We start from the raw sequence: 110,352 nt of genomic DNA, 5'->3' as shown, positions 1-110,352 counted from the left end.
GAGTCAGAATTGACGACAATGGATTTGGTTTTTGGTTTTTCAAGGTAAAAGTAGAGGATGAGGTAATGGGCATGAGTGTGAGAGAGGAGTGGAAGTCAATACTAAAATACATTACTAGACCATTTACTTCACAGGGTTCTATTAGAATCTCCATCAAGATAGAATAGGCCAATGGGGAACCCTCTTACCTAAGGGAGATCTACCTAGGTGTCCTAGAATAGATCAGTGGTATTCCAAATGTGGTCTTCCAACTTTCTCACCAGTCCATGAAGAGGTAAGGAGCATGCACCAGAATGTAAATCAATGGTATTGCTAAGCACACAGTTGATCTGACTTTTTTTCTGTAGTATTGCTTTCTCAATGAAGGAAGCACTGTGTCGATTTACATTCTGGCACAAGCTAGTTGTCTCCTTGTACACTGTATATGCCAGTATGTGTAGAATGTACGCCATATATGCCAGGGGGATAGGATTGAAGAGAAAGCCAAATGATTATTTTTCTTCATACATTTTTGTGTTGCTTTATTTCTTACATCAGAAATATTTGTCAGAATACACTAGATTATACTCTTGTAACAAATAATCTTCAAGTCTCAGGGGCTTAAAACAGCAAAGACTTATTTCTCGCTGATACATATCCAATGCAGGTTGACATGGAAGTGCTGCTCAGTGGAGGCCCTCAGGAATCCAGGCTAGCAGAGGTTCCATTTTAACGTGTGCTTCCATCAGGGCTGTGGCGGGGGAAGGGAAGAGCTAGAAAGTCTTCTTCTAGCAAGTAATAGCTCCTGAGCACAACAGGGTGCCAAGCACGGTCACGTGGCCAGGCTTAACTTCACACATATTATTTTTTTAGTTTGAAAAACAAATACAGAATTTAAACCCATGAAGTGATGAGTACCAGAAAAGGCCTTTCCATATTCATTAAGTTCATCGGCTTCTCTCTTGATGGTGAATTTTCTAGATGTTGCATAAGGGTTGGATAGGTAGATAGCTGCCATTTGGTCGGCTCTGACTCATGGAGACCCTATGAAAAACAGAAGAAAGTGTAGTCCAGTCCTGTGTCATCCTCATGACTGCCAGCATATTCAAGCCTGTTGTTGTGGTTGTTGTGCCAGTCCGTCTACTGAGGGTCCTCCTCGTCCTCACTGGCCCTCCAATTCACCAAGCATGATGTTCTTCTCCAGCGATTGATTTCTCCCAATGGATGACACGTCCAAAGCAGGCAAGTCAGACGATGTTCTACTGTGATCCGTTAGGTTATCGCTGGCGAAATTCTGGACGTAGATCACCAGCTCCTTCTTCCTAGCCTGTTTTAGTCTGGGATCTCCGCTGAAACCTGTCCGCCATGGGTGACCCTGCTGGTGTTTGAAAATCAGTGTCATAGCTTCAAGCGTCACAGCAACACACAGCTATGACAGTATGACAAACAGACAGATGGGTAATTGATTAAGGGTTGGCCATGTGCAAAAGCTTCCAGTAAGTAATTATCAATATCTATTGCATGCTCTGAGTGAATTCTCATAAATAACCTGTACCCTGAAAATTACCCAGGCTCTAATACATAGGCAATTGTATATGGGTTTTCACTGCCTGTATGAGAAGCCTGTGCAGAGCAGAAGTGGAGTTCCACAGCCAGTCTGATTCTTGAGCACCTTGATGCTGTGGAGAACAGACGAATTAACACATTTCTCCTTTAGTGTTTACAGTAATTCTTTCAGAAGGGGATTAACATTCCTACTGTACAGATGACCGTGTACTCCTTCCATCTTCTTTTGATGCTTCCTACGTCTTTTAATACTTTCCTTGTAGAATCCTTCAATATTGCAACTGGACACTTGAATTTTTTCTTCAATTCCTTCAGCTTGAGAAATTCCGAGTGTGTTCTTCCCTCTGGGTTTTCTATCTCCAGGTCTTTGCACATGTCGTTATAATACTTTACTTAGTCTTGTCAAGTGGACCTTTGAAATCTTCTGTTCCGCTCTTTTACTTCATCAATTCTTCCTTTTGCTTTAGCCACTCGACGTTCAAGAGCAAGTTTCAGGGTCTCTTCTGACATCCATTTTGGACTTTTCTTTCTTTCCTGTCTTTTTAATAACCTCTTGCTTTCTTCATGTATGATGCCTTTGATGTCATTCCACAACTCGTCTGGTCTTCGGTCATCAGTGTTCAACGTGTCAAATCTATTCTTGAGATGGTCTCTAAATTCAGGTGGAATATACTCAAGATCATACTTCAGCTCTCATGAAATTGTTGTAATTTTCTTCAGTTTCAACTTGAACTTGCTTATGAGCAATTGATGGTCTGTTCTGCAGTCGGCTCCTGGCCTTGTTCTGACCGATGATATTGAGCTTTTCTGTCATCTCTTTTCACAGATATAGTCGATTTGATTCCTGTGTATTCCATCTGGAAAGTCTGGAAAGGTCCATGTGTATATCTGCCATTTATGTTGTTGACAACAGGTATCTGAATGAAGAAGCCGTTGGTCTTGCAAAATTCGATCTCTGGCATCGCTTCTGTCACCAAGGCCATATTTTCCAACCGCCGATCCTTCTTTGTTTCCAACTTTCACACTCCAATCACCAGTAATTATCAATGCATCCTGATTGCATATTCGATCAGTTTCAGACTGCAGAAGTTGGCAAAAATCTTCTATTTCTTCATCTTTGCCCTTAGTGGATGGTGAGTAAATTTGAATAATAGTCATTATTAACTGGTCTTCCCTATAGGTGTATGGATATTATCCTATCACTGATAGCATTTGTACTTCAGGATAGATCTTGAAGTGTTCTTTTTGACGATGAATGCAACACCATTCCTCTTCCTGTTGTCATTCCGGGCATAGTAGACCATATGATTGTCCAATTCAGAACGCCCACTACCACAATAAATAAGTGGTAACTTTGGTGAAGGGTAAGACAGTACACAATACTGGGGAAGCCAGCACAACTTGTACAAGGCATAATCATGGAAGCTCCATAGACAGATCCTAACTCCCTGAGGGACCGAATTGCTGGACTGAGGCTGTGGGGACCATGGTTTCAGGGAACATCTAGCCCAACTGGCATAACATAGTTTATAAAGAAAATGTTCTACATTCTACTATGGTGAGTAGCATCTGGGGTCTTAAAAGCCTGTGAGCAGCCATCTAAAATACAACCCTGGTCTCACATCTTCAGGAGCAAGGGAGAATGAAGAAAACTAAAGATATAAGGGAAAGATTAGTCCAAAGGACTAATAGACCTCATCTACCACAGCCTCCACCAGACTGAGTCCAGTACAACTAGATGGTGCCCGGCTACCACCATCGACTGCTCTTACAGGGTTTACAATAGAGGGTCCCAGACAGAGCTGGAGGGAAATGTAAAACAAAATTCTAACGCCCCCAAAAAGACCAGACTTACTGGTCTGATAGACTGGAGAAACCCCAAGAGTATGGCCCCCAGACTCTTTTAGCTCAGTAATGATGTCACTCCTGAGGTTCACCCTTCAGCCAAAGATTAGACAGGCCCGTAAAACGAAACAAGACTAAATGGGCACACTAGCCCGGGGGCAAGGACTAGAAGACAGGTGAGGACAGGAAAGCTGGTAAAGGGAACCCCGAGGTCGAGAAGGGAGAGTGTTGACATGTTGTGGTGTTGTTAACCAATGTCATAAAACAGTATGTTTACTGTTTAATGAGAAACTAATTTGTTCTGTAAAACTTCATCTAAAGTACAATTAAAGAAAAAAAAAAAAGACACGAAATGGCTGCTACCAGTCCATTTCAGCTTGTTAATGCCTAGTATATCAATGTCTATATGTTCCATCTCATTTTTGATGATTTCCAATTCTCCTAGATTCGTACTTCGTATATTCCACATTCTGATTATTCATGTATGTTTGCAGCTGTTTCTTCTCATTTTGAGTCATGCCACATAAGCAAATGAAGGTCTCGAAAGCTTGACTCCATCCATGTCATTAAGGTCGACTGTACTTTGAGGAGGCAGCTCTTTCCCTGTTGTCTTTTGAGTGCCTACCAACCTGAGGGGCTCGTCTTTCGCCACTGTTATCAGACAGTGTTCCACTGCCATTCATAAGGTTTTCACTGGCTAATTTTTTTTAATTGTGCTTTAGGTAAAAGATTCCAGCTCAATTTCTCATACAAAAATTTATACACATATTGTTATGTGACATTAGTTGCAATCCCTACAATGTGACAGCACACTCCACCTTTCCACCCTGAGTTTCTTGTGCCCATTCATTCAGTTCCTGTCCCTTCCTGGCTTCTCATCCCACCTCCAGACAGGAGCTGCCCATTTGGTCTCATGTATTTGCTTGAACTAAGAAGCACACTCTTCATGAGTATTATTTTATGTTTAATAGTCCAGTCTAATTTTTGAAGAGTGGGCTTTGGGAATGATTTTAGTTCTGGGTTAACACAGCGTACGGGGGCCAAGGCTTTGGGGGTTCCTCCAGTCTCAGACCATTAGGTCTGGTATTTTTGTGTGAATTTCAGTTCTGCCCTGCACTTTTGTCCCACTCCATCAGAGACTCTGATGTGGTCTTTTTGTCTCTTGGGCTAATATTTTCCTTGTGTCTTTGGTTCTCTTCATTCTCCTTTGCTTCAAGTGGGTTGGGACCAACTGATGCATCTTAGATGACTACTTGCAAGCTTTTAAGACCGCAGATACCACTGACCAAAATGGGATGCAGAACATTTTCTCAATGAGCTTTTTTATGCCAATTGACCTAATTATACCCCGAATGGATGGTCCCCAGACCCCAGCCCCAGCTACTCTGTCCCTCAAAGTGTTTGGCTGTGTTTAGGGAAATTCTTACCTTTTGCTATAGTCCATTTATACTGACATCCCCTGTATTGTGTGTTGTCCTTCCCTTCACCTAAGATGATTCTTGTACCCTCGTAACCATGAAATAATGTCTTTTTCTGTGTTTAAACCTTTTCTTGAGTTCTTATAACAGTGGTCTCATACAACATTTGTCCTTTTGCGGCTGACTACTTTCACTCAGCATAATGCCATCCAGGTTCATCCATGTTGTGAGATATTTTGTGGATTCATCATGTTCTTTATTGTTACGTGGTATTCTGTTATGTGTATGTACCATGATTTGTTTATCCATTTGTCTGTTGATGGGCACCTAGGTTGTTTCCATCTTTTTGCTATTGTGAACAGTGCTGCAGTGAACATGGGTGCACATATATTTATTCGTTTGATGGCTCTTATTTCTATAGGATATATTCCAAGGAGTGGGATTGATTGATCATATGGAACTTCTAGCTTTTTAAGGAAATACCAAATCGATTTCCAAAGTGTTCGTACCATCTTACATTCCCACCGGCAATGCACAAGCGTTGCAGTCTCTCCACAACCTCTCCAGCATTTATTATTTTGTGTTTTTTGGATTACCGTTGTTGGGGTGAGATGTCGGGTATCTCATTGTAGTTTCAATTTGCATTTTTCTAATGGCTAATGATTGTGAGCATTTCCTCATGTATCTATTAGCCACCTGAATATCTTCTTTGGTGAAGTGTCTGTTCATATCCTTTGCCCATTTTTTAATTGGATTATTTGTCTTTTTGTTGTTGAGGTGTTGCAGTATCTTGTAGATTTTATAGATTATTGGATATGTAATAGCCAAAGTTTTTTCCCCAGTCTGTAGGTTGTCTTTTTACTCTTCGTGAAGTCTTTTGATGGGCATAAGCGTTTGGTTTTTAGGAGCTCCCAGTTATCTAGTTTCTCTTCTGGTGTTTGTGCTTTGATAACTATGGTTTGTATTCTGTTTATGCCATGTATTAGGGCTCCTAACATTGTCTGTATTTTTTCGTCCATGATTTTTATCATTTTACATTTAGGTCTTTGATCCATTTTGAGTTAGTTTTTGTACATGGTGTGGGATATGGGTCTTGTTCCATTTTTTTGCAGATCAATATCCAGTTATGCCAGCACCATTTGTTAAAAAGACCATCTTTTTCCCCTTTTAAAGGACTTTGGGCCAGTGTCAAATATTAGCTGCTGATAGGTGGATGAATTTACTTCTAGATTCTCAGTTCTGTTCCATTGGCCTATGTATCTGTTATTGTACCAGTACCAGGCTGTTTTGACTACTTTGGTGGTATAATAGGTTCTAAAATCAGATAGTTTGAGGCCTCCCACTTTGTTTTTCTTCTTCAGTAATGCTTTCCTTATCTGGGGCCTCTACCCTTTCCATAGGAAGTTGATTTGTTTCTCCATCTCATTAAAAAATGTTGTTGGAATTTGGATCGGAATTGCATTGTATCTGTAGGTTGCTTTGGGTAGAATTGACATTTTCACCGTGTTGAGTCTTCCTATCCATGAGCAAGGTGTTTTTCTACTTATGTGGGTCTTTCTTGGTTTCTTGCAGTAGTGTCTTGTAAGTTTTTTTTTTTTTTGTATAAGCCTATTACGTCTCTAGTTAGGTTTATTCCTAAGTACTTTATCTTCTTGGGGGCTATTGTAAATGGTATTAATGTGGTGAATTCTTTTTGAAGTTGTCTTTGTTCATGTAAAGAGATTCAATGGTTTTTGTATGTTTATCTTCTATCTCGAAATTTTGCTGAACTCTTCTATTAGTTCCAGTAGTTTTCTTGTGGATTCTTTGGGGTTTTCTGTGTATAAGATCATATCACCTGCAAACAGGGATACTTTTACTTCTTCCTTACCAATTTTGATGTCCTTTATTTCATTTTCTTGCCTTATTGCTCTGGCTAGGACCTCCAGCACAATGTTGAGTAAGAGTGGTGATAAAGGGCATCCTTGTCTGGTTCACCTTTTCAAGGGGAATGCCTTCAGTCTCCCTCTGTTTAGAATGATGTTGGGGGTTGGCTTTGTATAAATGCCCTTTATTATGTTGAGGAATTTCCTTTCTATTCCTATTTTGCTGATAGTTTTCATCATGAATAGGTGTTGGACTTTGTTAAGTGCCTTTTCTGCATCGATTGATAAGATCATGTGGTTCTCATCTTTTGTTTTATTTATGTGATGGATTCCATTGATTGTTTTTCTAATGTTTAACTATCTGTGCATCCAAAAAAAACCAAGCCCACTGCCATCGAGTCGATTCTGACTCATAGAGATCTTATAGGACAGAGTAGAACTGCCCCATAGAGTTTCCAAGGAGCACCTGGCAGATTCGAACTGCTGACTTTTTGGTTAGCAGCCGTAGCACTTAACCACTACGCCACCTGGGTTTCCTATCCGTACATACCTGGTATGAATCCCACTTGTTCATGATGAATTGTTTTTTTGAAATGTTGTTGAATTCTATTGACTAGAATTTTGTTGAGGATTTTTGCATCTATGTTCATGAGGGATATTGGTCTGTAATTTTCTTTTTTTTTGTGGTGTCTTTTTTTTTTTTTTTTTTTACCTGACTTTGGTATCAGGGTTATGCTGGCATTATAGAATGAATTCGGGAGTATGCCATCTTCTTCTACGCTCTGAAATACCTTTAGTAGTACTGATGTTAACTCTTCTCTGAAAGTTTGGTAGAATGCTCCAGTGAAGCCGTCAGGGGCAGGGATTTTTTTCCTTGGGAGTTTTTTGTTTTTGTTTTTTTACCTCTTCAATCTCTTCTTTTGTTATAGATTCATTTAGTTTTTCTACGTCAGTTTGTGTTAGTTTAGATAGGTAGTGTGTTTCTAGAAATTTGTCCATTTCCTCTAGGTTTTCAAATTTGTTGGAGTACAATTTTTCATAGTATAATGTTATGATCTTTTTAATTTCAGTTGAGTCTGTTGCATTATCACCCATCTCATTTCTTATTCAGGTTATTTGCTTCCTCTCCTATTTTTCTTTTGTCATTTTGGCCAATGGTTTATCGATTTTTTGATCTTTTCAAAGAACCAGCATTTGGTCTTGTTGACTCTTTCAATTGTATTTTTTTTTCTGTTTCACTTATTTTTGCACTAGTCTTTATTATTTCCTTTCCTCTGGTGCCTGAGGGCACCTTTGTTGCTCTCTTCCTATTTGTTCAAGTTGTACGGTTAAGGTTTTGACTTTGGCCTTTTCTTCTTTTTTGATGTGGGCATTTATTGCTATAAACTGATCTCTGAGCACTGTTTTTGCTGTGTGTCAAAGGTTCTGGTAAGGTGTGCTTTCATTCTCATTTGATTTTATGAATATCTTTACTCTGTCCTTGATTTCTTCTATAACCTGGTAGTTTTTGAGCAAGGTGCTGTTCAGTTTCCATGTATTCGATTTTTTTTTTTTCCCTTGCTTTTTCTGTTACTCATTTCTACTTTTATGGCTTTATGGTCAGAGAAGATGGTTTGTGATATTTTCAGTGTTTTGAATTCTCTTAAGGCTTGCTTTGCGGCCTAATATGCGATCTATTTTGGAGAATGTTCCATGTGCATTGGAAAAGAAAGTATAATTGGCTGCTGTTGGGTGGAGTGTTCTGTAGATGTCTATGAGGTCAAGTTGCTTGCTTGTGGCATTTAGATCTTCTGTCTTTGATCTTCTTCAGGAATGTTCTGTCCTTCACTGAAAGTGGTGTGTTGAAGTCTCCTGTTATTACTGTGGAGCTATATGTTTCTTTTTTCAATGCTATTAGAGTTTATGTATTTTGGAGCCCTGTTGTTGGGTGTGTAAATATTTGTTATGGTTATGTCTTCCTGGTATATTGACCTTTTAATCATTATATAGTGTCCTTCCTTATCCTTTGTGGTGGATTTTGCTTTAAAGTCTATTTTGTCAGAGATTAATATTGCCACTCCTGCTCTTTTTTGGTTGTTGATGCTTAATATCTTTTTTTTTCCATCCTTTGAGTTTTAGTTTGTCTTTTAGTCTAAGGTGTGTCTCTTGTGGGCAGCATATAGACAGATTGTGTTTTTATTCATTCTGGCACTCTCTGTCTCTTTATTGGTACAGTTAGTCCATTTAACATTCAGTGTAATTGTTAATAGGTATGAATTTAATGCTCTCATTTTCATGTATTCTTTTATTTTTTTGCATGTGTGGTATTGACAGTTTCTTTTTTCCACTTAAAATTCCGTGCTGAGTTGTTTTTCTTTAATGCATTTTCTTTTCATCTTTTTCATTATTGTTGATTTTGTGTTTGCTGAGTCTTTATGTTTTTTTTCTTATTTTGATGGGTAGATTTGTTAGTTTCCTTTGTGGTTACCTTAAAATTTACCCGTTTTTCTAAGTTTAAACCAGTCTTTTATTTCTTGGTATTGCCTAAACTTCCTTTCCATATGAAAGTTCTGTGACGACACTATTTAGTCCCTCTTTTTTGTTTTAATGTCATCATTTACATATTGACATCCCTGTTGCCCTATTTTCTGTGTTTTAGCTTTGACTTATTTTTGTGACTTCCCTATCTGGGTTGATATCTGGTTGTTCTGTCCTGTGTTCTAGTCTTAGGTCATTATCTGATATTGTTGGTTCTCTAGCTGGAGGACTCCCTTTAATATTTCTTGTAATTTTGGTTTGGTTTTTACAAATTTTCTTAACTTCTGTTTATCTGGAAATGCCCAAATTTTGCCTTCATATTTGAGAGGCAGTTTTCCTGGATATTTTATTCTTGGCTAGTGATGTTTTTCTTTCAAGGCTTTATGTGCGTCATTCCATTGTTTTCTTGCCTGCGTGGTTTCTGCTGAGTAGTCAGAGCTTAGTCTTATTGACTCTCCTTTGTAGGTGACTTTTCATTTATCCTTAGTGGCTCTTAAAGCTCTCTATCTTTGGTTTTGGCAAGTTTGATTGTAATATGCCTTGGTGACTTTCTTTTGGGATCTAACCTGTGTGGGGTTCAAATAACTTCTTGGATAGATATCTTCTTGTCTTCCACGATGTCAGGGAAGTTTTCTGCCAGCAAATCTTCAACAATTTTCTCTGTATTTTCTGTTACCCCGCACCCCTGTTCTGGTACTCCAGTCACTTGTAGGTTATTTCTCTTGATAGTGTCCCACGTAGTTCTTAGGGTTTCTTCATTTTTTAAAATTCCTTTATCTGATTTTTCCTCAAATAAGTTGGTGTCAAGTGCTTTATCTTCAATCTCACTAATTCTGACTTCCATTGCCTCAGTTCTGCTCCTTTGACTTTGTTGAATTGTCTAATTCTGAAATTTTATTGTTACTGTTTTGGATTTCTATTTGCTGTCTCCCTGTGGATTCTAGCAGCCTGTTCGCTTTCCTAAATTCTTCTATTGCTTTGTGTGTTCTTTGGCTTGGTCTGAGTTTTGCTTGATCTCCTTCCTTACCTCTTGAAGTGCTCTGTATATTAATCTTTTGAATTCTACCTCTGGTAATTCCAAGCCTTTCTCTTCCTATGGAAGGTTTCACGATACTTTGTTTTGGTCTCTTCTTGGAGCCATCGTGATCAGCCTCTTTATGTGATTTGATATTGACTGTTGTCTCTGAGCCATCAATAAGTTATTATATTTATTTATTGTATGTTTGCTGATTCTGTCCTAGCTTTTTTGTTTTAATATGCCCAAATAGGCCAGGTGTGTGAGCTGCTTTGATTATTGGTGTCTTTGAAGCTGTCACCAGGTATTTAGAGCTGGACTGTAAGCCCAGGAGTCTGTTTACTTTTCTTGTGTGGATTAAGCTCAGGTGTCCAGATAGTTGGTCACCAAGTGTGTGGTGCAGGCTTTGACCCACAGTCCTAGGTGTGCATGGCTACATAGGGGTGATTCAAACAGGCACAGGCATCTGGCTGCAGTAGGGGGCTATGTGCTTAGCAAGGTAGGGGCCTGATGGCTGCCCTTGAGTGCCTAGATAGAAGGCATGTCCCTGTCACCTCGAGCATGTAGGTGGGTAGGTTTTGCAGCCAGACTTTGGGCACAAATGCTGTTGGTCGTAAGGACTGGGAGGCTCCACTTATTCTTGGATCCCTATCGTAGGTGGCTAGGTGGAATGGGTGAATCTGCCAGTACTCAGGCCCCTAATGTGGGTGGGTGAGGACTACGTTTAATGGGCAGGATGCTGTCAAATGTCACGAATCTGCTACTCCCACTTGGTTGTTGCAGTTAAAAATAGGCTTCATGTATACTCCTTGTTGTACTATGCTAATGAGGGCCTACACTGTTGAATCGGCCCACACAGGTCTAGGCAGGGGTGACGGGCATTCCAAGTTCATGGACCCCTTATGCCTGTGCTTAGGCAAAAGAGCAGTGCCCGCCCTTAGTTCCCAGCTTAGGGGATGTGGCAATTTTTTTAAAGCCACGAGACCAGTTTGGGTGTGGTTAGTCCCGAGCACCTAACTTAGGGGAGTTGGTGGGGTTTTTTTTGTTGTTTGTTTTTTCCCTAAATCCCCGAGACTGGTTTTGGCATGATACGTCTTATTTCTGGATTAGGGAGCTTTGCAATTGTTGAATACTGCCAGACTGGTATCAGAGCAGAGCAGGGAAGGGTGTGGGGGAGGGAAAAAGAGGCACTTCTGTGCTACGAAAGCCCCAGAGGGGGGAGGGGTTGTTTTGTTCCTGTGAGGCAGGTTAGACGCCTGCACTTAACTTTCACAGATCCAGCACTGCTTCCCCCTGGCTCCAGAGGCCTTCCAGTTGCTCAAGACAAAAAACCGTTGAGACAGTCACTTTGGACTGTCTCTCTTACATCTGACATCTAACTCATAAGCAAATCTTGCTTGCTCCATAACATTTAACATGTCTTAGAATCTGAACACCTCTCACCATACTCATTGCTACCATCCTGATTCTGAGCCACCATCATCTTTCATGAATTACTACTTAGCCTCCTGCTGTTATCCCCTTATGGTTTTTGTTTCTACAACAGCCACAAAGCATAAGTCAGATCAAGTTCTCTGCTCAAAACTCTGCAATGGCTATCTATTCCCCTCACAATAAAATCCAAAGTACTTGCAAGGGCCTACAACGGCTTACAAGATATGGCCCCCTGTTAGCTCTCTGACCTCCTCTCCTTGCACAGAGCTCCAACTACGAGGGCAAGTCAATGTGTTGTCACAAAATCATAGAAACCTTTATTAAACAAAAATATCAAAATGTGAAGCTATTGTTTCTTGACATATCCTCCATCTAGGTCTATACGCTTCTGAAGGTCATGTTTCCATTTCTCTAGCCCTTCCCTGAAGAATTCTGCACTCCTTGATTTACAACACATCACAATGGCAGATTTGGCATCCTCGAGGGACTCAAATTGTGTTCCTTTTAAATGTTCTTTCAGTTTTGGGAACAAAAAGTTTGAAGTGGCAAGATGAAGGCTGTAGGGTGGTTGGGGTAAGGTCTCCCATTGAAATTCTCATAGGACACCCCTTGCTACCCTAGAAGAATGAGCAGATTCATGGTCGTGATAGAAAAAAATTTCTTGGTGCAACTTTCCTGGACTTTTTCTCAGCAATGCAGTTTTCAATTTTCTTGAAACTTCTTCATAAGCCTCACCATCATCCTGTGTCCTTCAAGAAAATCTATTAAGATTACCCCTTTGGGACCCCCAAAAACAGTCACCATAACCTTCTGAGTGGTCTTCCCTCACTTGGCTCATCTTTGAAGTCTTCCCTAAATTCTTTAAAATGTTTGATGCATCTAAAAACTGTTGTTTTATGTGGGGCAGCATTCAGATAAACTTGTTGCAAAGCTTCAGTGATTTGGGAAGATGTCCAATTGAGTTTTGTTAAAAATTTGGTATTAGCCCTGACCGCAAAATCATTTTTTTTCCATGTCACAAAAAGTATCCCTTTTTTTTGAAGGCACCGTAATGAAACTAAGACAAGTGTATTACTGAGAGCGCTTGTCTGCAGCCATCCACTGATCACAGAGACATCTTAAACACAGTTTGTTTGGAATAAACCCGTGCATATATGAATTGGAACCCTAGTAGTGGTATTTTTTGACTCACCCTCATAGCTTCACTAATGTTCCTCAGATATACCAGCATATTCCCATCTCAGAGCCTTTGATCATTTTCCCGACTGGAATGCTCTTCCCTTAGAAAATCACTAACTCTCTCACCCCTTCAAATCTATGATTAAGTTTTTCCTTCTCAGTGATGTCTGTTAGCAAGATAAACTGTCATGTCCCTCTCAATTCATCTTGAATGACTTTTTCCCTTAAAACTCTGTGTTCTAACATACTCTACAATTTATTTACTATTATTCTATCTCCTCCTGCTAGAATCGTTCATGGACATATTCAAACACCTAGGATAGTACCTGGAAGATATTAAGTACTCAATAGATTTGGCTAATTTGGGACCAATAGGCTTGAGTGGGGAAAGTATATTTAATAACCTCATCTTTGCTAGCAGTCACTGCCTTTGTGCAGATGAGCAATGGTCTCATTTCTTATTCAGGCTGCCACTTTAAATCACTATAAATAGCTTCAGTTAATGGAAAGAAAATCAGTTTGGCCGAACCCCACATGGTTCAAAATTATGAAATTCACAGTCAACCTGGATTGCACACCTACAGGCAGAGATAGCATCTGTTAACAAAGTGATAGCTTTCAATCTCTGCTAGTTGCCAGACTAGCTCTACACTGAATTTATCTATTTCATAGGACATTTCTGAAAGCAGCAAGACACATCCAATACACATCAACATTCTGAACCACCCTGTATCATTTCCCCTAACATTACACCCTCAGCTTGACACAAGGACTGACTTGTAAGACAGAATGGGAGGCAGCCTGACCAACTGTCCTGCCTCTAAAAACAAGTATCTTTAGTTTCCTAGCCTTATTCCCCATGATCTTAAGCCAAAGCCACATTTGAAATTTTCACCCACAGCACCCCACTTCAGTTACAAAAACTTTTCAACCAGCTACAAAATTTTACATCCTTAAAAATTTTGTTTTAGTGTCAATAAATGAGAACTATAACAGCATCAACAAATAAGTTTATTTTTAAAATTTTATATAAAGACATACAAGAGACAGGCAGATCAGAGTTGGAGTGTCTGTTCCACCAAATCAGCAGGGTTGCCAACTCCTGTATTTCTGCTCCACCATCCTTAACACCCAACATTCATTCTCAAAGTCCTCATAAGACTGCTAGATCTCCAGCTTAGATATCCACATTACAGAGATTTCCTAAATATCCTACTGACACAAGTACTTGTTCTATTTTGTTGACCTGCCAGGGAGGCTGGGATAATTTCTCAGCTCAGAATTCTGTTACTAAAGAAGGAAAAATAGATATGGGGTAGGGAAATAGTAGTCTAACACAGGCTTTCATTATTTTTCATTTCAAAACCATCTGCCATTTTAGTTTTTATTTTCATATTAATTCAAAAGATATACAGTCAAGTTTTTTAAATTTCCTAGTGGAAAGATTTATTTTGGCTTTCAGTTTTTTTTTTTTTTCATTTCTAAATAATATTCTTGAACTGTGGCTAGAGATGATGGAAAATATGAGTTTTTGGACTTTGTTATAAATCATTCCACGCCTCTCCCAAATTCTCTCACAGCTGTGTTAACAATTCGCTGATTAAATCCACAGGGTTCCTTCGTAGTATGAATTTCCTCTTATAAAATATTGGATGAGATCTGAATAAAAGCTTTCTCACACTTGTTACAGCATACAGTCCCCTCCCCTCCACAAATAATCTGGTACAAGTGTTAGTGAAAGATTTCTTAATATTCATTACACTCATAGTGTCCCCCTCTCATGCAAATTCTATAAAACAACATTAACGATAATGATACCTAACATTTGTGATATACTATGTTTAAGGCACTGTTCTAAGAGCTTTGCATGTAATAACTCATTTAATACTTCTAATAAACATAAGTAAGGTCTTAGGACTGCCTTACAAATGATTAAACCAAATCAGAGGTTAATTATCATGATGTCACAGAGGAAATCAACTAGTAGAACCAGGATGATGTTGAAAAAGACATACAGTATGGCTCAAAGCTTTCCTACATTTACTACGTTATCAGAATTATTCACTATTAGAATCCTCTAAAGTTTAGTAGGTCTTCTGTAATGATAGAAGGTTTTTCTACATGGATTACATTATCTTTCCTCCATATAAAATCTCTGACGCTGAGCTGTGTAAAGCAAATGCACTCCCGTACTCACATTTGTAAGAATTCTTTAATAATAATAGGTGAGTGACCAGAAAAGGTTCTCTACATTAACCACAAACATACAATTCATATATAAACTTGAGAGGCACGATTAAAGTTCATCTCACATTCCTTATACTCAAAAGATTTCTCACTGATATGAATTTTCCGATGTTGGGTTAGTTGTGAGCCACGAGTAAAGGCTTTCCCACATTCTTTGCATTGATATAGTTTCTCACCAGTATGAATTCTCTGATGTCGAGAAAGATGTGAGCTCTGAGTAAAGGCCTTTCTACATTCATTGCACTCGTAGGGCTTTTCACCAGTATGAATTCTCTGATGTAGAGTAAGTTGAGAGCCATGACTAAAGGCCTTTCCACACTCTTTGCATTCATAGGGTTTTTCTCCAGTGTGAATTCGCTGATGTTGAGTAAGTTGTGAGCCACGAATAAAGGCCTTCCCACATTCCTTACATTGATATGGTTTCTCACCAGTATGGATTCTCTGATGTTGTATAAGCAGTAAGCCACGAGCAAAGGCCTTCCCACATTCATTACATACATAAGGTTTCTCGCCAGTATGAAGTCTCTGATGTTGAGAGAGATGTGAACTCTGAGTAAAGGCCATTCTACATTCTTTACACTCATAGGGCTTCTCACCAGTATGAATTCTCTGATGTTGAGTAAGCTGTGAGCCACGAATAAAAGACTTCCCACATTCCTTGCATTCATACGGTTTCTCACCAGTATGGATTCTCTCATGTTGAGTAAGTTCTGAACCACGACTAAAGGTCTTTCCACATTCTTTACATTCATAGGGTTTTTCACCAGTATGAATCCTCTGATGTCGAGTAAGAAGTGAGCCACGATTAAAGGCCTTTCCACATTCCTTACATTGATAAGGTTTCTCACCCGTATGAATTCTTTGATGCTGAGTAAGCTGTGAGCCATGACTAAAGGTTTTTCCACATTCCTTACATTCATAGGGCTTCTCATTGGTATGAATTCTCAGGTGTTGAGTAAGTTGTGAACCACGGATAAAGGCCTTCCCACATTCTTCACATTTATAGGGTTTTTCACCAGTATGAATCCTCTGATGTTGCATAAGTAATGAACCCCGAATAAAGGCCTTTCCACATTCATTACATTCATATGGTTTTTCCCCATTATGAATTTTCTGATGTTGGGAAAGCTGTGAGCCACAAATAAAAGCTTTCCCACATTCCTTGCATTGATAGGGTTTCTCACCGGTATGAATTCTCTTATGTAGAATAAGTTGTGAAAGCTGAGTAAAGACCTTTCTACATTCTTTACATTCATAGAGTTTTTCACCAGTATGAAGTCTCTGGTGCAGAGTAAGTTGTGAGTTCTGAGTAAAGGCCTTCCCACATTCTTTACATTCATAAGGTTTCTCACCAGTATGGACTTTTTGATGTCGAGTGAGTTGTGAGCTACGAATAAAGGCTTTCCCACATTCTTCACATTTATATGGTTTCTCACCAGTATGAATTCTATGATGTAAAATAAGTTGTGAACTCTGAGTAAAGGCCCTCCCACATTCCTTGCATGCATAGGGTTTCTCACCAGTATGAAGTCTCTGATGAAGACTGAGCTGTGAATCACGACTAAAGGCCTTCCCACATTGCTTACATTCATAGGGTTTTTCACCAGTATGAATACTCTGATGTTGAGTAAGGTGTGAAGCTCGTCTAAAGGCCTTCCCACATTCCTTACATTTATAGGGTTTCTCAGTAGGATGACATCTTGGGTGTTGAGATAAATAAGTATGCTGGTTGAAAATGGACATTTTTTCATATGTGATCATCCCTTCCTTGAAATATTCCTCTTGGTTTTCTTGCTGTCCCTTCAATGTGCCTTTAACTTCCAAATAATCTCTGGAACTGGACACCTCAAGATCACAGCTTTCAAGCCTGGCAGTCATTTCCCATTGAGATAATTCTGTTTCATAGATATCTTTTTTTGGAGGTAAGTCCTTTCTTGCACACCTTGAAGGGAATTCTGAAAGATAAGAGAAAATCGAACACTTTTGTTGTCATTTCAGTTGAAACAGAACTTGTCGAATAGAAAATAGAGATAACAGGAAAATAATACCCATAATACGTAAATGCTTTACATCAGTGTTTTCAAATATTGTTTAATACGGCCCATATTTTTGCATTACAGCCCATGACATATAGTTTCATAAAATATCAACCCTGTTTTCAATTCTATACTTATTCTAGTCTATTTCTCTCTTTTACACACAAAGATGGTCAAACCCACACAACTGCTTTCATGGTCTGGTAATGCGTTGCTACCTAGAGTTTGAAAAATACTAGCTTAGAATGATCTCATATATTAACATGTAAAAAGGGCACATGAGACATCAGAGAATTGTGAAAGTGCATCTGAGACGTTAAGGGAAGCTTGTTAAGATTAAGGATGCCCATATACCACCCAGATTAACTGTACGTGAATCTAGTGATGAATTAGGAAAAGATCATGGAGATCTCTAGTTTTAATATATTCTACCAACTGATTCTGATTCAGATATAGAGCAAGATTTGCTATCTCTACTTAAAACTTTTAAAATAGTTTCCAAATTACACTTAGAATAAAAACCAAACTCTTTTCCATGACTTCGACAAAGTCCTCCATCATCTCTCTGCTCCCTGCTTATGTATCTGATTTCCCCCATGAGGCATTCTTGGCTTTGCTCACTATTTACAAAACATACAGCTTCCCTTCATCTCCGGAAAAGTCATAAGGCCTTTTCCAAATTAAGCCTAGACAGACACTGTTTCGTATCTTTGAACTGCACTGTACGAGACTATGCAAACTGGCTCTTTCTTATCCTTCAGGTCTCAATTTAAAAGTCAGTTCCTGGAATATGAAACATCCACTCCTGGTAACAGAAGACTATGTAATTAATACCAACTTTCCTGATAAGAACAATTACAAAAAATGGATAAAATCTAAAAAGCACATGACTAAAGGCACTGGAAGTTAATATTGCAAAAAAGAGTTGGTTGGTCACAAGTTGAAAAATATAAAAACTCAGGGAGATAAGCCCAGCATTTGGGGCCACGTTTACCCTTAGGAAAGTCTTTCAATTTTAGAAAAGGCAATTGAGAGGTGGAGAAACTAAGCAGCATTTATGGACTGTTTCATGGGGCTTGAGTAACAATAATTGGAGAACAAGGCCCATCATAAACTCTCCATACTTTGAGTTTAGAACCCTAAGTGCAACAGTGAGGAGTAAGGGAGAAAAAGTAGAGCAGCTTGGACAGGGCATGAAACTCATCTTTGAATCATCTCAAACCCATTAATTTCTATTAAGGCTATTCCAGACTGCTTGCCATAAGCAAATTTACATCTTCATTGGAGATGTGTAACATCATCCTAGGCTTGAGACTGTTTTTGTAAATTTTCTTTACAATGTCTAGCATTCAATAAAAAATAACCAGGTAAATGAAGGTACAAGACAACGTAAGTGAAAAACGAGAAAAAAAAAAAGACCTCTAAGGGCTCAAGCCATGTATCCACCACCACAGGAATGATGCAGAACAGTTCTGTCACTCCTAAAATACTCTTGTACTGCCCTTTGTATTCAATCTCTCCTTTCACACTAGGGGTAGACCCTTGGAATCTGTCATTTATCATCTGCTTACAGATGGAAACAAAAGGACATCCACACTAAATCTAAGATAAAAATGGGAAAAGTGATCATATATACCTCTTGTTATGGATGAAGCTGTGTTCCCCTCCCCCGCCAAAAAAAATGATACACTGAAGTCCTAACTCCTGTACCTATAAATGTGACCCTGTTTGGAAATAGGGTATTTGAAGATATGATCATTTAGGTTAAATGAGGCCATATTAGAGTAGGGTGGGTCCTAATCTATATGACTGCTGTCCTTATAAGAAAAGAGAAGATACACAGAGACAGGGAGGCAGAGGAAGGATGCCACATTACGCTGCAGCTGCCAGAGAGGGACTGTTGGAAGTCACCAGAAGCTAGGAGAGGCATGGAACAGTTTCTGTCTCAGAGCTCTCAGAAGGAATCAACACCGCCAATACTCTGATTTGGATTTCTATTCTCCAGAAATGTGAGACAATAAATGTCTGCTCTTTAAAGCCATCCACTTTGTGGTATTTTGTCACGGCAGCCCTAGGAAACTAATAAAAACAATCCAATTGCCTTGCCTCTTGCATAATGCTTCCTATGTACCAGCCATGGTCATCTTCTTTAGCTCTTCCTACCCTTTTTAACCAAGATATTAAGTTGTTTCTGTTTACTTATCTTACTTAATAGTCTGTTTTGTTCCTTCACATTCTGCCTCACATCCCTTCCCTGACCTTCTATTCAGGGCCAAATCTGTTTGTTCATTCCAGAAGGATATCTTTATCATCTCCCAGGCACTGCAACAGGTGTAAAACATGATGGAACATTTCTGTAATCCTACAGAATGTTGGGGACATTGGAGAAAAAAAGGTGATTATCTAATATAGGGGAAGGAGTCTGGAGTGACAAAGTGCCATGGATTCTACAAAAAACAAACAAAAAAAACACGCCCCCTAAGATACATCTGTTGGTCTCATCACATTCAGAGCAAAGGAGAATGAAGATAACCAAAGACACAAGGAAAATATTAGTCCAAAGGACTAATGAACCACAACCTCCACCAACCTTCGGTCAGAAGAACTAGACAGTGCCCAGCTACCACCACTGGCTGCTCTGACAGAGATCGCAATAGAGGGTCCCAGAAAGAGGAGGAGAAAAATGTAGAACAAAATTCAAATTCACAAAAAAGGACCAGACTTACTGATCTGGCAGAGGCTAGAGGAAGCCCTGAGACTACAGCCCCGGACATCCTGCTAATTCAGAACTGAAGCCACTCCTGAAGTCTACCTTTCAGCCAAAGATTAGACAGGCCTATAAAACAAACAATAACACGCATGAGGGACTTGTTTCTTAGTTCAAGCAAGTATATGAGACCAAATGGCCAACACTTGCCAAAAAAGCAAAGATGGGAAGGCAGGAAGGGACAGGAAAACTGGACAAATGGACATGGAGAGCCCAGGGTGCAAAGGGGGAGAGTGCTGACACATTGCACGGATTGCAACTAATATCACAAAACAATTTGTGTATAAAATTTTTGAATGAAAAACTAATTTGCACTGTAAACTCACCTAAAACACAACAAAATTTTTAAAAATTAAAAAAATATGCTAGGTATAGGCTTGTTTGATGTAAAGAATAAACTGATGTCAATGCAAGTCAAGAAACAGAACGTGAAAAGTCTCATACACTGCTGGGGGGAATGCAAAGTGACATAACCACTGTGAAAACAGTCTGGTAGTTAATTAAACTTGCACTTAGCACATGATCCAGCAACCATACTCCTAGGTATTTACACTTGCGTTCAGACAAAAATCTGCACAATAAAATTTACAGCAGCTTTATTCATAATTGCCCCAAACTGAAACTGAGATGCCCTTCAATGAGTGAATCAATCAGCAAGGCTCGGTACATCCATACAGTGGATTACTATTCAGAGTAAACAGGAACAGACTATTGATTTCTGCAACAAGATGGGTAAATATTAAATGTATTTTGCTAAATGAAAAAATCCAGACCCAAAAGATTACGTATCTTGATTCAATTCATTTGACATTCTGGAAAAGGCAAAATTATAGAAACGGACAATAGGTCGGTATTTTCTATAGAGAGAGAATGGGGGAGGGCCTGATAACAAAGGGACAGCATGAGGGAATGTGAAGGGCAAAAGAATTGTGTTGTATTATAACTTAGGTAGTGGATACACGTGTTACGTACATGGTGCATCAGATTTGCTGAAAAATACCAAGAAAAGCTGGACAACATGTGACAAACATCCTTTTAGAAGTATGGCCAAGCTTAAAAGAAAGGAAAGCATATCCAGAGGGACCACAATGAAGCGGGAACCAGAAACTAGGTAAGTAAACACTCTGAAGTCATAGCTATCCTTGGGACATTTACTGACTTCAATTGCCTAAACGGTCCAACAAAATTCAGGAGACAAGGCCTTGGGGCCACAAAGGTTAGGGATTGGAAATGGACCTCTTCTCAAAATTGGAACCATCATACGCTTACAGTTCAGAGAGAGGAAATAAAAATCCATCAAACCTCAATGGAAAATGACAAGCAATGCCTTGATCTTGGCATTTTAAGAAATCTGACTTATTCTGAAAAGAGAAGTCCTTGTATGGTTGTAATAAGCAACACGACAAGATCTGACTTTGTTTTAAAATGAATCATTCTGATTGTTTTATTAAAAAACAATAGCTAATAGGAGGGAAAGTACAGAATGGGGGTAACTACAGAAGTTAGGAAGTTATAGTGATAATCCACCTGGTTCGGACCAGATGACTGTGAAGACCGGTGGAAGAGGTGAGATGTCACTGCATTCTGGATACATTCTGAAGGTATGCTGAAAAGGATTTGCTGATGGACTGTACATACAGTATGAGAGAAAGAGAGAAAAAGGTATGAATCTATATGTTTTGCCTCAGCACCTGGAAGAACAGAAGTGCCACTTACTGAGAAGAATACTGTGGTAGGAGCAGGTTTGGAAGAAAATAGAAAGAGTTTGGTTTTGAACTTTTGGATGTCCTAGTGAAGATAATGAGTAGGCAGGTATATGTACAAATGTGGGGTTCGGGGGGACATCTGGATTAGAGAGAGAAATTTGAGAGTCATCACCAAATAGATGATATTTAAAGCTATAGGATTTGATGAGATTACCCCAGGAAATGTCTTGGATAGTGAAGAGAAGGAAAGGGAAAAGGGAAGTTTGAAGATTCAGCCCTGAGGCCCTTCTACATTTTAGAGGTAGGGTACACGAGAAGGAACCAGCAAAGGAAACTAAGAAAGAGCAACCTGTGAGAATGGAGAAAAAAATAGCAAAGTGTAGAATCCCAGAAGGCAAGTGAAGAAAATATTTTGAGGAATGACCAACTGTGTCAAGTGCTAATACATGACGTAAAATAAACTTAACAAAGGTTTTAATGATGCGAGGTCACTGGTGATCTTCCTAAGAATAGTTTTGGTGGAGTAATAGGGCCAAGTTCTGACTGAAGCAGATACAAGAGAACACGGGAGAAGAACTAGCTGGAGAGAGAGAACATGGAAAATTATTTTGATTAATTTTATTGTAAAAAGTACCAGAGAAGTGGAGCCGTATCTGCAGGAGAGTATGAGTATCAAGTGATTTTGTTTTTGTTTTTTCTTTTAAGATGGGAGAAATTACAGCATGTTTATATGCTCATGAGAATGATTATAACAGAAATGGACAAGTTGATGTTTCTGGAGATGAAGACACCAACTGACCCAACAGTGCCCTTAAACAGATGAGAAGAGATGGTGCTTAGAACACAAGTATAGGTACTAGCCTTACACTCAAGCACAGAAAGTTCACCCACCATAACAGGAAAAGATGAAGTCTATGTGGATAGGTGCAGATAGGCGGATTGAGGAGGAAGCCGGGACTTGTAGACGTTCTCAGTGAAATCAGCTTCGATTTTTCAGTGAAATCAGCTCAGAGCAATCAGCTGAGTCAGCTGAGAAGGATTATAATAGTCACACCAATATGCAACAGCTTTTATGCAAATAAACAAAAGCTGATAGATATACAAAGAGATACTTATAAATCCACAGTCACAGAAGACAGTAACATAGACAAGAAATAAAGACAAAGAAAACTAGAATATAATTATTAAGGTAGGCAGACAGATAAAACTGATATCATAACTTACTATCAATTGGCATGAAATTAGAAATTACAGACAAAAACATAGAAAAATACATATAATTCTATAGTAAAGTACTGCTACATAATGTTTGTTACAACAAGAAATAATAATGAAACTTAAGAACCATTTAGAACAACTTTGTGTGAAATCACACAAGATTCAGCTAAAGTTATAGCCAAAGAAAACTTACAGCTTGAAATGCATTTGTTAGAAAACAAGAAATATTTAAAGACAAAGTAAGATTTCAACTCAAGAAGAAGAAAAATAGAAGAGCAAAACAAACTAGATAAATATCAGAAAAAGTAATAAACTAGAATTCAGAAAAGAAAGAAATGGTTAGTAAAACTAAAAGCCATTTTTCCAAAAATACCAATAAATGATATAAAAGATTGGGAACAAATCCAAAACACTGAAAAGGAAAAGGAAGAAAAGAATATAAATACTAAAGAACTTAGAAGTATTTATGAGAAAAAAGGTATATACAACTCATAACAATCAATTGGACAAACTAGAGGAAATGGATAAAAATAACCAGAAATGACAAATGAAGATATAGAAGATCTGGATATACAAAAATAATCATATAAATATTCAAATTTTAGTTCAAAATCTATGTTCCCAAAAGGCACTATATCCTAATGACTGATAGTATTACTGCTAAGATATTCCAAACCATTAAAGAATACATAAAAATATAGAAAATTAAATAACAAAATTGGACAAAAAGAACTCAGGAAAAGTAAACCAATCTGATGAACAAGCATAGGTAAAATTTAAAGAGAAAATAATCTTGATGTTGTCAGGTGCCATCCAGTGGGTTCCGACTCATAGTGACCATATGTAAAAGAGAAGGAAACATTGCCCAGTCCTGCATCACCCTCACAATCGTTGTTATGCTCGAGCCCATTGTTGCAGCCACTTTGTCAGTACATCTCCTTGATGGTCTTCCTCTTTTTAGCTGACCCTCCACTTTACCAAGTATGACGTCCTTCTCCAGGGTCTGATCGCTCCTGATAATATGTCCAAAGTATGTGACACGTAGTCTCTCCATCCTTGCTTCTAAGGAACATTCTGGCTGTATTTCCTAGACAGATTTGTTCATTTGTATAGCAGTCCATGGTATATTCAATATTCTTCGCCAACATCGAAATTCAAAGGCCCCAGTTCTTCAGTCTTCCTTATTCATCGTCCAGCTTCCACGTGCATATGAGACGACTGAAAACACCATGGCTTAGGTCAGGCACAACTTAGTCTTCAAGGTGACATCTTTGCTTTTTAACACTTTCAAGTTGTCTTTTACAGCAGATTTGCCCGTTGCAATACGTGTTCTTCCCTTTGCACGTGTCATTATACCTTACTTTGACTTCTGGAACTGCCCTTTGAAATCTTCTGCACAGCCCCTGTATGTCATTTCTTCTGTTTGCTTTAGCTACTCTAAGTTCAAGTGCAACTTTCAGAGTCTTCTGACATCCATTTTGGTCTATTCTTTCTTTCCTGTCTTTGTAATGACCTCTTGCTTTCTTCATGTATGATGTTCTTGATGTCATTCAACAACTCATCTGGTCTTTGGTCATTAATGGTCAACACATCAAATCTATTCTTGAGATGGTCTCTAAATTCAGGTGGGATATACTCAAGATCGTATTTTGGCTCTCATGGACTTGTTCTAATTTTCTTCAGCTTCGCCTTGAACTTGCATATGAGGAATTGATGGTCTGTTCCACAGTTAGTCCCTAGTTTTGTTCTAATGATGATAGTGGGCTTTCCCACATCTCTTTCCACAGATGTAGTCAATCTGATTCCTGTGTATTCTGTCTGTCCAGGTCCACGTGTATAGTCGCTGTTTATGTTGTTGAAAAACGGTATTTGCAATTAAGAAGTCATCGGTCTTCCAAAATTCTATCATGTGAGCTCCAGTGTTGTTTCTATCACCAAGGCCATATCTTCCAATTACTGATCCTTCTTTGTTTCCAACTTTCATATTCTGATCAGCAGTAATTATCAATGCATCCTGATTGCATGTTCGATCAATTTCAGACTGCAGAAGTTGGTAAAAGTCTTCAATTACTGCACCTTTGGCCTTAGTGGTTCGTGTGTAAATTTGAATAACAGTCATATTAACTGGTCTTCCCTGTAGGTGGATGGACTTGTTGTACTTCAGGGACAGTGTTATACTTCAGGACAGTACTGTACTTCAGGATAGATCATGAAAAAGTTTTCTTTGGCAATGTCATGGATTGAATTATGTCCCCCCAAAATGTGTGTATCAACTTGGTTAGGCCATGATTCCCAATATTGTGTGGTTGTCCTCCATTTTGTTATTGTAATTTTATGTTGAGAGGATCAGGGTAGGAATGTAACATCACCCTTACTCAGGTCACCTCTGTGATCCAATGTAAAGGGAGCTTCCCTGGGGCGTGGCCTGCACCACCTTTTATCTCTCAAGAGAGAAAGCGGAAGCAAGCAGAGAGCGGAGGACCTCATGCCACCACGAAAGCAGTGCCGGCAACAGAGCGCATCTTTTGGACCTGAGGTTCCTGCACTGAGCTGCTCCCAGACCAAGGGAAGACTGATGCATCACAGGGACCTTCCTCCAGAACCGACAGAGAGAGAAAGCTTTCCCCTGGTGCTGATGCCCTGAATTTGGACTTTTAGCCTACTTTACTGTGAGAAAATAAATTTCTCTTTGTTAAAGCCATCCATCCATTTGTGGTATTTCTGTTACAGCAGCAGTAGATGACTAAAACAGATGATGAATGCAACGCCATTCCTCTTCAAATTGTCATTCCCAGCATAGTAGACCATAAGACTGTCCAATTCAAAATGGCCAATACCAGTCTATTTCAGCTCACTAACGCCTAGGATATCGATGTTTATGCGTTCCTGTTTATTTATTTGTTAATTTCTATTGTGCTTTAAGTGAAAGTTTACAAATCAAGTCAGTCTCTCATACAAAACCTTATATACACTTTGCTATATACTCCTAGTTGCTCTCCTCCTGAGACAGCACACTCCTTCTCTCCACCCTGTATTTCCATGTCCATTCAGCCAGCTTCTGTCCCCCTTGGCCTTTACATCTCCCCTCCAGACAGGAGCTGCACACACAGTCTCATGTGTCTACTTGATCCAAGAAGCTCACTCCTCACCAGTATCATTTTCTATCTTATACTCCAGTCCAATCCCTGTCTTAAGGTTTGGCTTTGGGAATGGTTCCTGTCTTGGGCTAACAAAAGGCCTGGGGACCATGACCTGTGGGGTCCTTCTAGCCTCTGTCAGACCATTAAGTCTGGTCTTTTTACGAGAATTTGAGGTCTGCATCCCACTGCTCTCCTGCTCCTTCAGGGATTCTCGGTTGTGTTCCATGTCATGGCAGTCATCGGTTGTAGCCAGGCACCATCTAGTTCTTCTGGTCTCAGGCCTATGTAGTCTATGATTTATGCCACCCATTCTTACTCTTGGGCTCATACTTATCTTGTGTCTTTGGTGTTCTTCATTCTCCTTTGCTCCACGTGGGTTGAGAACAATTGATGCATCTTAGATGGCCACTTGCATTTAAGACCCCAGACACCACTCTCCAAAATGGGATGCAGGATGTTTTCTTAATAGATTTTATTATGCCAATTGACCTAGATGTCCCCTGAAACCGTGGTCCCCAAGCCCCCACCCCTGCCATGCTGGCCTTCGAAGCATTCAGTTTATTCAGGAAACTTCTTTGTTTCTAGGTTAGTCCAGTTGTGCTGACCTCTCCTGTATTGTGTTGTCCTTCCCTTCACCTAAATTAGTTCTAGTCTACTATCTAATTAGTGAATCCCTCTCCCTCCCCCCTCCCCATTTTGGTTTTGATGATTTCCAATTTTCCTAGATTCATACTTCGTACATTCCATGTTCCGATTATTAATGGATGTCTGTAGCTGTTTCTTTTTGTTTTGAGTTGTGCCACATCAGCAAATAAAGGTCCTGAAAGCTTGACTCCATCCACATCATTAAGGCTGACTCTACTTTGAGGCGGCAGCTCTTCCTCAGTCATCTCTTGGGTGCCTTCCAACCTGAGGGGTTCATCTTCTGTCACTATATCAGTGTTCTGCTGCTATTCATAAGGTTTTCATTGGCTAATTCTTTTCAAAAGTAGACCACCAGGTCCTTCCTAGTCTAAGTATTTAAGGACTGACATGTCATGATCAAATAAAATTTATCCCACAAATGGTGGATTAGTTCAATATCAGAAAATATATTTACCACATAAAGAACTTAAATTATAAAAAATATAGGTTTTTTTTTTAAGAAATGCAAGAAAAATTTAATATATTTCAAAGTCCATTATCATAAACTAAAACCAGAATGTTTCTTCCTTTAGCCTAATTAAGGCTACCGACCAGAAACCTATAGAAACAATAGATTTAACAGTTAAACTTTAGAAGCACTCCCAGTGAAGTTCGAAAAAAAAAAAAAAAGGATACCACCTGTGAAATGGTGGTAGTAGTAGCAGCAGCATCAAAACCTGTCTAAGTTCAGGAAGGGTAATGTCCAGAATCAGTCCAAAGCTGATTTCCATGAGGTGTAGGTCAGACATATCTCCACTCTCCAACCTTTTTACCAATTTTGACATCAGCCATCTCCTTCCACAGTACTCTCTACTTCTCTGCTGGGTTCAATAATCCATTGCAACAGCCACACAGAACTCACAGGCCATACTTACATTTAAGTGCTTTATTAAGGAAATACCAGGGTACACCTAGGGATCAGGATGAACAGGCTACATCTCAGGATCAGAATCAGGAAGCATGTAGGCAAAGTCTCCCTTCTTCAGTGCAGAACAGCTCTCTTAGATCTTGGTCATGCAGGCTTCCTCTCAGCCCAAGGATAGGCTCCTCTTGGCCCTACTCTCTGTCACTACTGACTCTGCCACTGGGCCCCTTTGTCACTGTCTTACTGTTACAGCCCTTGAGGGGTATTACAGCTCTTTTAGGAGGTTTCTTGCCTCCTTTCTCTCTTCTCTCTTGACTTTTCTCCTTTGTGCTTCTTCCTGCTTCTTTCTGTCTCTAAAACCTCTGTGGGGCTGGCTGCATATATACACTACTCCTTGTGAATTTCAAGGCAGCCCTCCCAGCAGGGCCACAAACTGACCAATCCCTTCTCAGTAGGCCACGGACACTTCACTTAAATAGTAGGCTATAGTCGCCTCATTTTTATAGTCCATAGTCACTTTATTTGCATAGTATATTGACCAATCACTGCAAAGTGCATACCAATCCCAGGTCAGGCTGCAGCCCAGGACCAAAGGATGTCAAACCAAGTTGTTTACAGTTTACCCAGGAAATGTCAATCAACCTAGACAAAACTAACAAACCACCTGGGATAGAAAACTAGGGCAAAGATAACTCCTCAGGGTTTAGGTGAAAAATCTCTCAAGCTGTTTTTCCAAAGAATCAAGACAAAAGGCCACATGAAGGAACTTTCACAACACCAACTATTTGCTCTCAAATTGTGCTAGAGGTCCCACCAGTTATATAGTTTTAAAAAATGGTATAAATAGAAAAGGAAAAAACATTTTATGTAGAGAGCAAAATTGTCTACCTAGGAATCCAATATTATCCACTGAAAAGCTGCTAAGTATTTCTGTAAGGTTACCATCAATTTACAGAAGTCAATAATTTGTCATATATATATACGGGGGAAAAAGGAAAGGAGAAAAAACCCTGTGGGAAATTCATTGCATAAGAGACCCTATGTATGCAAGAAACAGCAGAGCTAGACCTGTTCCTCAGAAATGAAAATTGTTGAATGATGCATATAATATAAATGCTTGAAATATATGAAAATATAAAATCAAAAGTATGAGAAAGTATTAACCATTCAGAAAATGCCATAGAACAAAAGATTTTCATTCATAATGCCCAGAAAATTTATAAAGTGCTGAGGAAATTACTTAACAAGAAATGTGTAAGAACTTCAAAGAAAAACCAATGAAACTTTACATAAGGACATAAATCCAGATATAGCATGTTTAAGACAGAAGGATTCAATATTATAAATATGTAAATGGTACATCAGATTTCCTGAAAAACACCAAGAAATGCTGGATAAAATAAGACAAACATCCTTTTAAAAGCATGGCCAAGCTTAAAAGAAATTCGGAATATTCACGGGGGACACAATGAAGTGGCAGCCAGAAACTAGAGAGGTAAACATGCTCTCAAGCCACAGCTACCCTTGAGAGTTTGCTGACTTCAGCTTCCTAAAAGTTTGTATCTTAATGGTCTGACAAAATCCAGAAGACAAGGCCATGAGCCCTCAAAAAGTCAGGGATTAGAACTGACTCTCTTCACAAAATTGGAACTATCTAAGGCAAAAAAAAAAAAAAAAAAATTTTTTTTTTTTTTTAAGGCCTACAATTTAGGGAAAGGGAAAAAGTCCACCTGACTGCAAAAGAAAGTGACAAGGAATTTTTCAGACTTGGCCTAGACTCTCAATGAAAAGGAGAAAAAAATCCTATGGATAACTCATAATTACATATTGCATGCAAGTAACAGCCAGAAGTAGACTTGTTCCTCAGAAACAGATATTGTCAACGCATATAACATAAATGCTTGAACTATACGAAAATATAAAATAAAAAGCATGAGAAAGGGACCATGTAGAAGCAAAAAGAAAAGGAAACAGATCTGAGAGAGGGAGTAAATACCAATTTCTGTACAAGAAATAATATAATCAATTGTACTAAAATCCTAAAGAAAAAGTCTTAAAAGCAACCAAAGAGAAAATACAGATTACTTACAAAAAGAACAACAATGAGACAGATGGCAGACTTCTCAAGAGCAACAATAGAAGCCAGAAGACAGTGGAATAATATCTTCAAAGAGCTGAGAAAAAAATAGTTGTTAATATACAATTTTATACCCAGTTACATCATCAGACAAGAATGACAGTGAAATAAGATTATTTTACAACAGCAACAAAAATAAAAACTGAGGGCATTTACTAGCAATAGGCCTTCACTAATGTATTTCAGGATAAATAAAATGATTCTAAAAGACATGATGACAGAGGAATAAAAGACAAAACAAAATCCGTTGCCATCAAGTCAATTCAGATTCATGGCAACCCCATGTGTTACAGGGTAGAACTGTTTTCCGTAGGGTTTAGTTGGCTGTGATGTTAACAGAAGCAGATTTCCAAGTCTTTCTTCCTTTGGGCTGCTGGGTGGGTTCAAACTGCCAACCTCTTAGGTTAGTAGTTGAGCTCAAACTGTTTAAGGAATGGTGTGCAAATTAAAGGATAATCATGTGAACAAACTGAAGCAAATTTTATCATTATAAAATAAAAATACTCCTCATTTTGGGGGTTAAAAAAGGAAAGAGAACTAAAATACCAAACAACGATAATATGTTAGATGGGAGAGACTGACCAAAGTTAAAGCATTCTAAGATCCTTATATTGTCCTGGGGAAAGGCAGACAGTAACTTTAGACTTTATTAAATTAAGAATGTATTTGGATAGTGAGACCAACAGGATAATGATAATGATTACATGGCCAAAACAGGCAGAAATACCCCCAAAATATTTAAACTCACCAATAATCACAGGGATATGTCCATTTTTAATCTATGAATTGACAAAAATAGTTTTAAGTGATAATATTCAATGTTGGTAAAAGTGTGGAGAAAGAAACAGTCATACACTGCTTTTACCCTCTTGACAAGAATTTTGTGACAATGAACTACATATTTGACATAGAAATGTCAGTCTCTCCTCTCTCTATGGAACCTTGACTCACTGCCACAACAGTCACCCGTTTATTTCACATTGGACACTCTAGTTTATATATGTTATTTTTCAACTTGTTGACCATAAAACCCTTGGTGGTGATGGTGGTGCCGGGCAGAGTTTATTGCAAGATTTCTGCAAAGCGGTATGCAAATCAAATATTGTAGTGCACTGAATAAACGGCTTTGCATTAAATATGTACATGAGCCCAAACACTATTACAATGAATGAAATCTACAAAATTTCATTTGCATTAAAATGAATTATATGGACATCATAAAATTTTAAGGGTAACCATTAAAGTATACAAATAGTGTATATCTCCCAAATTAAACAAGGGGGGAAATGGAATTTTTACAAAATCGTTTTCAACTCATATAAGGAAAGAGATTTTAAAAAGGAAGCGTAGGGGAGGATAAAAAGAGTAAATGAAAAGCATAAAATAGGAGGGAAATAAACCCAAAGGTATTGGGAATAACGATTAAATGAGGTGAACACACAAATTTAAAAAACAGATTCTCAGATGATACCAAATCTCAGTGGTTACCAAACATGTCCGAATACTTGAACAACCTACAGAGATTGTGATTTAATTGGTCTTGGGTGTGGCCTGGGCTCTGAACTATTTTTTTTAAAGACCTCCAGCTATTTCTGAAGTGCACACAAGTACGTATAAGCTTGGAAATCACTCCCACATTCTTTGCCAAAGTGGTTATACCAATTGATACTTTCACCAGTAAGCTATAGAGCAGTTAAAAAAACAACTAGCTTCACTGTGATATTATTCTCATACCTACACTCCATCCATTAAAATGTTCAATGGTTTTTACTACATTCACAGTTATGCAACAATCCCCACAACGTAATTTTATAAGTTTTATCACCCCAAAAAGAAATCCTGTGCCTACTAGCTATCAGTCCCCATTCCCGCACTCTCCACCCACTCTTTTGCCTCCCCCAGACCTGCACAACCACTAATGTACTAGCTGTCTCTACAGATTTGCCTATTTGAGACATTTCACGTGAATGAGATCATACAACCTGCAGTCCTTTGTGACTGGCTTCTTTCACTTAGCTTAAGTAAAGGTACATTCGTGTGGTAGCACGAATCAGAGCGTCGCTCCTTCTTATTGCTGAGTAATACTGAACTGTAACAGTATACCACATTTTATTTATCTATTCATCAGTTAGACATTTGGGTTGTTTTCATTTTTTGCCTACTGTGAATAATGAATATAGACCGCTTCTACCTCCAAAGGTTGCCAACATTTGGTACTGTCAGACTTCTTAATTGTTGCCAGTCTAGACAAAGAGCTGACATTGAGTTGACTCTGACTCATGGTGACTTCATATACAACAGAATGAAACCTTGCCGGGTCCGGTGTCATCCTCGCAATCACTGGCATGTTTGAGTCCATCGTTTCAGCTGTTGTGCCAGTCCTTCTCGCCGAGGGTCTCCCTCGCCCTCCCTGGACCTGTACTTAACCAAACATGACGTTCTCTTCCAGTAACTAGTCCCTACTGATGATGCTCCCAAAGCACGCGAGTTAGGCAACGTTCTGTTGTGATCCGTAAGGTTTTCATGGGCTAATTTTCAGAAGCAGATTGCCAGGACTTTCTTCCTAATCTGCCTAAGTCTGAAAATGCTGCTGAAAGCGATACACCATGGGTGATCCTGCTGATATGTGACATACCAGTAGCACAGCTCCCAGCATCACAGCAACATGCAAGCCACCCAAGTATGACAAACTGACAGATGGGTGGGTGGTGGTTTGCCAATCTAGGGGGTGTGACGTAATTATCTCACTGTGGTTTTAATTTGCATTTCCTGACTGCTAATGAGGCTGAGTACCTTTTCATATGTGTAGTGGCTATTCGCGTTTCCTTCTCTTTGAACTATGTCTTTCACCATTTTCTTCAAATGGGTTATTTATCTTTTTTTTTAATCAATCTGTAGAAGCTTTTAATAGTCGGGACATAATTTCATTGTTGGCTATATGTACTGCAAATATCTTCACCCAATTCATGGCTTGTCTTTTTTACTTTCTTTTAATGATATCTTTTGATAAAAAGAATAATTTTCATATAGTCAAATTTACCAATATTTGATCCTTAAAACTTTTTTTAATGTAAGGTTTATTCTGAGCAGTTATTCTATATGCATTGTAGGGAGACTATTTTGATTCCAGAAAAAGCAAATGGCTTGAAGAAACTAGATACAAAGAGGAAGGAGAAATATAGAAGATCAACAACTGGCTAATTTTAATATGATTCATTGAACCCTGTCCTCCCTCCTTTACTGAGATCAAACTGATATCAGGTCACATGATGGCCTCTAGCCCTCTACCCAGCCATGTCTTCTGAAATTCAAATTTAGTAAACCTAGCTTCAAACAGGGAAGAAAAGACTAGCAGCAACATTGGGTGAAAGAAAAGCCCCTGGCAGGATCAGTCCCGGTCAGGGTCATCCACTGTTTTACGAAAATGTCTAACTGCTTGCCGTCTTTTTAAATTTAATTAGTTTATTTCTTTTAAGACTTCTCAGGCAAATAGTTTATATCTACATCTAATACTTCCAATGTCTGAAGTTTTTAGCCATGTAAATCTTTTTCTTTAGATTCTCACTCACTCCCCTGTGACCTGTTTCCTTGTGGGTTTGCTCACCTTCTACTGACCCTAATGTGTGAGAACTCTGAAGGCCTCCTGCTTTCCTCCAGAGAGGACTCGCATTTGCTTCGGCCAGGAGTCAGAGGGCATCACCTTAGAGAATAACATTTCAACTTGCTTTTTTTATTGCCTAACTCTGTCTTTACTTCTGGCTAGTTTATCGCACATTCTTCTTTCGACTGTGTTTTTACACCTGTTCCTCCTACCAGTTCATGCCGCCCCGAGGCCTTGATACCTACGACCCCATCTGCCTGGATGCTGACAGCAGAGGGTGGAAGACGTAACCCTAACTTACACATTCTACATCAGCACATCACGTTCAACTGTGAACAACCCACAGTATTGGTATGTGTCAGTTATGGGCTCCTGGGAAGACTCCCGATGACTCTGTTCCCAGCTCTAAAAAGCTCAGGAAATGTGAGCTCTGGCCACGTCCTAATCCTCAGCCCAGTCAAGACCAACTCCCGTCTTCTGACCAGGAAATGGAGATTAAAGAGGGGCTCAAAGTTTTCTTATGTGTGGTTTCATTTACCATCCTTTTCTATCTTATCAAATCAGAGAACTTGCTTTTGTTCCATTATGGGCTCCCTTCGTACAAAATAGGCCCTCAATAGATGTATTTTGAATGAATGAACACATTTTTAAGAATGGAGACAATTATATAAGTTTAAGTAAATAAAACTCTGGAAAGGAATTTACATAACAGTGTTGTCACTAGGGAAGAGCAAGAGCCCTTCCTTTCGCTATTATAATAAAAGGCTGGGAGGGAGAGGAAGTTATGATCTGGAGGGATCTCTTAGGGGATCATGCTAAAAAGCTCTTGCTTTTCTCTGGAAGTCTTTTTCCCACACAACTTGGATCCTTCAGGAAGTGTGCCAACCAATAAATTTAAGAAAGCCTTCAGAGGAAAGAAGGTTGAAGGGTCAAAAGACATTATATTCCAGTGACTTGAGGAGCACAGGGAATAAAGTGATCATCTAGGGGGGAAAATTAGTTACTGAGCTTTTAATTGACATAGGCTCTGTCCCGTATTATTTTGCTACAGGAAAAACGAGAGACTTCATTAGACAATCACAGGTTCTTCCTGAGCCATTTTTCGATAAAAGGTGATTCCGGCATATTCATCCAAGGTAAAGGGCAAACTTCCTAAAATGTAACATCCAACCACAAAGCACACGTAAGAGAACGTGTCTGTGGTTTGTAAAAGACTGTGCTCGATGAGTCGGGAGTGAAATGTAGCCATCCCCTCTATCACTATGTACATGCGATAAGCTCTTCCGATAGTCAGAAAAATCATAGATTTCTACACTTTTATTTTGTTGCTTTTGATTGGGCCTGTGGATTATTTTTGGTACCTCTAAGCAAATTTAAAGGAGCCCCTAGTGGCGCAGTTGTTAAAGCGCTCAGCTGCCAACCAAAAGGCTGGCAGTTCAAACCCGCCAGCCACTCTGCAGGAGAAAGATGTGGCAGTCAGCTTCCGGAAAGATTTACAGCCTTGGGAACCCTATGGGGCAGATTTACCCTGTCCTATGTCACACTGGGTTTTTTGTTTGTTTGTTTGTTTACAGGGTCGCAATGAGTTGGAATCGACTGAATGGCAGTGGTGGATTAAGCAGATTTAAGCCACGGCATTCTCAATTGCCTCCTACACATGAGAAAGCTAGACAATAAGTAAGGAAGACAGAAGAACTGATGCATTTGAATTATGGTGTTGGTGAAGAATATGGAATACACCACGGACTGCCGGAAGAATGAACAAATCTGTCTTGGAAAAAGTACAGCCAGAATGCTCCCTGGAAAGGAGGATGGTGAGACTTTCTCTTACATACTTCGGACATGTTATCAGGAGGGACCAGTCCCTGGAGAAGAATATCATGCTTGGTAAAGCAAAGGGTCTGCAAAAAAGAGGAAGACCCTCAATGAGATGGACAGACACAGTGGCTGCAACAATGGGCTCAAACACAGCAGTGACTGTGAGGATGGCACAGGACTGGACAGTGTTTCGTTCTGTTGTACACAGGGTTGCCATGAGTCAGAGCCACCTAGACGGCACCTAACAACAAGAAGATTTATACTGTAACAATGCATAGACTTGTTTTTCTGACAATATTGCAAGTGTCTAAGAATTCAAATCTAGCTCCTTGATCATCAAGGAAGACAGGTAATTATAAGGCAAAGCTAAGGCTTTTTGAAGGACAGAGAAGATAAAGGTGTTCTATGAAGCCATGATGTCAGATGGATCCTGGCTGAAAGCAGAGAATACCAGAAAGATGTTTACCTTTGTTTTATTGACTACGCAAAGGCATTCGACTTTGTGGATCATAACAAATTATGGATAACATTGCAAAGAATGGGAATTCCAGAACACTTAATTGTTCTCATGAGGAACCTTTACATAAACCAAGAGGCAGTTGTTCGGACAGAACAAGGGGATACTGATTGGTTTAAAGTCAGGAAAGGTGTGAGGCAGGGTTGTGTCTTTCAACATACCTATTCAATCTGTATGATGAGCAAATAATCCAAGAGGCTGGGCTATATGAAGAAGAAGTGGGCATCAGGATTGGAGGAAGACTCATTAACAACCTGCGTTATGCAGATGACACAGCCTTGCTTGCTGAAAGTGAAGAGGACTTGAAGCACTTACTAATGAAGATCAAAGACCACAGCCTTCAGTGTGGATTGCACCTCAACATAAAGAAAACAAAAATCCTCACAACTGGACCAATGAGCAACATCACGATAAATGGAGAAAAGACTGAAGTTGTCAAGGATTTCATTTGACTTGGATCCACAATCAACAGCCGTGGAAGCAGCAGTCAAGAAATCAAAAGACGCACTGCATTGGGCAAATCTGCTGCAAAGGACCTCTTCAAAGTGTTGAAAGAGCAAAGACATCACCCTGAAGACTAAGGTGCACCTGACCCAAGCCATGGTATTTTCAATTGCATCACATGCATGTGCAAGCTGGACAATGAATAAGGAAGATCAAAGAAGGACTGCCGCCTTTGAATTGCAGTGTTGGGGAAGAATATTGAATATACCATGGACTGCCAAAAGAATGAATAAATCTGTCTTGGAAGAAGTGCAACCAGAATGTTCCTTAGAAGCAAGGATGGCGAGACTGCGTCTTATATACTTTGGACATGTTGTCAGGAGGGATCAGGCCCTGGAGAAGGACATCATGCTTGGCAAAGTACAGGGTCGGTGGAAAAGAGGAAGACTCTCAAGGAGGTGGATTGACACAGCGGCTGCAACAATGAGCTCAAGCATAACACTGATTGTAAGGATGGCGCAGAACCACACAGTTTTTTGTTCTGTTGTGCATAGAGTCACTATAAATCGGAACCGAGTCGACAGCACCTAACAACAACAACATGAAGCTATTTGTTTCTACCTGCAGTTATTTCAAACCATTCCCTTGAGAACAAGAAATTCAGTTCATTACTTAAAATGCCACCTTGAAATGGAGTAAGAGAAAGCAACCATTCTAAGGGTAGATGCTGAAATGCTAGATAAGATATCCTTACCTAGTGACACCAAGTTGCTGTAGTTCTCCAGCATGACATCTCTATACAAGTCCCTTTGAGCAGAGTCCAGGCATTCCCACTCTTCCTGAGAGAAGTCGATGGCAACATCCTTGAACATCACTGATCTCTGGAACAACAAAGATAAAATTAGTTGTTGAAATCGAGAAAATGATTTTTCAATGGAAGGGGAAATGATAGAGAGCACTTCACAAAGAAACAACAAAGCAAAGAGGCTGGGAACCCTCTGAATGGGCAAGAGACAGTGAAGTGGTTAGTGCTTCTCAAGTGCCAACACGTTCCTGATTATTCCTGTTGCTGTAGATATTTCCTGCGTACAGAAGATCTCATTATGCACATAAGTCTTGGAATTAATAAAGTAAATGCGGTATCTCAATTTAAAAAAACAGCATACATAACCAGCCTGTATCTTGTATATCACACATTCTCAATAAATCTAAGTTTCTCTCTTCTTCTCTATTTAAGGAATAAGAAAAAAATAACTAGGGAAATCTTTCTATGAAATCTTATAAAATATGATTTTATATTATGAAGCCTCAGGTTCACCATTATATCAGAATTTTACACCATAAGCATTTTCCTTGTCACGAATAATTTAGTAAATATTTTTGTTCCTGGCTATAGATTGGCTCCATACAATGCATGTATCTGAATTTATAATTGCTCATATTTGAACATCTCAGGTTACATAAAAATATTTACGTATTTCTTAGTTCTGGGAGTTTTTAATTCTTAACAAGTTATGCATGTGAGTGACAATCTTTCTTGTTACTATTCATCACTCCTGAATGTACCTTTTCCTTGTTCTAAGCAATAGAAGGTAGAAAACAGAATCCGAAATTACATACTGTAGGTCAGCACATAATGTTCAACCATACAATTATCCATATTATTAGTAGTCATCAAATATGGGTCCCCTGAGGACAGAGAAGATTCCAGATCTCTCTGTCCTCAGCCCCTTATCACGTTATTACGTTCCCAATCTTAAAAAGCTCACACAGCGTGTGCTCTTCCCTTGTTTTGAGCCTGGTCAGGACCAACTCCTTTCTTGTCTAAACAGGAAACTTAGATCTAAAGAGAAGTTCGACGTTTTCTTATGTGTGGTTCCATTTAACATCTTTCTCTATCTTATCAAATCAGGGACTTTGCTTTTTTCTATTAGTCCTAGTCAAAATGCTGAGTGGACTGTTTAATAAAAAGGTTAGCTAAGACAGATGCATGTAGGGAAGCCACTATCACTTACAAGATGATAGTGAGGTGGGGTCAGAATGGGACAAATTGGGAGCACATTCCTGCGTAGGGGTCAGTTAGGAAGAAAGTTTGAGGAATAATGAATGCAAACATGCAGACTCTGAAAAACAAACTATTTAAAGAAGGCATGAGGAAACACCAATTCACCTGAGCCATGATTTTTAGAGCCAAAGGAACTCATCAGTCCTCTTCTGGGTTCCCATCTCAGAGAAACACAAAGCTGTGAAAAGGCAGAGCTGGGCAGGAGAAAACAAGAACTATGAGAGCAGGCTTTTTGCGAGACACCAAATGATCAAGAAACAATTATCTTTGTTGCTGCCCTCTTCCTGACTCTTGTTCTCACCTCTAACCCTAAAATATATGCTAAGCAGAGAGATTAGAGAGTCTAAAAAATACATAGGTGGTAGTCCTTACCCCAAACTCAATGCTCTCCATACACCAAAATAAATAAATAAATATAACAACTTCTCTATCATTTCTGAAGTGAAACTTACAGACCACATACTATGTCAAAAGTAAATTAAGATAATGAGCAACTGTTGTATTTCAATATATTCATCATATACACAACTACTTTAAAAAAAATAGAAAGCATAAATAAATGCTTACAACTTCTTATAATTAATAAATTTACACTTACAAAATAACAATATTCAACTAAATATTGCTTATACCTTTTCTATGTGTATAGATTCAATGGAAATACATTATCTCCAAATGGAGATTTGATATTGGCAAATCAGATATTACAAGCAGTGTTGGAGGATTCTAGAAACATGGAGGTATAAATAGACCATGGTTCTGACCCTCCCCCACAAATACAAAAAGAAATATAACGAGGAAATGGTGCTTGGTCTTGACGTACTCTTGAGTTGGGGAGCAGAGGACAGCAGCGGGGAATTGCAGACAGGCAAGAAGCAATGAATCGCATATGGCAGGAAGATCGCTTTACCCACCATCCCTGTCCCTCCCCTCAACCATGAGGCCTGCTGGCTACTGTGAACTGGGGAAGCAACCCTAGCAAAAGAGCCTACTTCCCTAACCACCGCAGCCCCTGTCTGTACAAAGAGACAGGACCCCTAAGCTTCTGCTCTAAAATCAACACCTCAGATCTCTCTGGGGATCTGTTCAGAAGGTGCTAGCACCTACCCCACCAGGACACTGTCGGCTGCAAGCCTGCTGCAAACTGCTAAGAAGGCCCCTGTAATGGAGTCTGTTCCCATACTCAATGCTCTACCTGCCTCCCTGCACACCCCATAACTGAGACCCCTTAACCAACAGGACAGGCTTTCTTGGGGGTCAGTTCAAGTCTATCTGTCCCTGCTTCTGGTTGGCATTGAAGACTACTGACTGAGGCTGCTATGTGCTAGGAAGCAGGTGTCTTGGGTGGAAGCAGCACTCACAGCCAACGATCTACTGGGGAGATACTGATAACAAGGCAGACCTTCCTAGGGGTCCAGTAAGAGCATAACCACCCCTCCTCAGCTGGGTCACGGGAGGCTGCCAGGCTGCTGCAAGTTGCTACAGAAGGTGCACTACACAGTGGAGTCTGCTCCCATAGTCAGAACTGTAGAGCACCTTCTGCAGCAATTTGCAGCAGAAAAAAAGATGCAAATAATGAAAATATGAAATGAAAGATGGGACATTACAACTGACCTGACAGGAATAAAGAGAACTATGACAGAATATTATGAACAATTGTACAGCAACAAACTGGATAACCTAGATGAAATGGACAAATTCTTAGACGCACACAACCTAACCAAACTGACTCTAGAGGAAATAGAAAATCTCAACAGACCCATAAGATGTGAAGAGATTGAATCGGTGGTCAAAAACCTTCCCTCCAAAAAAATTCTGGGCCAGATGGCTTCACTGGGAAATGCTACCAAACGTTTAGAGAAGAATTGACACCAATCCTGTTTAAACTCTTCCAAAAGATCAAGAAAGAAGGAACACTCCCTAATTCATTCTATGGAGTAAGTATAACGCTGATACCAAAACCAGATAAAGACATCACAAGAAAAACTACAGGCCAGGATCCCTTATGAACGAAAATCCTCAGTGAAATACTAATGAACAGAATCCAACAGCATAATAAAAGGGCCACACAGCAGGACCAAGTAGGATTTATCCTAGGAACGCAGAGGTGGTTCAACATTAGAAAATCAATCAATATAATATACCACTAGGATGGCTAAGATTAAGAAAAAACCAAAAACAGAAAATAACAAATGTTGGCAAGAATGTGGAGAAACTGGAACCCACATCCACTGCTGGTGGGAATGCAAAATGGTACAGCTGTTGTGGAAAACAGTCTGACGGTTCCTCAAAAACCTAAAAATAGAACTACCATATAACCCGGCAATTCCACTTCTAGGTATAAACTCAAAAGACTTGAAGCAGAGACTCAAACAGAGTCTTGTACACCAATGTTCACTGCAGTACTATTCACAATAGTTAAAAGGTGCAAACAACCTAAATCCCCATCAACAGATAAGGGGATACTATTCATCAAGTAGAAGAAGTGAAGTCTTGATATATGCTACAATATGGATGGAGCTGGAAGACATTACGGTGAGTGAAATAAGTCAATCACAAAAGGAGAAATATTGTATAACCTCGTTTATATAAAAAGACAAGAAAAGGCAAATGTGTAGAGAACAAAGTTTATTAGTGGTTACCAGGGACAGGATGGAGGGGGAAAAGAAGAATTATTGCTTACAGAATACTGACTTTCAGTTTATGGTGACAGAAAAACCGTGTTAAGGATAGGATCGCATAGCTAAATTAATGTAATTGCTGCCAATGAGACGTATACCTGTAAAAAGTTGTATTGTCAAAAGTTGTGTGACAGATACATTTACAACAACAACAAAAGAGTAGCTGATGAGGCTGTTTATGTACAACCAAACATCTCATGGGACTTGGTTCCTTGGTTTGGAGCTTTAGGGTCATGGTTTCCTGGGGCATCCCAGTCAAGTGGCTTAATATTGTGTTTAATGCATCTGTTCTACCTCCTAGTTCATTGTGTAGTGCCTGGGGTCTTCCAAGATTGCAAGTGGGCATTCAAGGTACAACAATTGGTATCTATTTGCCTGGAGCAACAGAGGAAAAAGGAGCCTCAGGAATAAGAGGAGGGTATGGAATGTGTGGCTAACTGCCTTCATGAACAAGTGCCTCCTTTACCATGAGATCAGAAAAAAAAAGAATTGGATAATGCCCAGCTACCATTACTGAGCCTTTGGATCAAAGATTCTATAGAAGAATCCTGATCAAAAGGATAAAACTATAGAACAGAATTGCAAATTCTCATGGAATTCAGACTTTCTGGAGTCATGAAGGCTGGATGAACCCCTGAAACTACTGTCCTGACATAATCTTTAAACCTTAAACCAAAACTATTCCCTGAAGTCTTCTTAAAACCAAACAGTGTCTAAACTAGTAAGAATGTCTGCCTTGAACACTGTGCTCTTTTAAGCTCTTTCTATATGGGATCGAGTTGACAAAAACAATTCTATAAATAGGAACCTTAGGGGGCAATGAGTTTATGTTAATGGGGGAGGACCAATTTGGAAGGGGGGCAGTGAGAATGTTTGTACAACTTGAAGAATGTAATCAATTATAAACGTAGAAATTGTTGAATTCATGTATGCTCTGCTGTGCATTTTCTCAACAATAACAAAAATATACACATACATATATACATATACACATATGTATGTATACATACATATGTATACATACATATGCATATACATATGCTATGGCTGCTAACCAAAGGGTCCGCAGTTCGAATCCGCCAGGCGCTCCATGGAAACTCTGTGGGGCAGTTCTACTCTGTCCTATAGGGTTGCCGCTATGAGTCGGAATCAACTCGGCAGCACTGGGTTTGGTTTTTTTATATATACATAAAGCAGTGTTGCCATCAGTCCTGTGACTTTTTTTAAAATGGTTAAAAAGTCTTAGTAAATTTCTGAATAAAACATGTTGTTGTCATTGTTAGGTGCCGTCGAGTTGGTTCCGACTCATAGTGACCCTGTGCACAACAGAACGAAACACTGCCTGGTCCTGAGCCATCCTTACAATCTTTGCTGTGCTTGAGCTCACTGTTGCAGCCACTGTGCCAATCCACCTCGTTGAGGGTCTTCCTCTTTTCCACTGACCCTGTACTCTGCCAAGCATGATGTCCTTCTCCACGGACTGATCCCTCCTGACAACATGTCCAAAGTATGTAAGATGCAGTCTCGCCATTTTTGTCTCTAAGAAGCATTCTGGCTGTACTTCTTCCAAGACAGATTTGTTCTTTCTTTTGGCAGTCCATGGTATATTCAATATTCTTCACCAACACCACAATTCAAAGGCATCAACTCTTCTTTGGTCTTCCTTATTCATTGTCCAGCTTTCACATGCATATGATGTGACTGAAAATACCATGGCTTGGGTCAGGCACACCTTAGCCTTCAAGGTGACATTTTTGCTCTTTAACACTTTAAAGAGGTCCTTTGCACCAGATTTACCCAGTGCAGTGCGTCTTTTGGTTTCTTGGCTGCTGCTTCCACGGCTGTTGATTGTAGATCTAAGTCAAATGAAATCCTTGACAACTTCAATCTTTTCTCCGTTTATCATGATGTTGCTCACTGGTCCAGTTGTGAGGATTTTTGTTTTCTTTATGTCGAGGTGCAATCCAAACTGAAGGCTGTGGTCTTTGATCTTCATTAGTGAGTGCTTCAAGTCCTCTTCACTTTCCGCAAGCAAGGTTGTGTCATCTGCATAACGCAGGTTGTGAATGAGTCTTCCTCCAATTCTGATGCCCCGTTCTTCCTCATATAGTCCAGCTTCTCGTATTATTTGTTCAGTGTACAGATTAAATAGGTATGGTGAAAGAATACAACCCTACCTCACACCTTTCCTGACTTTAAGCCAATCAGTATCCCCTTGTTCTGTCCAAACAACTGCCTCTTGATCTATGTAAAGGTTCCCCATGAGCACAATTAAGTGTTCTGGAATTGCCATTCTTCACAATGTTATCCATAGTTTGTTATGATCCACAGAGTCGAATGCCTTTGCATAGTCAGTAAAACACAGGTAAACATCCTTCTGGTATTCTCTGCTTTCAGCCAGGATCCATCTGACATCAGCAGTGATATCCCTGGTTCCACGTCCTGTTCTGAAACCAGCCTGAATTTCTGGCAGTTCCCTGTCGATATACTGCTGCAGCTGTTTTTGAGTGACCCGGCAATCTACTTCTGAAAAGCATTAGCCAGTGAAAACCTTATGAATAGCAGGGGAACACTGAATAAAACAGAGTACAGTCTTTTCTCAATCAAACCACAGGTACGTTTGTGGAAGACACAGCTAACAGTAAAACCATGCAATGAATAGTACAATAGATAAATTTAGTAATTTGAAAAAAATCGTGCAAAAATGCTTTTTTATGAGAGCTTCTACAGTCAGAGGTTCTACACTGTTTTTCAGCTATGTTCCTCATTTTGTAGACCAGAGAACAAGTCATTTTTGTGCACTGATGGACACCTAGATCAGCAGTTGGCAAACTAGCGCCCACCAAATATTTCTGTAAATAAAGTTTTACTGGAATGCATCTACGCTCATTCATTTACGTGCTGCCTGTGGCTGCTTTCATGCTATAATGGCAGAGCTGAACAGCTGTGACAGAGACGATATGGTTCACAAAGCATAAACTATTTACTGTCGATGCCTTTCTAGAAAAAGTTAGCTGACATCTGATGTAGATCCACGGCCTCAATCTTTCAAAATCCAGGAGCCCCCTTTCTTAACCCAGTCATTTGGGCATTCAAAAGTACTCAGATATATTTCCAAAACCTCTCCTAGGGAGAGTCACTGCTCTCATGAGAATCATTGATATAGGTGCTTGATATATATATTTAATTATAAATTCCATTTCTTCCAGATGTGGAAAGCTACAACATCCTTACAAGCAAAAATAATTCATCACTATGAGTCGGAACCAACTCGATGGCACGTAACAACAGCAATAGTTATAAAACAAAATTAATTCAAAATGAAAAGAAATACCTAAGAACCAAAAGAAAAAGGAAACACACATATCTGCGTATGAGGCTGGCAGCTTAAATACAGAAATGAAGCAATTATTTCAAGAGACTTTCAAATAGAGTAATTTGGCATGGAGAGGCACTGATGGTTCAGCAGTGGCTATAATTTCTGGCCAGTACACCTCATATGCAGCCACCACCCATCTCTCAGCGGTAGATTGTGTGCTGCTATGATGCTGAACAAGTTTCAGCAGAGATTCCAGACTAAGAGGGGAGGGGGAAGAAAGAACTGGTGATCTTATTCCAAAAATCACCCAATGAAAACTCCGTGGATCACAACGTCCTGATCCGTAGCCAATCATGGGGATGGTGAAGTGCTTCATTCTGTTGTGCGTGGGGCTGCCATGGGTCAGGGGCCAACCCGATGATGGCAACTAAGAACAATTTGACAAGAGATACCTAGTGTGATATAATCTGAAACTATTACAAATATTATATACATACTAATGAGAATAAAGCAAGTAGGTAATTATTTTAATATAAGGAATAAAGATTTTCACAGAAAAAAGACAATACAAATATAAAATCAAAGACATTAAGAAAAAGTCTATAATCTTTCGATTCAGTTGTAAATATCGGTATAAATTCAGGATTTATTTTTCTCCTTCAAAAAAAAATAGTACTTAACCTGCTCTGTAAAGGCATATAAGCAATGAAAACCAGGAGTAACAAGAAGTCCTACAACTGTGACTACGGCTTCTCCAATGCACTTCCCACTGAAGGGGACCAGCTCCATGGAGAAGTGGCTGATTTCATATTTAAGAAAGAAAATGTGTAAGATGAGCCTAGAACATCTTGTTACACCAGAGTCAGGAATCCACCAATACTACTGGGATCACAACAGGACTCAAAAGCTAAAGTGGAAGAAGTGAAGAGGTTCCCCACGGCCACAGATGAGACAATCCAAGTATTAATAAAACCAGTAACTGCTATGGAATGAAACATATCAAATATGTTTAAATCCATGAGTTCATAGTGATAATTTCAAAAGAAAAAAAAAAAACAGGGTATGTGTTCGAAGATGCTCGAAAATGAAAGAAAAATCAAGCTTTTATCCTGCTTTTTTTGCATAAGCTATACTTCAGGGTCACTATGAGTCAGAATCAACTCGATGGCAACAGGTTTTTCTGGTTATACTTCAGGGTAATCAAGACATTGATGAGAGGTTGACTCCTTTTGTAGAAGCATACCAGTTAATAAACGCAGAAGAGATGAGAGAATTAGAATAGTATTTGGTAGCCCCCAATAAAATAATAAAATAGGCGCTCCTAGGGTGTTTTTAATAAAATAAAGGATTCAGGTAAAGATGATCAACAGGTGTTACCAAACCAAACCAAATCCACTGCCGCCAAGTCAATTCCGAGTCAGTGACTCTACAGGACAGAGTAGAACTGCCCCATAGGTTTCTGAGGCTTTAAATCTTTAGGGAAGCAGACTGCCACATCTTTTGCCCATCAATGGGTGCTAGTACCACATAAAAAGAAGCAACCAAACATTATGTCCTTTACAGAAATACAAACCACTATGTAGGAAGGATTAGTGCAAAACAAACAAGCAAGTAAAAAAAGAAAATCTGGAACCTGAACCAGCCTCCAGAATTAAATGGTTGAGCATTCGGCTGCTAACAGAAAGGCTGGCAGTTTGAGTTTACCCAGAAGCACCTTGGAAGAAAGGCGTGGTGAACTACTGCTGAAAAATCAGCCATTGAAAACCCTATGGTGCAAAGTCCTTCTCTGACACACATGGGGTCACCAGAGTAGGAGTCAACTCCGAGCAACTGTTTTTTTGTTTGTTTGTTTTACAAGAAACACAGGAAGAGAGGAGCCTGTTAAATGATACCACAGGTATGCAATCAACAAAATTCAGAATGTGAATAACTCTACAAAAAATTCTGTTTCTATAACAAATAAACTAAAAGAAAAGAAAAAGGGTGAGTGGAAAACCTGTAGATTAAAGACAGATTTAAGAAACATTGCCCGAATGTCAAGTCAATTCCAGTCCCACTCATAGTGACCCTATGGACAGAGTAGAGCTGCCCCATAGGGTTTCCAAGGAGTGGCTAGTGGATTCCAGCTACCTATCATCACTCTCTTAAAATAAACGGATAGTCTTTGGATGTTGATTATAACAAATCCTAAAAAAATATTTATGGACAATGGAGGCAATTTGAACACTGACTGGCTATTTCATGTTACTAAGAGAGTACTGAGTTTTTTGTCTGTTTGTTTTTTCCTTAGTAGTGATGACATTGTGGTTATATTTTCTTTTTTTTTAACAGAAAGTTCTTATGTTTTAGGGATACACATTAGAATACTTATGGGTGAAGTTGTTTATCTGGGATTTACTTCAAAATAATACAGAGTGCTACCTTTTAATTAAGAATGGATAGACCAAAAAAGGCATACATAAACACACACATACAAATACATAAACGTATGTATCATTTAAAAGGAAAATACAAGAATAAACCAGGAAGAAATACGTAGTTTTCTATAGAAGGAAGGAAGAAATGGGGCAGAGGAGATAGGAATTTATGCTCAACTTCTCTGAATGCACCTTGTTGTGTAGTTTTGATTTTGGAACCGTGTAAATGTTTTATGTAATTTTAGAACAAAATTAAATCAAACCAGGGGAAAAAGCAATCCCTAAAAGTGGAAAGCACAGTGAAACAAATGGGCCTGAGTCTGAAGTTGGTGGCTTAACTGCATGAGAGGTGTTATTTTGGACAACTATGTTGTTGTTGTTAGCTGCCATCGAGTCTACTTGGACTCCTGCGGTCCTGGGTCATCCTCACAACTGCCAGCATGTTGAGTCCATCGTTGCGGATATCATGCCAACCCATCTCACTAAGGGTCTCCCACACCCTCATTGGCCCTTTCACCAAACATGATGTCATCCTCCAGTGATTGATCCCTCCTGATAATGAGCCCAAAGCATATGAGTTGGACAATGTTCTGTTGTGATCTATAAGGTTTTCATTGGCTAATTTTCAGATGTAGATCCCCAGGCCTTTTTCTTCTAAGTCTCTGTTAGTCTAGAAGCTCCACTGATACCTGTCCACTATGGGTGACCTTGCTGTATTTGAAATGCTGATGGCATAGCTTCCTGCATCACAGCAACATGCAAGCCACTACAGTACAACTATCTGACGGATGAGTGGTAGTGATTTAAAACATAGTAATTTGATTATAGATCCCGAGTGAATTATATCTTGTTGATCAAAAGAACCTCAAGAAATAATGACTATTTTCTTTTTCCATATGGTTAATAAATAGATTGGTATTGTTGTCTCAAAACTCCTTTTCTTTCTCTCAGTTAATCAAAAAGAAGGCAGAAAAGGAAAGATGAACAAAGGACGGATGTGGCATATATAAAACAAATAGCAAAATGATGGATTTGAAACAAATCACATCAACAATCACACTAAATATAAATGGTCTAAATACTCAATTAAAATACAGGGACTGTCAAATTGGATAAAAACACAACATTCAACTATATGCTGCCTACAAGAAATACACTTTAAATATCAGAACACAAATAGGTTAAAAATAAAGGGACAGAAAAAGATATACCATGCTAACATTAATAAAAGTAAGCTGAAGTGGTTACATAAAATATTAGTCATAGTAGATGTGCAAAGGAAACACTATAACCAGGAATATAAAAGATCATTTCATAATAATAAAAGGATCACTTCACCATGAGGGCACATAATCTAAAACATTTATGCACCTGATAATGGAGCTTCAAAATAAATGAAGCAGAAGGTGATAGAAACTGCAAGAAGAAATAGATAAATCCACAATTATAGTTGGAGATTTCAATACCCTCTCTTAATAATCAATAAGACAAGTAGATAGAAAATTAGTAAGGACACAGAAATCTTAAACAACACTATCAAGGTTGCATCCTTTCACCATACTTATTCAATATGTATGCTGAGCAAATAATCTGAGAAACTGGACTATATAAAGAAGAATGTGGTATCAGGATTAATGGAAGATTCTTTAACAGCCTTTGATATGCAGATGACACAACCCTGTTTTGCTGAAAGGGAAGAGGACTTGAAGCACTTACTGATGAAGATCAAAGACCACAGTCTTCAGTATGGATTACATCTCAACACAAAGAAAACAAAAATCCTCATGACTGGACCAATAAGCAACATCATGATAAACAAGAGAAAAGACTGACATTGTCAAGGATTTCATCTTAGTTGGATCCACAATTAATGCCCATGGAAGTAAAAAACCAACCAAACCTGCTGCCGTTGAGTCGGTTCCGACTCATAGTGATCCTAGACCCATGGAAGTAGCAGTCAGAAAAGCAAATGATGTATATTGCATTAGGCAAATCTGCTGCAAAAGACCTCTTTAAAGTGTTAAAAAGCAAAGATGTCACTTTGAGGACTAAAGTGTACCTGATCCAAGCTATGGCGTTTTCAATCACCTCCTATGCATGTGAAAGCTAGATAATGAATAAGAAGACCAAAGAAGAATTGATGTCTTTGAGTTATGGTGTTGGCAAAGAATATGACTACACCATGGGCTGCTAGAAGAATGAACAGGTCTGTTTTGGAAGAAATACAGCCAGAATGCTCCTTGGAAGTGAGGATGATGACAATTTGGACATGCTATGAGGAGGGACCAGTCCCTGGAGAGGGACATCATGCTTGGTAGAGTGTCAGCACAAAAGAGGAAGACCCTCAACAAGATGGACTGACAAAGTGGCTGCAACAATGGCCTCAAACATAGCAACAATTATGAGGATGGCACAGGACCAGGCAGTGTTTCTGTCTTATGTGGGGTTGCTATAATTCGGAACCATCTTGATGGCACTTAACTACAACAACCTCTTGACCTAGTTGATATCTATGGAACGGTCCACCCAACAAGAGCAAAATGCATATTCATTTCAAATATACACATAATTTACTAAGAGCACATTCTGAGCCATAAAACAAATCCGAATAAATTTAAAAGGATTCGATTCATACAGGTATATTCTCTGAATACAATGAAATTAAATTAAAAATTAATAACAAAGAGATCTCTGGAAGATCCCCAAAATAACACACATTAACACCAGTCAAAAAAAGAAATCAAAAGGCAAATTAGGAAAGATTTTGAACTGAAGTCAGAATAAGTGAAATAAGACTAAAAGCCGAGCCGCTGCCTTCAAGTTGATTCCGACTCATGGCAACCGTATAGGACAGAGTAGAACTGCCCTATAGAGTTTCCAAGGAGCGCCTGGTGGATTTGAACTGCTGACCTTTTGATTAGCAGCCGTGGCACTTAACCACTATGCCACCAGGATTTCCTGCAACAAGACTAGCGAATGATAATTTTTGAAGCTGGGCATATGAAGATTTACATTTGAAATTCCAATAAAAAGCTAAAAAACAGAATGCTGTCAAGTCAGAAACAGCAGAATAGAACTCTCTTTTTTAAAGCCATGAATCTCAAATCCATTCTCCCTCAACTCAACTGCTATGTGAAAGGATACGTCACAATTAACTGTGTGTTTTTCTTGCTCCCAGTCTACAAAAATAAAATTTCCTTGCCTCTGTCTCATTTGGGAAAGCTTAGGTGGGAAATTTCAAAAGCAAAGCAAAGATTCCAGTGTCCTGAAAAGCAAAGGCATTTTAGAGAACAAAGAGGAAACACGTATTCACCTTGGACTTTGCTTTTGAATGTGCAACAGCCGTTCTTTCTTCCTCTGGGCTCTACTATCAGAGAAAGAAAATGAAATCATAAGATACTAGGCCTTTCTTGGCACATACCCTAAATTAGAACCCATCTTCTTTCTCCACGCCCACAACCTATGCCTCATTTAACAAAGAGGAAAATCAGAAGGCACAGTCCTGTACCTTCTGTATCAGAAAGAAAAGGCCAAGGTCACAGCTGTCTTAGGCTACTCTATTTCTGAATGCAAGCTGTCCACTGGAGACAGAGCCCTGAAGCGGAGTGGTTCTGAAGTGTGTGGCTGGCCCTACAGCACTCCCTCCAGAAGTAGTCCCACTCCTGGGACTACATTTTTGGGGACTACATTACATTTCCAACGGCCTGTCTTCAAGATGCTATCAATCCTAAAATTCTCATCTGAAGACAAGGTCTGTGTCTTGGAAATAACTCCTATTCTTCATTCAGGGGCTCAAATTGCTGACTTTTTTCCTTCTAGCCATTTTCTGCATCCAAGCCCCTAATTTTTTTTTTTTAAGCCCCTAAAGGCTATAAGGTGAGAGAGCAGGAGGAAACATTAGAGAAACTACGGCTACAGACACAGGGTGAATTCAGGATGGATACAAAAATGAAGCAACACAAGCCATTGGTAAACAGGTAGGGGGGATGGTGGGGGAGGGAATGGGGAGGGTTAGCCACCGTGGTCAAAACAGGAAGAATTCAAGTCCTCAGAGGAGCACGTAGCCATATGGGATCCAGAGACAGGGCAGCCCCAGAATGAGCTCTAAAAATACCAAATGGAAACTCTACCTCTGTACCCTAAGGTCACAGAATATAACAGGTTATATAAATGACCACAAAAAGTCACACACAATCGCATTTCCACAGTCACAGAGTCAGAGTCACAATCGCGAGTTAATGCTATATTGTCAGACCATCCCGTCATACTCAGGATATACACAGTCACACCAGTACTTCCAAGCCCCTGTCGGGGACACGTACGGCCACGAACGCCCTTTCACGGCGGTACTTCTACTCACTTCACAGAGTCACAAGGAAACTCCAGTCATGAAAACCACACACACGATCCCACAGTCACACAAAAACCCCAGCCATCTCATGGCACGCACAGAAAAACCAGCTAGGTACCGGCTCAAGGAAACAGTTACCAACACCCTGTCACAGCAGCACACACCTCAAAGTCACAGCAAAGCCCCAATCACACACACGACACCAGTCACACATATAACCTCGAGTGACACCAGCACTGCTTCACACCTCACAAACAAACCCCAGCCAAACAAACACGCGGTTCACAGGTCACAAACACCCTGTAACAGTCTCGCCCTCTCAGAGTCACGAGCACAGCACGCCGACACAAACGCTCGCACAGAAACCCACCGTCGCACGCGCCCCGTCGCCCCGCAGTCAGGGGGACCCGGCAGGCTAGCCCGCACCCGCAACCCCAGGCGTCCTTCCTCCGCGCATCCCCGCCCCGGCGCTCCAGGCACCCTCACCTCAACAGACGCTGCCGTTCAGGCTCCAGCAGCCGGCGCCCGGCATCCCCGCCCGACCCCGGGTCCGCGGGTCCGCGGGGGGCCGAGCCAAGCCGCTGCACACACGCGGCCCTCTCCACACGCGAGGTCCCCAAATCTCGCGAACAAACGGAAATGCAGCCGCGCTCCTGGTGCGGCGGCGCCGGGAAAAGGAACCCAACGCCTGGAAGGCCGTGGCGGACGCCGAGATGCTGGGATGCCGGCTCACTCACGCCCGCTCGGCCCGGCCCCTCCGCCGGCGGCTAGAGCCCTCGGGCCCCGGGCACCGCGCCCCGCGGACTTCTGGGAGGCCGGCCGCCGCTCAGTGCGCAGGCGTCGGGCGCCGGCGGTTCGGGCGGCGGGAGCGAGGCGGCGGCTGGTGAGTCGTCTCCGGCTCTCGCCGGGATCAGCGGGCGAGAGGCCCACCGGCTGGGAAGGCGTGGGAGGGGGGCGGGGTGAGGGACCACGCAGGATGGTGTCGGGGGGCTGGGAGTCTCAGCGCCCGGGCGTGTGCCCGTCTTTCTGTCTGTGTGTGTTCCTTCATGCTGTCGGGTGTAAGGTCACTTGTGTGGCGGAGTAAGGGGCCCCGCTGTTGTGGTTGGTTTGTGAAGGATCCTTGGCCCTATGTATATCTGGTTTTGCGTCCATAATTGAGTGTGCCTGCGTGACCCTGTGGTGATCTGTGCTTTTCCTGTGGCTGTATTTCTGGGTGTCGTGGGCGTTCCGACCCGTAAATGAGCCCGTGTTGCAGGACCGTGTGTGACTGTGGAAAAAGACGGTTAAGTTCTTTCTTCCTTGAACATTAATTTGATGATCTGGAGGGGGAGGGAAAGGTAGTGAAAAGAATTTAGACATGATTTTTGTGTTGGATCAAATGTATGTGTTATGGATAAGAATGCAAAAAAAAATTTTTTTTTTAAGTAAGACAATTTCAAAGCCAGTTCTAATTGCTTTTTCCTCTACTACAGTCCCTCAGAAGTAGGCATCCATTCTCTTCTCCTGTTACGGGGATGTTCGGGTAGGGTTGAGAGGCTGTGGATTACATAGATTTATAGGTGGAGAAAGGAGCCCTAGTGGCACAATGGCTAAGCGCCAGGCTGCTAACCAAAAGGTGGATTAGAAGCCACCAGTGCTCTGCTCAGCCGGGGAAAAGACCTGTCGATCCGTTCCCATAAAGATCACGGCCTAGGAAACCCTATGAGGCAGTTCTACTCTGTCATATAGGGCTGCCGTGAATCAGAATCCGCTGACGGCACACAACATGGGTGGAGAAGAAACGGTGCGTTATAGCAGAGTCCAGCGTTCCCTAAATTCTAGGTCTGACACTTGACCTCATTTTTTGTTGAGCAAACCTCAGCTCACAGAGAAAGGAACTTAAGGCTGGATTGCCCGGGATTGTCTTCACTTCCTTCAAGGCCGTGTGGCGTTTTATTTATTTATTTTAATATTCAGAAACTTGTGAACTTGCAGCACACAGGAGCTAGAGTTGTAATTTCATGAATCTTCCAAGAGAAAAAAGAAATAGTAAAACTTACTCTGACTTTCAGGACTATATACCAAGTAATTTTATCTCATCCCAGTAACGTGACTGAAGTAGCAACTTTGGTGACCAGGATCTTGAGTGAATGAAGCTGTGTACATGATTGGGTATTAAAAAAAAAAAAAAAAAAAAAACTCTTTGCCATCCAGTCCGTTTGGACTCTTAGTGACCGCATAGGACAGAGTAGAAATGCCCCATAGGGTTTCCACGGAGCAGCTGGTGGATTCAGATTCAAACTGCCGACCTTTGGGTTAGCAGCAGAGCTCTTAAGGACTGTATCACCAGGGTTCCATGACTGGGTGTGACTGTATGAAACAAAGATTGTCAAGTTTCACTGACTTAGGATGAGCCAAGTGGAGCAAGAATTTTGCTGTTGTTTCTTTTTATCTTATTGTTGTAAAATATATATAACAAAATGCCATTTTAACCATTTTTAAGTGTACAAATCAGTGACTAATTACATTCACCATGTAGTGCAACCATCACCACTGTTTCCAAAAATTTTGCATCACCCCAAACAGAAAGTCAATATTCCTTTGTCATGGATTGAATTGTGTCCCCCCCAAAATATGCGTCAGCTTGGTTAGGCCACGATTCTCAGTATTGTGCGGTTGTCCTCCATTTTGTGATTGATGTAATTTTCCTTTGTGTTGTAAATCCTAATCTCAGCCTGTGGTTAATGATGCAAGATTAGATTATGTTAAAGAGGATTAGGGTGGGATGTAACACCCTTACTCAGGTCATATCCTTGATCGAATGTAAAGGGAGATTGCCTGGGGTGTAGCCTGCATCACCTTTTATTTTACAAGAGATAGAAGGAAAGGGAAGCCAGCAGAGAGTGAGGGACCTCATACCACCAAGAAACAAGAGCCAGGAGAATAATATGCCCTTTGGATTTGTGCTCCCTGTGCTGAGAAGCTCCTTGACCAGGGAAAGACTGATGACAAGGACCTTCATCCAGACCCAAAAGAGAGAGAAAGCCTTCCCTGGAGCTGACGCCCTGAATTGGACTTGTAGCCTCCTAGACTGTGAGAAAATAAAGTTCTCTTTGTTAAAGCCATCCACTTGTGGTATTTCTGTTATAGCAGCACTAGACGACTAAGACACCCTTTAAGCAGTAACTCCCCACCTTATCCTTCTTCTAGCCCCTAGTAACCATGCATAAACTTGTGTCTATTCCTTTGCCTATTCTAGATATTTAGTATAAGTGGGATCATACACTATTTGACCTTTGGTATCTGACTTATTTTACATAACATAACATTTTCAAGGGTCATCCATGTCCTGGCGTGTATCAAAATTCCATTGCTGCTAGCAAGTGGCCATCTAAGATGTATCAATTGGTCTCAACCCACCTGGAACAAGGAAGAATGAAGAACACCAAAGACACAAAATAATTATGAGCCTAAGAGACAAAAAGGACCACATAAACCAGAGACTACATCAGCCTGAGACCAGATGAGCTAGATGATACCTGGCCACAACCGATGACTGCCCTGACAGGGAACTCAACAGAGAAACCCTGAGGGAGCAGGAGAGCAGTGGGATGCAGACCCCAAATTATCATAAAAAGACCAGACTTAATGGTCAGACTGGGACTGGAGGGACCCTGGAGGCCATGTACCCCAGACCTTCTGTTACCCCAGGGCAGGAGCCATTCCCAAAGCCAACTCTTCAGACAGGGATTAGACTGGAATAGGGGATGGAAAATGAGACTGGTGAAGAGCAAGCTTCTCGGATCAAGTCGACACGTGAGACTATGTTGGTATCTCCTGTCTGGAGGGGAGATGAGAGGGCAGAGGTGGCCAGAAGCTATCCGAATGGGCATAAGGAGAGAGAGTGGAGGGAAGTACTGTGCTATCCCATCAGAAGGAGGGCAATTAGGAGTGTATAGCAAGGCGTATATAAATTTTTGTATGAGAGACTGACCTGATTTGTAAACTTTCACTTAAAGCAAGATAAAAATTAATTTAAAAAGAAAACTCCATTGCTCTTTAGCATGTATCAGAACTCCAGTGCTCTTTATGGCTGAATAATATACCATTGTATATATATATCACATTTTGTTTATCTATTCATCTGTTGATGGACGTTTGGATTGTTTCTATGTTTTGTCTATTGTGAATAACCCTGCAATGAACACTGATATACAAGTATCAGTTTGAGTCCCTGCTTTCAATTATTTTGGTATATACCTACGAGTGGAATTGTTGGGTCATATAGTTATTCTATCTGCTGCAAAGGACCTCTTTAAAGTGTTGAAGAGCAAAGATGTCACCTTGAAGACTAAAGTGCGCCTGACCTAAGGCATCGTATTTTCAATCGCATCATATGCATGTGAAAGCTGGACAATGAATAAGGAAGACCAAAGAAGAATTGACGCTTTTGAATTGTGGTGTTGGCGAAGAATATTGAATATACCATGGACTGTCAAAAGAACGAACAAATCTGTCTTAGAAGTACAGCCAGAATGCTCCTTAGAGGCAAGGATGGCTGGACTGCGTCTTACATACTTTGGACATGTTGTCAGGAGGGATCAGTCCCTGGAGAAGGACATCATGCTTGGCAGAGTACAGGGTCAGCAGAAAAGAGGAAGACCCTCAAGGAGGTGGATTGACACAGTGGCTGCAACAGTGAGCTCAAGCATGACAACGATTGTACAGATGGCTCAGGACCAGGCAGTGTTTCGTTCTGTTGTGCATGGGGTTGCTGTGAGTCGGAACCAACTTGACAGCACCTAACAACAACAACAGTGAATGCTGCAAACATTTAACATGCTGAGCTGCTAACCAAAATTTTGGGGGTTCAAGTTCACCTAGAGGCACCTCAGAAGAAAGGCCTGGGAATCTACTTCGGGAAAAATTAGCCGTTGAAAACCCTGTGGAACACAGTTCTACTCTGACGCACATGGAGTCTCCATGGGTTGGTGTCAGCTCAGTGGCAATTGACTTAATGGGTGTAAAATGATATCTCATTGTGGTTTTGATTTGTAGAGTGGGTTTTATTTTTTAAAGATGACATGCTGATTTGAAGTTGGACAGCATACAGTGATGTCAAGTCACATCTGTTTGAGTCTGGGTTATCTCCTTTGGCTTTTAAACAGTTGCGATGAGTGCTTGCAAGAAAAAGTAGACTATTGTTTAAAAGTAAGAAACAGGAATTGTTAACCTGTGCAGTGTGATAGATCACTTGTACATGACCTTTCTTGCCATGTTCCTGTAACTCACACCAAGTGATTGGGTGGGGCTGTGCAAATAAGGTGCTTATGTAGCCTACCAAGGGGATTGGACACCTTGGTAATAATGCAAATAAGGTGCATGGCACCCTTGTGGGAGTGGGAGCATGCAAATAAGGTGTATGGAGCCCTAACAAGGGAGTTGGTCAGTTTTGCCATCCTGCTAGGCTTAAAATGAGCCATCCCAGAGGCAGACAGGGACCTCATTACCAAGAAGAAAAGACGGGGGCAGAGTGAATCCTTTGGATCTGGGGTCCCTGTACTGAGAACCTCTTAGACTCAGGAGAGAGAGAGAGCTGTAACCCCAAAGATGGCAAGAAGCACTGGCAGAGAAACTGTGGCAGCAGAACCAGGAGACTGGTGCTAGGTGGTATGGTGGGCTTCCTGGCACACGGAGCAAGGTGGTTACAGTGGGTGTGTACTAGAAGTGAAATGGATCTTTTGATCCTGCGTTGAGAACCTCCTAGACCCAGGAGACAGAGAGAGAGAGAGCTGTAACACTGGAGACAGTGAGAAGCAGTGGCAGAGAAACGGTGGCAGCAGAGACACCCGACTCCGCCAGTGAGCCTTGGCCTGAAGGTGCTCAGCTCTAGCTTCGTGGGTCAGCAAACCGAGCTCCACCAAGTGCCCAGGGGCACCCTACTCCACCAGCAAGCCTCCTGACCAAAGGTACTCAGGTTTCTTGCTCCATGGGTGGGAAGCCCATGGTGCCGTCTCCTGCCAGTCTCTCCTGCAGCCATTTTTCTGCCACCATGTCTCACCATCTTCAGTGTTACAGCTCTGTCTCTGTCTCAGTCTCCTTGTTCCAGGACCTTCTCAGTGCAGGAATCCCGGGTCCAAAGGACGTGCTCTACTGCTAGCTCTTCTTCCTTGATTGTGGTGAGATCCACTCCTTCCACCTCTGGGATGACTCATTTTAAGCCTAGCAGAATGGCAAAACTGACCAATCCCATCGTTAAAATTCCATATGCCTTATTTGCATAGTCCTATCCACTATTTGGTGGGAGTTACAAAACCTGTGGCTCCCACCCAGTAAGTTAGAAAGGCCATATTAAGTAATTCATTGCACTGTACATGGAGTTGATTCTGACTCACAGCAACCCTGTTTGTTACAGAGTAGAACTGCTCCATAGGGTTTTCTTGGCTGTAATCTTGAAGCAGATTGCCAGGTCTTTCTTTCACAGTGATGCTGGATAGATTTGAACTATCAACTTTAAGGTTAGTAGTTGAGTGCAAACCGTTTGCACCACCAAGAACCTTGTTATGATTAAGCTCAGCTTAAATATATTTGGGAACAATAGTATAGGTGGTAGTGCGTTCTTCCCATTGTAGCATATCAAGAAGCACATAATTTCAGTTTGATCCGTTATTAGTGATAACAAAATTTGATCACTTTGGTTCAAGTAATGTGTACTCCTGTGATATTTCTGTGGTAAAAGATACGTTTCTTATAGTTAAGAAATAATCTGATGGGGATACTTTAAGAACATTTTACATACAGTTTTTTACTTAATGGTTTTAATATCCATTGCCAATCATTTCCTAAATCAGTTATTAAATTAGGGGCTGCAAAATTGTGATTTAAAAAATTTTTAAAGCCTCTAGTACACCAACATTGTCATCTTTGTCTATTTTTCATAGAAACATTTAATGAGATATATACACAGTGTATTGTAGTTTCCAACTGCTACTGAGGTGTTGTCTGTTTTCCCCTTTAATCCTATCAGTATTTGCTTTATACACTTAAATGTTCTGATGTTGGGCGCATGTATATTTGTGATTGTTCAGTCTTCTTGATGTCTTGACCTTTCATCACTATGTAATATCCATGTTTATCTCTTCTAACAGATTTTGTCTTAAAGTCTACTTCGTCTGATATTAGGATTGGTACCCCAGTTCTCTTTTGGTTCTTATTTGCATGGGATATTTTTTCTGTCCTTTCACTTTTAACCTGTTTGTGTCCTTAGGTATAAAATGTATCTCTTGAAAACAGCGTATAGGTGGATAATGTTCTTTATCCATTCTATTACTCTCTGCCTTTTGATGGGGTCATTTAGTCCATTTACATTCACTATAAATACATAGGAAACCCTGCTGGCATAGTGGTTAAGTGCTACGGATGCTAACCAAAGGGTCGGCAGTTCGAATCCGCTAGGCGCTCCTTGGAAACTTTATGGGACAGTTCTACTCTGTCCTGTAGGGTCGCTATGAGTCGGAATCGACTCGACGACACTGGGTTTGGTTTAATAAATGCATATAAGAAAGGACTTACATGTGTCGTTTTTTAATTCATTTTTGTATTCCTTAAGACTTCTTTGTCTTCTTCCTTTATTACTGCCAGCTTTAGTGTTTTGTTGTTTATTGAAGTGAGCCATTTTGGTTCCCTTCTTCTTTCCTATTGTTTATGTTTTGTAGATATTTTATCAGTGGTTAACATTAAAATTACACTCAACATCTTACATTTGTAACATCCTACCCAAAAAAAACCCATTACTGTCTAGTCAATTCCGATTCATTGCAACCCTATAGGACAGAGTAGAACTGCCCCATATGGTTTCGAAGGAGTACCTGGTGGATTTGAACTGCAGACCTTTTGGTTAGCAGCCAAGCTCTTAACCACTATGCCACCAGGGTTTCCTGTAACAGTCTAGGGCAAGTTAATACCAACTTAACTTCAGTAACATACAGAAACTTTATACCTATACCATTTCTTCCTTTCCCCATTTTGTTGTTGCTATCACTGATTGCATCTGTATATTTTATGTGCCCTGTAACATAATTTTATTCTTGCTTTTTTATACACTTGTCGTTAAATAGCATGACGGACAAAACAATTAGGATTTTCAAGCATGAATACTTTATTACTAGTCCTTATGGTTGCCCTGAAAACCCTGGTGGCATAGTGGTTAAGAGCTACAGCTGCTAACCAAAAGGTTGGCACTTTGAATCCACCAGGCGCTCCCTGGAAACTCCATGGGGCAGTTCTACTCTCTCCTGTAGGGTCGCTATGAGTCGTAATCAACTCGGTGGCAGTGGGTTTGGTTTTGGTTTTGTACTTTTACTACAGATCTTTTTGTGTATGACTTTGAATTACTTTCTAGTGTCTTTCCCATCTGCAGGACTCCCATTAGCATTTTTCGTATGGCCGGTCTGGTGGATATAAACTCTCTCAGGTTCTGTTTGTCTGGGAATGTTTTAATTTCACCCTCATTCTTAAAGAAATGTTTCACTGGGTGTAATATTCTTGGTCGACAGGTTTTTTTTCTTTCAGCATTTTAAATATATCATTCTATTGCCTTCTGGCCTCCAGTGTTTCTGAGAAGAAATCGGCATTTATTCCTACTGGGGATCCTTTACTTGTGACTATTCACTTCTCTGTTGCTGGTTTCAGGATTCTCTGTCTTCACTGTGTGAGAGCCTGATTATGATGTACCTCAGTGTAGATTTCTTTGGGTTTATCCTGTTTGGAGTTCTTTGAGCTTCTTGGATTTGTGGATTCATCTCTTTCATTGTATTTGGGAAATTTGCTGTCATTATTTCTTGAAATACTCTTTATGCCCTTTCTGTATTTCATCTTCTGGAATTCCCATGATACATATATCAGGTCTCTTGATGTTATCCCACAGTTACATTAAACTGTGCTCAGTAGTCTTGTGCCTCCATTCTTGGTGCTCATCAGGCTTCCTCATTTCGACTAATTTATCCTCTAATTTGCTGAGTCTTTCTTCTGTCTGATTAAATCTGTTGTTAAATCCTTCCATTGTGTTTCTCAGTTCAGTTATTGTCTATCATTTGCCATATTTGTTTGGTTTCTTTTTAGAGTGTCTGTTTCTTCATTTAAATCCTCATTTTGTTAATTCATTGTTTTCTTATTACTTTTAGACCTTTGTCTATTTTTTTTTTTTCCTTAGTTCTTTGATTATGGTTAACATCTTTGTGTTATATTCTTCTATTCTATTCATTATTTGGGCTTTGCAATCTTCATTTGGCTGGACCATCATCTCTCTTTTTGGTGTGTGTCTTTTGATTTTTTGTTGTTGTTGCAGCATTGGAATTTTACAGAGTGTTTACTCTCTCAGTTCTCCCCAGTATTTGGTGTTTTTGCCTGTACTACTTTCTACAAGAAACTCTTGGCAGGTAGAGCCTTGGCCTCTGCTTACCACTTCCTCTCCCTCTCTGTGATAGCTCCTTCTCCCTTCCTGATTTAATCAGGATTCATGAGTTCCAGATGTTAGTTTTCAACTTTCAGTGTCTCTAAAACACTCCAGAGAACAGACAGTGATCAATTTGTCCACCAAAGGCGAGATATCACACATTAATCAATCTGTCCAATAGTGGCCACAGTTGTCTGTCTCTGATTATTACTCCCTCCCCTCCTCTGTTTCTGCAATCACATTTTTAGTCTCCAGCAGTGCTGGGTGTTACCCTCTGGTTTTCCCTGAGGCTTCCTTCTCTACTGTGTGGGGGCCACTTGTACCTCAGCTGATATTCAGGGAAAGAACAGGCTGACTTTCCTCCTGTGGTGGATGAGGGAGAAGCCTCCACTTAAGTGACTCACTTCCTAGCTCCACTATAGGGTATAGTCTGTAGAAGTTCATATCAATCCATTAGCTGACAGTTACCAGGTAGAAAAGGGACTGGCATGCTCTGAATGGTCTGCCCAGCGAGGTCTGCCTTGTTGCTATCAGAGCCCCCCAATTAATATGTTGGCCATGTCTGTATGCTCCAATCAAGGTCTGCTTCCTAGCATACAGAAGCCTCAGTCAGCAGTCCTCAGCATCAGCTGGAGGTGGGGGGCAGACAGATGAGAAGTGACCCTGACGAAGATCTGTTCCATTGATTTCAGAGGCCTGAACTATGGAGTACAAAAGCAGGCAGGCACACAGAGTGCTGGCTATGAGAACAGGCTCCACTGCAAGGGGCCTTCTATAGTAATTTGTACCAGCCTGGCAGCGGACAGTCACTGGGTGGCAGGGGGAGCTATCACAATCTGAACAGACTCCAGGGAGGTCTGCATTGTTGCCATCAGACCCCCCAGACCCCATAGTATGTTGCCTGTGAGTGCAAACTTCACTCAAGGCACCTGCTTCCTAGCATACTACAGCCTCAGCCAGTAGTCCTCAGTCTGTCCCCTGGGTCTAGGAGGTTCTCAGCGCAGAGACACTGGCTCCAAATGATGCACTCCACTCCAGGCTTTTCTTCTTGATAGTAGTGAGGTCTCCACTCAGCCTTTGTGGGATGGCTGCTTATATAGGCAAGTGGCTCAATCCTACTGGGCAGATTTTATGCATGCTATTTGCATAGTAACTGACCAATCCCCTCACCGGACTTAACTGGCCAATCCCCTAGCAAGTGGCTCCATTTATTTGCATAATAACTGACATTTTTTGCTGGCAAGGACTCCTTGAAGCCCAGGGGAAAAAATCTCCCAAGCTGTTTTCTTTTTCTCTCTTTTTCACAGAACCAAGGCAAAAGGCCGTATTAAAGAAGCCCGCGCAGTAGGCATACATATGTATTGTTGTTAGGCGACATTGAGTCAGTTCTGACTCGTAGCAATCTTGTGTACAACAGAACAAAACACTGCCTGGTCCTGCTCCATCCACACAGTAATTGCTAAGTTTGAGCCCACTGTTGTAGCCACTGTGTCATCCATCTCATTAAGAGTCTTCCTCTTTGTTGCAGACACACTATTTTACCAGGTCCTTCTTCCTACTCTGTCTCAGACTGGAATCTCAACTGAAACCTGTCCACCAAGGGTGACCCTGATAGTATTTGAAATCATGGTGGCAAAGCTTCCAGTATCATGGCAACAGGCAAACCACCACAGAATGACAGACTGACAGACAGTGGTAGCTAGGAAGAAGGACCTGGCTGTCTACTTCTGAAAAAAATGACCAGTGAAAACCTTAGGAATAGCAGCGGAACACTGTCTGATATAGTGCCGGAAGACGGGCCCCTCAGGTTGGAAGGCACTCAAAATATGACCAAGGAAGAGCTGCCTTCTCAAAGTAGGGTCAGCCTTAATGATGTGGTGGAGTCAACCTTTCAGGACCTTCATTTGCTGATGTGGCACAACTCAAAATGAGAAGAAACAGATGCAAACATCCATCAGTAATAGGAATGTGGAATTACAATGTATGAGTCTAGAAAAACTGGAAGTCATCACAAATGAAATGGAATGCATAAACATCAATATCCTAGGCATTAGTGAGCTGAAATGGACTAGTATTGGCCATTTTGAATCAGCCAATCACATGGTCTACTATACTGGGAATGTCAAATCGAAGAGGAATGGTGTTACATTCATTGTCAAAAAGAACATTTCAAGATCTATCCTGAAGTGCAGTGCTGTCAGTGATAGGATAATATTCATACGCCTATAAGAAAGACCAGTTAGTATGATTATTATTCAAATTTATGCACCAGCCACCAAAGATGAAGAAATTGAAGATTTTTACCAACTTCTGCAGTCTGAAATTGATCGAACATGCAATCGAGATGCATTGATAATTACTGGCAATTGGAATGCCAAAATTGCAAACAAAGAAGGATTGGTAGTTTGAAAATATGGCCTTGGTGATAGACATGACACCAGAGATCGCATGATAGAATTTTTCAAGACTAACGACTTTGTTGCAAGTACCTTTTTTCAACAACGTAAACAGCAACTATACACCCAGACCTCACCAGATGGAATACACAGGAATCAAATCAACTACATCTGTGGAAAGAGACGATGGACAAGCTCACTATCATCAGTGAGAAAAAAGGCGAGGGGCCAACTGCAGAATAGTCTATCAGTTACTTATATGCAAGTTCGAGTTGAAATTGAAAAAAAATTACAAGTTGATGAAAGCCAGAGTAGGACCTTGAGTATATCCCACCTGAATTTAGACACCATCTCGAGAACAGAGTTGACCCATTGAACATTAATGACTGAAGACTAGACGAGTTGTGGAATGACATCAAGGACATCATACATGAAGAAAGGAAGAGGTCATTAAAAACACAGGAAAGGAAAGACCAAAATGAATGTCAGAGGAGACTCTGAAAGTTGCTTTTGAATGTAGAGCAGCTAAAGCGAAAGGAAGAAATTATGAAGTAAAAAACCTGAACAGAAGATTTCAGAGGGCGGCTTGAGAAGACAAAGTAAAGTATTATAATGACAAGTGCAGAGACCTGGAGTTGGAAAACCAAAAGGGAAGAACACGCTCAGCATTTCTCAAGCTGAAAAAATTGAATAAAATTTCAAGCCTCGAGTGGCAATATTGAAGAATTCTACGGGGAAAATATTAAACGACGTAGGAAACATCAAAAGAAGTTGGAAGGAATACAGAGTCACTGTACCAAAACGAACTGGTCAGTGTTCAACCATTTCAGGAGGTAGCATATGATCAAGAACTGATGGTACTAAAGGAAGAAGTCCAAGCTGCACTGAAGCCATTGGCGAGAAACATTTCTCCAGGAATTGACAGAACACCATTTGAGGTTTTTCAACAAATGGATGCAGCACTGGAAGCATCACTCATCTATGTCAAGAAATTTGGAAGACAGCTACCTGGCCAACTGACTGGAAGAGGTCCATATTTACCCATTCCAAAGAGAGGCAATCCGACAGAATGCGGAAATTATGGAACAATATCATAAATATCACACACAAGTAAAATTTTCCTGAAGATCATTCAAAAGTGGTTGCAGCAGTACATTAACAGGGAACTGCCAGAAATTCAAGCCAAATTAAGAAGAGGATGTGGAACCAGGGATATCATTGCTGATGTCAGATGGATCATGGTTGAAAGCAGAGAATACCAGAAAGATGTTTACCTTTGCTTTATTGATTATGCAAAAGCATTTGACTGGATCATAACAAATTATGGATAACATTGCAAAGAACGGGAATCCCAGAACACTTTAATCTTATTGTGCATAAGGAATTTAGACTAAGGCAGTCATTCAAACAAGGAAATACTGTGTGGTTTAAAATCAGGAAAAGTGTGTCAGTGTTGTATCCTTTCACCATACTTATTCAATCTGTATGCCAAGCAAATAATCCGAGAAGCTGGACTATATTAAGAAGAACATGGCATCAGGGTTGGAGGAAGGCTCATTAACAACCTGTGATATGCAGATGACACAACCTTACTTGCTGAAAGTGAAGAGGACTTGAAGCACTTACTGATGAAGATCAAAGACCACAGCCTTCAGTGTGGGTTACACCTCAACAGAAAGAAAACAAAAATTCTCACAACTGGACCAATAAGCAACATCATGATAAGTGGAGAACATACTGAAGTTGCAAAGATCTCATTTTACATGGATCCACAATCAACACTCATGGAAGAACTAGGCGAGAAATCAAACGATGCATTGCATTAGGAAAATCTGCTGTAAAAGACCTCTTTAAAGTTTTAAAAAGCAATGAGGTCACTTTGAGGACTAAAGTGTGCCTGAACCCAAGCCTTGGTGTCTTCAGTTGCCTCATATGCATATGAGTGCTGGACAATGAATAAGGAAGACCAAAGAAGAATTGTGGCCTTCAAATTATGGCGTTGGCAAGGAATATTAAATACACCATTGACTGCCAGATGAATGAACAAATATGTCTTGGAAGTATAGCCAGAATGCTTTTTAGAAGTGAGGATGGTGAGACTTTGTCTCACATACTTTGGACATGTTATCAAGAGGGACCAGTCCCTGGAGAAGGACATCATGCTTGGTAAGGTAGAGGGTCAGCGAAAAAGGTAGACCCTCAACGAGATGGATTGAAACGGTGGCTAAAACAATGGACTCAAGCAACACGACTGTGAGGACGGTGCGGGAGCAGACAGTGCTTTGTTCTGTTGTGCATAGGGTTGCTATGAGTCAGAATTGACTCAATGGTACCTAACAACATTCATCTATTGATGGACACTTGAGTTGTTTCACTCTTTTGGCTATTGTGAATACTGTGGCAATGAACGTAGTTGCAGAAGTATCTGTGCTTTCAATTCTTTGGGTGTATACCTGGGACTGAAATTGCTGGGTCATATAGTAGTTCTGTGTTTAACTTTTTGAGGAACTGGAAAATTGTTTTCCACAATGACTTCACCATTTTACATTTCTACTAGTTCCCATGAGGCTTCCAGTTTCTCCACATCCTTAACAACACTTGTTATTTTCCAATTTTTAGATCTTAGTCATTTTAGTGAGTGTGAAATGGTATCTCATTTTTGCAAATCAACTCAACAGCAATGGGAACAACTAACGAAAGGAGCCCTAGTCAAGTTCTTGGTTGGTGGTTCAAACTCACCCAGTCGCTGTACAGGAGAGAGACCTGGTGATGTACTCCCGTAAAGATTACAGCCTAGAAAACTCTACGGGGGCAGTTCTGCTCTGTCACATGGGGTTGCTATGAGTAAAAAGCAACTCAGTGGCACACAGCAACAGTGACTAATAATGCTGAGCGTCTTTTCATGTGCTTTTTGGCCATTTTTATATCTTTGTTGGAGAAAAATCTGTTCAGATATTTGGCCCATTCTTTGAGTTCTCTTTTTGTTATTGAGTTGTAGATGTTCTTTAGATATTAAACACTTATTTTATTAGACATATCGTTTCCAAATATTTTCACCCATTCTGTAGGTCGTTTTTTTGCTTTCTCGATAATCTCCTTTATGCATAAAAGTTTTTAATTTTTATGAAGTCCACTTTATTTTTTCTTTTGTTGCTTATGCTTTTGGTGTCATATTTAGGAATTTATGGCCAAACTACAGGTCATGAAGATTTACCCCTATGGTTTCTTCTGAGGGTTGTATGGTTTTAGCTTTTATATTTAGTTCGTTGATCCATTTTGAGTTCATTTTTGTATATGGTATGAGGTAGGGCTCCAACTTCAGTTCTTCAGCATGTGGTCATCCAGTCATCCAGCACCATTTATTGAAAGGACTATTTTTCTACTGAATGGCTTGGCACACTTGTGGGAAATCAATTTATCATAAATGAGAGGTTTTATTTCTGGACTCTCAATTCTAATTCCTTGGTCTGTGTGTCCTTAAGTTTTGGTTATGTGGTTTTGTAGTAAGTACTGAAATCAGGAACTGTGAGTTCTCCAAGTCTCTCCATCTATGTAGATCTCATTTAATTTCATTCAGCAATGTTTTGTAATTTTCAGTGAGCAATTCTTTCACCTACTTAAGTTTATTACTATTTTATTCTTTTAGATGCTGTTATAAATGGAATTGTTTTAATTTCTTTCCAGCTTGTTCATTATTGGTGTATATAGAAACACAACTTTTTTTGTGTTTTTATTTGTATGCTGCAACTTTGTTTATTAGCTCTAATAGCTTCCTTTGGAATTTTTTAAACATAGGATTGTAATGGTTAAGGTTGTGTGTCAACTCTGCTGGGCCATGATTCTCAGGGTTTGGCAGTTACATAGTTTGGAAGTTATATAATGATGTAAACACCTCCATGATGAGATCTGCTATGAGCAGCCAATCAGCTGAAAGGGAATTTCCTTGCAGATGTGACCTGCACCCAAAATATATGGACTTTTGGGTGCAGCTCGCTGGCTTTTGCTCCGCTCTGGATCTTGCATTTGCCTCATCATCATCTGACCTCCAGTTCTTGAGGCTTAAGCCAGCAGCCTGTTACCTTATCTGTTGATCTTGGATTCATCAGCCTCTGCAGACTGTGAACCAGCAGCCTGCTCTCTGACCTGCTGATCTTGGGTTCGGCAGCCCCTGCAGCTATGTGAGTCAGAAGCCTCCAGCCTGATGCCTGACCCATGGACTTGGGACTTTCCAGCCTCTACAACTGCATGAGCCATTTCCTTGACACACACACACACACGGAAACCCTGGTCTACAGCTTCTAACCAAAAGATCGGCAGTTTGAATCCACCAGGCTCTCCTTGGAAACCCTATGGGGCAGTTCTACGCTGTCCTATAGGGTCAGTGAGCTGGAATGGACTCTACAGCAACAGGTTAGTATGTGTGTTTATATATGCTTCACTGGTTTTGCTTCTCTAGAGATCCCAGCCGAAAACAAGGATCAGGTCATCTATGAATATATGTAGTTTTACTTTTTCCTTTCTAATTTTGAGGCTTAATTGCTCTAAAACTTCCAGTACAATGTTGTATAGCAGTGGCAAGAGTGGGAATCCTTGTCTTTTTCCTGATTTTAAGGGGAAAGCTTTCAGTCTTTCAACATTGACTGTGATGTTAATTGTGGGTTTTTAATAAATGCTCTTTATCATGTGGGGGAAGTTCCTTCTATTCCTAATTTGCTGAGTGTTTTATCATGAAACAGTGTTGAGTTTTCTCAAATGCCTTTTATCAATTGAGATGACCATGTGTTCCCCCCGCTTCATTTTGTTAATGTGGTGTATCACATTGATTGATTTTCGAATGTTGAAATTCCCTTGCATTCCTTAGATAAATCCCACTCAGTCATGGTGTATAATCCTTTTAATATGCTGTTGGATTTGGTTTGCAGGTATCTTGGTTGAGGATTTTTGCACCTATATAATGGATATTGGTCTTTAATTTTTTTTTCATAGTCATCTTTTTATCTGGCTGTAGTATCAGGGTAGTGCTGGCCTCACAGAATGAATTACAAAATATTCTCTCCTATTTTTTGGAAGAGTTTGGGAAGGATTAGTGTTAATTCTTCATTAAATGTGTGGTAGACTTAAGCACTGAAGTCATGAAATTTCCAACTATTATTGTAAAACTATTTTTGCCTTCAATTTTATTACTGTTTCCTTCATATATTTCTTAGTTTCCTTGGGCTACCATAAGCAAATAGCACAAAGTGGGTGGCTTCAAAGAAATTTGTTGTCTTATAGTTCTGGAGGTATTGGCCATTGGCCTCTGAGACAAAAACCGTTCCATGCATCTCTCTTAGCTTCTGGTGGCTCCTGGAAATCCTTGGCATTCCTTGGCTTGCATCTGCCTCTGTAGTCACATGGCCATCTTTCTTCTGTCTGGCCCTGTGTCTGTGTCTGATCTTGTCTTTTATTATAAGATACCACTCAGATGGGATTAGGATCCACCATACTCCAGTATGCCTTCATGTTAAGTAATAACATTTTCATAGACCCTATTTCCAAACAAGATCATGTTCACAGGTCCCAAGGATTAGGACTTCAACATATCCTTTTGGGGAACACAATTCAATTGATAACACTCTACCGTCTGATCCCATAAAATTATGTCCTTCCACATGCAAAATACATTTACCACACCCCAGCGCCCCCAATTATCTTAACCCATTCCAGCACCAACTTTAAGTCCAAAATCTCATTTAGTAAATAATTTAAATCACGTGTAGATGAGACTGTGGGTATGGTCCATCCTAGAGCAAAATTATTCTCTGTGGACCTGGGAAACCTAAAATAGAAACCTGGTAGACCAGGCATAAGAGGGAAACCATCTCCTGGCTCTTGGCCATTGTCGTATTTTCCATTCACCCACCAGTCCTCATGAAGTCCCAGGGGCTGCAAACTGTGCCTAAGGAGGGTATGCCTTCTGTGCAGGGAGTGCTACTTGGTCCAGGTGCACTACAGGCCCCAAATTAGACTTGTTTTCACTCAGTGAAGAATGACTTATGGTGTTGCTGAGAACAAAAACATTGAGATGAGGTCCTCCAAGAATGAGATTTGAAAACCAAAGGATAGATATGAACAAAAGTCCAAAGAATGTCACACAACTTGGCTGGTGCACCTCTTTGATGAGGGGGCCTTAAAAACTCAGATGTCCCACATTGAGTGGTACAGTTTGGGGAAACTGACCACTGTCCCCCTGCTGCAGTATTTGCCCACACTGAGCAGGACAACTCATACTTCTGCTGGAAGCATGAGACTAGTACTCCTTACCTCTGGGGACTTCCCTAAAAGTAAAACCCCTGGAGAACTGTTCATGAGGCTATAGCTATTCTTCAGACAAAAGTAGAAGATACCTAGTTGTATGAACCTGCACCTGCAGAGGACATAGATAACACTGTTCTATCCTTTAATGAATGATTAGGAGTGGGGTCATGGTCTTCAGATCCTTTCCAGGGACTGGTAGCCCTGTGCATCCATAAAAGTGGATATGGAGAAGGGGAGGACACAGACCTTCATGGGGCTCCTTGACACTGCAGCCTAAGTGGCAGTAATCAAAGGGGTAGTTGCGAGCTCATGCTTTTGGCAGGTTTTAGAATGGAGACAGTGACCAACAGTAGGAAAGTGATCATTTCAAGCATTATGTTGTTGTGTTAGGTGCTGTCAATTCTGACTCACCAAGACCCCATGTGACACATTAGAACTTTCTCATATGGTCTTCATGGCTGTGATCCTTATGGAAGCAGACTGATGGGTCTTTCTCCTGCGGAGTTGTTGGGTAGGTTCACCTTTCAGTTAGCAGTCAAGCTCTTAACTTGCACCACCAGGGCTGTGTGCAGCATGCAATACCATCACTACCTGAGGAGCTACACCCCCTCACAGCAAAGAATTCAAGCTATAACAATGGGACTGATTCACACCTGCCAATTGAATTGCTCAAACCCTGTCAGGTTATTTAACAAAGGCAGTAATGCCTCCCAGGTGGAGAACATTATGGTTTCAGCTCTTCCTACAGGCCAGAATGTTAAGAACCACCCTGTTGCAGTTCGATAGCCCAGTTTAGCTCATAAAAAAGATCTCAGGAGTGTAGAGGCTAACGATAGACTACAGCAGATTGAATACTGAGGTGTCACGCTTGGCCTCTGCAGTACCAGATATAATTACCATTACCGATACAATGGCCGCTCACATGGGAAACTGGTATACTGTTATTGACCGATGCCTTGTTCTTGATTCTTTTGCAGGACCGATTTGCACTTACCTGAAGCAGTCTACAATACACTCTCACTGTGCTTCTGCAGGTATACTTAAACCCCCTGCAAGGCCACCAATGGGTGGGGCTAGACCTGCAACAAGCCAGATTATTCCCAGGAGTTTGATGACATCCTCATTGCTGGCCCTACTAAAGCGAAACTTAAACATACCCTGCACGAGGTTACAGCTGTCATGACATGGGCTAGTTGAGCCATAAACAACCCAAACCAAAACAAACAAACAAACAAAAAAACAGCCCAGCAAGTAAAATTCTTGGGGGCTGCTTGGGCCTGCTAACAAAGCATTCCTAAAGAAGTTAAACAAAAATTGTTGTCTGTGGGGGCACTTGCTAACAAAAAGGAAGCCCAACAGCTGGTCAGCTTGTTTGGGTATTGGAGGCTATAAAGCAGCCACCTTTCAGTAGGGCCCCTAAAAGAAATAGGCCTTGGAAGCTGTGCAACATGCAATTACACAAAGATTGCCATAAAAAGAAAAAAAAGATAGACTGAGAAATTATTTTTGTAAACCATATGATTAAGGGTTATAGCCATAACATAGTTTCCACAAATTTATAAGAGAAAAACGATACAACAGAAATAAGACAAAGACTACAAATAGGTAATTTACAGAAAATTCAGATGGCCAGTATACAAATGAAAACATGCTCCATCTACCTAATATTTACAAAAATTCAAATTAAAGCAGTGATTTGGTTTTTCATCAGAAAGACTAACAAAGAATGCTGTTAGGTTGTAAGAAAATGTGCATCTCAGCACAATGCTGATGAGACTAAATGTGTGATATCTGGAAAATAATGTTATTAGCTATTACAATTAAAAATATAAACACTGATTCATGAATCTCATGTAAAAGAATATCTTACAGAAATAAAACACAAATATGCAAGTATTTGTGTTTAAGGATGTTTATCGACTTTTGACTGAAAATTCAAAGAACTGAAACAATCTGAATGTTAATAGAGAAACAACTTGGACATGTAATGCTTCTACATATGTAGTTTTCTGCAGCTACCAACATTAAAATGAGTACATAAAATCTTTGTACCTGGAGGGATGTATGTGAAAAGTATTACACTCGTGGGGTTTCTCAAGAGAAGAAATAAGCCAACGTCAATTAAAAGAGTAGTGATTAAATCCCTTCAAACATTTTTTTATAGTAATACGACTTTACAAGAGTGAAATAAAGTGAGAGCTCTGAGAAAATGCCTTCTCAAAATCTTTATATTCATAGGATTTCTCAAAAGTATAAATATTATGGTGTTGAGCAATGTCTGAGTCCTGATTAAAGGTGTTCCTACAGTCTTTCCATTCATAGAGATGCTCTCCACTGTGAATTTTCTGTTCAATACAATATGAATGATGACGAAAGATCTGCCCACTTTCCTTACATTCATAGGGTTCTGTAGCAATGTGAGTTTTCCTGTGTCGTGTAAGCTGTGAGCCCCATAGAAAAGATTTTCCGCATTTTTTACATACATAAGGTTCTTCACCAGTATGAATTCTCTGATGTCGGGTAAGTTGTGAACCCCAGAGAAAGGCTTTTCCACATTCTTCACATTTATATGGTCTCTTGCCAGTGTGAATTTTCTGATGCCGATTGAGTTCTGAACCACGAAAAAAGGTCTTTCCACACTCCTTACATTCATAGGTTCTCTCACCAGTATGAATTTTCTGATGTCGATTCAACTGTGAGCCATGAAGAAAGGTCTTTCTGCATTCCCTACATTCAAAGAGTTTCCTCTCACTATGAATTTTCTCATGTTGAACAAGATATGAAGCCCAAATAAAAGTCTTCCCACAATCCTTACATTCATAAGGTTTCCTACTGGTATGAATTCGCTGATGTCGAGCAAGGTGTGAACTCCAGATATAGGCTTTCCCACATTTCTCACATTTATAGGGTTTCCTGCCAAAATGAATATTTTGATGCTGAGCAAGATTTGAACCACGAATAAAAGCTTTTCCACATTCCTTACATACATGAGATTTTTCACCAGCATGAATTCTCTGATGTTGAGTTAGGTGTGAGCCACGAGTAAAAGCTTTCCCACACTCTTTACATTCATAAGGTTTTTCACCAGTGTGAATTCGCTGATGTTTAGTAAGATGTGATCGCTGACTAAAGGCCTTCCCACATTCCTTACATTCATAGGGTTTCTCACCAGTATGAATTCTCTGATGTCGAGTAAGATCTGAGCCACAACTAAAGGCCTTCCAACATTCCTTACATTCATAAGATTTTTCACCAGTATGAATTCGCTTATGAACACTAAGTTGTGAATGAAACCTAAAGGCCTTTCCACATTCCTTACATTTAAAAGGTTTCTCACCAGTATGAATTCTGTGATGACCAGTAAGACTTGAACGCAAACTAAAGGTCTTCCCACATTCTTTACATTCATATGTTTTCTTAGAAGTGAGAACAGTCTGACATTGAGTAAGTTCTGAATCGGGAAGAACGGTCTTCCCACATTCCTTTTCTTCACAGAGTTTCTCACCAGTATGAATTAACTGATGTTGAGTAAGGTCTAAGCCACAGCTAAAGGCATTCTCACATGCTTTAAATTCATTCAGTTTCTCTCCTGTATTAAGTCTCTGACGTAGATTAAATGCTGTGTTCTGGGTAAAAGTGGGTACTTTTTCATAGGTGAGTATCAGCTGATTAAAATATTCCTCCTGATTTTCCTGTTGTGCCTCAAACTGATCTCTGCCTTCCCGGTCACCTCCAAAACACAAACTTTCAAGGCTGTGGTTGTTATAAATATCCATAATTGCCCACTGGGGTAATTCTCTTTCAAAAATGCCATTTTTTGGTGATAACTTCTTGGTCTGACATCTGGACTGCATGTCTGAAAGATAAGAAGGTAAATGCATACTGTATTACTGTTCAAAAAGAAATAAACCTTCCATTACACATATAGGAAGTAAATTCTAAAATAATATACACGGAAAGTGAACAGTTTAAATAATTCTGGACAATATGAAAAAAGGGCAGGAAATGGAAATTTAAAAACGCACAGAAGTAGAGTCAGGTGATAAGTATTGTTTTGATTAAATTCATCTGAGGAGTTCAGTAAAAAAATGATTGCCCAGGTACTACTACAACCATGGAATAACAATTTAAAGGCTAAAGGATATTGCACTCACTATGGTATAATTAACACTGGCACATGTTAGGCATTTAAAGGTAATTGCTGAATAAATACACTATACAACAACAATAAAAAGGGATTTAGAAAGAAGTAAAAGAAAGTATTACAAAGATCAAGGCTCAAGAAAGACAAGTACGATAATCTAATTATATAACAATACAATGTGTCTTACTGCCTAATCCCTTCCCCATCTGTACTGAAATGATTGTATATACTGCTTCCATGTCGCTTTCTTTAAAGATGAAGGAAACAAACGTACATCCTGTGTCTTAGTCTGAGTTCTCTACAGGAGCAAAACCAGTGAAGTATATATAGATATATAAATATACATGAGGGTAAGTCAAAAAGTATTGCTACAAAATCATAGAAACCCTGATTAAACAAAAATATCCAAATATGAAGCTACTGTTTCTTGACATATCCTCCATCTTGACATACCTCCTGAAGGCCATGTTTCCATCCCTCTAACCCTTCCCTGAAGAATTCTGTGCTCTTCGATCTACAACACGTCACAATAACCATTCTGGCATCCTCATGTTCCTTTTAAAAGTTCTTTGAGTTTTGGGAACAAAACGAAGTCTGAAGGGGGAAGATCCAGGCTGTAGGGTAGATGGGGTGAGATTTTCCAACAAAATTCTTGTAGGGCAGCCCTTGCTACCCTTGAAGAATGAGCAGGTGCATTGTTGTGATGGAAAAACAATTCCTTGGCACAATTTTCCTGGCCTTTTTCTCACCAATGCAGTTTTCAATTTTCTTAAAACTTCTTCCTAATAAGCCCCTGTGTCCTTTGAGAATATCCATGAAGATTACCCCTTTGGAATCCCAGAAAACAGTTCTCATAACCTTCTGAGCAGTCTTTCCTCTCCTGGCTCATCTTTGAGGTCTTCCTGACCTTCCTTAAAACGCTTGAACAATCTAAACACTGTTGTATTATGTGGGGCAGCAAAGACCAATGATTTGGGAAGATGTCTACTTGAGTTTTGTTAAAAATCTGACCTCAAAATAGTTTTCTTCCATGGCACAAAAAGTACCCCTTTTTTTTTTTCTTTGAAGGCACCCTAAGGAGACTAAGACAAGTGTATCACTGAGAGCACTTGTCTGCAGCCATCCACTGATTGCAGAAACATGTTTATACACGTTTTGTTTAGAATAAACCTGTACATGTAGGAACTGGAACCCTAGTAGCAATACTTTTTTTACTTACCCTCGTATATAGAGACAGAAATTTACCTCAAGGAAATAGCTCATGCAATTGTGAGGAAATGGCTCATGCAATTGTGGGGAGCTGGTAATTCCAAATCCGTGGGTCAGGCGACAGGCTGAAGACCTCTGCTGGCTCAGGTGGTTGCAGGGGTAATGAACCCCAAACTGCAGGTCAGGCAGCTGTCCAGAGACTTCTGCAGGGCTATGCCCCAAAAACCGAGGTCAGGCAATGAGAAGAGTGCAGGATCAAGAAACAGCAAGCTTTGCGAGAACATCCATTTATATACTGGAGGCTAGCTATATACTAGAAAACTCCTCTTTCAACTGATTGGCTGCTCACATCAGATCACAAAATGGAAGGTGATTACATAGTATCTGCCAAACTACTGACAATGATAGCCTAGCCAAGTTGACGCAACATAAGCCATCACAGTGGAAGGTTTGCTCTCTCTGTGGCTCTAGGGGAAGGTCCTTGTCTCTTTTCATCTTCTTCTTGGTTTCTTGGAGATCTCATGTGTCATAAGATCTGTCTTTCCCCATCTCTGCTTGTTTCTCTGAGTCTAATCTACTCATCTTGTATCTCAAAACGTGATTGGTTCAAAACACATCCTACACTGACATAGCCACATAAACACAACAAAAAAACAGTATTCCCAAACAGGATTACATCAACAGGTATAGGTGTTAGGATTTACAACACATACTTCTGAGGGAAACAATTCAATCCATAACATTCACCCTCTGGCCACCCAAAATTCATGCCCTTCCCACATAAAAAAAAAATCCATTTACCTTATCACATCATCCCAAAAGCCTTATATCAACTCCAAGTCCAAAATCTCATCTGCTAAATCATCTAAATCAAATACGGGGGAGACTTTAGGTGCATTCTATCCTGGGGCACCTGTGAAATCTAGAATACAAGTTATCCATTTCCAAACAACAACGGTGGAACAGGCAAAAGGTAGACATTTCCATTACAAGTGGAAGAAATTGGAGGGAAAGAAGGGATAATGGACACCAAGCAAGTCCAGCCCCCATGTGTCTGTCAGTTTGTTGTAGTGTGGGGGCTTGCATGTTGCTGTGATGCTGGAAGTTATGCACTGGTATTCAAGCAGGGTCACCCATGGCAGATAGGTTTCAGCTAAGCTTCCAGACTAAGACATACTAGGAAGAAGGACCCAGCAGTCTACTTCTGAAAAGAATTAGCCAGTGAAAACGTTGTGAATAGCAGGAGAACATTGTCTGATACAGTGCCAGAAGATAAGCCCCCCAGGTTGGAAGGCACTCAAAAGACAACTAGGGAAGAGCTGCTTCTCAAAGTAAAGTTGATCTTAATGATGTGGATGGAGTCAAGCTTTCGGGACCTTCATTTGCTGATGTGGCATGACTCAAAATGAGAAGAAACAGCTGCAAACATCCATTAATAATCAGAACGTGGAATATACGAAGTGTGAAATCTAGGAAAACTGGAAATCATCAAAAATGAAATGTAACGCATAAACATCAATATCCTAGGCATTAGTGAGCTGAAACACACTGGTATTGGCCATTTTGAATCGGAAAATCATATGGTCTACTATGCTGGGAATGACAACCTGAAGAGGAATGGCGTTGCATTCATTCTCAAAAACAACATTTCAAGATCAATTCTAAAGTACAGTGCTGTCAGTGATAGGATAATATCCATATGCCTACAAGAAAGACCAGTTAATACAACTGTCATTCAAATTTACACACCAACCCCTAAGGCCAAAGATGAAGAAACAGAAGATTTTTACCAACTTCTGGAGTCTGAAATTGATCAATGTGCAATCAGGACGCATTGATAATTACTGGTGATTGGAATGCAAAAACTGGAAACAAAAAGGCTCCATAGTTGGAAAGTATGGCCTTGGTGATAGAAACAATGCTGGAGATTGCATGGTAGAATTTTTAAAAAGACCAACGACTTCTTCATTGCAAATACCTTTTTTAACCAACATAAACAGCAACCATACACGTGGACTTTACCAGATGGAATACACAGAAGTCAAACTGACTACATCTGTGGAGAGACATGGATGGAAAGGCTCAATATCATCAGTCAGGACAAGGCCAGGGGCCAACTGTGGAACAGACCATCAATTCCTCATACGCAAATTTAGGTTGAAACTGATCAAAATCAGAACAAGTCCACAGGACCCAAAGTATGACCTTGAGTATATCCCCCCTGAATTTAGAGACCATCTCAAGAATAGCTTTGACATGTTGAACACTAATGACTGAAGACCAGACAAGTTGTGGACATCAAGGACATCATACATGAAGAAAGCAAGAGGTCATTAAAAAGACAGGAAAGAAAGAAAAGACCAAAATAGATGTCTGAAGATACTCTGAGACTTGCTCTTGAATGTCGAGCAGCTAAAGCAAAAGGAAGAAATGATGAAGTAAAAGAACTGAACAGAAGATCAAACGGTGGCTCGAGAAGACAAAGTAAAGTATTATACTGACATGTACACAGAGCTGGAGATAGAAAACCAAAAGGGAAGAACATGCTCAGCATTTCTCAAGCTGAAAGAACTGAAGAAAAAATTCAAGACTCGAGCTGCAATAGTGAAGGATTCTATGGGAAAATATTAAATGACACAGAAAGCATCAAAAGAAGACGGAAGGAATACACAGAGTCATTATTCCAAAAAGAACTGGTCAATGCCCAACCATTTCAAGAGGTAGCATATGATCAGGAACTGATGGTACTGAAGGAAGAAGTCCAAGCTGCACTGAAGGCCATGGTGAAAAACAAGGCTCCGGGAATTGACAGAATATCAACTGAGATGTTTCAACAAATGGATGCAGTGCTGGAAGTGCTCACTTGTCTGTGCCAAGAAATTTGGAAGACAGCTACCTGGCCAACAGACTGGAAGAGATCCCTATTTTTGTCTATTCTCAAGAAAGGTGACCCAACCGAATGTGGAAATTATTGAACAATTATCATTAATATCATGTGCAAGTAAAATTTTGCTGAAGATCATTCAAATGGCTGTAGCAGTATATGGACAGGGAGCTGCCAGAAATTCAAGCCGGATTCAGAAGAGGATGTGGAACCAGGGCTATCATTGTTGATGACAAATGGATCCTGGCTGAAAGCAGAGAATACCAGAAAAATGATTACCTGTGTTTTATTGACTATGCAAAGGCATTTGACTGTGTGGATCATAACAAATTATGAATAACATTCTGAAGAATAGGAATTCCAGGACACTTAATTGTGTTCATGAGGAACCTGTACATAGATGAAAAGGCAGTTGTTCGGACAGAACAAGGAGATGCTGCGTGGTTTAAAGTCAGGAAAGGTGTGTGTCAGAGTTGTATCCTTTCACCATATCAATTCAATCTGTACGCTGATCAAATAATCTGAGAAGCTGGAGTACACAAAGTACAAGGCATGAGGGTTGGAGGAAGACTCATTAACAACCTGCGTTATGCAGATGACACAACCTTGCTTGCTGAAAGTGAAGAGGACTTGAACCACTTACTGATGAAGATCAAAGACCACAGCCTTCAGTCTGGATTACACCTCAACATAAAGAAAACAAAAATCCTCACAACTGGACCAATAAGCAACAGCAGTGATAAATGGGGAAAAGACTGAAGTTGTCAAGGATTTCATTTTACTTGGATCCACAATCAACACCCATGGAAACAGCAGTCAAGAAATCAAAAGACGTACTGCACTGGGTAAATCTGCTGCAAAAGACTTCTTTAAAGTGTTGAAAAGCAAAGACGTCACCTTAAAGACTAAGGTGTGCCTGACGCAAGCCATGGTATTTGCAGTTGCATCATATGCATGTGAAAGCTGGACAATGAATAAGGAAGGCTGAAGAACGGACGCCTTTGAATTGTGATGTTGGAGAAGAATAGTGAATATACCATGGACTGCCAAAAAGACGATCAAATCTGTCTTGGAAGAAGTACAACCAGAATGCTCCTTAGAGGCAAGGGTGGAAAGGCTGCGTTTTACATACTCTGGACATGTCGTCAGGAAGGATCAGTTCCTGAAGAAGGACATCATGCTTGGTAAAGCAGAGGATCAGCAAAAAATAGGAAGACCCTCAACGGGATTGACTGACACAGTGGCTGCAACAGTGGGCTGAAGCATAACAACGATGTGAGCATGGCACAGGACTGGGCAGTATTTCACTCTGTGGTACACAGGGTGGCTATGAGTTGGAAACGACTCAATGGCACCTAACAACATAACAAGTCCAAAACACAGCAGAACAAATTACATTAGCTATTATTCCAAAGGAAAAAAAAAAACAAACAAACCCAATGCTGTTGAGTTGATTCTGACTCATAGCAACCCTATAGGACAGAGTAGAATTGCCCCATCAGGTTTCCAAGAAGCAGCTGGTGGATTCAAATTGCCAACCTTTTGGTTAGCAGCCTAGCTCTTAACTACTTGCCACCAGAGCTCCACATTAGCTCTTAAGGCTTAAAGATAATCGTCTGTTCTCTGGGACCATCTAGGCCATGGCCCTGTCCTCCATACTCTGGGTGCTGGCCATGTTCTCTCACCTTTCAGACCCAGTGGGATGGCAACTCTGCTCCCTCGCCTTTGGGCGGCCCCAATCCCCTAATCCATCTGAGTGGTGACTCTACTCCCTGGTCCCCAGTAGACTCCATTCTCCTACTCCTTGGGCATGGCAGCCCCATTCCCTCAACTTTGGGTGGCTGCCCCATTCTCTTGGGCAACATGAAAGCAGCCCCACACTCCTGAACTGAGTTGGTGGAGCTCTGATTCTGAAACCTAGGAGGGTGTGGCCCCACCCTTTGAGACCCATATGGCTGTTGCTCCACCCTTTGAAACCTAGAAGGCTGTGAGTCCACCCTTTGAGACCTAGGAGACCTTGGCTCCACCCTTTCAAATCCAGTCAGCCCTGCTTCCTGTGTTCCGTCTAACAGTTCTGCTGATCTCCAAGCTGTTCTAGGGATGGTCCTTTTCTTGGAGGACAACGGACGTAGCTCTTTTGGCCTGTTTCCTACCTTTAGAATTCCAAGAGGCAGACAGCATTCCTTGCCTTCATCCTGTCTGCTCCCTTCAGTCTAAGCTGGTGGGTGTTCTGCTGTGGTAGCTGGTTAGATCCATCAGTCACAGGCTTAACCTCTTTAACAAAAGATTACATAACCACATCCTTGGTGAAAATTCTAGGACATGTGTCCCAAGTTAGTACAACAGAATTTTCCAGACCTTTAAGCTCTGTTTTCATTTTGCACAGTTCATTGTTAAGTCCATCTCTTTCCTCTTGCACTTTATTATAAATGGCAAGGAAAACCCATGGGGCCCCTTTAAGATCTTGCCTAGAAATCTTCTCAGCCAAATATCCAAATTCATCATTTACAAGTTCTACCTTCTACCAAACATTTGAAAATAATTCAGACAAGTTCTTTGCCACTGAATAAAAAGCATCATCCGTCCATCACTGTCCCATCAAATGTTCATCATTTTCTTTTAAAGCCTCACCAGAAGCACATTTAATATCCACAGGCCTAACAACATTCAGCTGATGGCTCCACATGTATTCTCTAAAATGACAGAGACTTTCTCTATGGCTCTCATTTCCTTCTAAGCCCTCATTGGAACTGCCTTTAACATCCATAATTCTATCCAACAGTCTCTTCAAGGCAATCTAGGCTTTTACTATTAGGCACTTTAAAACTTTTCCAGCCTCCACTCATTGCCCAATTCCAAAGCCACTTCCACATTTTAGGTATTTGTTAGAGCAGGACCCCACCTCTGGTACCAAATGTTTTAGTCTGGGTTCCAGGCTATCTTAGTCAAAGCAAATATGGAGAAATGTGATCATACATACTTCTTCATCCTTCCATTTGTCTTTGCACACTACTATTTCCTCCACTGCGTACAGCCACATCATTGTTGTCACATGATCCCAACTAAGAGATTTGATAAGAGCTTACCAAGTTTACTAAGAGTTTAAACTAATAGTTTACTTATTTATGCTTGAATTTATAGTATTGCTCATTCATTCTTCAGAAGCACAATATGTTTGGGGCTTTTATGCCCTCTCCCAGGTCTTAGCTTCCTTTCCCTTATATCCAAGGCTACTGAAAATATCTCAGAAAAGATCTACAGTTTTCCAAGTATTGTATAAGATGTGTACTATGATATTGTATCTAATTCTGACTTAAAAACAGGAATGTTAGAAATAACAGAGCATCAGTCTAATATATGAGGAATGGTCTGGTCTAAAGTTACCAGGGTCTAGGAACCTAATAACACAGAACATGTCACATTCAAGTTAAAGGAAATAATTATGAATAACGGTTCAGAAAGAAAAATAGTCAAAGAAAACTATCAAGGGAGAATTCAATTATTAGATGTTGTTAATTAAAAATAACCCATTTGGAGCAAAGGATATGAACAGGCACTTCACTAAAGAAGACATTCAGGAGCTAACAGATTCATGAGGAAATGCTCACGATCATTAGCCATTAGAGAAATGCAAATCAAAACTACAATGAGATTCCATCTTACTCCACCAAGGCTGGCATTAATCCAAAAAACACAAAATAATTCTGGAGAGGTTGTGGAGAGACTGGAACACTTATACACTGCTGGTGGGAATGTAAAATGGTACAACCACTTTGGAAATCAATTTGGCACTTCCTTAAAAAGCTAGAAATAGAACTACTATACAATCCAGCAATCCCATTCCTTGGAATACATTCTAGAGAAATAAGAGCCTTTACAGAAACAGATATATGCACACCCATGTTTATTGCGGCACTGTTTACAATAGCAAAAAGATGGAAGCAACCAAGGTGCCCATCAGCAGATGAATGGATAAATTATGGTATATCCACACAATGGAATACTACACATCAATAAAGAACAATGATGAATCCGTGAAACATTTCATAACATGGAGGAATCTGGAAGGCATTATGCCGAGTGAAATTAGTCAGTTGCAAAAGGACAAATATTGTATGAGACCACTATTATAAGAACTCAAGAAATAGTTTAAACAGAGAAGAAAATATTCTTTGATGGTTATGAGAGTGAGGAGGGGAGGAAAGGAGGGGGTATTCACTAATTAGATACTAATTAGACACTAGACAAGAACTATTTTAGGTGAAGGGAAAGACAACACACAATACGGGAGAGGTCAGCACAACTGGACTAAACTAAAAGCAGTTTCCTGAAATAAACCAAATGCTTCGAAGGCTGCGTAGCAGGGGCAGGGGTTTTGGGACCATGATTTCAGGGGACATCTAGGTCAAATGGCATAATAAAATCTATTAAGAAAACACTCTGCATCCCATTTTGGAGAGTGGCATCTGGGGTCTTAAAACGCTAGCAAGCAGCCATCTAAAAGATGCATCAATTGGTCTCAACCCACATGGAGCAAAGTAGAATGAAGAACACCAAAGGCACAAGGTAAGTATGAGCCCAAGAGACAGAATGGGCCACATAAATCAGAGACTACATCAGCCTGAGACCAGAAGAACTAGATGGTGCGTGGCTACAACTGATGACATCCATGAGAGGGAACACAACAGAGAATCCCTGAAGGAACAGGAGAGCAGTGAGATGCAGACCTCAAATTCTCATAAAAAACCAGACTTAATGGTCTGGCTGAGACTAGAAGGACACCAGAGGTCATGGTCCAAGACAGGAACTGTTACCAAAGCCAGCTCTTCAGACAGGGATTGGACTGGACTGTAGGATAGAAAATGATACTGGTGAGGAGTGAGCTTCTTGGATCAAGTAGACACATGAGACTATGTGGGCAGCTCCTGTCTGGTGGGGAGATGAGAAAGCAGACAGGGACAGAAGCCGGCTGAATGGACAGGGAAATAGAGGGTGGAGAGGAGTGTGCTGTCTCATTAGGGGAAGAGCAACTAGGAGTATATAGCAAGGTGTATATAAGGTTTTATATGAGAGACTGACTTGATTTGTAAACTTTCACTGACAGCACAATAAAATTTGAAAAGTAAATAAATAACCCATTTGCGGTGAGGTTATAATGAAACTGATATGGTATCTGACCTCCACGTGAACCAATGCCCTCTAGTCCTCCAGAGAACTTAGGTATTAATGCCCACATTAACTGCACTCAAGTAGTAGCTACCTCTATCATCCCCCTTGTGCTCGCTATGAATCAGTTGTTTGGTCCCAAATTTGTTTATGAAAATTGTTGATATATTAATTAAATATTATATAATAAAATATCAGAGAACAGCTGTTTTTATGAAAACTAAGTTGATGAGTCTAGAAAGACTCAATGAGAAGGCTAGCCAAATTTATCTTAGTAGTTTTGAGTGAGCCAGTCATAGTGAGAACAGCTAAATTCTGACTCCCCTTTAATGAAATAGACCAAGGAAATTAGGAGAATGAGTTACACATGTGGTTAATACAAGAAAGAAGCAGAATTCCAATCAGGGCAAATATAACCTGGACCTACACTGAAACAGGGGTGGATGAACAGTTACAGGTTGTAAATAGATATTTACAAGTTGTTCAAGGTACTCATGTAATTTTGTATGATTTTGAGTAACTTTTTCAACAACTAGTCAATTAGCTATCAAATTAGTTGGGCAAGTGGTCTTCTAACTTTAAACCCTTCTGCCTTGAAATCTTGTATCAGAGACCTGACTATCATGCAGTGTGGAAAATTCCCCATGACTAATGATGTGTACCAGCAGTGACAACTTTAGTAACAAGAAACGCAGAGCAACCTTGATAAACAATAATATGTTTATAATATTTGAAAATAAACAAACTTAAAAAAAAAAGGCATATGGTATTATTTAGGGAATAAATAATACAAAATTGTATATACCTTATAGAACAATAATTTTTAAAAGCTTTTTATTTTGAGATAATTATAAATTTACAGGAATTTACAAAGATAGTCCAGAGTATCGCTATGTATTCTTCACTCAGTTTGCCCCAATGGCCACATCTTCCATAATTATAGTACAATATTAAAACTAGGAGACTGACATTGATACGATGTGTGTGCATATTTTTATGTCATTTTATCACAGGTATGGATTCGTGTGACCGCCACCATAGTCAAGATAAAGAACTACTCCTATCTCCCCAAAGCTCACCCTCGTGCTAACCTCTCTATAGTCATAACCCCACCACCACCACCATCCCTGAGATCTATTCAAGTTGTTTCATGAATAAATAGTTCAGGAACAGAACAATTTTAAAAAATGAGTATCATTTCTGGAATTTAAAAACATTTCCAAAAAAGAAACGAAAATGTTATTTTCTTTCTCTCATATTGCATATTAAAAAGAGGCTCCAAGAGTATGCTATTTCAATCTGAGGCCTGCCCATAATATGAAACTCACCAATTACCCATCTACTTGCCAAATATAATAATCCTTGCTTCTTGTTGACAGCCAGGATTTATCTCTCTGGTTGTTCTTCATTAGCCCTAACCTCTCTTCTGCCACCCTTCACACTGTGGCTAGAAACTACTGTCACGTATTATACTAGTTTTCAGCTAAGCACCCTAATATACTACTGTGTATTATGTATGAAATAACATATACCTGGAGCCTCCTTTTAATTTCTGTTTTGCAGAAATTTATGGACATGTTTCAGAAGATGGTACAAACTTTCTTAGTAAATAATGTACCCTTTGTTAACTCTCCTAAATCTAAAATAAGTTAGAAAATCAGTAACTGTTAATTAAAATGATGAATTAATGAATGAACTGCAGAAGCAAGGAGAAACCAGGGAAAATTTTTTAAAAGTTACGAGGTAGTAGTTAAAATGAAAAGTAGCGTCAGTAACTTTTTTTTTTTTTTTTAAGGGAGTGAAGTAATTTACAAAAGTCTAAATTTAAAAAAAGAGAGAGAAGGGAGGAACTGAATCCAAAGCATGGATAAAATAATAACTACTGGAGAAAATAAAATGCCATTGAACTTTTTGAAACATGAGGGAAAAATGAAAGCACAAAACTGGAGTGTTATTTGGAGGTGAAGGGAAGGGTCTTTTGGACATTCATGTTAAAAAGGTTACTTTCCTGTCTCGGTCTCAGGTCTTTATCCACAAGCTTATGGTCTTTGAAGGGAGATCCCAGACCAGTACCTGAAGGTGTTGTTGCCTCACTAAGCAGCTGACCTGGAGACAGCCTCCCCTTGCTTGCTAAGGCCTCACTCACCTAAACAAGGTCCTCTTGTCTGGTCCCTCAAAACCATCCAGGGCTCTTTCCCTTTCCCCAATACGGAGAACACATCTGGCCGATGAATGCAAAGTCCTGCTCAGAAGATAAGAAATAGGAAATAGCCATGTAGTAAGGGTTTCAAAACTTTGCACCTAGTCCTTTGGTCATTAAGGAAGAGAGACAATTACAGGAAAGGGGGGAAAAAAGGCAAAAAGGACTTCTAAAGGTAAAGGAAGATGGGGGTTTCCAATGATGATGACTACTGCCAACTTTTCAAAGTATAAACCATTTCCCCAGAAACAGGCCAGAAATTTCACTAGCCATTTGCAAGACAATCCAGAAATTCACAATGTAGAAAGCAGGAATTTCTGTGGTTAAATTCGAAACCACTCAGGGGATATACTCTTACCCAGTGAGACCATGTTGCTGTAGTTTTCCAACATTACGTCTCTATACAAATCCCTCTGTTCCAAGTCCAGGCACTCCCACTCCTCCTTAGAGAAGTCTATGGTCACATCCCTGAACATCACCAACTCCTAAAATGACAAATCCAACTATTAATGATGAAATTAAAAGAAACCTTTTAAATGGAAGGAGTAAGATGGAAAATGGCGCTGCATGAAATGGGATATACAGTGAGCAAACGATCTGGAGCTGGCTGCCTGTGACGCTGGGGGAAATGTCACGGATATTAGTGCAACTGAAACCCAGTGCCTCCATATTCTTAAAAATTCCTGTTGCTCCAATAACAGCATCTTTGTGACCTGCTGGTGACAATCATGAAGACACCAGGATGGTGGCCCAGAATGACAGACATCCTGTGAGTTCTCTGTTGACGACACTGAGAGGCTACAGCAGCCTGGAATGACCAACTCCAGATTTCTTATTATGTGAGGAAGAATGTTTCCTATGTGAAAAAAACAGACTTAATGGTCTGACTGAGACTAGAAGGACCCCAGTGGTCATGGCTCCCAGACCTTCTGTTGGCCCAGGACAGGAACCATTCCCAAAGCCAACTCTTCAGACAGGGATGCTGGTGAGGAGTGAGCTTCTTGGATCAGGTGGACACTTAAGACTATGTAGGCATCACCTGTCTGGAGGGGAGATGAGAGGGTAGAGGGGATTAGAAGCTGGCGAAATGGACACGAAAAGAGAGAGTAGAGGGAGGGAGCGGGCTGTCTCATTAGGGGGAGAGTAATTGGGAGTGTGTAGCAAGGTATATATAAGTTTTTGTGTGAGAGACTGACTTGATTTGTAAACTTCCACTTAAAGCACAATAAAAATTGTTAAAAAAAAAGAATGTTTCCTATGTGAGAAAAGTAGTATTTGTTTTTTGTTTATTTGCTTAAGTTTCTTTTAGTTGAGTTTTCTGTTAGGTGAAGTTAAAAGGAGTCTTAAGAGATAAACTCCCAAAATAAATACCCTACCAGTTTCTGTGAAGAATGTGTAGGATCTCTAGGTTCTTGGCTAAGTAGCTGACAATCAGCACATGACTCATTAATGATATTAATCTCCCAGTGATTCCCTAACAAGATTCCAGGTCTCTCTTGTAAAAATCCGTTTAATTCTGTTCTGACATTAACTGCAATGTAGTTCTTCTTCTGATTCCAGTCCCCGGAGAGTTAAGTCAGATCTCACAGATTTAAACACACAGCCCTCCAGACTGCCAAGTCTGCCCAAGACTTCAGATACCAGCGGCAAGATCAGGGGTTCCCAGGAGACTGCACTTCTGATCAACTGGCTTCAAATTTTGCGGTTCCCACTAGCCCCTCAGGATACCAGCCACAACTTTGGGGGTCCTCAGGACAACTACACTTCTGACCTGGTGACTATAAATTTGGGGGTCCCTACTACCCCCTCAAGCTTGATAATACAGTGGAATGATTCAAAGAACTCAGGAAAGTGCCATACTTAATAACTGCAGTTTTATTAAAAAGGATACAAATCAAGACCAGCATAAAGAACAGATGTATCGGGTCAGGTCTGGGAGGGTCCCCAACGCACAGCTTCTGTGTACCCAGAGGTGCATCACCTTCCTATGGCACCAATGTCTATTGCCAGTCATGAAGCTCCCCCAAACTTCACTGTCCAGAGTTTTTACTAGGGTTTTATTACCTAAGTAAGACTGACTGAATCATGGCTGAACTCAATCTTCAGCCCCCTTCCATCCCTTGGAGGATGGTCTCTCTGACATAGCCAGCCCCAGCCAACAGGAATCACATTATCATACACTCTCAGGCTGTGGTCTGGAGCCCTCATGAATAACTAGACACTCTAATAATTCCAGAAATTCCAAGGGTTTAGAGGTTACCTTAAAGGTACCAGGGACAAAGGCCAAATTCTTCAACGCCCACCCTGAACTCAGCCTCACATGTCCCTTAACTAAAAGCCTCACAAAGTGTCACATCCTGAAATGAATATCAAACGACACCAAACCCCATCTTGATTAACTGGAAAACTCCATTGCACAGAGTACTAAATAAAAGCTTTCTCGTGTGTGAGTCCTTTAACCACTCAGTTCCACCTTGTTAAGGCCACAATTTTGAAAAGGAAGTCTCTACTATTTCCCTGTTGTTAGGGGCCATCAAGTCCATTTCTACTCATAGTGACCCTTATGTACAACATAACGAAACACTGGTCCTGCACCTTTTCACAATGGTTGCTATGTTTCAGCCCATTGTTGCAACCATTGTGTCAATCCATTTCATTGAGGGTCTTCCTCTTTCTTGCTGATGCCCTACCGAGAACGATGGCAGAAGACAGAGGACACAGAAGATACTGAATGCCCTAGAAGACAGATTTGGAAACTTTGGCTGGAAAGAAGGGGGACACCTAAGGAAGTGATTTAGGAGATAATATTGGAGCCATTATTCTCTGTCCTAGAATGTGACCCAGCTGGAGCTGGACCCCCAAGGACTCACAAGGACACATCGAATGGACCCTGAGGTATAAAACACAATAGCTAGGACAATCTTGGAAAACATCTTTTAGGGAACCTTTCACATAAACGGAAACCCTGATGGCATAGTGGTTAAGAGCTACAACTGCTAACCAAAAGGTCGGCAGTTCAAATCCACCAGATGCTCCCTGGAAACCCTATGGGGTAGTTCTACTTTGTCCTATAGGGTCACTATGAGTCGGAATTGACTCGAGGGCAACAGGTGTGTTTTTTTGTTTTTTTTTTTCCACATAAAACACAGCACTAATGACCCACATACTTTCCACTCTTATCTTTTTTTATTAGCCTTTAGTGAACAGGGAAACCCTGGTGGCGTAGTGGTCAAGTGCTACGGCTGCTAACCAAGAGGTCGGCAGTTCAAATCTGCCAGGCTCTCCCTGGAAACTCTATGGGGCAGTTCTACTCTGTCCTACAGGGTCGCTATGAGTCAGAATCAACTCCACGACAGTGGGTTTGGTTTTTGGTTTTTTAGTGAATAGTAAGATTTATTGGACCAATGAAGGCGCTCCTGACAGTCCTTACTGAAACCTATACCAATGATTATTAAGAAACATGATTCAAAATGCAGACTTATGTTGATCTAGCAGTTTTCAGCCAATCGGCGAAAGGTGAAGCTTCCAGTGATTTTTCCCATTTGTGATGTTAACATATTCTGATGATTCTATAACGTTCCCCGGCTTCGGGCAGACATTAGCTCTGACGACATGCTTGTTCACTTCCCACTTTTGCCTTTTTGAATATATGCTGAATAAAACTTTCTTTTTGCTGTACTAAACTTTATCACAATCATCACTTAACACATTGAATACTAAGGTAAACAGTATAAGGATAAAGAATACAAATATCCACATGATATGAATGGTCATATTTTTGAAGAGAGGCAATTGCAACTCACATGGGCCATGACTTCAAATTCCAAGAACTGATCAGTCTTCCTCTGGATTCCTCTCCTTGAGAAGCAGAGTACCGAACACGCAGAGCTACAGGGAAGAAATGATGAGAGGACAGGCTTTGAGAGTTTTCAAGTGGACTATATTTTTATATGAAAATAGCATTTTCTTTCCTGGAAAGTCTGAAGAAATCCTGGCCCTGTCCAAAACCGAAGTGATCCAACTATAGCAGAACAGAGTTTCAATCCAATAAGTTGTCCCAAACTCATGACATGGATCAGGATATGATAAGGCCACTCTGACTTTCCATGAGCAGAATATCCCCTAAAACCATACACAGGATTATCCCAAGGGCAACCGGACCCTCCATTCTGGTATTAACCCAGTGTACCTGCCCAGGGCCTTCATGTGTACTTCCTATGACATTAAAAAAAAAAAAACACCTTGTTGTTGTTGAGTTGATTCCAACTCATAAGGACCCGTAGGACAGAGCAGAACTGCCCCATAGGGTTTCCATGACTGCATTCTTTACGCCATCTTTCTCCTGTGGAGTGGCTGCTGGGTTGGAAATGCTGACCTTTTGGTTAGCAGCAGAGCACTTTAACCACTGCTCCATCAGTACACCTACTTCCTATGGCTGTGGCCTTTTATTTCCTCCACTGAGAATATGTTGGCTATTAGTTGTGCATATATGCACTTAATTATGTTTAGAAATTTCCCTTCTATTCCTATTTTGCTGAGAGTTTTTATCAGGACAGGGTGCTGGATTTTATTAAATGCATTTTCTGCATCAATTAATATGATCAGACAGTTCTTTTCCTTTATATTATTTATGTGGTGTATTACGTTGATTGATTTTCTAATGTTGGACCACCCTTGAAATCCTGGTGTGAATCCTACTAACTCGTTGTTGTTAGGTGCCAACTCATAGCTACCCTACATACAACAAAACACTGCCTGATCCTGTACCGTCCTCACAATCATTGTTATGCCTAAGCCCACTGCTGCAGCCACTGTCAATCCATCTCCTTGAGGGTCTTCCTCTTTTTTGCTGACCCTCTATTCTACCAAGCATGATGTCCTTTTCCAGAGACTGACCCTTTCTGATAACAGGTACAAGGTACGTGAGACAAAGTCTCGCCATCCTTGCTTCTAAGGAGCATTCTGGCTGTACTTCTTACAAGACAGACTTGTTGGTTCATCGGACACTCCATGGCATATTCAATACTCTTCACCAGTACCATAATTCAAAAGCATTGGTCCTTCTTCAGTCTTCTGTATTCACTGTCCACCTTTTGCAAGCATATGAGGCTACTGAAAACACCACAGCCTGGTCAGGCGCACCTTAGTCTTCGTGGCGACATCTTTGCTTTTCAACACCTTAAGGAGGTCCTTTGCAGCAGATTTGCCCAATGCAATGTGTCATGTGATTTCCTGACTGCTGCTTCTGTGAGCGCTGATTGTGGACCCAAGTAAAATGAAATCCTTGACAACTTCAATCTTTTCTCCGTTTATCATAATGTTGCTTACTGGTTCAGTTGTGAGCATTTTTGTTTTATGTTGAGGTGTAATGTATACTGAAGACTAGTCTTTCATCTTCATTAGTAAGTGCTTCAAGTCCTCTTCACTTTCAGCAAGCAAGGCTGTGTCATCTGCGTAACACAGGTTGTTAATGAGTCTTCCTCCAGTCCTGATGCCCAGTTCTTCATATAGTCCAGCTTCTGAGGTTATCTGCTCAGCATACAGATTGAATAAGTATGGTCAAAGGATACAACCCTGACACACACCTTTCCTGACTTTAAACCACAAAGTATCCCCTTGTTCTTTTCTAACAACTTCCTCTTAATGTATGTTCAGGTTCCTCATGAGCACAACTAAGTGTTCTAAAATTCCCGTTCTTCATAGTGTTATCCATAATTTGTTATGATCTACACAGTCGAATGCCTTTGCATAATCAATAAAACAAAGGTAAACATCTTTCTGGTATTCTCTGCTTTCAGCCAGGATCCACCTGACATCGGCAATGATATCCCCAGTTCCACGTCCTCTTCTGAATCCAGCTTGAATTTCTGGCAGTTCCCTGTTGATGTTCTTCTGCAAATACTTCTGAATGATCTTCAGCAAAGTTTTACTTGAGTGTGATATTAATGATATTGTTTGATAATTTCCGCATTCTGTTGGGTTGCCTTTCTTTGGAATGGGCACAAATGTGGATCTTTTCCAGTTGGTTCACCAGGAAGCTGTCTTCCAAATTTCTTGGCACAGATGTGTGAGCATCTCCCAGAGCAGCATCCATTGGTTGAAACATCTCAACTGGTATTCCATTAATTCCTGAAGCTTGTTTTTTGCCAGTATCTTTAGTGCAGCTTAGACTTCTTCCTTCAATACCATCAGTTCTTGATTATATGCTTCTCCTGAAATGGTTGAACGTTGACCAATTCTTTTTGGTACAGTGACTCTGTATATTGCTTCCATCTTCTTTTGATGCTTCCTGCATCATTCAATATTTTGCCTATAGAGTCCTTCAATATTGTGACCCAAGGCTTGAATTTTTTCTTCAGTTCTTTCAGCCTGAGAAATGCCAAGTAGATTCTTGCCTTTTGGTTTTCTAACTCCAGGTCTTTGCACATGTCATTGTAATTCTTTACTTTGTCTTCTCAAGCTGCCCTTTGAAATTTTCTGTTCAGTTTTTTTACTGCATCATTTATTCCTTTGCTTTAGCTGCTCTACAGTCAAGAGAAAGTTTCAGAGTCTCTTCTGACATCCACTTTGGTCTTCTCTTATTTTTTTCCCCCTCTCCTTTTAATGGTCTTTTTCTTTTTCTCGTATGATATCCTTCATGTCATTCCATAACTTGTCTTCAGTCATTAGTGTTCAATGCATCAAATTGGTTCTTGAGATGGTCTCTAAATTCAGGTGGGCTATATTCAAGGTCGTATTTTGGCTTTCATGGACTTGTTTTCTTTTTCTTCAGCCTCAATTTGAACTTCCTTTCAATGCTCTGTTCCACAGTCAGCCCCTGGCGTTGTTTCGACTGGTGATATTGAGCTTCTCCATCATCTCTTTCAATAGATACAGTCTACTTGATTGCTGTGTATTCCATCCAGTGAGGTCCACATGTATAGTCACCATTTATGTTGTTGAAAGAAGATATTTACAATGAATAAGTCGTTGGTCATACAAAATTCCATCATGCAATCTCTGGCATCACATCTATCATATTTTCCAACTACCAATCCTTCTTTGTTTCTAACTTTTGCATTCTAATCACCAGTAATTATCAATGCATCTTGATTACATGTTTGATCACTTTCAGACTGCAGAAGGTGGTAAAAATCTTCAGTTTCTTCATGTTTTGCATTAGTGGTTGGTGTGTAGATTTGAATTAATAGTCATATTAACTAGTCTTCCTTGTACGCATATGAATATTACTGAAGACAGATTTTGAAATGTCCTTTCTTACGATGAATGCGATGCCATTCCTCTTCAGTTTGTCATTCCCAGCATAGTAGACCATGTGAGTGTCTGATTAAAAATGACCAATACCAGTCCATTTCAGCTCACTAACGCCTAAAATACCAATGTTTATGTGTTCCATTTCATTTCTGACGACTTTTCTAAATTCCTATTTCATAAATTCCATGTTCTGGTTATTAATGGATGTTTGCACCTGTTTCTTCTCATTCTGAGTCGTGCCATATGAGCAAATGAAGGTCCCTAAAGCTTTACTCCACCCATGTCGTTAAGGTCAGCTCTACTTCCCCGGTTGTATTTTGAATGCCTTCCAATCTGAGGGACTCATCTTCTGGCACTATGTCAGACAATGTTCTGCAGTTATTCACAAGGTTTTCACTGGCCAATTTTTTCAGAAGTGGACTACCAGTTTCTTCTTCCTACTCTGTCTTAGTCTGGAATTTCCCGTGAAACCTGTCCACCATGGGTCACGCAGCTAGTATTTGAAATACTGGTTGTATAGCTTCCAGCATCACAGCAACATGCAAGCCCCCATAGTCTGACAAAATGACAGACAATTGGTGGTATCACTCATTAGGGAATTGCAAAATAAAACCATAACGAGATACCATGAGACACCTGACAGATGGCTAAACTAAAAAATACCGATAATACCATGTATTGGTGAGGATGTGGAGCAACTGAAATTTGCACACCCTGCTAGTAAGGATACAAAATGTTACAGCTACTTTGGAAAACAGTATGGCAGTTTTTTAAAAAGTGAAATGTATACCTACTATGTTACCAAACAATCTCACTCCTGGGTAAGTATTCTACTCCTGGATAAGTATTCTACTCCTGGGTAAGTTTTAGAAAAATAAAGAACTTATTTTTACCCAAATGACCTTAACAGGTGAGTGGATAAACAAACTGTGGTACATGCATACAACTGAATAGTATTGAGTGTATTAGTTTCCTATGGTTGCCGTAACAAAGTACCACAAGCTTGGTGGCTTAATACTGCGTAAGTGTATATTATCTCACTGTTCTGGAGGCAGGATGACAAGGTGACAGCAGGGCCATGCTCTCTCCGAAGACTCTGAAGGGAGATCCTTCCTTGCCTTTGCTGGTGGTTGCTGACAGTCCTTGGTATTCCTTGGCTTACAGATGTATCACTCTGATCTCTGTCCCCTGCATCACATGGTGTTCTCCCTGTGTGTCTCTATGGTCAAATTTCCTCTTCTTATAAGGACACCAGTCATTGGATTAGGAGTCACCCTAATCCAATATGACTTTGTTTTAACTTGATTACAGCTGCAAAAACCCTGTTATAGATTGTATTGTGTCCCCCCAAAATATGTGACAATTTGGCTAGGCCATGATTCCCAGTATGGTGTGGCTGTCCATCTGAAGTAATTATCCTATGTGCTGTAAATCCTAACCTCTATGATGTTAATAAGGCAGTACTGCAGGCAGTTGTATTAATGAGGTAGGACTCAATCTACAGGATTAGCTCGTATCTTGACTCAATCTCTTTTGAGATATGAAAGAGAAAAGTGAGCAGAGAAGAGTGGGACCTCATACTATCAAGAAAGAAGCACTGGGAGCAGGGCATGTCATTTGGAACTGGGATCCCTGCATTGAGAAGCTCCTAGACCAGGGGAAGATTGATGACAAAGACCTTCCCCCAGAACCAACAGAGAGAGAAAAAACCTTCCCCTGGAGCTAGTGCCCTAAATTCGGACTTCTAGCCCCCTAAACTGTAAGAGAATACATTTCTCTTCGTTAAAGCCATCGACTTGTGGTATTTCTGACATAGCAGCACTAGATAACTAAGACAGAATTTGGTACCAGGAGAGTGGGGTGCTGCTCTAACAGATACCTACAATGTGCAAGCAGTTTTGGAATTGACTTATGGGTAGAAGCTGGATGGGTTTTAAAGTGCCTTACAGTAAAAGCCTAGATTGCCTTGAAGAGACTACTGGTAGAATTATGAACATCAAAGACAATTCTGGTGAGGACTCAGAAGGAAGTGAGGAGAGCTTTTACCACCGTATCACCAGGGCTCCTTCAAATGCATTATGCTGAGTGAAAAAGGTTACATACTGAATGATTCTATTTTTATGACATTCTCAAAAAAACAAAACTACAGTGATGGAGTACAAATCAGTAGTTGCCACAGGTTACATGTTGGGAAAAGTGTGATGCCAAAGGAATGAAATGAGGTAGTTTTTGGAGTGAAGGAGCTGTTCTGTATCCTGATCATCGTTGTAGTTACAGGAATCTACACGTATACTGGGCAGTGTTTCGTTCCGTTGTGCGCAGGGTCGCTATGAGTCAGGACTGACCCCACGGCACCTAGCAACAACAGTACCTATGTTAAAAGTCATATAACTAGCTTTTTAAGGAAGCGACAATTCCAAACTTTGGAAATCGATTTGGCGCTTCCTTAAAAAACTAGAAATAGAACTACCATACAATCCAGCAATCCCACTCCTTGAAATATATCCTAGAGAAATAAGAGCCTTCACACGAACAGATATATGCACACCCATGTTTACTGCAGCACTGTTTACAACAGCAAAAACATGGAAGCAACCAAGGTGCCCATCAACGGATGAATGGATAAATAAATTATGATATATTCACACAATGGAATACTACGCATCGATAAAGAACAGTGAGGAATCCGTGAAACATTTCATAACATGGAGGAATCTGGAAGGCATTATGCTGAGCGAAATTAGTTAGTTGCAAAAGGACAAATATTATATGAGACCACTATTATAGGAACTCAAGAAATAGTTTAAACAGAGTGAGGAGGGAGGAAGGGATAGGAGTATTCACTATTTAGATACTACAAAAGAACTATTTTAGGTGAAGGGAAAGATGACACACAATATGGGAGAGGTTAGCACAACTGGACTAAACCAAAAGCAAAGAAGTTTCCTGAGTAAACCAAATGATTCGAAGGCCAGCATAGCGGGGGCGGGGGTTTGGGGACCATGGTTTCAGGGGACATCTAAGTCAATTGGCATAATAAAATCTATTAAGAAAACATTCTGCGTCCCACTTTAGAGAGCGGTGTCTGGGGTCTTAAACACTAGCAAGTGGCCATCTAAGATGTATCAATTGGTCTCAACCCACCTGGAGCAAAGGAAAATGAAGAACATCAAAGACACAAGGTAATTATGAGCCCAAAAGACAGAAAGGGCCACATAAATCAGAGACTACGTCAGCCTGAGACCAGAAGAACTAGATGGTGCCTGGCTACAATCGATGACTGCCCTGACAGGGAACACAACAGAGAACCCCTCAGGGAGCAAGAGAGCAGTGGGATGCAGACCTCAAATTCTCGTAAAAAGACCAGACTTAGACTAGAAGGACCCCGGAGGTCCTAGTCCCCAGGCCTTCTGTTAGCCCAAGACAGGAACCATTCCCAAAGCCAACTCTTCAGACAGGGATTGGACTGGACTATAGGATAGAAAATGATACTGGTGAGGAGTGAGCTTCTTGGCTCAAGTAGACACATGAGACCGTGTGGGAAGCTCCTGTCTGGAGGGGAGATGAGAAGGCAAAGGGGGACAGAAGCTGGCTGAAAGAACACAGAAGTACAGGGTAGAGAGAAGCAGTGTGCTGTCTCATTAGGGGGAGAACAACTAGGAGTATATAATAAGGTGCATATAAATTTCTGTATGAGAGACTGACTTGATTTGTAAACTTTCACTTAAAAAAAATTTTTTTATGACTTTCTTTTTCTTAATTTTTACTGTGCTTCACTTAAAGCACAGTAAAAATTAAGAAAAAGAAAGTCATAATTGCCCACCAAAAAATTCAATTTTACTGTATATTTTTATTCAGAAGCTAAAATTTAAATACATGCAAAAAAAAGTAAGTTGGACAGTACAGTTTTGAAAGAGGACTTCTTCATTACATGAGAAATACATTCGTTGTAGAAAAATCATTGTTTTTGTGGTGTGCTGTCGAGTCAATTTCGACTCATGGTGATCCTACAGAACAGAGTAGAAGTGCCCCATAGGGTTTCCAAGACTGTAATCTTTACAGAAGCAGACTGCCAGATCTTTCTCTTGTGTAGTAGCCGGTGGGTTTGGACCTCAGACCTTCCTGTTAGCAGCCATACACTTAACCACTGCATGACGAGGGCTCTTTGTAGAAAAATTAGAAAGTATAAATATGCAAAATGAAGAAAATGAACCCTCGTCTCAACAAAAGAATATGGAATAGTTGCAAGGATAGTCTAATAGACCAAGGGGGAAAGAATAAAAAATCCAGAAATATACCCGTGCATAGAAGGGCACTTGATTTATGACAAAGATGACAGTGGCAAAAGGATGGTCTTTTCAACAAGTGGTGCTAGGTCAACTGGATGTCTACATTGGTGAACAAGTAATTTCTTTAATAAGAATCAGCACAAAGCTGGTTCCTGTGAGGCAGAGGTTAAAGACCAGCTTCTACATGCTGCTGTACCATTCCATCATCTCTAACACCAACCACCTCCCCTCCCCTCAGCACTCTTCCTTCCCCTCCCTCAGCACTCTTCCTTCCCCTCCCCTCAGCACTCTTCCTTCCCCTCCCTCAGCACTCTTCCTTCCCCTCCCTCAGCACTCTTCCTTCCCCTCCCCTCAGCACTCTTCCTTCCCCTCCCTCAGCACTCTTCCTTCCCCTCCCCTCAGCACTCTTCCTTCCCCTCCCCTCAGCACTCTTCCTTCCCCTCCCTCAGCACTCTTCCTTCCCCTCCCCTCAGCACTCTTCCTTCCCCTCCCCTCAGCACTCTTCCTTCCCCTCCCTCAGCACTCTTCCTTCCCCTCCCTCAGCACTCTTCCTTCCCCTCCCCTCAGCACTCTTCCTTCCCCTCCCTCAGCACTCTTCCTTCCCCTCCCTCAGCACTCTTCCTTCCCCTCCCTCAGCACTCTTCCTTCCCCTCCCTCAGCACTCTTCCTTCCCCTCCCTCAGCACTCTTCCTTCCCCTCCCTCAGCACTCTTCCTTCCCCTCCCTCAGCACTCTTCCTTCCCCTCCCTCAGCACTCTTCCCTCCCCTCCCCTCAGCACTCTTCCCTCCCCTCCCTCAGCACTCTTCCCTCCCCTCCCTCAGCACTCTTCCCTCCCCTCCCTCAGCACTCTTCCTTCCCCTCCCCTCAGCACTCTTCCTTCCCCTCCCCTCAGCACTCTTCCTTCCCCTCCCTCAGCACTCTTCCTTCCCCTCCCTCAGCACTCTTCCTTCCCCTCCCCTCAGCACTCTTCCTTCCCCTCCCTCAGCACTCTTCCCTCCCCTCCCCTCAGCACTCTTCCCTCCCCTCCCTCAGCACTCTTCCCTCCCCTCCCTCAGCACTCTTCCTTCCCCTCCCCTCAGCACTCTTCCTTCCCCTCCCTCAGCACTCTTCCTTCCCCTCCCTCAGCACTCTTCCTTCCCCTCCCTCAGCACTCTTCCTTCCCCTCCCTCAGCACTCTTCCTTCCCCTCCCTCAGCACTCTTCCTTCCCCTCCCTCAGCACTCTTCCTTCCCCTCCCTCAGCACTCTTCCTTCCCCTCCCTCAGCACTCTTCCTTCCCCTCCCTCAGCACTCTTCCCTCCCCTCCCCTCAGCACTCTTCCCTCCCCTCCCTCAGCACTCTTCCCTCCCCTCCCTCAGCACTCTTCCTTCCTCTCCCTCAGCACTCTTCCTTCCCCTCCCCTCAGCACTCTTCCTTCCCCTCCCCTCAGCACTCTTCCTTCCCCTCCCTCAGCACTCTTCCTTCCCCTCCCTCAGCACTCTTCCTTCCCCTCCCCTCAGCACTCTTCCTTCCCCTCCCTCAGTACTCTTCCTTCCCCTCCCCTCAGCACTCTTCCTTCCCCTCCCCTCAGCACTCTTCCTTCCCCTCCCTCAGCACTCTTCCTTCCCCTCCCCTCAGCACTCTTCCTTCCCCTCCCCTCAGCACTCTTCCTTCCCCTCCCCTCAGCACTCTTCCTTCCCCTCCCCTCAGCACTCTTCCTTCCCCTCCCCTCAGCACTCTTCCCTCCCCTCCCCTCAGCACTCTTCCCTCCCCTCCCTCAGCACTCTTCCCTCCCCTCCCCTCAGCACTCTTCCTTCCCCTCCCTCAGCACTCTTCCTTCCCCTCCCCTCAGCACTCTTCCTTCCCCTCCCCTCAGCACTCTTCCTTCCCCTCCCCTCAGCACTCTTCCTTCCCCTCCCCGCAGCACTCTTCCTTCCCCTCCCTCAGCACTCTTCCTTCCCCTCCCTCAGCACTCTTCCTTGCCCTCCCTCAGCACTCTTCCTTCCCCTCCCCTCAGCACTCTTCCCTCCCCTCCCCTCAGCACTCTTCCCTCCCCTCCCCTCAGCACTCTTCCCTCCCCTCCCCTCAGCACTCTTCCTTCCCCTGTTGGGCTTGGTAATTCACTGCAACGTCTCGTTAGTAACAAACTACAACGTGGGATTGGGATCAATTTGGAAGATACAACTCAGGAGACAGGATACAGCTCGTCAATCAGGACAGTTTTCCACCAAAACACCTCTCTCAACTCTTCTCTGTCGTGCTAGTAGGCCCTTCTCTTGGCTGTGCGTGGCTGTCTGCCTTTGGGTGCCAGCCACGCTGCTGGGGGCCTGCACAGCTTCCAAGAGTTCTGCTTCTGCTGTGCCACGGGGCAAATGTCATAGCTCTTTTGGCTCTACCAACAAGTGCCCAGAGGCACCCTGCTCTGTCAGCAAGCCTCCTGCCCCAAGGAACTCAGTTCTCTCACACTGCCTCACTCTCTCTTTCTCTCCCTATATCTCTGTGGGCCTACAAGCCCCGCCGCAGCTGTCTACCAGTCCAGCAGTTTCACTGCCGCCACCACCGGTACAGCTGCCACCATCTAGCACTATCTCAGCACTACAGGTCTTGACTTGTATTACAGCCCTTTTAGGAGGTTTCCTTCCCTCTCTCCCTGTCTTTCTTAAAAAAAAAGAAAAAAAAAACCTTTGTCAGGTTAGCTGCTTATAAGCAAGCTCCTTATTAATTTCAAGGCATGGCCCTCCCAACTGGGCCTCAAACCAACTAATCCCCACAAGGTCGCTTAATCCTAATGGGTGGTTTTATGCACCCTATTTGCGTAGTAATCGACTAGCCAATTGGCCTAGCCGATCATCCTGGCCAGACAAATAAACCCAAGGTCAGAAAGGCTATATATAAAAGAAGCCCACTGCACTGCAATCAGGAAAATGAATCCTGACCTTATGTAGATGTAAACGTGACATGTAATGAATCTAGAACACAGAATATCTTTATGCCTTTGGGCTAGGCAAAGATTTCTTAAACAGAATACAAAGAGTACAAACCATAAAAGGAAAAAATATATATAAATTGGACTACATTTTAAAAAGCAATTTCTATTCATTACAGTGAGTGAAAACGCAAGCCACGGACTAGGAGATGATATGAGCAAGACACAGAGCCAACAAAGGAGTCACATCTAGAATATACAGAAAACTACAAATAAATAATTAAAAGACAGGCAAACCCTGAAAAAACTGAGCTTAATAGGCATTTTCTACAGGAAGATATCCAAATGGCCAAGAGACATTAAAACAAAGGTACTCAACTTCATTAGTCAGGAAACCACAATGCAACGCACATTCACCAAAATTTTAAAGTGTGACGACAATACCAAGTGTTAAAGGAAAGTGGAGCAACTGAAACTTGCATAAACTGTTGATGAGAGTACCACCCATTTTGGAAAACAGAGTATCTGCTTAATCCTATGACCCAGCATTTTTCTCCTAGAAACATACCCAACAGAAATGCATATTAATGAACATAAAATGACAGATGCAAGAATGTTTGTTACATCATTATTTAAGAGAACACAAAGCTGGAAACAATACAGATGCCCATCAAGAGTAGAATGAAGAATTCAGTTGGTATAACTCATACCCCACAATACTATTCAGTAGTGAGAACAAATGAACTATTTCTATACACAGTAGTAATATGGATGGATCTCATAATGTTGTACAAAAGAGGCCAACACAAAAGGGTACTTACTATATGAGTCCACTTACATAAAGTTCAGAAACAGACCAAACTGGTATGTGGTGGTTACTTCTGGGGAGCTACTGACCAGACAGGAGCACAAATGGGACTTCTGGGATGCAGGTAACGTTTTATTTCTTGGTCTGGGTGTATACTACATGAGGGTTCCCTTTGTGGTAATTCACTTCAGCTCTACAGTTTTGATTGTATTATCACGTACACAACTGTCTGCATATATGATAAATGTCAATAAAAACTTTATCTCACAAATTATGGCAAATTTTGTAGAAGGCAAATGCAAAAAACAAAAAAAGCAGCAGCCGTAATCTTTAGCATATTAAAATACTAACAATAAACATATAACAGTTAGTAGTATCTATGCAAAGGAGCCCTGGTGGTACAGTGGTTAAGCACTTGCCTGCTAACCAAAAGGTCGGCAGTTCGAATCCACTAGCGGCTCCACAAGAGAGACATGTGGCAGTCTACTCCTGTAAAGATTACAGCCTTGGAAATTCTGGGGGGCAATTCTACTCTGTCCTACGGGGTTGCTATAGGTCAGAGTCGACTTGGCAGCAACAGGTTTGGTTTTGTTTTCATATTTATACAGCAACAAACAGCAGTAACTTTCATAAAGCAGAAGTTAGAGATGATGTACACCTCTCTTAATCCAAGACAAATCAAGTAGAAAACAACCATAGACTGACCTATACTAGATCACCAAGAAAAATTCATTACATTTCGAAGTTTCAAAATAGCACAATACAGCGAAACTGGAAATTACACAATTGAGAAGATCATGCCTCTCCCAAGTCTTCTACAATATCACTATGTTCTTTATTTACCTGAAGTCCTCAACTCCATCAACAGGGATTGAGGCTGAGCTTCCCTCATGCCACAGAGATCAAGACGTCACCCCAGCACTGAGGCGAAGACACTACACCACTGTATTAGTTTTTTAATGTTGCTGTAACAAATTACCACGAGCTTTGTGGCTTAAAACAAACAAATTTGTTATCTTACAGTTCTGTAGGTTAGAAGTCCAATATGGGTCTCACTGAGCTGAAATCAAGATGCCGGCAGGGCTGTGTTCCTTTCTGAAGGCTCTAGGCGAGAATCAGTTTCCCTCCTTTTCCAGCTTCTAGAGGCCACCCATATTCCTTGGCTCATGACCTCAGTCTTCCATCTTTAAAGCCAGTAATATTACATCTCTCTGCCCCTTCTTGTACGGTCACATCTCCCTCTGAATCCAATCTCAGGCCAGAAGGTTCACCAATTTTAAGTACCCATGTGATTAGACTGGGCCCAGCTGGATAACCTAGGAAATCTGCCCATGTCAAGGTCCTTAACTTACATCTCCAAAGTTCCTTCTGCCATGTACAGTAACATATTCACAGGTTCTGGGAATACAACATAGGAATATTTGGGGGGGACCATTATTCTGCCTACCACAACCACCCCTAAGGCTTCTATCCTCAGCCTCCCTTCTGAGGGATACTCAGAAATCTCTCTCATGACACCAACACTGTCTTGAATCTAACCAGAATAAATGTCAATACACCCTACATCTATGTTTATGTCTATCATGAGAAGCCCCAGACTCCCTAGTCGCCCCTCATTTCAGACACTGTACTCCTGTACTCCCCACATGTACTTCTTTCCCATCTGTTCCCTTTTCGCATCCTTCCCCAAACTCTTGAAACTTTCCAGTACATCCTCTGGAATGTATATTCATGAACAACAAAATCCTCTTGTCTTCTTCAGCCAATTCCCGAACAATCCTTCACCTTCTGGTCTAACAGGAACTTGGCTCTCCTCACGTGACTTTTTTTTTCTACCACAGCTTTATACCACTGGGTTTGGAGGTAGGGGGCAGATGTCTTCCTGTTGTTCTTTATTGCTCTCAGATCTTTCTCCCTCCCTCTCATACCCGTTGAAACCCTAGTTTTCAATTTCATGCCATCAGATTATGTAACTCACCAACCCTTACTGTTGCTGACATCTACCAAACACAGGTCATTTCCCCTTGTTTTCTGAAATCCTGAGCTCATGGCTCACGGAAATGCTACTATACTTCATTTATTCTGCAATTTCAGTACACCCAAGCAGATGAACCTTGCTTACTGACCCTTGCCTGGACTTTCCCCCCTCGCATGGTTCAATCCTGCCAGGACACTGATAGATTAATTTTCCCCTCACCAGCTGCCGGTCCATTTCTCTGCTCATTTACAGAGAAACTCCTAAAATATGTTGTCTGCACTGCCTCCGATTCCTCTGCCCTCATTCTATGTTACACCCACTCCCATCCAGCTACCAGTCCACCAGAGAAACTGTTTTCCACATATTTATGTATGACTACGACTGTTGCTAAACACAATGTTAAATTCTTTGTCTCTGGCCTTGCAGCTGCTGCTACCACATTTACACAAATGGTCATACACGTAATGATATAGTCACAGTCATGTTACACCACCAACAAAAACAAAACCAAACCAGTTGCTGTCAGTCTGTTACCGGTCATGGTGACCTCCCTGTGTGTCAGAGTAAAACTGTGCTCCACAGGGTTTTCAACCGCACATCTTTTAAAAGTGGATGACAAGGCCTTTCTTCTGAGGAGCCTCTGGGTGAACTAAAATCGCCAACGTTTTCATAACCGTTTGCGCCTCCCAGGGACTCCCACATACAAAGACAAACCAAACCTAACCGTTGCCATGGAGTCTATTCCGACTCATAGAGACCCTATAGTACAGAGTAGAACTGCGCCAAAGGGTTTTCAAGGTTGTAATTTTTTACAAAAGATACCTGCCCCATCTTTCTCCCCCGAAAGCAGCTGTGGGTTCAAATCATAAACCCTTCAGTTAGCAGCCAAGCACTTCAACCACTGCTGTCGCCAGAGCGCCTTCATACATACACCAACCCAAAACTCACTGCCAAGAGTCGACTCCGACTCACAGCGACCCCACAGGGTTTCTAAGGCTGTAAATCTCTACGGAAGCTGACTGCCACATCTTTCTCCCGCAGAGCCGCTCGTGGTTCCGAACCGCCCACCTTTTGGTCAGACACACACAGTCACACTTAAAATGCCTCTTACAGTCACGAAGAGCTCCCTTTGCGATCGCTTGCAGACAAACGTACACACACACAGCTCCTGTCTTAATCTCACACAGGTACCTACGGATGCTATCAAGATCACCTAACCCTTCCCTGACACACACACACACACACACACACACACACACACACACACACACGCCGTCAGGATCACCTAACCCTTCCCTGAGACACAGACGCACGCACGCACACACGCCGTCAGGATCACCTAACCCTTCCCCGAGACACACACACACGCACGCACGCACGCACACACGCCGTCAGGATCACCTAACCCTTCCCCGACACACACCCACACACGCACGCACGCACACACGCCGTCAGGATCACCTAACCCTTCCCCGACACACACACACACCCTCCCTAACCCTTTCCCAACACACACACACACACACCCTCCCTCTCTCCCTCCCTCCCTCCCAGCCCCGTTCTTGCGGACCAAGCCCCGACTCTGACGAAGCCTGCCCGCATCTCCCTCACCTCCACGGTCGTTGGGCTTCCGGGGCCCATGAAGCACTGGCCCTACCCTGAGGACGCCGCGCTCTCAGAACGCACAGCGTTGATGGAAACCACACGCGCTCCCGCCGACCGCGCCGAGGGCTGGTGTAAGGAGAGAACCCTGCCCGGGCGCGGTGGACTCTGGGAAGTGTAGTCCCGAGCCCGAGCAGCCAGTTACAGGCTCGGCCTTGGCCCCATCCCGGTCCCCGGCAAAGACCACCCCCCACACGGCTCTCACCTCCGTTGCTGGGACTTCAAGGAGCCCCAAGCTGTGTTCAGTAGGCCAGCCTCTGCGGAGGCCTCCGCGCTGCACCGCCTCCGTGGCCCGGCGCGCCTCGGTGAGCCTGGACAACAAGCCCTCACAGGCTTTAGGCTGCAAGTAGCCTTGGGCGTGACGGCCTCTGGGAAACGTAGTCTGGAGACCTGAAAGCCGTATGAGTTCTTCAGCCTGTAGGTTTCATTCTCTTCAGCGGGAGCTTCCCATAGGGATTTCTGGCAGTTGTGGTGAGGCTGAAAGGCTTATCCTTAAGGTGGTGCCTAGAGCCCACACAGCCTTACCGTTTACACCACGAACTACATCCTGGAGAAGGATGAAGCGGAGGAGGGTCCGAGGGGCGAACCTAGGTGCCCGGCCCCAGGGGGGTCCCCTGAGTAGGAAGCCACCGGAACTCCTCATCGAAGCTGGGTGCAGTGTCCCTCACATCCGCAAATAGAAATACTACTGTATTCTCTATTCTCATCTTCCCAGTATTCATGTTTACATTAGTGTTACCTTGTAAGTGTTATTCATGCCCAGACCATTTTTTGTTGTTGTTGCAGTTAATTGCCAGCTTTTTAAAATTTTGTTTCCTTTTCTATTTGTTCATCATTGATTTATATCTAAACTTTCTCACAGAGGAGTAATTTTTTTCCCAGTATTTTCAAATCATCAGGTAATCTTTTAAAAGGTTTTTTCTGGAAAATTTTTACTGTGAAATGGAAAGTACCTGAAGTGCTTAAAATGTATAAGTTCAGTGTAACTCCACACAGTGAAGAAATAGTATGTGCAAGAGGAAATGCGCACCACTATCCTGACCTTTAGAACAATAATATCTTGGCTTGTCATCTGTTACCTACTTTTTTTAAATTACGTGAATGCAATCTAATTCTATGAATAGTCTGTGTCTTGCTTATTTGTTAAACTTCTAACTGGATTAACTCAAACACCTATATTAAAAGCCTTGCAGAAAAGGTGTGCCTATCCAGACATAAAAATTACTAACCTCAGTTACTACTGCGTTGGGGGTCCCCAAGTCCCCACCCCCCAGGTTCAACAATTCGCTGGGAGGACTCACAGAATTCACCATATAGTCATATTGAAGACTATGATTTATTACAGAGAAGGGAAAGAAAAAAACAAACCAAACTCACAAATTCCAACTCATAGTGACCCCATAGGATTTGCAAGATTGTAAATCTCTACAGAAGCAGACTACCACATCTTTCTCCAGCAGAGCCGCTGGTGGTTTGAACCATGGGCCTGGTTAGCGGTGGATTGCTTTAACCACTGCGCCACCAAGGCTCCTGAAAGGATACAAAGCAAAAGTAAAAGGCACATGGGAGAAAGGGTGTTGGGGGGAGAAACAGGCCCAAATTTGTAAGGATCCTCTCCCAGTAGATTCACACAGGACAAGCTGAATTCCCCCAGCAACAAGTTATTTCAACACGTGAAATGTCTTCAACCAGGGAAGTTCACAGGAAACTCTGCTATGTTAATTCTTTTTTTTTTTTTTGCACACTATTGTCTTAAACAAGATGTGTGTCTTTCAACAAAAAATATGAGGCATGAAAATGCCAAAAATAAAATCAAGATAGTTCCAAGACACAGAGTAGTGTTAAGAGTTGGACTCAGCATATATGAACAGGGAATTTAAAATACCTATGATTAATATGGAAACCCTGGTGGCACAGTGGACACCCTGGTGGCGTAGTGGTTAAGAGCTACAGCTGCTGACCAAAAGGTTGTAAGTTCAAATCCACCAGGCCGTCCTTGGAAACCCTACAGGGCAGTTCTACTCTGTCCTATACGGTCACTATGAGTCGGAATCGACTCGACAGCAATGGGTTTGGTTTGGTTTTGGTATGACTAATATGTTAAAAGGACCTAAGGCTGTGGTTCTCCACCAGGAGTTACTTTCTCCCTGAGAGGACATTTGACAATGTCTGGAAACTTTTTGGTTGTCACAACAGACTGACATTGCACAGAAGAGCCCTCCATGACAAAGAATTATCCAGCCTAAAGTATCAAAATAGTGCCTAGATTGAGAAACCCTAAGTAATTAAAACAGTGTGCTGTTGGTAAAGGGATAGACAGATTAATGAAACAGAATGAAGAGTCCAGAAATAGACCCCACAAATGTAGCCATCTGATTTTTGACGGAGGTGCAAAAGCAATTCAATGAAGAAAGGATAATATTTTTAACAAATGACATTGGAGTAATTGGTCATCCATGTCCAAAAAAGGACCTCAGTCTAAGCCTCACAATTTACGTAAAAACTAACTCAAAGTGGATCATAGATCTGAATGTAAAACATAGAACTATAAAATTTCTTGAAAAAAATATAGGAGAAAATATTCATAACCTGTGTTTAGACAAAGTGTTCTTAGACATGAGACCAAAAACATGATCCATAATGGAATAAATTGGTATATTGGGCTTCATAAAAATTAAAACTTATGCTGTTCATGAATACTGGTAAAAGACACGGGACACAATGGGAGAAAAAATTGGCAAATTGTATATCAGAAAAAGAACTTGTACCCAGAACAATAAGAAAACCCCAATTAAAAAAATGAGCAAAGGACTTGAACAGATATAAAAAGATGGACACCAGAAAAAAAAAATTTGTAAGGCAGATGAACATATGAGGTAAAGCACTGATTTTTCTCACCTATAAAGAGCTCACACATATCAATGAAAAATGACAATTTAAGATTTGTAGAACTTAGAAAATTTTAATAGCAAAACAGGCAAAATAAATAAATTCATAGAAATAATAATTTTTAAGCATTTAAAAAGATGCTCAGCTTGACTCCTAACAAAATAAAGTCAATAATATAGTCAAAACCTGTTCAGCATCATAGCAACATGCAAACCACCAGACAGATGGGTGGTGGCTGTGCATGAGGTACATTAGCCAGGAATCAAACCTGGGTCCCCCACATGGAAGGTGAGAATTCTACCACTGATCCACTGATGTCTCATAGGCTCTGGTACATACATTTGAATCAGTTGGCCTTGAGTAGAGTAGATTATCTTCTATAATGTAATCTAATGTAATCACATTTAATATAATGTAATCACGATCCATAGTGCAATCTCATGTAATGTAACCAATCAATCGAGGTCATACCAGTGTTGGGTGAATGCTAAACCTAATCACTTGTGAGTTATAAAAAGACCAAAATAGACAGAAAGACACACATATGGGAAAACAGACACCATGTGAGAATCATCTACAAACCAAGGAATGGAGTCCCTGGGTGGTACAAACATGTTCATCTGCTAAAGAAAAGGTTGGAGGTTCGAGTCCACCTGGAGGCACCTCTGAAGAAAGGCCTGATGACCTTCTTCCAAGAAATCAGCCATTGAAAACCCTACGGAGCACAGTTTTACTCTGACACACATGGGGTCACCATTTGTTGGAGTCCAGTGGATGGCAACTGGTTTTCTTCACTAAGGAGGAAGGAATTGACAAAGCTAACACCCTGATTTGAACATTTAGCCTCCAGAACTGTGAGGAAATAAATTTGTTCTTTAAACTCACCCACTTGTATTTGTGTTACAGCAGCACTAGGTAACTAAGGGTATGATCGAGTAGCCTGTAGTGAATCAACATTCCTGAAGAGGACTGGAAGAGCCAGATTAAAAAAATAAGTAAAACCATTTTGACTTTGGTTATGACTTTTTTTGTCATGCAGAAAGGCATAGGAAAGCTTTTAAAACAACCAGGACTAGCATGGTCAAGTCTCTAGATTGGATGACCTACAGACATTACAGGGAGCCCTGGTAGTGTAGTGGTTAAAGTGTTCAGCCGCTAACTGAAAGGTCAGTGGTTCAAACCCCCAGCTGCTCCACAGGAGAAAGACGTGGCATTCTGCTTCTGTAAAGAGTTACAGCCTTGAAAACCCTATGAGGCAGTTCTGCTCTGTCCTACAGGGTTCTATGAGTGTGAATCAACTCAACAGCACTGGATTTGGTCAGACTTTATGCAGTCATCTTTTTTGGGGGGTTATTTGCCAATTCCTGGCAAAAGACAAAAGGATAAGAACCCACATTGTTGGGACTTTAGGTGGTATTGTGGGCCTGAAAAGACAAAATTGGAGATTTGATGGGCCAAGATCCTTGTGAGAAATGAGGGACAGAGACCTGACCCTGAAATATGCTCAGTTTTCTTTTCCACACATTTGCCCATTTCTGAAACTGAGCAGGCCAGGATGCTAAGAGGCTTAAGCAAAAATCTTCCAAAAAGCAGCGCAGAGTTTGGCAATCTTCCTGGGCTAAGGAGACAAAGATTTGAATTCAGACCCTGACAGGGGGATGGGTTCTGGTGTGTACACCAAATTTTCATATTGAAATCCTGAAGGGCTATGCCCTAGGAGCAGAAGCGAACCAGAGGCAGAAAGACCCTCACTAAAACTGTAATGAAGACTTGTCTCTACTTAGTCACTGACTGAATTAAGGTGATCAACCCCTGTTCTATTTGCCCAGGAGAGGAAAAGATAAATCCTCTGTAGAGGGAGATATCTGCAGCCTCTACTATTTTTTATACTCAATGTCCGTGATTTGACAAAAAATTATTAAGCATACCAACAGGCATGATCATATGACAGAAAACCAAGGAAAAAAACAAACAATAGAACCAGATCAAAGTTGTACTGATAAGTAGACACCCAAAACACTAAACCCACTGCCATTGAGTAGGTTTCAACTCTTAGCGACCATGTAGGATGGGTAGAAATGCCCCATAGGTTTTCCAGGGCCATAAATCTTTATGGAAGCTGACTGCCACATCTTCCACAGAATGGCTGGTGGGTTCAAACTGCCAAACTTTCAGTTAGCAGCCAAACACTTAATCACTATGCTAGCAGGGCTTATTGATAAGTAGACAACTTTAAAAAATAAAAAGACGGAGAATTACAGCAAATAACTGGAATCTGTAAAACAGAATCAAATGAAAATTCTATATAACTAAAAATCTATATAACTGGCATTAAGGACTTAATGGGTTTAAAGGTAGAAAAGATACAACAAAACAAAGGATCACTGAATTGGAAGAAGAACCAATGGAAAACATACAAATTGAAGGAAAAAGATAGATATTACAGAAAAGAGAATAAAATACTCATGGGATATAGTGGAAAAGTCTAATGTATGTATAATTGGAGAACCAAGAAAAAAGGAGAGAAAGCATGGGGGCAGAAGCCATATTTGAAGAGAAAACAGCAGATAATTCCCAAACTTGATTAAAGACATCAACCAGATTCAAGAATTTCATGATACTCAGAGAAGAATATAAACCTAACATTCTATAGTCAGCAATAATTTTCAAAAGGGACAGGCAAAAAATTAAAAAAAGACATTTCAGACAAACTACAAGAGTCCATTGCCAGCAAAACCGCACTAAAAAAAAAAAAAAAAAAAAACTTGAACATAGTTCTTCAGAAGAAAAGGGTCCCAGAGGGAACAAAAAGAAATTCAGGAGGGAAGGAAAAACAATAGTAAGAGTAAATACATGAATAAATATAAATGAATATTAGCAGTACAAAATAATTATATCCTCTAGGGTTTGAAATGTATGTAGAATTTAAATATATGACAACAATAAAGCAAAATGAGGATAAGGGTAAATGGAGTTAAAACATTCTAAGAGTAAATGGCAAAAGTAATCAATTCTCTTAGATTAAATCAAGGAAGAATATTGTAATAGCTAGGGTAACCACTGAAAGGTTTTTAAAGAATGTATAACAAATTAGCAGATTAAAAACATCCAACTTTGTTGTTGCTTTGGGTGCCGTCCAGTTGGTTCTGACTCATAGCAACCATACGTACAACAAAACGAAACACTGCCCGGTCCTACACCATCCTCACAATCATTGCTATGCTTGAGCCCATTGTTGCAGCCACTGTGTCAATACATCTTGATGAGGGTCTTCTTTTTATTCACTGACCCTCTACTTTATCAAGAATGATGTCCTTCTCAAGGGATTCGTCCCTCCTGATAACATGTCCAAAGTATGTGAGGTGAAACCTAGTAATTCTTGCTTCCAATGAGCATGAAACAGGCTGCTCAGCCATATCTTGAACAGTACCTGAACCAATTTCTTTTCCTTCTTCTTTTTTCTTTCTCTCCTTTCCCTCTCTTAGCCCATCCCTGCCTCCAAGTAAGATCCTGATGTTAGCTCCCCAAATTGTTAAGTGTTAACCAATGTTTCCTCCAAGACTGTGGAAAACAAGTGATATTGATCTAAGCTTGTCCAATAAGATGAAGGATGGCACCAGCTACCCCCTGAGCTGATGGGATAATGGCAGGAAAAGATCAACACGTTTGAGATACGACCACCGAAACCAGACAGAAGACAGTGCACATTCCACAAGTCCCTAAAACTTATGGCCCCTTTTCCTTTAAAAACCCGAGCTGATCGGTAGTCTGTTGAGACAGATGAATTTAGGAGGAGATCATTCCCCTCTGTCTCCATATACCGGTATGTCTAATAAACCTCTTGCTACCCACCTCTTTTTTTTTACCCACCTCACCCCTGTCTCAAGAATTGGCTATTTGTGGCAGACAGCTCTAACTTGCAAAATTGCGGTAACAAGCATACTGGCTGTACTTCTTCCAAGACAGATTTGTGCCTTCCTCTGGCAGTCCAATTCTTCACCAACACCAT

At 40.9% G+C, this 110,352-nt stretch overlaps 2 protein-coding genes across 10 annotated transcripts; both read right to left on the bottom strand.

The window, feature by feature from the left end:
* Positions 1-10,383: 10,383 nt before the first annotated feature.
* LOC100660062 (zinc finger protein 420) lies at positions 10,384-51,502 on the bottom strand. Of its 3 annotated transcripts, none has more exons than XM_064293227.1 (4): positions 51,318-51,499; positions 38,169-38,257; positions 36,753-36,879; positions 10,386-17,020 (listed from the first exon to the last, which is right to left on the bottom strand). In XM_064293227.1, exons 2-4 carry the CDS (start codon positions 38,175-38,177, stop codon positions 15,090-15,092), a joined length of 2,067 nt encoding a protein of 688 aa, XP_064149297.1. In that variant the 5' UTR covers positions 38,178-38,257; positions 51,318-51,499; the 3' UTR covers positions 10,386-15,089. The 3 variants fall into 3 exon arrangements, with proteins under 3 accessions (XP_064149298.1, XP_064149297.1, XP_064149296.1); XM_064293226.1 differs by lacking the exon at positions 51,318-51,499 and adding an exon at positions 49,794-50,418; XM_064293228.1 differs by lacking the exon at positions 38,169-38,257 and having other exon boundaries at positions 10,384-17,020; positions 51,318-51,502.
* Positions 51,503-65,790: 14,288 nt separating this feature from the next.
* Positions 65,791-104,098, bottom strand: LOC100656453 (zinc finger protein 790). Of its 7 annotated transcripts, none has more exons than XM_010601586.3 (5): positions 103,660-104,098; positions 88,364-88,448; positions 84,919-85,045; positions 84,507-84,602; positions 65,791-72,813 (listed from the first exon to the last, which is right to left on the bottom strand). In XM_010601586.3, exons 2-5 carry the CDS (start codon positions 88,370-88,372, stop codon positions 71,132-71,134), a joined length of 1,914 nt encoding a protein of 637 aa, XP_010599888.2. In that variant the 5' UTR covers positions 88,373-88,448; positions 103,660-104,098; the 3' UTR covers positions 65,791-71,131. The 7 variants fall into 7 exon arrangements, with proteins under 7 accessions (XP_010599888.2, XP_064149304.1, XP_064149307.1 ...); XM_064293234.1 differs by lacking the exon at positions 103,660-104,098 and adding an exon at positions 103,404-103,635; XM_064293237.1 differs by lacking the exons at positions 84,919-85,045; positions 88,364-88,448; positions 103,660-104,098 and adding exons at positions 74,347-74,521; positions 75,112-75,175 and having other exon boundaries at positions 84,507-84,587.
* Between the last annotated feature and the right edge of the window lie 6,254 nt (positions 104,099-110,352).

This window comes from Loxodonta africana, chromosome 11, assembly GCF_030014295.1.
Source record: "Loxodonta africana isolate mLoxAfr1 chromosome 11, mLoxAfr1.hap2, whole genome shotgun sequence".
NCBI classification, from domain to species: domain Eukaryota; kingdom Metazoa; phylum Chordata; class Mammalia; order Proboscidea; family Elephantidae; genus Loxodonta; species Loxodonta africana.
This window is presented reverse-complemented; position numbering and strand designations above follow the sequence as displayed.

Excerpts from the sequence above, each read along its gene's own strand:
- LOC100656453 (XM_010601586.3), bottom strand. Across the intron at positions 84,603-84,918 it reads CAGCAACATGGTCTCACTGG|GACTTTGCATTCATCGGCCA; the intron begins GTAAGAGTATAT and ends TCTTCTGAGCAG. Across the intron at positions 72,814-84,506 it reads GACAAGAGGACCTTGTTTAG|ACATGCAGTCCAGATGTCAG; the intron begins GTGAGTGAGGCC and ends CTTATCTTTCAG.
- LOC100660062 (XM_064293227.1), bottom strand. Across the intron at positions 17,021-36,752 it reads CAGCAACTTGGTGTCACTAG|AATTCCCTTCAAGGTGTGCA; the intron begins GTAAGGATATCT and ends CTTATCTTTCAG.